The 108,171-nt window shown below is 44.6% G+C and overlaps 1 protein-coding gene across 5 annotated transcripts; it reads left to right on the forward strand.

Moving 5' to 3' along the window:
* The first annotated feature begins 23,528 nt into the window (after positions 1-23,528).
* ADARB1 (adenosine deaminase, RNA-specific, B1) lies at positions 23,529-84,999 on the forward strand. 5 transcript variants are annotated; one of them, XM_010566981.1, is made up of 11 exons: positions 23,529-23,568; positions 38,352-38,516; positions 40,189-40,263; positions 47,230-48,161; positions 59,227-59,341; positions 62,014-62,182; positions 62,696-62,844; positions 63,459-63,627; positions 74,130-74,311; positions 83,229-83,407; positions 84,158-84,999. In XM_010566981.1, the coding sequence occupies exons 3-11, from the start codon at positions 40,236-40,238 to the stop codon at positions 84,329-84,331; spliced, it is 2,097 nt and encodes a 698-aa protein (XP_010565283.1). In that variant the 5' UTR covers positions 23,529-23,568; positions 38,352-38,516; positions 40,189-40,235; the 3' UTR covers positions 84,332-84,999. The 5 variants fall into 5 exon arrangements, with proteins under 5 accessions (XP_010565283.1, XP_010565281.1, XP_010565284.1 ...); XM_010566983.1 differs by lacking the exon at positions 23,529-23,568 and adding an exon at positions 45,824-45,928 and having other exon boundaries at positions 38,509-38,611; XM_010566979.1 differs by lacking the exon at positions 38,352-38,516.
* The last annotated feature ends 23,172 nt before the right edge of the window (positions 85,000-108,171 follow it).

Consider the following 108,171-nt stretch of genomic DNA (forward strand, 5'->3'; position numbering starts at 1 on the left):
CGGCACCCGCTGCCCGCCCTCTGCAGCGGGGAAGGCGGGCACGTCCTTGCGAGAGGAGCTCGAGCGTGAAATGTGGGTTCACCTCACAGCGTCTCTCTTCCCCGGCTGATTAAAATACCCGAAAAGCCCCCCCCCCCCCCCTTTTTTTTTTAGCGGGCCATTTGTTCCTTTTGCCCCGGGTGGGTTTGGGTGTCGTGGTTCCTCCTGCATTCGGTTGGATTTAGGCTGTGCTGGAGCAAAACCGCGGTCACAATGTCTGTTATTGTGCTAAAAAGTATGGTTTGCTTCAGAAACGTTCACGGGCGTTTTTAGAAATTGAGGCACACTGGGTTCCCCCGCAGGGTGCCTGGCTGGCCTGTGGCCGAGGGGTGGCTGCCGGCCCGATCCAGCTCTGCTTTCCGCCTGCGTCTTCACCTCATCTCTCTCAAAACTGAGCGTGAGGGAGCGCCGGCGGTGCTTGGCTGGAGGGGAGGTGGCGGCGAAGCAGTCGGGACTCTGAGCTCAGTCTGATGAAACCACAAAATAGATCGACGAGTGGCATAGCCAACAGCAGCCGGGCTGGTCCTGAGAAACGTGCTTGGCCTGGGCTTTTACTTGGTTCTTCAGGAAGATACAGCTGCGTGCAGGAGCCTAACTGCTTATCCCCCACCCCCCCACCCCCCCGCCCCATCTCCAGTAGATTCTTCCAAGCAGCAGCAAACCAAACCGCAGTTGATGTTTCTACGTTGCGCCGTATCAGATTTGAGCCCTGGGGCTCTGAACGAGGTGCTGCTGCTCAAGGGCTTTTGCCACTGTTTGTAGCCCATTTATTCCTCAGGGAATCTTTTTCAGTGGTAAATTAAAACTTCCTGTTTTTTGTAGCATAAACAAAAGATTGCGGTCTTGGTTTGTTTTTTGGTTTGGGGTTTGTTTTTTTTTTTTTTTTCGGTGTGCACAGGCGGTGACAAGCTCGCCCCGGCTGTTGGACTCGTATGGACACGCCGCTTGCTCTGTGAGTTATCTGTCACCGCCGTTCGAGCATCGTGTGAGTGAAGTCGTAGCATCGTTCTCTGAGCTGTTATGCCGGAGAGTGGCAGGAGGCCAACCTACAGAGCACAGAAGATGTTTAGAATAATTAGTGATGGAACACCCTTTTAAAATAATTGTTTGGGTTTATCTAGCACTCAATTGTAGCGATATCTACCTCTAAAAATAGACCAGCTTCCTATGTAATGAGTCTTGTAGTATAAACAGTCATGTCTTGAATGACTGTTGTTACTTTTAGGATGTCCAAGATAGATGTTTTTGGGGGTTTTGCCAAATCCTCTTGTCTGTTTAACTTTTTTTTCTCTGCAGCGAATAATGTGGTTCTTGGCCCTTAACGGCGCATAGTCGTGCGATGCCCAGAGGAAAAGCTCAGTAATCCTCACCGTTCAGGGTTGGCACAGTGGGACAGAAAGCTTCCCACCACTCTTCTGGCAGCCCAAGGTCAAGCAGTCCTCTCTTTTCCATGAAGTTTGTGCTCTGTACACTGCCACGTTCACAGAAGTGTGTCCAGCAGTTAGCTTTGACAGGTGATGGTGTGTCACTTTTGCTTTGAGGCACTGTCCTCAGTTAATTCAGCACAGAGCTCTGTCGGCTAGCATTTGTCTGTGCCAGTAAGTCCACGGTTTTCGTGCGACGAGAATAGAGCGGCTCAGGCATGATTGTGGTTGTGCTGCTTGCACCGGCGTGCTCACCCCACGTTCTTTGTGACAGCACTCGGCTTTGCAAGGCTGGCCTCCCGGGATGCCTTCCCCAAGTTTGCTGAGGCACAGCTGCATGAACATGCAATTCTCGCTTTCAGTAATTAAGAAAAAGGATTGCACGAGGAATTTTCTCATGTTTTGCCATAGGGTTTATCGGAGTGTAACAGATGAGCTGTGGCCCTAACCCCTCGTGCACACGTGCTTTTTAAAGTTTCTTTTCAGCAGCCAGCGTGCTGGCCGAGTCTTCCCTGGCGTGGCTTAATGTGTGAAAGCACCAGCTCCTCCACTGAAGGGAGAGCAGCCCAGCTTTTTCAGCAGGAGGGGAAATTGCTTTATGAAGACTTGTTTTCTGAAAAGGTACCATGGAGGACACTGTGCCTAGTGTTTGAAGTGGGAGGTGTCTCAGAGCTTTGCTCACACTGCATTTGCGAACCTCAGGCCGTCTTTATATTTGCCCCCAGCTTATTCAGATTTATCTGCTCTGATGAAAGTTCAGTGCCCTTTTGTGGGCTCTTGTGGTTCGGGAATGGAAATGTGATGCCATAAGCCTTCAGTGGCAGGCCTCTTGCTTGCTATGAGCACATAAGTCTTCTTAGAGTACCTTTATCTTGTTTATTATAAGCAAATGGGACTTTTTTAAAAGCCGACTGTGTTTTGACTTAAGTGAGTAAAACCTTATAAATGGCTGGGCTTATTAGCTCAGACAGGGCATCATTGCAGTTTGGGACTGCAATCCGGTCAGGCTCTGCTGCTCTCCAGCAAACTCATCTCTGCGCTCGGCATACCCCGCGCCGGTGCCTTTGGTTGGCAGTCACCTGGTCAGAGGTCCTGCGTGGGAACGAGGGGTTCCTGTTAAACAGGGTGATGGCAAACGCTTGTGCGAGAGAGCCGTGGGAGAGACCAGAAATCTAACATGCCCTCTAAGCAACTTGGCATCGGTGGTTTTGAGATGTCATCTGTGACTTGAGGAAGTTTTGGGGATGGCAGTGGTGGGTGTGCCCCCGGTGAGGGGTGTTTCTCCAGCTGCGGGGTCTGAATGAGTATGTTGGTGCTTCTCTGTGCCAGGATGGTTTTAGGCAAGGCTGACATAGGCTGTCACCAGGTGCTAGCAGTGAGTGTGGCTTGTCAGGTTGATGCCTCTTGCATTTCAAGTCAGTTCGGTGGGTGCAGGACCCTGACACATTAGGTGGGGGTCTTTGCTTGAATGTCTAAGGATGTGGTCTGATGAAGAGAGGCGTGTAGTACTTGCTGTTTCTGCAACTTCTGAAACCAGTAAGTGCTTGGCACCTTTGAAACCTGGGCCATCCAGCTGCCGTACTATGGATTTCAGTTTAAGTTTAAGTACCAAAGATTAAAACTGTGGGTTTGGATTGTGTTTATCAGTGGAAGCTGTTATTTATGTACCTTGCTTTTAAAGGAAATACCTTTATAGTATAAAATTTGGGTGGCCAAAAAAAAAAAAAAAAAAAAAAAGCTTGGTGAATTGATTATGTAAGCAAATGAAATGACATTTTAAAGCAAATTTCTTTCCTGTTTGGATACAATGTGGCTGTTTTTTGTTCTTTCCTACCATTCAACAACAGAGTGCATTTTTTTCCATCCTTTTAGTGAATGTTTTTTGTATGGTAAGTATGAGAAATACTTGTTTTTGCAGTTTGAATCCTTGAAAAGGCCATCAGCAGGCTCTGGGAGCTGGCAGGAGCCAGCTGTGAGTATCAGGGTCTGTAGCTGACCAAAGCAGCAGCTCATCTGTGCATTTGAAAAATAAAAAAAAAAAAAGAAAAAAGCCACGTAACTGATATTACTCTGGGAGCTGAGCTTGTCTTGGAGTGATGCTCCAGACAGCCATCCTCTCAAGGATATCTGGTTGCAAAGGGAATTGGGATCTTTTTATGTTTTTCTGCCTCTGGGTCAGCTGCAGCATTTGTCCGTCCCTGTGCGAAGGGAATTCGTCGCCTCCACAAAAGCAGCGCGGGTTACCTTGAGCCTCTTGTGCTGGCGGGGAGCGCGGGGCTGAGTCAGTGCTGGCTGCCGAGGGCTGTGACTCAGTGCTGTCCCCTCGGATGCACGTCCAGCCCACTGCCAACAGAGCCAGGGAATAACCTGATTACAGAAGTGTTCTCTGTGGGTATCGGCTGGTTAGAGGGGACGGGGAATGTCGGGCTGCTTTCAGTAATTATGTGTGTGTTGGTGGAAGTTGGTTGTTCCTGAGCTTTTATATGCAGTACCGAGCATCTGTGGAAGCACCAGGGAGCTCAGAGGCCAGAAGCTTCTTTCCTTTGTACTTGATAGCACGGTCTTATGGTTTTATATCTTTGTGGGATGTGTGGGGTTTTAAATTTTGTTTTAATTTATTTAACGTTTAGATATTTTTTACTTATGTGCTTGAAGAGGAATGGTGCTTTGTTTTCCTTGGGGAGAAATCTCTTCCCTGATGCTGTAGGGTTAGGTCTCTTTGTGTTTCTGTCTCTTGAAGTGAGGATGCTATCCATGCTTTTAGGTCAGGACTAACTCATGAACAAACATTTTTGTCAGGAGCTCCTGCCACCCCCATATATTTCTGAGCTCAATTTCCCATTGCATAAGCACCCACCAGGGGCTGGCAGTGCCCCTGAATGAAATTGGTGAACGCATTGAAAAGTCCATCAAATTTGACAAAAGCATAGAGATGTCACAGGTAAGTGCCGAGAAGTTGTGTGAGGACAAGAATCTACGTGGAAGAAATTCTCAGATTAGTGCTCCACTGGAAGAAAAGCTGTTGCCTGAGTGCAAATATATTGTTAGACATCAGAGGATTTTCGTGGTAGGGAGACAAACAGGAAATCAAATTTCTTAAGTAGTTCCAGTAGAAGATGAGTATCCTTATTTTCCTTTGTGAAAGTGGTGAGGAGTGATCTGATGAGCAATCTTGCATTGTCATAGGTGATAGAAGAAAACAAAAGATTTTTGGTACTGTCCTTCACCTTGCCCCTTGGGGCTGAAGGGGAAGGCAGATGAGTGAAGACTTTAAATTTCACTGTAAAGGCTTTTGCAGTTGTCTGGGAAAATGTTCTTTTATAGGTGCCACATAACCACTTGGGTCAGGATTTTGCTCTGCAGAGTGCTTTTGGCAGAGATGCAAAAGGAGGGTCTATTCAGGGGATTGAAGAGTATCGCCCTTTTCCTGTTTGCACCAGTACAAATTTAAGATATTTATACTGATGTTCTCTGCCATTTCGGTTTCTGAGGCTTTTCCTTCTTGAGGCATACTGAAACAGGAAGATCTGTTTTTTGGTTGGTTTTTTTTTTAATTTATTTTTTATTTTGAAGAGATTCTAACAGAATAGATCTCTTGGACCTGTATCTTGAGTCTTGCGGTTAAGATGCCGAGTATCCTGAGTATTCTCATTCAGAGAAAACGTGGGACTAATATACTGTATTTTGAATTTAAAGGAAAGTAGAAATCTTTCTCATTTGATGATGAGTTTGGTGCTGCATGTCAGGGTGTACTCTGTGATTATGTTGCTGTCTGTTGCTTTTGCTATTATATACTTTAAGTCGCATAAACAATTTTGTGATGGGCCTTTGGTAATATTAGGCTTGAGGACTGTACCAATGCCAATTTATCATTGTTCCAAACCCTGTGTGCTTCCATTCTTTTTTCCCAATGGCTCTCCCTCCTCCTTTCTGCTATTAATTTTGTCATATCAGCTCTGGGAAGAGATAAACTGTTTAGAATTTGATCAAAAAGAGAACAAGCAAGTATGGAAAACATTAGCTTCTTTCATTTGTCTGATGTAGCATGTGAAAATGAAGTTTTTCATAGGGATTGTGAGGCAGCCTCAACTAGAAGTATTTTTTTCCCATTTTATCTGTTTAAGTTTTGAGATTTGCAGAGATAATTAGTACCTGCCTCTTCCATTCTGAAGGGCTTCTGCTGAAAGCATTCAGTGCGTCTAAAATGAGGCTGATTTTTATTTAGGTTGATTTACTCAGCTCCTCATCTTTATTAGCAAATGAGTCAAGTGTAAACTTTCACTGTCTTTTTCCTTACTTAATTATACTCTAATATTTGGGCACAGTCTGCTGGGAAACTATTAGAGGGGAAAAATATCTTTGACTTTTTTCTTTAGATGCAGATTTTATACAACTGTGTTTACAAAGCCCATTCTGAATCAAAATAAGTTTTTATTTTTCACCTCAAATATTGAGCACAGGTACTGAGTACTTAATAAGAAAAAAAAAAAAAGTCTTTATATGACTCCCAGTAAAAGCATAGTGGGATCTTTAATTCAAAAGCATGATCAGCTGTATGTTTTCCTTAATAAAGTTTGCACATGAGTGCAGATTAGCTGGAAAATGAGTGTGGACAGCCTTAGCAGAAGACTCCAGCTAGGGATAATATAAACACCAAGGTGCTGACTCAAAATCAGGAAATTTGCGCAGCAGAGATTACCAGGGACTTGGGAGACTATTGAAGGAAAATCTCTCTGCAGGCTTGCCCGCTTCTTGCAGCAGCTGCCAAGGGAAGAGTATAGCACTCAAGATGATGGAGCCTTGGTGTGGTCCGCACTGGATGCTATTAGGAGGATAGTAAGGAAAAAATGTTTACTGATCAGAACCAGACTAAGATAACACATTTCAATGCTGCTTTTGTCCTTAGACTTGCCATGCTTTTCACATCTAAAGATAGAGGATCAGTACTGGTATATTTAAGTCCCTGAAAAATGAGAAGAATGAACATAAACCAATGGCTGAACTGTGCTTTGTTTGTGAGAAACTTGTAATAAAGCTAGCTCTGTGGGGGAACTGGGTTATAGCCCTCCTCCACTGCCCAAGTTTTAAAGCTTGCTCTTGACACACATATGTAACTCACACTGGGAGAGCAAAGGAGGAGGAGATAAATTCTCTTTTGTCAGGTGCTTACTCACTTTTTTTAATCCTGATAGCCTTTGGTTGAGCTTACACGTGCTACAAAGTTCATTCCAGGGTGTGTTTTATGTGTTTTCCATGCTATGGAAATTAGCAAGGGGTTTTATGTAGGGAGAGATCTCCTTCATGATAGTTGCTTAATCTGTGTGAGAAATAGCATTGTTTTCTGACTTAAATTTTGTAGTTTTGGTAGCTGAAACTTTTAATCTGGTTGAATGTCCCCTTTTGGACGCTGACTCCATGCAGGTTTGCAGCCCCTTGGACCTGTTGCCTGTAGAGTCTGCACAAAGTCTGGGTGCTGTTTTGAAGGTGTAGAGCCACAGGCAACTGTGAATTAAGGTCATAGTCCATGTTAAACCGGGGTCACCTTTTCCAGCTAGGCTAAAACATGTTCTTTTTTTTTTTTTTTTTTTTTGCCTCCTTAAGCTTTTCAGAGGAGCCGCGTGGCACGATGCTTCCATTTTCTCAGCCGCGTTGGCTTTGATGTCTTCTCTGGAGCTGCAGCCCCTCTCTTGGTTAGAAGTGATCTTACAGCCAGCGAAGTCATCATTCAAGTGCAGAGAGCAGATGTGCTTTCCTGGGATTTAATGTGTATTATACAGATGTTCTTGTAGTCATATTTTTACAGATGCTTTTTATCTCCCACCACTTACTAGCGCCAAGCAGTATGCTACAGTTTGATGTTGTGTGATACTGTGTTTTGATAACAAAGTGGAGCTGGAAATTAATGCTTGACTCAAACCAGTGATCCTGGCAGCTGTGTGTTGGGCATGTACGCTAGCATTTTAATTTGCATCAGGAATGTGCTTTTGACAGTCTCCTGCTTGTCTCCACCACCTCTGTGCTCCAGCTCACATGGAGGAGCAAGGTGGGAGCACGTTCCTGGGCTCCCTTTGGAGGACGGCGAGCGCAGAGAGGAGCTCTACAGGCATGTCCGCTGCCTGTAAGTTTGTGATTGGATTGTGCCTCAATCACTAATGACTGTTCAGCCTTTGATTAATCAGAAGCTAAACTGGGACCCTTGGCTGAGTTAGCAGCTCTTAAGAACCTGAAACAGAAAAGTACAGCTGACTGGAGCGAAAGCGTGGAGGTCTGGTTGGGAGCATGCGCGCCTGGGCTTTTGACAAAGTACAGGCAAAGGGGTAAAGTCTCCCAGACTAAAGAGCTTTCAAGAAAGTGCAGAAAATCCTCTCTTAACTCCGTAACCTACCTTACATGCTTAGACTGGTGGGGTCTTGAGCCTGGTAGCCTTCCCTCTATTTCATGAGGACTGGCAGGTCCTTCCATCGTAGTAAAGCCTGCAAAGTCTGATTTTTTCCTGTGTCTTTGAACATCTTTGCAAAAATCTGGGAAGTTACATTAAACTCAGCTCTGCTGTTTTCCATGATGATGACAACAAGTTGGAAATACTGTGCAAAGAGAGCCTTAGTCTGAAAGCCTTTGGGTAGTTTATCCCTGTTGATGCTTTTATATCAAAGTTGATTTCCATAGACCTCAGCGCTGATGAATGCGGGTAATGGGGGATAGCGAGTACTACTGTAGCTGTGTATGTTTTTTTTCTGCTGCAGCCTAGTTTCTCTTCTCTTATCCCCTGAAAGCTATTCTTAGTAAGCGGTTGGTTTTTTTGAATTAAGTGAGTGAATAATCAGTATTTCATTCACTGTCCTTACATATGCTTAAATATAGTATTAACCTAATCTTCTTATATGCTTTTCCTCCTGCTGCTCCTGAGTTCATAAAGGAACCAGGTTCACTATTAATAAGATCTATGAATGAACTTGCCTGGAAGTAAAATAGTTCTTTCAGGCTTTGGCTCGTATTTATTGCCAAGATGATAATTTATTTATCTTTTTGGAAGGTAGCATCATTCTTCATGTGTATAACTCCTTGTAGCGTGCCGTCTCCGTTTGTTTTCTTCGGTGCTGTCGAGAGTAATTTTTCTGTGTACAGATTCCTGAGCTACAGTCTGTGAAACGTTTTTTGTTTGTTTGTTTGTTTTCCTGCTGGGAAAGTTAAAATGAGTGCCTGGTGGCGAACTTTGTAATATCTCCTCGCTTTTAGGAGGGTTGAGCGACTGGAGAGGACCAAGGTGGTGATTAGCATCTGTCCGTCTCCTCCGGCGGGGGCTTCGCACGCCTCCCCTCGGGGCTGAAGCCCCGCTGAGCCGGGGGGGGATGTCAGGGAGCGAGGCGGGCGGCTTGTCCCGCAGCTCCGCGGGCGCTGCTGCCGCGGGGAGGGGCTGGGCGGCTGTGGGTCCCCCCCGCCGGCCGGGAGGCAGCTCGGGAGCTCGGGAGCTCTCCGTGGTGCCGAGCGGGGCCGAGCGCCGCCCGCTCCTCCCCGCCGAAGGGCGGCCGGTCCTGCGGCGGCGGCCGGTGAGGGCTGTCGTGGCCTGCGCGGAGGCTTCGGCCCGCCCTGCTGGTTTCGGGGTATTGCGGCGTCGGCTCTGTCGCGATCCGGTGTCTCAGCCGTGGGCTGCTCACCCCCGTTCGCCCAAGGGACAAAGTTTGTGCGGCCGCTGTGTTCAGCGGGTCTGCTCCTCGTGCTGCTGAGAGGAGCTTCAGCACACCGGAGATATAAACTTTGAACGTTAGGCCGTGGTCACCTTTCCTGGAGACGGGGTAAATGTAATATAGCTTAAATAAATGTAGCTAGCGTTCCTCTAACTCTGTATATTTTTCTCAGCCCCCCCTTCTCCCATCATTGCGTTTCAGGTTACGATGGCTAGGGGTTTTTTGTTGCCCAGATAACACTCGGCACTATTGGACAATATTCCCAACTCTGCTGTTCCTTTTCTACTTCCTTTGGCTTCCTCGGGCATTTTTTCTTAGGCAAAACTGCCTGCTTTTCATGTAGGGCTCGGTCTGGTTTAACGGCCAGCAGGTGAGATCTCAGATGAAGGTGAACCAGGATTCTTCAGAGGCTGGTTTTGCCAGCCCTGTTATGAACCTATGCAACTTCTCTCAGCATCGGTGTCCTTGCTGGCTCTTTCAGCATAAGCCTACTTCAAGTTCAGAGTTGTCCTTTGTTCTGCTTTCAGGCTGTTCTTTCCTCAGTAACTTGTTCAAGAGGTTTACTTTAAAAGAAACTTGGCTTTCCAGTCTTAAGCAGGCTTCCTTGATAGCTGTGAGAACATTTTCTAAATAGCTGCTCTTGATTGCTTTAAGTGAATGTGGAAGGGACTAGAAATACAACATTTGATTCTTGCAATAAAAGCTCCGTTGAGGAATATGGCTATTGACTGTTATTCTCTTGCCAGAGTATCACCTGATCTATAGGACTGCTTGGACGAAACAGGCTGCTTTGAATCATAAAGGGGAAAAAAAAGCCAATATTTTGAAGGTCATAGCTTTTATAGTGCAGTGGTGGAAAGTAGGGAAAGGAATTGTTCTCCTGGTAGCTTTCAGTGTAACATAGCTGCTCAGCATTAGCTAATGTTTTGGCTTTGGTATTTGTGCTTCTCCCTGGCTTGCATACCTTCCTTGACTACTTCTAGTGGTTTCTTGCCTGGTTCAGTACATTGCTATAGTCTAAATGGGACATAGACTGTAAAACAAGCATATTAATCAGGACAGGATAGTCCCTTTGCTTGGGAAGAGGTAAGAAGCACTAACGCTGTCCATTTAGCTGCAGGCTTGCTCTGATTAGAAGACCCAGAAGAACAACTAGACAGTGGACTGTCCTGACGAAATGTGAGTGAATTGTTTAAAATGGAATACTGCACTGCCACTGTAAAGTATTTGCTGCTCTTGCTGTTGAGCCGTAACCATCATCTTGTGTAAGTCTTAACTATACCCATAACCAGCTCTTTGGCTGCAGAGCATTGGGGCAGGTTGATGATGATGGTTCTGAGACCTGTATAGGTCCCTCTGATACGGAGGTGTAGTGGTTGTCTCGTGAAACATGGAAACAGCACAGCCCTCTGACCAGTATGAAAACAGCAGAAACCCCTAGATGTGCAGAAGTCCGGCAAAGTGAGTATAAATGTGTATTTTTGCATCCACTGTTACTTAAAGTGCCTACAAACTCCTCTTGCTCCAACAGTTTGCTGGACTTCAGCTGTACATTGTCCTGGCAGCATTGGTATTGAATACTACTGTAATGTGGGTGTGGTGGGATAGTTTTGAATAAATTACTTTTGGATCTGTGTTAGGAGCCTGCTGGCGTTCTTACTGGAGGTTTTCACCTCACAGAGCTAAAGTCTTGGTTTCTTGTTTAGTGCATTGTTTTGAGGACAGCTAACTGTCTGTATTTCTGAATTAATAGCTTCTTTACTTCACAGAAAATGTGTGCAGTGTATGCATTTATATGAAATACATGCATATGTATATTTTTTATGTTCAGTACTTTGTCCAGAATAAAAGAATCAGTCTAAAAGTAATTTAGATACAGTAAAAGGGCACTAAAGTAGGTGCATAATCTAAATTCCACTCAAGAACATGGTTTCTTCACATATGAACTGATGTATTCCTTGCTTCGGTGCCTGAGATCACTTAGGTAGTCTTGATTGCATTAAATGGCTTTTTCACTCTGTAGCTCTGCTGTAGTGAACCTGAAGCAAATTTTATGTCTTGAGTTCTTTGCTCCCGTGAGTCGGTGTGCCAGGGGAATGGGGAATTTCCACCCTGTTGCAGGAGCAGATGCAGCATAGTCTGCACAGAAGCAGTGCTTGTCCCTCTGTTAATCTCTTGCTGGTTTTAAATTCTTGGGGACTATGATGGGGTGACCTTTAGACCTTATGTCTGTGTTGGTGTATGTATGGGAAGTGGCAGAGATGGAGGAGGGATGTGGTGGTGGTACAGATATGTACGTGCCCCGTGAGGTGGGGAGGATGGCATGAGCATCCTGAACCGCAACAGGCAGCTTGGATGGCACCGCAGTGCTGTGGTTTTGGCTGGAGTGGAAATGCAACCAAGCAGGGGAAAAAAAGAGACAGGGCTCTCTGGTTTCCAGCAAAATCACAGGGAGGTGTCCCTTGTGCCCCAGGTGAAGGCTGGCTTCCCTCAGCTTTCCCATCCTTCCTTCCGCGGGGGCTCAGGGCTGGCTGGCAGCTGGGTGCCACTCAGCTGCTGCCCTCCCATGGCATGCATGGGGTGCTGGCAGCTCTCCTCCTCCTCCTGGGGCCACCTGGAAATGCTTTCTGAAAGGGCTGTAGAAAAATAAAGGCACTCACGGCTAATCCAGTGTAGTCCTTGCTCTGCCATCATTTGCAGCGTGTATCAATTCTGCCTGAAAAGCATTGATTATTTCTTGCCGTCATACAAAAAGCCTCGTTTGGTTCTGTACAGCACTCCCTTCCAGGGCAGATAATTGCTTCCTTTTTTCCCTCTCCTCCCTGTATTTGGCACAGTCATAACTCTGATTTGTTCTGTTAGACTGAGTAGCTCTTGGGAGACTTCCCTCAAACTCCCTCTGCTGTGTATCAGTCACCCTGTAGTCCTTCCCTATTTGCCTTCTGCTTTGAAATGATACTGATTTGCAAGAGATGGTAAAGATGGGCAGGGTCCTGTATGCAGTTTTGCCATGCCTCATGCAATGGTAAATTCCTGATATAAATAATTCTCTTGTATTGGTAAATTTTCCCCAACAAAATGTCCCCTCTGGCAGGACTCTCTTCTCTCTCTTTTTAAGCCCTCTCATCCTAGAAGTCGCCATCATCTCTGCAGAACTAGTTCATTACTATGGTGTTCTGTTGAATACCATATTGATTTATTTTTATTGATACGACTGGTATTGACTCCAACTCTGTCACTTTCCCATTTGACTGATGATGGTGACTGTTACAAAAGATGTGCAGTTTGTTGAGGGGGGATGCTGGCAAAAGCCATCTGAAAACCTAGGTGAGGTCAGTATGCCTGCTTCTAACCAATGCTTCACTGATGCACTTGAGATCTGTAGTAAACTGATAATACACAGTTTGACTGCTGGTGCATGTGGTCCTCTCTGAAGCTTCTCCTGCTGCTGTTGCACAGCAAGGCTTTCTTTTTGGCCAGTCTTACTTGACAGTTGACTCAACTAATATATAGAGGAATTAATTCCCATTCAAAGTGGGTTGTTTTCTTCTAAAAATAATTTTTGCATCTTTCACCATAAGTATTTCTCCAGCTTTCCCACTTGTCACAGTTATAAGGCTGCATTGCTTATGGATCAGCAAAACACTTTTGTGAGTTCAAAATGAAGTCCCATCACCGCAAACAGCAGTAGCAGCAGTATAGACTTTACACCACCTAGGGAATACAGATACTGGCAGTGGCACAGATGAAAGTAAGCATGGAAAACTGAAGTTGAGGAACCAATGTGGGAACAACAAAAAAACCCCACCAAGGTGTTGTAATTATGCTAAATTGTATTAAAAATAATATCTGAAGCTCAATATGTGTAACTGAAATACCATTTCTCTCACCCATTATTAAGACTTAGATTTGATTAACTCATGGGGGTAAAAAAACCCATGTGACTTATATTTTTGTCCCTTTTTTTAAGACCGAAATTTCTTCACCCCTCTTTTCTAACATGACTACTAGCAGCTGTTACTACTGTAGTATAGTTTGTGAGCAACCACCATTTAAGTAACTCTAACCCCCTGCTTTCAAGGAAAACTAATGAATTTGGAAAGGACTCATCTATAAATGCACAAAGGGTGGAGAAAACACCCTCCCCCCAAAAATAAATGGAAGGGGGCAGCTTTCGGCATAAGAGCCAAGAGATTAGCTAGCTAGGAACTGATATTTACAGTGGAAAATGGCATTTGCTGTGACGTGTGGTAGTTAAGTCAGATAAGTGGTATTTTCTCTGTTAATCACGGGGAGGGTCAACCCCAAAGTTCCCATGAGGTTATAAGAGATTTGTACTTTGGAGAAGCAAATCATCCAGCTTTTGTGGAGAAATACTTATCTTCATGCCCTGCCATTTCATTGTTTTGATTTTTGGGACCATCTGGATCTGGTATTTGGGGGTTTTGCTGAATGTTGCAGACACAAAATCTGCAAGCCATGAACTCTAACTTCAGCTTCAGCATGTGCTGAGCTCTGCGTTCAATCTTAAACGCTGCATTTTATGTTTCTCTCTGTTTTTATTGGATTGACCTCCGTATTGGTAGTTTGAAATAAAAGCCAGCCTTCACTCCACCAGGAAGGGAAAAGCACAGGCTGGTGGTTAAGGGCACTGCATCATCATGTCTGCCAACTCGGTGAGTGCCAGCCCGGCTGTGGCTGCACCAAGAGCTGCAGCAGCTCGAGATGTGTGGAAGCTCCTGGTGCGTAGCTATAGCAGGCATCACAGCTGGGTAAAGCTGAGCCGGTTGGGATGTTCCTGGAAAAAAGCACAAGCAGTATGGGAAGGCCCATGCTCTGGGAAGCCACGTGGCGCTCCACATTGGCTCAGGAACTCACAAACACTGGGCAAGCTGGGTTTTTGTGTGTAAGTTGGGAGATGCATTTTGTATTTCATATGGACCAGTGAAGTGAATTATTTTGGCTTGCTGCATTTTGAACATCTGTGTTTTTATTCAAGATTACAGTCCTTTAACCAAATTTTTTCAGCCCTAGCATTAAAATTTTTTTTTTTATGGAACTTCTCAAACACAAAAGTGAAGAAAAATTTAGCTCTGTATCTAGAACTTTCATCACTGACAGATTAATTCTGCCCCTCTTAAATATATGTAGTTTCAGATTTGTCTTGCTAGGAGATTCTTTGGGGCCACTTTGTATAATTTAGTTAGTAGATAAAGTAGGCATAAGTATTTCTGCTCTCATTAGCCTCATTTCCTTTGGCTATCAGGAGCAACTTTTAATACTCAGCAAGAGATGTTATATTATTGGAAAAGGTATTTATCAAATTTTATCTGAAATCAAAAAGACTAATGAAAATGAGCATATGAGTTGCCTACTGACAACTCAGCCTATGGGGTTAATGCATCAAAATTGTCTTCTGTAGTCTCAAGTCTCCATGTTGATATAGTTACAAGTTTTGGTCCGGTTGCCCTCAGCTGTGGTTTCTGCTCAAGAATCACAACATACAAGACTTTTCCAAAACTTTTTCTGCGTGCAAGTAATGCAAACCAAGGATCTGTTCTGGATGTGACATCCTGACCTATGCCCAGGTCATGCCAGCATCCTCCCTTTCTCTTGCTCTCCTCCTGCCCTATCCAAACTCTACTGGGTGTTTCCCTTGCTGGTGTTGTCAAACTCGGGGATGTATTACAATTTCTTGAGTAAGAAGGTGGTAAGTACCGTTTCTGCACAATGTGGCTGTTAAATGTCTAATGTTCTGTGATGGCAAACACTCTGCCCACACACCAGAGTGGTGATGGAAGTCAGTTTTTACACCATAAGTGTGGTTGGTGGTTGTTTTTTGGTTGTTTTTTTTTTTTTAACATACAGATATTTAATATTGAATAACACACAAGGAACTACTCTGGAAGGGACAGTTTGAGTCAGTCTTGTGTTAAAGACATCCCTGATAGCCAGCTGCAACTGCCAGGTCCCAAGGAAGGCTTCCAGGAACTCAGAAGACTGGGATTCGAGTCCTCTCGCAAGTTAACTTGAAGTTCTTCAACTCTGCTCATATTTGTAGTGGGTGAAAAGCAGAAATGTGATTTTAGAAGTAAAAGGTAACACTTTATTCTTAGAAGACCAGCAGCTGGTTTTCCAGAAGCATTGCAGTGATGAGACACACGCGCAAAAATCCTGGAAGCCGCCACCACGGAAATGCAGACTGTTGGTGAGACTTGAGTTACAAGCATGGGGTGCTTCGAGTTCGGCTTGCCAAGGCTGCTGCTATGTGCTCTCCCTGCAAGCTGCAATGGCCTGAGAGCAGGCCTCTGCAGGGAAGAAAACCCAATTTAAGGTGCAGGGGCTATTTTTTTGGCTCCCTGCTGCATTGAGGCAGTTTGTGTGATCCCCCTTTCCTTGCCTTGTGCCACAGGGCAAGGGCCACTGGGTGCCCACAGGTAGGTCAGAGTCCTTGCTCATGGTCCAGCTCAAAGTTTGGGCTGTGAAAACACCTGCAGCCAGACTGGGATGGTGGGGGAGAGCAGTGTGCACTGGTATGTGAGCGATCCTGTATGCAAGAGAAGGGCAAAAGTTACAGCTTTGTGCAGCTTTTGGCAACTAGCTGTGGCAACTCTTCCCCTTCCCAGCTCCCTTGGAGCTTAGCCCGTCTCCTGTCCCTGCATTGCTCTCCCGCAGTCTCCAGCTCTGCCCAGAGCACAAAATGGGTATATATGCATAAATAAGGAAGCAGTGAGAAAACAACTGACCCAGAAGCGTGATTTCCAGCTAATCACTCCCTGGCCCTTTGTTTGGGAAGATGGCATGATTCAGGTTTCTTCTGTGGTCTTTTAACTTCCCTGAGCAGGGAGTTCCTGTAATGTGCAAGTTAAAGCCAAAGGATTAAAGAGCTCTGAAACCCTCCCATGTTAAATGCATAATACTTATTTAAAAAATAATAAAGCATGCACCGGCAGTAACCATCACCTGTCTGCTTGAGTAGGGTGATTGCCGGGATGGCAGAGTACTCGCTGCTGCTGTTGGGTGCCCTGGCCTTTGGTACACATGTACAATCCACAATTTTTGTTTCTCCAGTTTAGTTTGTGCTTCCTGGCTTTTTGTGCACAGCGGATGCAGTTTCATGCTGTTTCTCTTGGTGGGGGAAGCTGTTGGGGAGCTGCAGGCTGATAGAGAGTGGTTAACATCGTGATTCCTATCAAAGGCTAAGCCCAAAATGTGCACAAACAGTATCTGTTAAGCCTTCTTTCCAGCCTGTACCTTTTATCTTGGTGTACTCTTTTTACTGAAGTTGCAGCACCCTCTTGTTTTATCTTCACATAGGTGCTATTAACTGCAGTCAAGTTGCCTTCTAATCTTCTCACTGATAAAATGAATGAAATTCATTGGCTGAGCTGCATAAGATGTTTTTTCCTGCCATCATTCGTGCGTGTGGGTATGCCTGTGCCCCTTGGATCTTGTCGACGGAAGGCGGTTTTAAATCTCCTTCATGTCGCGTCCTCTGCCAGGTGCAGATAGGTAACCCTAGTCTCACTCAATGCTCTGCTTTTAAATCCAGCAATAAATCGTGTTGTTCTTCAGGCTGTAGAAGTGGCCTGGGAGCTCCTAGCGAGGTGTATCTTGTTACCAGGCGCTGCTTGGCGTGGGCATACTTCATCCCACCTTTGCTAATTGCTGGTCTGTCTCCCAGCTTCATCAGCAGCCGCTTGTTACACCGGGAGGCTGGAGGCAGCTGACAGCAGTGGTTTGCTTTTCTGCCTGGCAGCGTCTCAGCCATCCCATCCTGCATTTAAAAGTAGAAGTCTATGAATAAGGTGTGTTGTTTCAGCGGTCCTGAAGCAGTAAACTTTATTTAAGGACTGTGGGGAGTGACTTCCCATGGTAAAGGCTAGAGAAGATATTCATACGTCCTTAATGCAGGACATATCACTCGGTTTAACAGTGTTCAGAACCATGCGATTAAGTATTTTGCATCTTTTTACTAAACACTGATTTCTGAGGCATTTTTCTGAAGTCTAATGTTAAGGTACAAAATGCTCATGCGCATATTATCTTTGTCCTAGGAAGGGAGTAAGGTCAAAAATAATCAGCCTGCCTTGTTCTGAATTTTGAAAACTAGCACTGTTGTTCAAATGAAGAAAGATTTGCACTCTGGTATATGCTGAACATACATAGAACAAGCACGCAGGAGGTTTTACAGTTATTTTTTTCAGGATGTGTTGAGCAGAAACCCCTGGTCACTCACTGTAGCAGAGACAACAGCTTTCAGCAGCTTTCTCGGTTGGTGCAGGAGTGTCCGTGTCGTAGTGGAACATCTTCCAGCGCCAGAATTGGTCGGTGTGGTTGGGATGGTTGTGTTGTCCCGTCCCTGCTGGTCCTCTAGCCTGAATTCTCATCCACAGTCTGTCTGTAGTCCAGACTTACCTTTTTCTTGTGGCTGTTGTCTAAAAAGTACTAATACAGAACAGAGAAATTACTTTCAATTGATTTCTTAAATTCCTTTCTCTTTCAAAAGTTGCTGCTTAGTCTCAAGGTTGCACTGTTGTACTATTTCAATTTGACTAATGTTTAAAACAGCTAAATGAGTAATGTAAATGTTTAAACATTAGCTATAGTGAAATCATGAACAACAAGATTAAAGCCCAGATTCCCCTGAAGACATTTATGGTAATTTTGCTCATGTGAATAATCCTTTGGCTTCAGTTGCATTCTCTTCTAAGGTAACTGCTCTTATACGTGGGATGTCGTGATCCTCTAGAAAGGAGGAGTGGCATTAAAATCTTTGATTTTGAAATAATGTTGTTTCAGTATTTAAATTTTATATTGAGGCTTTAGGCTGTCATGAATAACCAGTATGTCAACATATTGTTAATATAATTTTTCAAACGTAGGGGATCACAAAATTAAAAATCAGAAATGACAAGTTCCTTGCTGGTATTGTGTGAATATGTGAAACCGTTTTTGGTGAGAGAATGTTTGAAAAAATAATTTACATCTGTATTTGTTCCTAAACAGGTTTGAATCCGAGTGGTCCAGAATAGATGATAAACGTAATCTTATTTGATACCTGCAGCAAAAGCAGTAATAGCTTGGATATCACTTCATGGAGTAGCATACTTTTTTTTCCCATGGATACTAACCTGATTCCTGTTGCTTAATAGCTGCTGAATTTTCATAGCTTTTGAAGTGTCAGTGAACTTTGTTTCAGTGTCTTACAAACAGATACTCTCTGTACATAAGTTCAAATAAAGAGTTTGTTTTATGCCAAGGGAAGGAGAGACAACTGACAGCTTTGTATTGTGTATAAACTGCACTTAATGCTTTTTCCAGTTGCAGCATGTATGTCTTTTTTTCCTGAACTATTTTTTTTTGTTATGATGATTGGCTGCTAGTCTTTCCTAATTTATTTTAGAATTTTAAATGAGAATTAAAAAGAAATATAGGGATCATGGTTTGGATTTGGGCTATTATTTCATTACTTCAGTCTGATAAATTAAGGTATATACCATCATAGATGTCAAATTGTTTGTTCATATTTACATGGAAAAACTTATTTCCAGAAGAAGACCCAGTTCTGTAGTTGTGCTGTTGAACTAAGTTTATAGTTTACGGCAGAGACTCATCCCCTTTGTGTGTGAAAAGATGTGTCATGTTTTCTATTGCAGGCTAATGCTATAGTTTTTGGGGGTCAGGAGCAAAATCTGCCATGAAGGCACCTTTTCCTCTTCTCCCAAGGAACATGGGGAAGAGTGGGACGAAAGCCCTGGTAGCTGTTCACATCTGGTCTCAAACTGGAGGCACCCTTCCCTTTGGAAACTGGTGGTGGCGGTTGGAAGCAGGAAAGATTCCGAGTTGAAGGAGAAGGTGATGGTATAGAAGAACACTTGGGGGGACAAATTCTAGAAATTAAATACAACCAACCAAAAAATTGCAATTATCAGCTGCATTTGCTTTGCAGTTGGAGTGCATTGGCACTTGCTTGTGTCCCAGCAGAGGAATGGGTGGATAGTTCAGGCTGGAGTAAGGGTTTCTTCCAGCTGCTCGCCTTAATCTGGGGTTGAGAGGCTGAAGCAAGTTTATTTTAATTAATAAAAAACCTAGCTCCTCTGGTGCCTAGGGAGGGTGTAAATCAGTTAGCAAAAACTGTAGCTGTGTCTGCATGAAAAATACACCTATCTTTTGAGTTTCTTGTTTGACCTGTCTGTGAAATGTCTTGACACAGCCTGTGTCAGGATGTAAGCTGAGCAAAAATGAGCTGAGCAATGCAGTTGGCTTTCCACCTCTAAGCAGTACTATTTCCTGAGCCAGCAGTAAAATTGGAAGGGCAGAGGACGCCGGATTTAACATACCTGTGGTTTTTGTTGTGTGGACACGTGCAGTTGAGATGCCTCAGCAGCTTACCTGTGTTTTTCAACACCAGAAAAGTAAAATAAATAGGAAAGTAAATATGTAAAGATGGGAAGTAGTGGGTTTTTTGTCCTGTCCACACGGCTGGTGGTAAGTGCCTCCAGATAATTGCCTTGCGTTTGGGTGGTTCTTGCAGGTTTGTGTCTCGAGGTGGGACCTCCTGTCCCTTGTGGGTGGGTGTTTTGCTCTGTGATTGGCCATCCTTTTTTCCCCAAAATCTTGCAGAACTGAATTGATGCTTCTAGTACCTTGCAAATTTAAAATATGTTGGAAAATCACTGTAAGCTACCGGAGGGGAACATGGGCGCATTTTTGTGTGTGCCCAACGCAAAGGTGCCTGCTCCCCTTGACTCCTCCACTGGTGTCACTCCTGGAACCTGGGGCTGCGGCTCCCCGTGGAGGAACGTGGATGGGGCATCCCATCCTCTGACCCCATAACGTGGGTCCCAGCCTGGCGGTGTGCATCTGCTCCTCTGTGCTGGGGGAGATGGGCCTGGGATGGGCTGATGGCTCCTGGGATGGGGCAGGGTGTTGTTTGGGCAAGGCAGCAGTGATAGCTGTAGGATTGGAATCGCAGGACCCCCGCCACCCACTCAGCCAAGGAGGCCTTCGTTGCCTTCAGGGAAGGAGATCTGCATTGCTTAAGGAAAGCCCTGAAATCTTTCTCTTTTCTCAATTATTTTAGGACTGTTTGACCAATGAAGACCTCAAAATTTTAGCTGGATGCACTTCTCGGTGCCTTTCTCCTAAGAAAGTTTTCAGAGGGCTGGCAGATTTCCTCCAAGAAACTAGAGATGCTGTTTCATACATGTGAGATACAGTCTGTGTAATGAAGTTAGTTATCAGATGTCTGTTTAGATTCTCACTGCCTTGAAATGTTTTCAGTTGAGCTTTAAAAAGTTAGTATTTTCACAAAGTCCTAAATGTCCAGTGTGACGTGTTCTTCAGATGGGTTTCAACTGTCCTTTGCAGCCCTGGGAGAAATCATGTTGGGACTGTTTCTGAATTCTTTTGGGTAAATAAACTCACTAGTCATTTTTAGAAATGAAGCTGTTCAGAAGTCACGTGATTTCCATTTGTTTTGCTTTTTAGCTGTTATTCCAGCCATGTGATGAAAAAGAAGAGCTCTTCTCAGGCTTGCTTTTGAAGTCTTTATTTTACTCCTGTCTGTGGCAGGAGGAAAAACCTCTATTAAAATGACCATTGTAGTTTCACGAGGGAAGCAAATGCCAACGAGGCGGCATATTGTCTTTGGGGCCTGTTTCCTGATGTTCATAAGGGACTGAGAATTGGTTTACTGATTTTTTGGGAAGTAACGATGTGGAGATGCTGCGGGGAGGTGCTGAGCTCCTAGAGGAGCCCCCCTTCTGGCAGGCAAACACCAATCTCCCTGCAAAAGGTGGTGGGGAAGCACGTTATGACTTGAGCAAGCCCTGAAGTATCCAGAGCCAGGCAGGGCGTGTAGAAGATGAGAGGTTTGTTCCTTGTTTCATAACATAGTGGTATTTCCCTTTCTTTCTCATTTAGCATCTTTACTGGTTTAAGGTGTTAAAAGTCTCATTTTTTTCCTTCCACCCGGCTTTACTCCTCACAGTCCTTCAGCAGTGGAGCTGGCTCGAAGGGGCCTTTTCTTCTGCTGATGCTGGTGTGGGAGCCACAAAACCTCAGGGCAGAGCGATCCTCTGCTGAGCAAATGCCCTCAGAGCCCCAAGCAAGTGTCTACCCACGCAGCTCTGCCTGCTGCGAAAACCCAGTGCAAAGGGCATGGTGTGCCCAGTTTGACTGAGATTAAAATATAAGTGTTTTTTTTAAAGAAAAAAAAAAATCAAATGAGCTTTTTTTTTCCTGGTGATGAGCAGGTGAGCGTAGTGTCTTGGGGGTGGGCAAAGGTGCTGTGGTGCTGGTGTGGCCATGCCCTGCAGAAGCAGCACCCAGCCCTGTCTGGGCAAGCTGGCAGCACCCATCCTGCCCACCCTGCCAGCTCCCGTTCACCTCCTTCAGTACAGGCTTGGACTGCTGCGCTTTGCCAGCTACAAAACTAAGACTTAGAAAGCAAACGTTTGGATTTTCACTATAGATATGTTTTTAAGTAGTACTGTAAAACTGTTCCTTATGCGTCATGCCTGTGGGCTGGTTCTTACCCTGTAAAACTGTCTGCAGCTGTCAATATATAAAGATTTTTTTGTGCTTAGTGGTAAACTTATTTTAAGTCCCAAGTCTCATGAATTGTGTTTGTTTAGTTTGTTTGAAACTTGGGGAATTACCAACTGGGATAATATGGCATCTAAGGAATACAATTTCTAAAACAACTTGAGGTTACACTAATGTGAAAACTTAGTTTAAAAACTACTAGCAGTGTGTTGTCTCAGGATTAATTATAACTGTATTTAAAGCAATGCTCATGTAGAAAGAGAATTATCAAAACCTCATTTTTAAAAAAATACCTTTTTTTTTGGTGGATGTTGCCACAAATACTGGAATTTCACATAACACATAATTTATAGTTCATATTCCACAGGTCTGGAAGAGTTTTTATTGCAGATGCGGGGCTACTAAGTTGGGAAAATATTAAAGGAAATAGTAAATTGTCATGCTGCAAATACTGTACCTCATTTGGTGGGCTTGAGTATAGTCCATTGCAGTGTGGGAAGTTGACTTTAGTTGACACTGCATTGATCTTTCTAGGCATTTTTACTACTTCACGCTAAGACCAATGTGTTATTGGCATATTTTTCTGGATTATTGGAAAACGCCACCATGAAGTGTTGGGAAGTTGAAATGTCTTTGAAAAAAAATCAAGACTGAATTAATGCAGTCGTCTAGTATATGGACTTTAAATATTGTGCCAGATCCCTTCTTGTCTAACTTGAACAAAACAGTTTAAGATATGATATATGCATTCATCAGTTTGTATTGTCCGTAGCTGTGCTGTGCATGCTGTGTAACTTAAATTTAGTGAAAGTTTTTGTAGGGTGCCAGCACCCTCTTGTGGGCAGTGTAACAGCAGAATTTTTGTCTTTTCAAGGTGCAAGTATCAAAATCCTTTACAGGTACAGGTGGTGTCCCCACTCTGATCAACTGCTGGACTGTGTGTGTTTTTGCAGAAAGTAGCTGCTTGACTGAAATACTCTGTTGCTTTGGAAGTGATTTGCCAAACCATTTTAGAATAGTGTATCTTCACACTGATCAAGTCACATAAATATTTTCTTATAACTAGGGGGTTATCTGTAAAAATAAAGCCATCTGTTCCTGGTTGAACAGCTGTGCAGTTTATATGTATTCACAGATATAAAAGAAAAGTTCTTGTAGCATTAGTCCTTCCTGTTATCCTGTATCCTCCTTACCCTACATCTGCCATTTCTTTCCCACCCCACTGCTGGTAGTTCAGGGATTTTCCAGTTTTGCAGGCACTTCAGGAGAATGCACACCGATGCCAGCAGTGTCAAGAAACTGGTGTTTGAAAAGGGGGTTGTAGTGTGAGGTGTTGTTTATATGGATTAAAATAAATCACTAAAAATAAAATAAAAAAGAAATCTAACAAGACGGCAACTTTAGATTTACTTGCAGCATAAGTTGGCTGTGATAACACAGAAAAGTTGATTTTAGTTTCAAGCCACTATTGGCCAAATTTTTGCTGACCCTTTCTGCTAGAAGGTGCAGAGATTGCAGATTGGGTTCTGCTAAATAGCTGCTTGTACTTCTGGGATGTTTCTTCTGGCCCCAAGTACTAAGCATCTTCAGTCTTGATTTTTTAAATTTTTTTAAATTTTTTTTTTCCCAACCAGGAGTGTGCAGAATTGTTTCTCCCCCTCCCTTTGCTGGGGTTACAAGGGAGTTGGCTCTGCGACTGCATATATGCAGTATGTAGTGTTTATTCTTACAGAATCAGAAATTTGTCCCTTTTAAGGTGAGGAGTTGCTATTTGTAATGCACTTAAATTTGTAAAAGAAAAAAATACTAACTGTGTTTCCTCTTTTTGCAGGTTGCAGAATCAGCATGTGTCTCCAATAGTTAAAAAGGTAAGCACACCATATTTGCCAATGCATAGCGAGATTCTTTGTTTTCTGATTGATGCATTCAGTTCATAACTTAGAGAAGAGAATTCATCTTAATGTATTTAAAGAGTTATTTAAAACTTTATTTATTATTTTATATATAACTTTTATTTATGTTTGTACACTAAATACCTTCAAAGATACTGGATCAGTACAGTTTGAAAATAGAGAAAATATTGTTAAGAAATTATCTAACTTTATCAAGTCAATGTACATGTTACAAAAAATTACTTACCCTTCTGACTGCAAATTTTTATCCAATCCATATTAATAAAATAAATATGCAAAGCTGGCATGTAGGACTTGAGAGTTCGCTGAATGTTTGAGCCGAGCTTGATAACTGATTGTCGTGGGAAAGGAGGAAATATGTCTGCTTTGTCAGTCTGTCTCCTAATGCCAAACATCACCCTACCTGCATGACTCTCTTTTTTCTTTTTTTTTTTCTTTTTATAAAATAATATCAAGATCTTTGAGGCTTTTTAAACCTCCTCTAAAACTATTTTAGATTTTTCTTCCAATTAGCTATTATTTTCCTTAGCACCACTGGGTAGCTGGAACTATTATCTTTTAAATGATTATGAAAACACTGATGTTACTTAATGGGAGATCTAGCCTGCTCAGTTTTCTTCTCTGAATGGTTATCACTTTTTCCTTGGAAGCACATCTTAAATACATTTCTGACAGTCATGGGTATTTGAGGAGTCCTTCAGAAATAACGTATGTTAAAAATTAGATGTTTAATCCTCAAAGTAAGCCAGTAAGAAGGATACAGACAAAGAATACAAAACTTCATAATAAATATATGTTCCAAAATAGTTTACTGTACAATGAATCTGCAAACATCGTAAGTTATTTCTAATTTGGAGCTGGGCTCTAGACTTCCTCGGTCAAGGGAGCAATAGATGTAAAATCAATTATTGATGTAGTGTAACAGTAGATGGTGCTGTTGGAGTGGATTTAATCACCTGAGGAGTTGAACTGCAAACTGAGGCATATGGTATCAGAGCTCTTGGGGTTCCTGGTGTGCAGCCAGCAGCTTTGTGTTTTGAGATTTGCTGTGCCGAGCAAATGCTTAGGCTGTAATTAGCTGATACAAATTCTGGTGGCTGCTGCTAATTTATATTCATTCTTGCTGCAGTACACAAAACTTGCAGGAAAGCTGCTGTTGGCCTGTAATGTCATCCTTGTGCTTGAAAAATACATGAATTGCATGTGGGAGAGAAAAAATCGCTAAAAGTGCTTACAAAATACGGTGTGTGACTATTTCTTCAAAGAGCATATAAAGTAAGCTGATAATAGTGGCCAAATCTATAAGTAAATGAGATTTGCAAGGATGGTTTTGGTGCATAGAGATTTTAATGTAATTTATATATATTAAAAAAAAGTAGTAGTGAGTTTCTTTTGTGTTCTGTGATTGAACTCTTTTTGTCCTCTTTCTCCTTTCCCCGGCAGCTTTCCAACTTAACCTGATTTGCAGTGAGTCTGGTGGGTACCTAAAGATACGATAGATTATTCCTATGAGTTTTGTGAAGGGTGACGGGTGAAGGAGATGCTTGATAAATGCTGTGTCTGGCAGAAGGGCTGCACCATAGCCTCGAGCCTCCTGGTGCTAGGGAGGGGAAAGGACTATAGATACCACAGCTATGGGGTCTCCAGGTTGAACTCACAAATACTTAGCCACAAAACCCCGTCTATCACAAGCCAGAAGTCCACAGAAACTTAGGCTGGCTTTGTTCTGGTGATCTAGGTGGTAGAGGGGAGAATTGAGAAGCTACTGAATTTTTCCATCAGTCTTGCTGTGTAGCTCCTGGTCTCGCTTGGATTAGTTTACCTCTGGGCTTTTGATGGAGGACACCTCAGTTGTTTTGTGTCTCTGTGTTCCTAATTCAGTGATGTGGGTGAGATGGAAGTATTCAAGATGTGTAGGTAAGTAACCAGGTTCCCTCTGGGAATTGCTTTTTCTTTGGAGAGAAGGCAGTCCAGTCTCTGCTTGATGGCTCAGTGGGTGTTGAATCTGTGAAATACAAGATGTTATGGGTTTTACTGCTTTCAACGAACATGTTAGAACTGAATGCCACGGTGTTGTTCTGGTGGGTTGCATTTGCCTCCTAGCACTCAGCTTTTAACCTGCTTTATTCTAATCATGCAGACTTTGCAGTATATTTACGGATATTGAATATTTAATCTCATACATATTACAGATAGTGTATTTTTGATTTCCTAAAACTGTTGTTAATATGCCAACTGCAAGTGAATGCATTGGGTCACTAAGTTTCTCTCCCAAATGCATTGTGTACATTCCTTAGTCAGTAGTCAGATTATAGACATCTTTTTCTCTATTGAAAGCTGTCATCCTTCAAGCTAAAATTATCTTAGATCCTCTTCCTGATTCTCATACCCCAGAGTCAGTTTGTCTTGGGCAGCCGTGGTTAGCAGAGTAGAAGCTGCTTTGGAGAGTAGAGCTACAGGGGTGAGCCATAGGAGTCTTACAAGTCCTGCAAATGAAATCTCTGGCAGGTTAGAGCAGATAAATTAATTGTTGAAGGCAAAATCACTTTTGAACTTTCAACATCTAATGCAGCAACTCTGCCCTGAAAGGGAAGGAGAAATACACATTGTTACGTACATCTTTCTCACCTGCAGTGAGAGCAAGGTGGTGAAAGTTTCAACGGCTGCAAGAATTATGGTAAAGAGCTCAGCAGTTTCCCAGGCTGCTTTTTTGCTTTTAACAAAGCATGCTGTTTGCTCAAAGGAGGAAAATGAATTCCCATTGCTCTAAGGAGTGTTTTTTCCCTTTTTCTCTCTGTCTATCAATGGTGCTTTTCCTTCAGGGCTGTGTAGATGTAGATACCTCACCCTCCTTGTCCTTTCCCCATCATGCACAGCTTAATGTGGATTGAAATGTCAAACTTGGCCTGAAACTGTTAATTAGTGAGGCACAGAACAGCTAACTTCAATCATGAATTAGGTCTGGTCAGATGGGAAAGTGCTCTGTCAATGCGCAGCCAGTGCCCATGCTGTGGACACCGGAGCTGTGGGCTTCCCTGGGGTTTCCTTGGTGTCCTCCTTAATCTTGCTGTGATTGCATAGACCTGTTGGGATGTAGCATTGCAGGGCCTGATGTCAGACCCCTTAAATTAAGCTATTTTTTGTTTCCATGAAGGGGGAAATGATGTTGCTGTGTTAATCCAGAGCATGTTAATCCAGCATCCTCTGGTCTGTGAGCCCAAGCTGGCAGTATTTAGCAAAGGAAGGAGAGATGCTAGAAGCATAAGAAAATGCTTGACCTTATGTCTGCTACAAAGGAAGATCACACCTTATTGCTCCAGGGAAGACTGGTTTGGGGAGTTGGTCTTAGATGATGATGGCATTTCCTCGTGGGCTTGGATGGGTGGTGAACACGTGGTAGCATGACCATGGCATTGATGGCTTGTTCCACCATGGCAGGTTCTTCTTTTTAAATTGTGTAAAAACTGAGCACAAATGGTCCTGTTGCTATTTCTTCATCCTCGGTGAATTAGTGTCCATTAACATAGATGCTGAAGTAGACTTCATCTCCCCTGAAGTGGGGAGGTTTGCAGCCCTTAGCGCATAGGCTTCCTGCAGAAGTAATTTCAGTCAACAAATTAACTCAGTCTCAGAAGCTTACCATCACAGACTGGAGATAAAAAAGCTGGTACCTGGGATCTGGAAGTGCCAGCAGAGGGAACTGGAGGTGGAGAGGTAGGGCTCCTTGTTAGCAGGTCAACCCAATCCCAGTGGTGAGCTTGAGTGTGTTCGTTATTGCTAGTGAAGTACTGCTCATTTAAGATGGTAGTGGCAATGCTTTTCAAAAAATGCCGGCCTGGCTAGTTGTCAAAATATGATGGTCCATGTAAATCATCTACTAGAGTTTATCCAGATTTGATTGTGTGCTGTCTTCCAAAGAGCCAAGGCCTGCTATACTGAGAAATGAAGGTCTGAGAGCAGGCGGAGGTGACTTGTCAGAGAAGTCTTCCTCACTCTAGTAACACTGAGGAAACCTGTGGAGCTTGCACCTCCAAACATCACCTGCTGAAGATTCTTTTTTTGTCCTGCAAGGTTTAATCTGCAGGTAGGATTAAAGGATAGCTGCAACCCCCAGTCTGTGCTGCTCATCCATAGGATCCACAGGATGAGCGTGTGTTTGGTTGCTTGCTCGTATTGGGGGAACAGGGTAATATCACATTATCCCACAATGTCACATGTTGCTTTTTTGTTTATGAAAAGGCTGGAAGATGTTACTGTTAATGTTGACATTGGAAAGTCTCTCGGTCAGATGTGGCATACAAACCCTCGTATGGAAAATGTGTGACTGAAACATTGCTCTTTGAGATTTGCATATTTTTGTATTCCTGCTTTTCACAAATATATTTTGTGCTTTTCTAGGCAATGTATGAAATACATACCTAAGAACATGAGAAACAATTATACAAGATGCTGAAGGCATCTTGGTTTCATGCACTAGGATGTATAAACATTTCCTTGCTTATGTCTATCCTTGTTTCTGAGATATGTATAAGGCTGAAGCCACACCAGAGTTGCCCTCTTTTTTTAATAACAAAATAAAAATAAATTTGCTTTTCCACAGCCTGTAGTGAGGATGTCTTCAATAACGTCCTTCTAGGCAAACTGTCCTTCTTTGCCCCTTTCACTTACCAAAGGGTTAATTGTCACATGTGCCTCTTGCGGCGGGTAGGGATGAGCTGCAGCGTTCGTTCATCTTTGTTCATCGGACCGTGCATCGATGCATCTTGCAGTTTGAGGAACGGGCCTCGGCTAGGTGAAGAGAGTGCAAAGCAAGGCAGGGGTAACCCTCCTTTCGGGAATACATCGCTGCCTCGTTGGGAGGGGGCTGGTGGTGGTGGACTGTAGGTGTGTGCATGGCATCTCTTATAGCCACGGCTCTCGGCATGGGGACCCTCTTCAGCGCGGTCCGCCGGCACTGTAAACGGAGGAGGAAGAAACGATCGGAACGGAAAGGTAGTGTTTTAATTGCTGTAGGGTTGAAACAAAGCACTGGGGGGAGGGGTCATAAACATGGAAGTTTTCAGGTGAAGTTTGAACCTTCATTGCTAAGTGCAACTTCAGTGTTTTCAGTTTGGATTTATAGAGTTAAGGATCCTGTTCAAAATATCCCCCAACATTTTATTTTACTTAGCTTTCAAAGTTCAGAAGGAGAGTAGTTTTTAGTAAATATGAAACTTCTCTAAAGCTGCAGCTTTCTGACTTTTACTTGCTTCTAATAAGAGTTTTGTTTCACCTGTCAGGTTATGCTTTTTTGCGTATATGCCATTCTCTGTTAACATAAAACATTGGGTAGCCGCTAAATTTTGCTTTCGGGGTATACCTAGTTTTTCCTCAATGATGAGGATAAGCCAAGATAGCTGTTAAAAGGGTCCTCCACAACTTTTTTTTTTGTGTAGTAAATATACAGAATATTCAAACAAAAGAAACAAAAGTTGTATCTCTCTTTGTACTTGTGCAATATGTACTTGATAAAGCCAACATTTAGTTAAAAATCTTTCCAGTAGTCTCTTGGGAAAATAAAAGTGAATACTGTTGTTTAGGCTACTACATTTTGAAGTATTTCTGGTGTTCTTCCTATCTTTGGAAATACTCTGTGGGAAATAGAGACTTCAAAACCAGGAGAGGGTTAGACGTGTAAATATACTGTACTTTTTCATGACTCCACTTAAATTAGCATACATTTAGATGTCGCTTTCCTGTTTGGCATGTAATGCATTTAGAAAAGGAAAGTTTTTTGCAGTACTGCTTGCAGTCTAAATATTGCAGGGTGTGCTGCTATGCAGAATCACTTGGCTTCGGTGAGTGTATTTAGCTAACAGCTGGACTTTGGTTTGTCGCTCCATGTTAAGAGGAAAAATCCCCTCTACTACACCAGCATAGTACAGTTGAAACCTGAATTTATTTTAGCAGTATACCTGAGAGAAGGCGGTTCATGTAGCCAAGGAGCAGGCTTTCTCTACAGTCCTGTTCCACATACAACATGCTGCATATGCACTGACCCGAATCAGTTAACTAATATTTATGTCAATTATTCTTTATTGTTATTTTTGAAAGCTCTGTAAATCTCTGAGCAGCATTTAAACTTTTTCCTTTATTCTTTTTTTTTTTTTTCCAAAAATATAAATTTTTCCAGTGCTCTGGGAGAGTGTTACTGTAGTTGCGGCACTTATCCCCAAACAGGTTTTTAGGAACAAAACTTGAGAGTTTATTCACAACTGCTGTCCGAGGCAAATACATGACTTCAGTGGAGTCCTTTTGGAAGCTGTCCTTGCTCAGATGCCACCAACGATTACCCAATCTCGATGCTGAAGCAGTGCGGAGACTTTGCGCCTGTAGGACCCAAGAGGTTTCTGGATGTCTGTTGCTAAATGGATTATTTATAGGCAGCGAATGAGTTTATTATTGCAGTTTCGCTGCATTATGAAAGCAGCTCGAATAAAAGTTTGGAAGGTCAAAGGTGTCAAAAATGCTGTTCCTTCTTCATAGTGCAATGATAACTGAATTATTAATGATTTCAGAAGTAATCAAACATGCCTTGGCAAGAGAGGAAGCTCTTTTCTGTAGTGAGCAGCCTGTGTTCAGAGTCCTTTTTCCAAAAAAAATCTACCCCCAATTTCTGGAAGCATACGTGGGTCCTACTGTATTTGGAAAGGCTTTTAAAAATCTTGGGTTTTTTATTACCTAATCCTGTAGCTCTGGAAGCCAAGTGGGGGGGGGGGGGAAAAACCATGGACTACAATGGGAGCAAGTTTGGAAGATTATTCTCCTAATTAATATGTGTATAAAAAGTGCTGAGAAGTTCATTCTCTCTGCCCCAGCTAAGTACTGTCCCCTACACGTTATATGTACTGTTTGAATTTTATTCACCAGGAAAAGTAGATATTATTTGGACTTCATTAATAAGTATATCTAATTCATTCTCTTCAAAGTGTTTTTGACTTTACGGGCGTGGTTGTTAGAAGTTAGTTGTAATGGAAATCAGCGATGTGTTACTTCTATAAAATGCACAGTCTTCTTGCTCTAGTGATGTGCTTGGGATAGGGGAGTCGTAATGAAAAATACACAGCTTCCCAGCATAGCTTCCTACCCAAGGTGCTCTAAGAGGGACTTCAAGTGTACTTTATTCCTTGCTTTAGGCATCAAAGTCAGATCCTAGCCTTGGTAGGACAGTTTTAGAGTAAGGTCAAGTAGGATCAGTCTAGGTCAGTTGAGCCATTGTTTGCCAAGTAAAGGGAGGAGTCTATGGATGTGTGTGGAGTCCATGAACCAAGAATCTGTATCTGTTAGTATAGTAAAATATTATATATATGTTAGTAGTTCTTTTTCTAGCTCTTCCCTGCCTGGGAAGATGGCATGCACACGGCTTTGTATGCAGTGGGAATGTGCGTTGTTGAGTTGAAATGTAGTGATGGGATCATGTAGGTGGCAGAATCCCACCCCATATGCTCTCCTGAACCCCTTCCATTCCATGCAAGGTGACTTTCGGTGCCTGCAGCAAAACATGTAGGGAACCAAAGCATGGGCAAGCATGGGCTTACTAGCCTGTGGTCTGTGCTAGGTGACTTCTGCAAAAGAGCAGGTCAGTGAGGAGAGCATCACAGAGGTAATCCACTAGTGCAGTCCTGGGTGCTGGAGGAAAGTGCTGAGCACTGCTTACTTTTCTCAAGTGTATTTTTTAATACGGAAAGGATTGGGAAAAAATGTGGTTATTCATTATACACCAAGAATGTATTTAGACTAACTCTTAAACACATATGGTTAAACCTTAGAAGGATGCAAGCGCTTCATTAGAAAATGTGGACAGACAGCTTAGTGTCATTTGGCTGCATTACTTATTACTCTAGCATTGCATCTCTTACGTGCCTTACAGCTGTTCTGTCAACTGTCCTTCTTCCTGGCTGTTTGTCTTAACTGATGCTTCCAAAATCTGTGTAGCACACTTATTTAAATTAAAAAAGCCAAACAAACAACTGTCTAAATTCTGTCTCTTATAAACTTCAGTAATGCCACCAATGGTCTACATTGATTTATACAAATATTTATGCAACTGGAGTTCCTGTTTACCTATGCTTTTAGCAGACAGGAGCTTCCTTTTCCTCTACTTTAGGCAGGAGGAACAGGACGTTCAGCTGTGGGGACATGGTGCTGAGCCCAGACTGATAACCCAGCTCCTCAGGAGGGTTTATCCCTGCCATGGCAGCGTGAGGCAGCTGTGCAGCATTTCTTGCCTCTGGCTCGGTTCAGGTAGCTCACTGATCATGTCTGTAGTAATTCAAACAGGAATTGTCCAAGTCTTTTGTCCTTGAGCACTCAGTGGTGCTGCAGGGGTAACTGGAGCCAGTTTGATGTGCTAAATAAGGTGACAATTATTTACAAGTCATGTTGATTACAGTCAACTAATTTCCTCATTTTACACTGGAGTTATGCTGATGCTATATAATGCAAATGTGGCAGTACAGTAAAATGTTTCCTTAGCAGCTCTACTACTTCAGTAAGAACATTGGTTATTTGTTGGTTTTCTTTTTTCTGGGGGGGGAAAAATGTCCCTTCATACTGTGCTTCAAAAATAGTCACCAAGGCTAAAACTAATGGAAAAATTAAGCAAGGTCTGAGCCTACCTAGCTGTCCTGGTTTCAGCTGGGATAGAGTTAATTTTCTTCTTAGTAGCTGGCACAGTGTGGTTTGGATTTAGTATGAGAATAATGTTGATAACATACTGAATTCTTAGTTGTTGCTAAGTAGCACTTATCCTAAGTTAAGGATTTTTCCGTTTCCCATGCTCTGCCAGCAAGCAGGTATTCAAGAAGCTGGCAGGGAGCATGGCCAGGACAGCTGACCTGAACTACCCAAAGGGATATTCCATACCATAGGATGTCATGCTCAGTATATAACTGGGGGGAGTTGGCCGGGAGGGACGGATTGCTGCTCGGGCATCAGTTAGCTGGTGGCGAGCAATTGCATTGTGCATCACTTGTTTTCTCTTGTTTGTTTTGTTTTATTTTATTCATTTTCATTACTGTTATTATTATATTTTTTATTATTATTAGTGTTAGTGTTACATTTTCTTTTACTTTAGTTACTAAATTGTTCTTATCTCAACCCACGAGTTCTACTTCTTTTCCGATTCTCCTCCCCATCCCATTGGGAGTGGGGAGGAGTAAGCGAGCGGCTGCCTGGTGCCTAGGTGCTGTCTGGGCTTAAGCCATGACACTAGCAAAGCAACAGGACTTGTGTTTAGAGTCAACAGCCATGTAAAAGCTTATCTTAATAAATACTTAAGCTTTAAGCAACATCTGAGTAACAGCACAGACCAAGGCGGCTGCTGTGCCAGCTGCCCAGCTTGTGCTGCAGGCTTGGCTCGCTTTCCTACCCTCTCTCCAAGTTCAGGCAGCAGCAAATGTGAGTTTTGAAAATTGGGTTTGTTAGGACAGTGGTGACACTCCATCTGGGCTGTGAGGGATGAACACCGCTGGGCATCATGCTTCTGAGGGCGATAAATCAAAAGGAGAGGTACCCTCTTCCTATTTTTCTTCTAATTCTGGCTTGGACCTGACACTTGCATCAGCTCTCACTCTCCCAAAATCTCTCTGGCCTGGTGCCGTGATAATTGCACAGATAAGAATTTCTCAGCCACCTGCTCACACTTTTAGTCTTTATTCAGTTACATATATGTGGTGGTGGTGTGGACTTTTTAAAATTGATGTGAAGCTACCTGTGGTCTTTAGGAATACCTCAACTACCTAAATCCTTTAAAGCATTTTATTGTCTTTGGGAGCATTTTATTTTACTGTTTCATACACATTGAAGTAAATAATTCTGAAAAGCATCTTTACTCAAAAGGAAAATTAATTTTTCAACAGCTTTCCAGGTCCTTTCTCTAATAATGAATTAATTTATTTTCAAGGAAAATTTATCCTGAACTGATACCCACAAGCTTGGAAAACATAACATCTTTTGAAACACAGAACTTTTAGTAGCGTCTCACCTTTTTTCAAACATATTTGAAATGCTTGCTTTTTAAATAATAAATATACTTTGGTTTCAATTAATAATTAATAAAAAATATTATTTATCACTTTGGTTTTGTTGTCTTTGCTAATCAGTTCAATGGAAAGTGTATTAAGTCTTCACACTCGCTTCAGTTATATGTTTTAAAACCCCAAATGTGGTTAGTAAGTACATAGAGTTTACATGATGTACTGTGTGCACATGTACAATATACAGTACTGGCAGGGGTAGTTTGAAAACAAGTGAGCATCCCTTTCCCAAATTCAGCATATCATACAACAGTCTGGTCACGCTATGGAGATGTTGGAGTTTGAGTCTGATTCCAAAATGCCTTATTGGTCCATTCTTTGTTGTCATGAAATATGCATCATCATGATAAAATAAAATACCAGTGCTTTCATGATAATGCGTAAACATTGCTTTTTGTAGCCCACAAAAAGATTTCACCTTTCATAAACACAATTTTTATACTTTTCAGGCATAGCTGGATTTTAATTATATATTGACTGTGGTATCTGAGCTGTGTATCTACACGGAATGAGTGTTGCTGTTTCTGTTACCGTAGAGAAATATTTCCTCTTAACTGCTATACATAACTGTGCATAATACTGTCCATAATATACATAATAGATAATCTGGCTGATGGTAATATCAGTATGCCAAGAGTTATAGCCTTATCGATAGTACAGAGTTAATTAGGATTGGAATTGGGCTTTCTCTGTGGTAACAGGAAAGTAAATTTAAGCTGCTTTTATAGAGCAAATAAAAGTAGCCCGTTTAGCAAAAGTTCTACTCGAATTTCTAATCTCTTTAAGTGAAAAAAGCTTATGTGATTTGCATGATCCTCTCCCCTCCCTCTGTCCATCTGCTTTAGCGAGGATGGTGACCAGGTGTGAGACAGATGCCCAAGCTGGCACTGCTGCAGTGGAAGCATAGCACACTTTGTCATTAAAAATTGATGAGCCAGGCATTTCCAGCTCTTGCGGGGACCTGGATCAGACAGGGGTGCGATCCTGCCTGTCTGATGGTAGACTGCCTTGAGCTGCTGCGTTGCAGAGAGCCCAACTGGTGGCAGAGGTCTTCTTGAATATGTTGTGTTCATGTTCAGAGTATGCAGCAGGACAATGTCTCAGATTTTCTGAAGTGGTGTCTTCTTTCCAAAGTCTGTTGCTTCCCAGCTGGGACTGGGGAAATCTCAACAGCTTGGTGTCTCCAGCTCTTCATTTGTGTAGCACTGCAACAAAAAGCGAAGTGCAGTGCCTAGGCGTCCTGTCCTCCTTTCCTGCCGCTGCGCCCTTGGGCATCCACATCCTACGTGAAAGTAGTTGTCTCCAAGCTCTAGGCATTTCTTTTGACTTTCTCTGGAAAATAACTGTTTTCCCTTCCCGGTTCTCTCACTCATCCCTTGTTCCTTGGTAAGTATTTCTGGTTTTTGTCGGTTATTGCTGACACTTGCGTACTTGGGATTGATGCAAGCATTGCTGCTCCAGGCCCTGGTGATAGTGGGTCTAGGGACAGGCTGACAGTGGGTCTGGGGACAGGCGGTACTGCAAGAAAGGCAATAAAACACATACTTGCCAACATTAAATAATACAGACACTTGCAATTTCTTGTTCAGCTTAACACACTAGCATAGCAACAAGATCGCTTGCAGTGAAAAGGCTGGTAATTCTTTCAGTATTAAGCAGTAGCGGCGGCTCTGCTGCCCCATTCAGCACAGCAGGGTGTATTATGGATAAAATCCAGAGGCTGTTGAAGTCAGAAAGAAAGGGAACTCTGATCAGCTCCCACTTGTATGTTTGAAAGGCTTTTCTGACTCCGTAAACTCTATCTAAATGAAGATTGAGGTGACTTGTTTGTTTTACTCTGCTTAGTAAAACACACCAGTTTATGGCAACTTCATTTACTGGTTGGTTTGTTCCCCCATTATTGCACTGGGACAGATGCTGTCACGAGACAGGGGCTCTGCTAGCCAGCCTGAAGTGAAGTAGCCAGGATTGTGGCTGCTGTAGCCTGCAGCTGGGGTAAAACGTGATGGGAAACTCTGCATCCCCCTCAGGTCATTATGAGTATTTTAGTTTAGACGAGGAATAGCCCACCCAAAGTATGTCAGCCATCCTCTGATGCTGAAGGGATCTGCGCTGTGGTTGGAGCTGTCTCATGCTGTGTCAAACAAGGCCTGAGTATCCTAGGGGCTGAAGCCTATCAGTTTTAGTGGTGTGGGAGGAAACATAAATGGTACGTTAAATGGCATTGCAATGAGATGTGGGCTCACAGACCTGCTCCTCGGTAGCAGTTTCTGGGACTGTTGGGCATTGCAGCAGGAGAGAGCTTTGGGGTGGGATTTGAGAGGATAATACTATAGCTTTCTGGGGACTTACAGGGAGCTCATTCCTGGTGTGATAGTGCTCACACGAAAGCCTGGTGGGACAGTCACAGCTGATGTCTTTGTGGCATGAAGTTCAAACTGGTCTCACAGCCGTATGGGGAGTAGTGATGGAGCTGGGCTGGGCATGAAGAGCCGCACAAGTTTTCTGCAAAGCAAAAAGCATGGAGGAAGGAAAGCAACCTGCTGCATAGAGGATGAGTGCATGTACGTGTACCCAAGCTGGAAGTGATGGTCTAAGAAGCTCTTTGAATATGCACATGTTACCTGGAAAACAGGAGTTGTTATGGACCAGCGGAGAGGTTGTGGTACACAAACAAGATTAGTGATGATAGGGGCACGGAAGACCGATTACCACTCTGAAACCCACAGTTTACCTAAAGCTTTGATGCATGTAAGATGGAGTTTACATAGTCATTTTGTACAGTCTTTGGATTTAAAAAAAGAAAACAAAACAGTTGTGGAAATTCTGTCATTTGTTTTAGGTGCTCCTGGGAGTCTCAGGAGAAGCAGTATGCGTGGGTCAAGTATTTTAGCTCTGTGCCCCTTGAAATTCTGCACTGCTGGTGACAAAATCAGCAGGGAGTTTTACTGCTTAATTGTCATATTTTTACGATCTGCTTGAATTTATGCTGTCTGGCTAGAGGGGAATCTGAACAGCTTCATTGTGCTCAAAAGTGTGGTTTTGCATCTTTTGTCATTGCCTCTCCTCCCTGTTTGTGCAGAATCCTCTTAGTTACTTAAATCGGTGCCTTCTCCAGACAGGGTTGGACAGTGAAAAGGAATTGTCTTGCCTGAGCAAAGACACGCGTTCAGGTCACAAACTGGGATGATCATAAACATTTTGCAGTGGTGGTAGGAAATTCAGGATATCAGCAGGCATGTGGGCTTTGTTTTTGAAACTGTGAAGTGATGACAAACATAGAGATATATTTCTTTCTCATTCTACTATTAGAGGCATAGCGTTAATTAGTGTAATGAATGCTAAAGGCACATTTAACATTTTCAGTAAGGGCTGCTTAGCTCCTGCTGTGAAAAGTAAGCTGTAAAGATTGCAAATAGTAGTGTGCTGAGGATTTGTTTAGTTGGGGATAAACAGATTTAATTGTTCTAAATTACTGAATAACAGTATTTAGAACAGATATTGAAGTTGCAGTCTTGCTCATCTATATGTATATTTTAATGTCATTCTGCATTTCCCAATTTCTGATATTTGGTTTTGGACTACAAGTTTCTTGATGTTTCTGATATACATGTTTAACATTTACATTTTAATCGCCTATGTGTCAGTGGTTGCAGTTTTACAAAAACCTGTTTTTGAAGTGAGAGTTTCACTGGGCAAGTCATGCAGTGATCCTGTCCCTAAGTCATCTCCTGGCAGATCAGTGATGAAATTTGAATGTGTTCATCAGTAGATCAGTGGTTCAGCCAGCTGTTTGGACTACAGGGGTGGTTAGAGCTGCTTCTGTGGCTGTGGTCATGGTGAAGGGCTGCACCTGCATCATCCCCATGGGTTATACTGCTGTCGAGTAATTAGCTGTATTGTATGTTTCTGTATTCCTACATATCTTTCATTCTTGGATGGAAGTTTTTGTGGGATTTTTTTTTTTCTTCTTGTGTTAGCAAAGGTAAAAGCGAATTGACTTAAAAAAGAGCAGAGCAGAACAGTGTAGTTCATTATGTTTGGCATTTAGGCCTGGACTCTGGATTTGCACCATGCTTTTGCATGCTTTGGATGAAGTGTCTACTAAAAAATAAATAGGGGCGGAATACCTAGTTTCTGTTCGCAAAACTTGGTAATTCCATATTATGCACTCGGATTACTATAGTGTGCAATCTATGCATTAAGAACAACATCAGTGCAAAGTTCTGCCTTTTGTTTACTAGATAAAGCTGACCACAGTTTTAATGTAGAGTGGAATTAAAGCTAGATTTTCCCGCAAGAGGTGGGAAGAGAGATGGAACAAATTCATTGTTATGGAGCAGGCATTTGGCTATGTTAAAATGAGTGTTGATTTTACTGTGTCAACCTTATCAAGTGACCATGTTGGTTTATGTGGCTCCTCTTGTTGATAACTTTTGACTCTGTTGTCTTACACCAGTGCTGACACTTAAAGAAGTCTCAAAGCATTGAAGTTCCTAAGTATTTGACATTGGCAGCTGGATGAGAGACACAGATGTGTGTCCTTGCTGAGGGAAGGGCAAAATGTAATATAATAGAGCAAATACTTCAGTGCTATAAATTGTGCCAGCCCATACAGCGGCATGAAACCAAGCATCATCTTTTATGCCACCTACCTTCCAGTGTTCCCACATTTTTGAAGGCACAAACGACCTTTGCTTCCTGCCCTGATCTCTCCATCCCTTCCAGCTGCAGCCTCAGCCCTTGGTTTCACAAGGCGTTACCATTCCTGGCAGTATCCTCTTAAGACATCACCGTGCCTCTCTTCTTCCCAGCCGTGGCACCCAGGTATTTTTGCTCGTACCAGTAGCAATATACCAGCAGCGAGAATCAGTTCCCTCATCTGATCTGGTGTATGTGACCACAGCCTCAGGCTGAATCAGGTATTGCTTGTTCTGCCGAGTCCTCAGTATCCTGAACACTTACCCACAAGCATCCATGCAATTGTTAACTTTTAAGATATGTACAGTGTAAGTAAAATGTCCACAGATAATTAGAATTTATGCTGTCTATGGTAAAAGTAAGCTAAATAAAAGACTGAAACTCTGCTGGGAGGTAACTGTAGTATTCGAAATAACAAAAGTAGGTTGAAGTTTTGCCCTGTGATTTCTGTGACCTATCTGTAATAGTTTTGGAGTAGAATCAAAGATGCATTTAAAAGTAGGACTTCAGTCTTAATTTAATCTGTCACCAAAAGGAATCAAAGTTTACAGATGTTACACGAGACTAGATTATCACAGAATGATTTTGCATTTGTACTGGACTTTACTTTCTTCAGGTACTTTTTCACTTTAGTTGTGGTAAAGAATCAGCAGAAAATGAGTGCATTATATTAAAAAAAAAATTGCAATGCAGAACATAGAAAGCGCAACACTTAGTTGTCAATGCTTCAGAAAAGCTAAGAGGCAGCTGCACAAAATTCAACAGATTGGCAAGTACAAACCAAATTTCCATTATTTGATCCGCTCCAGTGTAAGAATGCGAAGCCTGTTAATGCTCCACTACTTTTTCCTCACTGTAATAATGGATCTTTTGTTAAAAGTGTAAGTCCCTGTGTGGTTTAGGGGTTCAGTGTTGGAGCACTAGTGGCATTATGTGGTTGGAGCAATTACCTAGAAAGCAACAGATATTAGGTACTTGTTTAGTTTTCAGTAAAAAACAAACTGGAATAATAAAAAAACCCAAACCAAACCACAAAACCCACCATCCTTAAATTAGTGCTTTTGATTTGGGTAAAAGTGTTGCCTTCTTTCAAACCAAATGCTAGGTAGATTACATATTTTGCATGTTAGATGCTTATATTCACCTTTAGATTAGTCTTTCTTGATGAAATGAAAGTCCCTGTGGTTAATAAAAATCTGTTTCCTCACAGCCAGATAACCTATATGTCATATCATCTCAACACTTCAGTTAATAAGAAAATCGACACGTAGGAGAGAGGGTCACATTACCCACTCTGTCCTTCACCTGATATGGGGCTACATCTTTCAGTCATCGATGATCATCTCTGTTTTAGGAGGGTTCTTGGGTCAGGATTTAACCAAACCAAACAGACATTCATCAGTTTGGTGATGGGTAAAAAAATGCATCTTCAGTGCTTTGACTGCTTGAATTGTCTCTGTGGTAACCTGCAGAGTGGATTTGACATTATTTTTGAGTTAAAAAAAAAAATACTAGTGAGATAAAGTAGTTCACATACTCTTTCAGGCAAAAAAAAATATTGTAGTTCATCATACAAAAACCCAAATTCTTGCAAACATTGTCGAATTTGCAATTCTGCAGTGTGCACCTCAGCTACAGAAATAGGCACTTCGGGGAAATACTCTGTGAAAACTGAGCAAAAACCATGGACAGCTCAAAGCAAAGCCAGTGCCCGGGCTGCTGCTTTTAAAGGAGATTTAATGCTTTACCTTGTATGTTGGTACCTTAAAGCTTAAATATCCCACTCTCTCTTTTCCAGACAGAAGCAGTCTCCGCCAGCCAAGAAACCAGCAAAAATATTTCACAATGGATGTAGACGATGAAGAAAACATGAGTAAGATGTGTTTATTTACACAGTAATAAACTATGTAATAATTTCTGAAGGTGACTTTTTCTCACAAGTACAGGGACAACTGCGAAGAAACTTTGGAAGCACAAATTAAAATTATTTCTTTGTATGCTTTAAAATATGGTATGGAAGACTGAATTGGAGCTTTTTCATTAAAGGTGTTTTAAATACACGTGGTTATATTCTAGTCTAGTTATACCTTGTGTCTCATTTTTCTTCCAACAACTGACTAATCAAACAAAGTACTTTCCTGTTTTGAACCAGCAATGGAGAAGGAGAATACTGGTAGTGCCAGTGCCAAGGGTTAGGGACCAGTCAGAATGGAGGGGCGAGACAAAGGAGATGGAGTAGAAGTGTATAAAATAAATGAGGGAAGGCAGAAATGGAGGAAGGAAAAGCAAAAGGAGAAGCTAGAAGAGCTCCCTGCAGGTCTTGCATGGCTGATTATTCTCATTAGATGCTGATTGTTCCAACCCTGAGATACCGAATTATTAAAGTGCATTGAAGCACAAAAACAGTCAAATATAGTGATAATTTTGATGCATACACTGGCAAAGTGCTGCAAGGCTGCTAGCTCTGTGGTATAATTAAGATCTGATAACCTGTGGAGAAGAGTATTCTCATTAAAACATTACAAAAATATTTTTACTATTATTGGCCTTTCAGCTATCATTTTTGTGAATGAGAAAGGTTCTGTTGCTGCTATGCTGATGTGCTGTGCCTGACTGTAAATAATTGTATGTGATATAATAACAAATGTGCTTATTTTCCCCCTAAGTGACAATGGCTAACCAATGTGTCTCTGACAAAGCCCAGCAATGTAGGAGACTTTGGAGCAGAAGAGTTGTAGTTCAGTCTGAAGGAGTTACAGAACATTTTTATTGGGAGATAAAGGAGTTAGATCACTGGGTTTAAAAAAAAACGACCAACAACAAGCACCACCACCCCCCAGAAAGAAAACCCCAACCTAAAAATATTGTCTGGACTAGAATGGGTCTTTTTTTCTTCAACTGAAACGGTGAACTCAACTAGAATATGCTTGCTAACACTTTCTTTTCCTTGGTATAAAAGAAATTACTTCAGATGGATCCTTTAGCTATTTCTAAAAGTGGTCTCCCTAAGGAGGACTTAAAAAAATTAAGACCTGTAATTGGATAATTCACATAAGATAATTTTTTGGATAAAACATCCCCTTATCTCAATATCAGAGCATAAATAAAAGGTGCCTTCCTGAGCTGGAGAAAATATCATCTCTTTACAGGGGCATCCTGTAAGTGTCCTTAAGCAAAATACTCAATATTTGTCTGCTGCTGGGGTTTTTTTGTGTGTTAGTGCATCAATATGGGAAACCATTCACTGAGCTTTTTGTCTTGTCAGGAGGCTGGCTCCATGGAGTTCTTACAGGTTTGGGGCATGCATTTGTATAACTGCAGTTGTCTCCCAGAAGTATGTTTTGAGATGTCTTCTGTACCATGTTTTTGAAAGGGAGCTACAGATAACAATGTCTGCTTGGATGAACCCAGTTAGTAGAAGGTGCAAGAAGACCTTCCTGCGTCTGTATGCCCACACAAATATAATGAATTTGAAATATTAAATTGTCAGATCTGGGGGGAGGGGGATCAAAGTTCAAATTCTCAAGTTCTTCACCTTGATTTGTGCAAAGATTTTAAAAAAAAATTATCTTTCTGTATTTTTATATCTCTTAAGATTGTGAAGTGCAATAGCAGAAGCTGCCTATTAAATTTTTTATTATTTTATGTAACTCCTTTTTGGGAAGTATCTTAACAGCAAAGGAAGGTGGGCATATGCAATATTTGTAGCTTGCAGTTGCATAACTTGAATTGCTCTGCAGAAGCCAGAATTAAAATTGGTTTGGTTCAGCTGAAATGTAAGGCAGTGATGAGGTTACATTAATATCCCTGAGAAAATACAATGTTTCAGACTTCAAGTTTTAAGGTCTTCCTTCTTTATCCCTTGAACATAGAGAAGATGTTACAAGAGCTATGGGGGAAGATTTTTTTTTTTGGAATGTTTTTATTTGGTTTTCTGTTGCTTTGCATGGAGGGTATGTCTGCAGCATACCCTGCATATTATGTCTGCAGCCCATCTGCATATTATCTCAGCATCAAATCAGAGCCCCATGGAAGCATCAATACAATAGAAATAAATGATTTGCTAGGTGTAAATTCACCCTGTTGCCTATCCTTATCGATTACCTTATGGGCAAGGGAGAAGTGGGGCATTTTGCAGAACACTTGGGACACTAGCATGTGGCCATCCTGACCTTTCTCTTTGATCATTTTCCCCCTTTTTCTGAAAAGGTGCTCAGAAGAGATCACATGGGGTTTTTTCTGCCTGTATTTTATGAAAAAATGACTTGTTTAGAATTTCCTCAGGCCAGTAAATGAGAGCAGCAGTGTAAGGGGTAGCTAGAAACATCTTTCGGTTCAGCTAAGAGTCATCTAAATTTAATTAAGTGTGCTCTAGATCAGACAGAGCAGGGGGAGTGTTGTCTCTCAGCGAGCAGGTAATGGAAGTTCCCCAATGGATAAAGTGTCTTAATTACAGACACTTTTTAGTTACAGAGAATAAAACCAAAAATAAACCAACACCCTCAGACAGATTTCTTTCTTTACTCGCATGAAAATTTCCTATGCCTCTTTCCTTCTTCGAGTGCTCTCAGGTTTGTAAGCCTCTCAGACAAGATTCCAGGGGCAGGACTTTTCTTCCACTGAAGTTGTCTGCATGTGATACTGTCAGCTATGATTTTTACCAAGGCAGCTTCTATAGATGTCAGTGAAATCTCTAGTCAAAGCTGCCAACGATCTTTAGTGACTAGAAAATAAACTAGTCTTATGAAAAATGTCTTATTCTTAAATCATGGGTAGCGTTAATGTTTAAGAAAACGGGATCCCATTGTCAAGTGTTTATATCTGTATTAAAGCTACTATAAAGTGTTGAATATAGAGCAGCCATGATGGACCTCAAAGGGCTCTCTAAAGCATTCATTCCTTGAAAACTTATTTAAAGAATGGAAAACACATAGACTTGAAAGTATATTTAAAAACTAGGATTAGGCTGGTTTTGAACCTCTTGATTTTGGGGTATGTTAGGAGATACACCAAGACTGTGTAACCTTTCTGAAGGAAGACATATGATGTTAACATATAGAAGTTTAATAAAAAAGAAAAAAAAGGATAACGAAGAGCATCCATTACTGAACCCAGAGATTTTTTTATAGTTCAGATGGTAATTTTTTTCTCTTGCCAGCTCTCTCCTATGCTTTATACTTTCTAATGGTGTTTTAACATTCACAGTTCTCATTTTCCTGCCTTATTTTAGCTGTGATGCTGACAGCACAAGGCTTAATACTGGTTTCCAAATCAGACCAATAGACTTTGAAATTATCTAAGCTGGTTTTTAGAACATGCATGGAGTGGTGGTCCATGTCTGCTGTGACCTCTGCTTTAGAGCAACAAAATTTTGTTCGAGTACTGATGCTCCCAGCTTGAGCTGTGATGGGATCCTGAATCAGCCAGAGCTTTCAAGGGGTGAAGATGCCCTCCCTCATTCTCTTGGAATGAGTGAACACTCCCCAAAGTCTTACAGTCTCTAAACCAGCATATTAGCAGAGTGAATAAGACGGCAGAATAGATCAAGAACAGCAAATATACAGTGCATCCAGCTGTGGGTCCACTGCTGTGAGAAGAAGAGGATGACTTCAGGACAAGGGACAGTTAGAGCCCTGTAGTATAGAGAAGGGATGACAAGGTTGCAATACTAGAGAGATCTGTAAAATCATGAGCAGCACGGAGTGTTTAATATTAGAATCATCAAATTGAAAAAATAGCAAATAACAATAGATGCATTAAGTGAGACTAGCAGATGGGGGTTCAAAGCGAGCAATGGGAGATGTTTTCAATGCAATGTGAAATGAAATTGTGAAACGCATTGCTCAGGACATTGTGGATACCAAGGGTTTATGGGGTCTTGAAAAGCAGTTAGAAAAATTCCTGGGGAAAAGAAAACCCATTGGTGGCTCCCTGCCACGCTCTCTGGGACAGCCCAGAGCTGTGGCTCCCTGCAGGCTGAGAGGCTGCCCTGGGAAAGGGTCTCTGTGTCCTTGCTCTGGTTTGATACCCTCTCTTGGGGTCTGCTGGTGGCCCTGTCACAGGTGGGGAGCTGGGCAAGGTGAGGATGAGCTGGTCAGGCCATTCTTAACTTCTCTAATGGGTGAGATGCCTGGAAAAGGGAGAGCTGTTTCTGAACAGCAGTGGGAGGCTGGGCTGGAGGAGTTACTCCATGTCAGAATATGGATAAGATTAAATGAGATGACTTCTCTGACTTTAATGGGTGGTGATAGCTAATCTTACTTTTTGACTAATCTGTCAGATCTTCTCCAGCCCTAAGGTAATTGGAGGACCTCACAACTGCTGGCCAGGACAGGCTAAAGAAAAGGACCAAAAGCGCATCTTCACCCTCAGCTGGAGAAGCAATTGCTCTTTCTTGCAGTCCAGTGTGACTCTGTGGGTTGAAACAAACCCAGGTCCTTCTGGTTCACACAGAAAGTCTTTTTCTTTCCATCACGTGCAAGGCTTGGATTTGGATCACCTCCACAATGTAGAAACTTGCCTACTTTCATGGTCTCTGGGTTTGACTCAGGCTGCTAGCTCCCTGCTTGCTTTCTCTCCTAGTTTTTTCCACCCTGCAGGTTCTCCAAAGCTAACAAGCCTAGTAGCTCTCAGGCAAGGAGTAGTTTTCTTCCCTTCTTTCTTATTGAGACAAGGTAAGCGTGCAAGTTTCTCTCCTGCTTTCGACAAGTCCCCCCTCTCTGTCAGGTCATCGTTTCCCCTGCCTGTGTCATGAGATGGATTAAGGAGTTCCTCCAGCTGCCATATTTACATGCAAAAGTTCTTTATTTTCACGTTCAGCTGGAGCCTATTCAAGTCGTATTTTCCTTCTGTGGTTTCCACAGGCACTGGTAGTAGTCTTCATATAAACAGAAAGATAAAAACAGAGGCCATTAATTAGTGTTAATTAAATGATTTCTGTTTAGCCTGAAAGTCATATTGGTTGATAGCAAATTCCTGGTGCTACTAGTAAGAGCAATATTCCAGACATGGTGTTTTAGATGAGATGTAATTTTTGGAGATTACAGCTTCAGGTAAGAAACTAATTGTAAGGAAAGATTTAAAAATTCACTCTGTTGTCCTTAGATTCCTTCACCGTGTGTGTGTGTATATATAAAGAATATATATGCATTAACACTGTGTGTTGACAGCTGTGGTCCTATAGCACACATTCTGCAGACAATATAACTTGTGGCTGAACATTAACAAGAGATACTTTATTAAATTTATCAGATTTCTAGCAATGAAATGCTTCAGAATATTTAGTGTGTAATTCTTGGCTGAATTTAATTGACTGGAATTTAATGTTCAGTAATGTACACGTCTTTGTTGTGCTACTGTGATTTAACAAAAGTTGTTCCTACTTTGGCTTTTTCTTTTGATTTTTTTTTTTTTCTTCTTTTTTTCTCTTCGAGCACCGAAAGGAGTAACCTATCGAGCTTTTGCTGGAGGATGTTATAAATGAAAATTTAGTAACCATTCCATCAGCTTTGTAACCTGGGCGAAGTGATGTGTGCATGGTAGGGGATTCTTAGGGAAGACCTAAAGTGTGGCTGGAATTTGTCACTCTGAAAGAGAGCTTCCACCTTGGTTTGTTCTCACTTCAATTAATATTTATCACCTAGTGTCAACGTAGATGTAATATAGATATTTTGAAGTTTTGGAACAGAGGAGTTAGAAATACTTGACCTACTAAATTTGCCTTTTCATTCACAAATGCCAATATAAAGCACAAATAATTAATTTCCTTAGTTTCTTTATCAGGGTAAAAATGAGGTCTTTGCAGTTATAGCAAATCTAATTCTTTAAATATACTTCTGACATACCATTACCCCAACTTTCTACTTTAGAAAAGAAATCATTAAATTAATATTACAGTGCCTTTTTATTTCCCCATTAGAATATCACAATTGTGATTGCGCAGCTTTTGTCATACTTCTTGTATTCTGCATAGTCTTAAGAGAGGATCTTTATCATGATTTTTGGGTTTGTAACTCTGTGACAGCAGTTTGCTTACTTTGCAAGGAATTACAAAATAGCTTGTAAATCACAAATACAAAGTTTCTTAATAGAAGGCTGTGTGGAAGTATATAAAGTAGTCCTGTGGTCATGTCAGCACAGCGGCCAGCTGTATTTCCTGAGCAAATTGGGGTGAAGTGAAATGAACATCTAAGAAAGGCATAAAAAAGAACAAATTGGGAGAATATGGAATAGCTAAAGAGAAACAAAAACATTGAAACACTCTTCAGTCATGGTGCCTACCAAAGAGCTGCCTAATTTTTCATGGCTCAGGATTTATTTATGTAATTTCTCAATTTGAGCAACTAAAATCACTGAGAAAAAAAATGTAACATGACTAAAATAAGAATATAGTAGAATTAAATATCCATCTCCTAGTGCTGGTCTTAAGCATCCATTTTTATTTTACTAATGGTAGTTATTTGTTTTTTAAGTGTATGCTACTATTACTTATGTTTCTGGTTTAAAGCATTTTTCAGGTCAAATGTAACTTACACGTAAAAGTTTTGTTCCAGCATGATTTAAATGAAAAAAAAAAAACCACCAAACAACCTGCGCTGGTTTTTTTGCTATATGGCTGTATCAAATACATAGTTTGAAAATCATTCTTGAGTGTGTTATTTCTTGAATTATCAAGAGGTTGTATTGCATTATTATTATCTCTGATTGTATTGCAAAACATTTAACCTGTGAGCACACATCACTTAACCAGTTACAAAGAGAGATAAAGGAATCTATAAATTTTGCATTTACAAGATCCTGCAACGAAGGCATTGTAAGTTACTCTTTCTGGGCACCGCAGGTTCGAGCAGCACTGACGTTAAAGAAAACCGCAACGTGGACAATGTTCCCCCCAAGGACGGCGGTGGGCAAGGCGCCGGGGAGGGGATGCAGCTCTCCAATGGTGGTGGCAGCAGCAGCAGAAAGCGTCCTTTGGAGGAGGGCAACAATGGCCACTCCAAATTTCGCCCGAAGAAGAGGAAGAAAACACCCGGCCCTGTTCTGCCAAAGAACGCCCTGATGCAACTTAATGAGATTAAACCTGGTTTACAGTACAAACTCCTCTCCCAAACAGGGCCGGTCCACGCCCCCATGTTCGTGATGGCAGTCGAAGTCAACGGGCAGGTATTTGAGGGGTCTGGCCCGACGAAAAAGAAGGCCAAGCTTCACGCCGCCGAGAAGGCGCTGCGGTCTTTCGTCCAGTTTCCAAATGCCTCAGAAGCCCACCTGGCAATGGGGAGGACTCTGTCGGTCAACACGGACTTCACCTCCGACCAAGCGGACTTCCCCGACACCCTTTTCAACGGGTTCGAAACACCGGTCCCTTCCGATGCTTCCTTTTACCTAGGGTCCAATGGGGACGGGTCCTTTAGCTCTAGTGGGGACTACAGTTTGCCGTCATCTGCCGTAGCCAGCAGCCTTTCCCAGTCTCCTCTTCCTGCGCCATTGCCCTACCCCTCTGCCAGCGGGAAGAACCCTGTCATGATCCTCAACGAGCTGCGGCCGGGGCTGAAGTACGAGTTTCTCTCAGAGAGCGGGGAGAGCCACGCCAAAAACTTTGTCATGGCTGTGGCGGTGGACGGTCAGACTTTTGAAGGCTCAGGAAGGAATAAAAAGCTGGCAAAAGCTCGGGCCGCACAGTCAGCCCTGGCATCCTTGTTTAACATGCAGCTGGACCAGACCCCATCTCGACAGCCCATTCCCAGCGAGGGGCTTCAGTTACACTTGCCACAGGTAGGAAGCCCTTTGGGTTTTGTTGATGTCTTTGGGTAATGACCAAGAATAGCCAAGTCATACATATTAAGTCAGCTTTAACAGCTTTTCTGCTGTTTATTCTGCTTCTGTAGGTGTCTGTGTGCGCATATATATATATATTTATGTATATATTAGGTGATTTATCCACTTATGGCTTCTGACAATTGTATGAACTCTTTGTATTCTGTTGGACAGAGAGGAGGCTTTGTTGCTGATGCTTTCAGCCTTGATCATGTCATGTAAGAGAGCACCAATCCCAGTGCAGTGCCAGCTTGGATTATGGTTTGTTGAAAGGTTGAATCGCATCTTGCTCATCTTAGGCAGTGAGATTTAGATGGAGTTCAAGTCAGAATTACTGCTTTAAGTAAAATTATTATTTGATACAACAGTTTTTAGCAGAGAAGAAAATTGTTCTCTTCTGCAAACTGAAATTGTTGGCATTAACAGGGCTGAATAATGGAAGTCAAGGACAGATTAAGTGAGGCTGATGCAGTCACCACTTATTTCCAGGGTCTAAATAAATGACACACTCGCAGTGCATGTATCCAAGACGTGTTTAAATAGCTGTCATCTAAAGGTTTGTGCTCTAATCAACTTTAGTTAATAAGTATATGTAAGTTACTTAGGCAAGTAAATCTGGATGAGAAGTAGTTTAAATCAAATAATGAACATACCAGAAATTTAAAGTAGCTAGAATGGATTAATTTTTTATTTTTTTTAATGAAGAAAAATTTCTCCCTTATTTGCTTGCTTGTGTTTCTCCCCAGTCAAACTAAAGTAATGATTGTTCGACTACCCTCTTTCTACTGTGTCTCTTGGGTCTTTTTAATGATATTACATGCCTGTCTAAATTCAGATACTTGCCTGTGACTTTTTTGTGACTTTCTATCAGTTTATTATGAGAATTTCAAGATTTTGACCTTTTCTATCTCAGAAACTTTGTTTTAGATTTCATTAAAATTATAAGGCACTGGTCTGATTTGATAACATGGAGTCGAAGAGTATAAGTAGATGTTATGACTATTTTAAGTATGTTGTTTTCTCAAAAGGCATGGACAATATGCATCGTTTAGAAATTCCTATATGCTTTCTTTTTTAATGTTGCACAATTATTGCATTGTTGATGAATGTTTCCTTCACTTTCAAATCTAGGATCATGCTATTTCAGGTAGTTACAATTTCTTCCATAGATTCAGTAATTTCAGACTGTGTTCTCTGCTCTGCTTTTAAAAGTAGATATGGCCCCAGACACCAAAAAAATTTCACTGCCAGTCATTTATGTGTTATTAGTTCTTGAATCAGTAAAATGGTGAAAATGGGAACTGGCATAGGGAAGCGGGAAGGTGAGACGTGAGAGAGGTGTCATTCTAAGAGGGTAAAGTTGTTTTCTGCCCAGCAGCCCAGCATATAACAGCTTACACAGCCTCTTTTCTTTAAGGGACTTTGATGGGATTGCTGGGCAGTGCTGGGTTTTTCTGAGCTCCTTGCCTTTGTCAGGTTTTGACCAAGTCCCAGGTAGCTGTCCCAGAGCTCATGGGATGACCAGGGCTTTTGAGCCTAGAGTACAGTGTTAAATAACAAAAAAGCAACTCATTCAAACACTATTTTCAATTTTTTCCAGTGCTCCTACACTGACCTTGTGTACAGCAAAGCATGCCCCAGGGCTAGCTTGCGTTTCACCTGTCTTACAGGTGTGCATTGAAAAAGGCTGCTCTGGTGTGGAGGAGAACCCGGTGGGCTTTAGGAGTAACGCCAAATATGCTGGGTGGGAAGGGAGAGGTTGCTGGTACTGCCTCATGTAGACTCGATTCAAAGCCAGTTATTTATTCAGAGGCTTTTGATCAACTTGTCATCAGGACATCATCGCCCTTTCTGCACTTTGCTGTGTTGTATGACTTTGCTTTTAATTATAATTAGCTGTCAAGTTATTGGAATTATATCAGGTCTGTTACTAGTGATTTTTGGTCTGGTATGTATTAATGATTAATAAGGGATTTAAGCATTTGTGATGTTTTCAGGTCCTGCTTTATTTATCCTTTTTTTTAACTCTGTGAGTGGTTTTATTTTTTTACAGAGTGTTTACTCAGGATGTGTAAAGATGTTAAATGTGGAGATAATCCTAAAGTGGGTGAAGTCGCAAACATTGGAGACTACAGGAAAAATGTAAATGAGGATAGGATTTGTTATAACCCATAGACCAAATAAAATGCTGATTGGGTTGGAAAAAAATGGAAGCTGGAAACATGTAAGGGGAGGAAAAATCCAAATACCAAATGCTTAGTGAAATAATAAAAGTACAGTGTGGTTGTGCCGATGAATATGTTGGAATTGACTGCCTGGGTGGCAGGTTCAAAACCTGCCTGTAGCTGGTGTGTTAATTTGTGGTGCCTCGTGAGAAAAAAAACGATAGAGCGAGTCGAGAGGAGAGATGATCCGTGCTCCAGTGGTTGTGGTTGTGAGTATCGGCTGAAATGCCTATCTGTGATCCCATGCCTCCCTATAGCTGCAGGTGCTCTGGAGAAAATTAAATGTGGAGATACACACGCAAGCTATCAAATGGTACAGAAGGGCAGTTGACATCAGAAATCACCTTATAAAATGGGCATAGGTATAATCTTACGGTCTGTAGAGTGGGTTATCGAGGTGCTGATCCTGTGGTTTAATACATTTAAAACCAGTCTCTGCAAAGCAAGCTTTTCTGCTTGCTTACAGCTTGACCTTTTGTGAATGTCGAAGCAATGTTGCCTGCAGTGAGGAAAATCTCTTTGCTGGGAAACTGAGTTAAAGCCAGTAAGTCACTCAACATGTGCCTCAGAGCGGATGAAAATGCCCTGCTGAAAAAATCAGGCCTTGTGCATTTATCACCTTGCCAGCATTAAAATTGTTGTTAAGGTTGTCAGTCTTCCATTATAGGGATTTGTCTCTCCAAAACAAAGAAAACATCTTTATGGTTAGCTACGCTTTGTAAATTGATAGCCATCTTCACTGTACCTCCCACCCTTCGATGCAAGGAGGTGTCCTGTGTTCTGCAGTAAGCCACAGGACGCAACCGAGGGCTCTAAAATGTTTGTCCTTCAAGTTTTATTATTTTCCATGGAAGAAAACTGCATGTTTCAGTGTTCTTAGATTAATATCATTAAATAGTTTAAGTACATGGCTTATCATAGGTCTGCAGAGTTGGTAGGTGATGAGAACTGGAGAAGACAGCGAAATGTGAACAGTCTTTTAAAATCACTTCTGAAAACAAAGGGTCATACTTTTACAGATGAAGCGTGGAAGTCAGTGTGACCAGGTTTTTGAAAACTGTTAGTGCAAAGTCCAAATCTGATTTCTGATGCAGAGTATTGTTGAGCACTCAATCACAGCAAGAGCCATGCTGGGCCAGGCAAAAGCTCCTTCTCACACACATCCCATCCTCGGTGCCACATCCCTGCCAGCAGCCCCAGCACTGGGAATTGGAAGGTTTGCAGGGGATGCTGGTGCTGGCTGAGGCCATCTCCACCCACGGAACCGGTCCTGCTGCTGAGTGTTGCCTTGGACATCTCAGGGGGATGGGACAAGGACATCCTTGGACATCTCAGGGGGATGGGACAAGGACATCCTTGGACATCTCAGGAGCAGCGGATGCTCTGTTGGACTTTGCTATTTCTTCATTTTTGATGTCTTCATCACCCAGAGATAAGTCTCCCAGAGATCACTTGTTTTCTCTCCTTTTTTTTCTTTTCCCTTAGATGCTCCCTGTTTCCTAAGGAAGGCTGTGAGGGGTCTCAGAACTCTGTCAAAGGTGGGATAGTACTGCCCCTAAAAGAAGTACTCAGGCCAGTACCAAATGCCTTGGGAAAAAAACTGAGAAAATGTCACGACCCAGACTGGACAGACCAGGGAGTCATGTTTAATTCGAAATTCCCTTGGGCTAAATTAAGGTGAAACGACACCAAATGATCAGTTAAAGATTTTATTCATGACAGAAGCAAACTGAACTGGGGAGGCACAGTAGTAGGTGGCAGGGTTTCTCACAACAAGAATTGGCATAAGACTACTTCTGTTAACCGTGTAACCCGTGGTAACCATATAAATCAATTCAGGGAATAAGGAGATCCCTCCCATTGAGTCCCGAGGTTCAGAGCAGACCCCCTTGCTTTCTAGACTCCTCCTCAGAGAAGGGCCCAGGGGCGGCTGGATGCACTCCTAGTCCCAGATTTCGTCAGCGGTTTATGTCTTAAAGGGATGAGGTGTAGGGATTGTGGACAAAGAAAAGGAAAGAGAGAAGAAGACAGAGAGAGAAAAAGGAAGAGAGAAAGATTTCACTGGTCCTGTGTCCAGCGTTGGTTCAGTCAGCCGAGGTGTCCAGTTCTGATGGGCTTGCACATGTGGGGCTTCAGTTGGTGTCCTTTTATCATCCTTGCCCCTCCTTTGGGCGGGCACCTGAACTGTCAGGCTAATGAGCAGTTTGTGAGCCTTTGGGCTTGGGGGCCGTTTTGTGGAGTAACTTCTCCTTCCCTGCAGACACTGCCATTGTTTGATCTTTGTATCAGAAGAGGGAGCTGCGCACCCTCCAGCACGCACTCCCCCTCCTGTTGCTGATGTCTGAGCTGATGGGCTTTTCACCTTGGTTCCTTGCTGTGCAGGGTTTGTCTTTAAGCAGAACTTGCCCCACCACAATGTTTGAGACGTTAACTCTCAGTCTCTCACAGAAAAGGACATATTGGTAGCAGTACTTCCCCAGTATATGCTTCTAACCTTCAGCAGTTTGTCTCAAGGATTTTCTCAGCCAGAAATGGTGTCTTTCAGTCTGAGAGTCCTTGATGGATTATATTTTCCCGCATGAATTTCAACCCTTTCTTGAATTTCTGTAATCTTTTAGCTTCCACAGCACTTGTAGCAGTAAGTTCCACTGTTTAAGTATGTATTGCAGGAAGAGTCTCATCTTGTTTGTTTTGAATGTGGGGCATGCATCCTGGTGTGCCCCAGTAAAATGATCTGTGTCCCAGTAACAGACTCTTTACCAGCAGTAAAGAAGGGCACTTGGTGACTTTCAGTAAAGTCTGCTGGTATAGGCTGCCGGCATTGCTGATGGAAACGGTTTCCATCAGATGGTAGGAACCTGCTGGTAGAGGTATCCTCTTTAGGCCACTGATGGCCTCTGTTAGGAAAACCACCATATAAGCTTTATAATGATATTTTCCAGGTTTCCTCAAACTGTTTACTTAAAAAGATAGCTGATTAGTCAGGATGCAAAGAGGTGGAAATTAGAGAATTGGAATTGTAAATACTGAAGCTTAAATATAGAGTTATTTAGATTAGTGAAAGCTGAACTATTGTGAGAGAAAGCAACTTGAGCTACACGAGTAAGCAGTGTAGCTGCAGATGAAATTAATTTTAAAAAATCCACTACAGGGAATACTTTTAATCATTCACCTAATTGTGTTGCAGATTCAATTTATCCTGTATGTTATTGTGGACAGACATTGAAACAAAAGGTTAAGCAGAAGAAATGGAGTGAGAGCTAGTACTGCAATGGCTACTTTTACTTGAAGTGCTATGTTAATCCTGGTTCACTCTGGGGTGGAGGGGAACTATAAAAGAAGTATTCAAATGTAGAAAAGATAAAAAAATTAATGATGAAAATGATCAGAGATCTGGGAAAGCTGCTTCTGCAGAGGTCCTGAAGAGCTCTAGGCAGTTTATTGCAATCACCTGGTTAGTGTAATCAGGAAAATGAGAATGTAACCGATTCAAACCTAGCAAAAAGATAATACTGAATATATTTATGGGAATGTTGTGGTTTAACCCCAGCCATCAACTAAGCACTACACAGCCTCTCACTCACTCATCCCACTCAGTGGGATGGGGAAGAGAATCGGAGAAAAAAAAGTAAAACTCGTGGGTTGAGAGAAGAACAGATTAATAGGGCAGAAAGGAAGAAACAAATAATGATAATAATAACAATAATGGCATGACAATAATAATAAAAGGATTGGAATATACAGAACAAGTGATGCACAATGCAGTTGCTTGCCACTCACAGACCAATGGCCAGTTAGTTCCCGAGCAGCGATCCCCCCAGGCCAACTCCCCCCAGTTTATATACTGGGCATGACATCACATGGTATGGAATACTCCTTTGGCCACTTTGGGCCAGCTGTCCTGGCTGTGTTCCCTCCCAACTTCTTGTGCCCTCCAGCCTTCTCACTGGCTGGGCATGGGAAGCTAAAAAATCCTTGACTTAGTATGAACACTACTTACCAACAACTGAAAACATCAGTGTGTTATCAACATTCTTCTCATACTGAATCCAGGACATAGCACTACACCAGCTACTAGGAAGACAATTAACCCTATCCCAGCTGAAACCAGGTCAGGGAATTAATGAATTATATGTTGGAATAATTGCTGTGGAATTGGAAGAAATGTAAAAGATACATCTGCATCAGCAGTGAAAGACTCTACTGCCAGGCAGGAGTTTCTTTAAATAAATACAGGAAACTTTGGAGCGCTAGAAAATAATTACCCTGTTTTATTAGTGTAGGTATGTTTCCACCTTCTCTGAATTGTGTGTGCTGGTCACTGTCAGAGGAGAGATAATGGACCTGGTTGACCTTGATTTTACCTCCTGTGGGCACTGCCACTGCTCATCAGCTCGTGAAAGTTCCCATGAGCCCTAAACTGCGAAGGTAAGAAGAAATAAAGCTGAGGGAGAACGTTTGTGCTTGAGAAGGATCACTGGAGATCCAAGGAGAGCACAAAAGGTTGGGAGGTCTTGGGTCAGTTCCCCAGTGAGAGCTGGGTGCTGTCAGCCCATGCAGTGCCCCTGCTCCCGCTGCTTTTGGTTCCACCACGCAGGTGATCACCAGCATTCATCTGGGGTGGTCTCTATGGCTTGCCAAGGTCTTCCTTCAAATCCAGACAGACCTGAGCTTCATCAGCTTCAGAACGTTTTAAAACATGGATGGTCAGGGGTGTTCTGCTACAACATTGCTGCAATTTTTATATTAACCAAAATCAGTCTGTATGTGTAGAAAAGAAGTGGATTCACTGTAACTTCATCAGAGAAAGGACCAACGCACCCAAAATAGCTTTGAGCTCACATGCCTTAATGAGCAAACTATCAGCTATTTTAGGTCTTTCCTTTTTTGAATTACCAACTTTGAATAATGATTTAATGCAGGAGCGGGGGTAGAGAAACTGTGTGTCAGATGTTAGGGCACTCATTGGGAAGGCGAGACACGAGTTCAATTTCTGTTCCAATGATTATTTATTTATATGAAAGGGAATAGAGTCAGAATGATAAGTGAAAGTTCCCTACTGAGGCCGATCAGTGGCCTGGGCTTGATGTGGAGACAGCTTCAAGTCCTTGGTTTTGAGATGGGGACAGCAAGGACATCATTTTAGGCCAGTAAGTCTTGTTCCCGGAACTGCAGTGGTCTGTTCATAGCCTGCCTTATTCCCATCTCTTCCATGCTCTTGGTGACTTTTAACTATGTTAATGTAATAAACCACCTGGGAGAAAAGGATAATACTATTAATTTATTGGGTGACTATTCTTATAAGAGACCAAAACCTTAGCAGCTAAATATGTAGACATTTAATAGTTATTGTTGCTCACCACCGACCTGTTGTCACGCAACTTGATTATCAAATAGGATAAAAAAATCTTTAAAATATCTGCCTGTTTTCTGGCAGTGATTTTCCGCCCCCCTCCCCTACAGTTCCTCCTGTATTGTTTGCATCTATAGCGGTCATTTTGTCTTGCTTGAGTTCTGCTTAGTCCTCCTTATCAGCCCTCCCCAGTGTCTGGCTTCATGTTCATTCAAGCGTTTTTAGGCTTCCTTGCCAGCAGCTTAGTTCCACGCTGTTTGAGATGCAGCCCCTTCCCATCCTTCTGTGCCAGCTTACATCTTCCCAGAGGGACTCACTGTGTTCTCACTTGTATACCAACACCATAGTTTCCTCTGCTTTGCTCATAAGCAGTGTGAAAAAAATAATCTTTTTGGAAAAAGCTAATGTGTCCACCCTGTATGCAAGCATCCTACCCAATTGCTGTTCAAGCAGCCTTTTTGTCAGCTGTATTGGCAGGTAAATTGCCCATGGGTTTCCTCCCAGAAACGCCTGGCAGTTTCAGTTCCCACCTCTTCATGAGAACTTCCTCAAGCCAGCCCTGGTTCCCCCAGGGCGTGAGCAATCGCATGGCTCTGTAGATCAGCCTCCATTTGGCCGGGTAGATTGAGAATCTGTGTAATGAGTTACCAGTGTTCAGTGATCCTGGAAGAAGAGTTCCTCTGTGTTCACCCTTGGCAACCGGTCGGTTTGGTTTAGCATTTTGGAATCACCATTTCTGGTATATGCGGAACTTTGAGGTTTTGTGTAGCTCAGCCTTGGAGAAGATTCCTTCAGTTACCAGTCATCATGCTCCCTTTTTTTTTGGAGGAGGAGTGACCCATATTGTTTATTACCTAGGTGGCAAGCCCTTCTGGCAGGCTTTGAAGCCTCTCTGAAGCATTGTATTCTCTTTGTGGATCAGGTCTATCCCTCTTTGGAAAAGTTTGTTTCGCTAGTATATTCCATCATAATGTCATTCAACATGATTTTACATTGCCTGGTAGCTTGTCAGCTGCCACCTGTGTTCTCCTGTCCAGCACTTCATGATGTAAGGTAGAGCAGAAAAATACATATATTACAGAAATGAGAGCATAAAACTTGCAGCTGGGAAGCAGTGTTCATAATTATGCAGTGGGGCTATGGAAAAAACACTGGAATGGGGACTCTGTTTCTTGTCCCTGCAGTGACCTGCCTGTGTGGCTACAGGGAGGTTAATCATTTAAGCCTTTTGTGTATTAATTTTCCGTTTCTAAAACCAGGGTGATGATAAAACAGTCACTCATTATTTTTCTTTTGTGTACCTTAAAGTTCAGCTTTCAGTGTTAGGTAGGCACTAGCACAATTAAATGCAGATTTTGTGCTGCATGGTCGTGGTGCTGTCAGAGCACAGATTATAACACAATTTTGGGTCCAGCAGCAAAAAGACCTTGTTTGAAAATCAGTGCCTGACCAGACATGTTTGTAGTCTCTGAGCAAAATTGTGTTCCTGAAAAATTTCTTCATCTGTTGATAAGAGCTTCTGAGTTGCAGTCCATTCAAATGCATCAAGAAAATTTGTATTTGCAATGTCGAGGGTCTTCTGACTCTACAAGTTGTGCAATTGCAAAACATTGGCCAGTGCTTGGTGCAGATGTGACCTCAGTCGCCACTGACTGCTGGTCACTGTCTCCAGTCAGATTCTGTAAAAAGCTGTCAAGCTCAGAAATCATGACACATGAGCTTTAATTATTGCTTCTTTGGCTGCTAAAGCTTTTCCAGAAGGAAGTTAACATTGAGAGCTCCTCCACGTTATTTCTAGGCTGTTGGTTCTCATAACTATTGTTAAGAAAATGGTGGTGAATCAGACTGGCAGTCTTCAAAACCTCTTTTTCTTTTCTTTCTTTTCTTCTGACCCTGGCAGTCTGTTTTTAGAACTGATTGTGTTCAAGAGTTTGTACCGTTTCAAGTGGGTGCCCCCAAGCTCTGTATACTGCTGCCCGTCAGCCCTGTTGATTTGCCTTGGACTCTCTGGAGGGGTGAGAGTGGTATAGAATCTTCTTCTATTACTGAGAGCCCAAAGACAGTTTGTAAGCTCAAGACTCAGCCACGAGTGTCCTTTTGGGCTTGATGTAGTTGCTTACATGTGTCTAGCACCACGTTGGATGCTCTTGGGTATCTAAGACATCTGCATGGTGCTGGCAGGTAAGCCATAGGACCTGTGTCCTTCTGGTGTGTAAACCTGTGGGCCAGGTGGTTACCCCAGAACATCTCAGATACTGCTGGGTGCCAACACACAGACAACCACAGCAAACTCTTTACTCCTGGTGCTCCGAGATAGGGACCTGAGCTCCCTCCCCAGCTGCCCACTCCTTCTCTCCAGCTGCTGGTCCCAATGCTGGTGGAACATGCATGGGGATGGGCTGCCATGTCTCTCCTGCCAGCCTGGGGACTGCTCATCATGCTGTCTAGCATGTAACTTGCCTTTCTCAGCCACTCCCTTGGGAACAACCAGCTGTGCTAGCATAGATTGCTCTGCTTTTCAGCTTCATTTCAGGTGAAAATTCAAGAATTTGATCTTGACTCATCTGTTCTAGCTGTTATGGTTCCAGCTGCCTTAAAAACAGCAGGTGAGATTAGCTGCAGTGTTGAACTGAGCCGTCGTTCAACAAGAGCAGGACTGGTATTTTGAAGTTTTCCTTAATGTTAGAAGTTAGCCCCCCTTACAGTCTGACCAAAGTTGCTTGCTAACCCTGCTGTCAAGATACAACAAGGCTCTGACTGTTATTGTTCAAGTTTTCCTGAAGGTGAAAGAGATAAATCCTTCCTAATTTTGAGATAGCTTATTTTGGGTTATACACTGACATTTTCTATTCCTAAACTTGTATATGTCTTGTAAAAATAAAATAGAAAGCGTTTAACCAGTGTTGAAGACAGATTCGTTCTTATTTATGTAATAGCTAGATAATGAATTTGATTGTTATAAAAAAAAAAAAAAGGTTTACATGTTGGTTTGAGGAGCCTGGATTTTGCACTTCATTCTTCTTGTCAGGTCCAATGTTGAGGATACTGAAATGATGTGTTCTGAGGTTTGAGCATGAAAGTATAGACTTATCTGTCTATCCAGTTGTTCTCCTAAGCCTCAAATGTTCATAACGATCATGAGCATTAGGTACTTTGATGCTTGGCTTAGGGCTGTCTGACCCTGTTGTAATAGACGTGGTGTACACAGAGCTCTGCTTCCACTTATACAGAGCTGCGAGTGCTCAGTATGCCTGAAAATTGGAGCCAGCCACCTCCTTGACATACTGCTGATGCCTCAATGTCCGTTTTTAAAGTGAACAATAAAAACTCGTTTAATTAATTGTGTCAAATCATTTAAAAGTGCAAATCTTTATAATCTAATGCTGCTGTAATTTTTAAGTTATTTGTTTAATTTCCTCATGTGCATTTCTGTGTGATCCTACAGGTTTTAGCTGATGCTGTTGCACGCTTGGTTGTAGATAAATTCAGTGATTTGACAGAAAATTTCACATCTCCACATGCACGTAGAAAAGTCCTTGCTGGAATTGTCATGACAACAGGTAAAAAAAAAAAAAAAAAAAAAAAAGTACTATTTTAACTGCTTAAATATGAGAGCTCTGTTTGCGTTCTAGGAAACTATCTTTTTTCAGTCAACCAGTATTGAATATATTTTTACTGTTTAATCTTCAAGGTGCAACAAATGTAGCAATTAAGTCTTGGCTAAAGACAATTACAGGAAAATCAGACCTGCAAATACTTCTGTTTCCACAGAGTTCCTGTCTTCTGCCTGATATATCTGAGATAACTCATGGTCTACAAAATACATGTACCTTTTAAAATTAACCATGCAACGTTTTGAAAGTAAATCTAAAATAAATTTCACCACATCGGTCACACAGATGGCATTCTTGGTTTTTGGCATATTATGTAAGAAATTATGCTTGCTTTCCAAGTTTTTAAGGTTTTGTACTTTGTTAGAGTTAGTCTTGCTATACTTTATTCTTAGTGCTTTGTGTCTCAGTCATTTTAGTAAAAATATCTGAAGAAAGCAGCTTATGTTTTGGCAGCTGACACTGGTGTGCACATACAAGTGGCAGTAATGTGGTTCTCTGATTGCTGGCACGAGATCCGTGTTCTGCCAGATCACCCAAAATGGTGAAGTTCTGCCCTAAGCTCATCTGCAACCACGCTGCTGCTGAATTTTCCTCAGGCTAAGATTTATCTTGGTCCTCAATCCATCTGAACCCTTGATGGGACATTTATTTGGGGCCTGTCATGAAACGTCCCCAATTAGTTGTACAAGTCAGGTGGATATCGGTGGATAAATGGTGATTTGGGCAACGCCAGCCCTTTCCTCCCACAGGGATGTTTGTAGGAGCTTCCTGCACAGCGCAGAGAGGTCTGAGGATGCTGGTTAGGGCAGATGATGACTGCATGCTCTAGGGACAGGGCAATGTGACAAGGGGACATTGTGGCCCAAACTCTGTCACAAGACATCCATGGTGGGCTGACCCTTGCCAGCAGCCAAACACCCACCCAGCCTCTCGCTCGCTGCCTTCTCCTGGGGGATGGGGAGAAAATGGAAGGAGAGTGAGAAGATTCATGGGGTAGACAAACACCTTAACCTCGAACGTCCTCTCTTCCTTTCCCTGAGCACAACACTTCTGGTGTGGGATATCCCTTGGTCACTGTCGCTGAGCTGTCCCGGCTGTGTCCCCTCCCAGTCTCTTGCTCACCCCCAACACACTGGCCTTTGGGAGGTTTGGAGTGAAAGCCTTGATGCTCCTCAAGCACTGCTCAGTGACAGCCAAAACATTTGTGTGGTACCAACACCGTTTTAGCCCCAAATGCAAAGCACTGTGAGGAACATGCTGTAGTTTTATTTAATATACTTTGTGATATTTAACAAGTTTTTATTGTAATTACAGTCCTGTGTCCACAATTCCCAGAAGAGCCACGTGACCAAAGAATTAAGACTTAATTAACATGTGAATACATTTTGATTAACTGAAGAAATAGCTTTACACAGAATTAGAAACCATCTTGGCATGGATACGTGTCTGGGGAACCCCTGGAATTAGATGACCCTATTGCACAGCCTTGTGTTGTAGAGTGAAGCGGCTCCCTGCTTCTCGTCCATGGCCTTCTCCTCCAGCCCTGTGGGCAGGAGGGGCAGCTGGGCTCAAGTTCTTTTTTTTTAAGGCCATATATTTCATCAGGAATGAAAGCTCAAACAGTCCATGTCTCAATTACTTTTTTAATTACTCAATTACCAATTCCCTTGCTAATTATTGGTTACGCCTGTTATGTCGGCACTGCTGTCGTGCAGCCAGGTGGTTATGGGACGATCCTCAACTCCAGGTGCTTGGGGTGCGTTGAAAGTGGTTTTTCTGCTTTTTTTCCTACTGCCATAACTACTCTGTGGGAGGAAGACAGCAGAAGGCATTTGGCAGGGCTTGGCCACTCTCTGCCTCTGCTGGTGAGGCCTTAAGAGCTGCAGAGGAATTAGTGTGGCTTGTTGGGGCTTTTTTTGCTGAGTGTTTTGCTAGAGGGATGTAACATTTTGGCCTGTCTTTCTGAATTCTTCATGTAGCTGACCTTTTTTTGTGTGTGATAAAGACAGTTCTCTGTATAGAAAAAAAACCCAAAATACTTTTAAAATTCTATTGTACAGAATGATTTATTACCAAGAACTACACTTCTGGAAGCATTATACTGCTGGTAAGCTTTACAGTGGTTTAAGCATTTAAATTTCTTCATTCCCTAGTGTTACCTTTCCCGTTGTTGGCTTAATACCCTTCCATAACGTGCTGCTGTTTTAATAAATCAGTGCATTTCAGATTTCTAAAGTCTCTGTGAATATCTGCATAGGTGGCCAGAAGGTAGATGCTGGAAGCTAGCTGGCTGACTGGGGCTCAGGAAAAAAGCACCATCTTTAGAGCTCAGGCTTTAATAACTCTTCCTGAAACAGCTATTTTTCTCTGCAGGTTTTCCATTTCTAACTTGTCTGAACTCCAACATGAAGAACTCACAAGAACCATAGACTGTACTGGTACAGGGAGGATATGGCTGAATAAAGCTTTTGCTTTAAAGAAAGTATCAGAAGAAAACCTTTTTTTTTAAAAGAAGCAAACAACAAAAAAAGGACCCTTGTTTGGGTTCTGCAAGAAGATCACTTGCTAGATTTTTTGTGGTTTTAATTGCATCTTCTTCCTGAAATTTTGTTTTGCAGGTACAGATGTAAAAGATGCCCTGGTAATAAGTGTTTCTACAGGAACAAAATGCATCAATGGTGAATACATGAGTGATCGTGGTCTTGCATTAAATGATTGCCATGCGGAAATTATATCTCGCCGGTGCCTGCTGAAATTTCTGTATACACAACTTGAGCTTTATCTAAGGTACGCTGGAGGGGAAAAGGAAGGTGAACTGATCACACGGAGCTGAACAGGTGTCTCTGTAAAACATCTGTCTTAAGTATTTCAATGTGAAACACTTGTCCTGTGGCATTAGGATGTTTATTTTAGAACTCAGGGCCTTTGCCCTAAAGTTTGACTTTAACAAAACATGTATTCAGTTAGGTGTCAATCATGAGAAGGGATGACAGAAAAAATAACTGGGAATCATTTTGTAAACTGTAAACATATAAATCAGAATAATCTCGAGTGGACTAAAGGGTGGTGGTGTTTCATTTACTGGTAGGTGCCTGAAAGCTCTTGACAGCTGGGGATGTCAAGGGCTCTCTGTTTCTTGTCTCGATGGTCTTTTAATTTTGCTAACTGTAGTAACTGTTAGATTTATACTATAAAATTTCCAGACTTCTTGTGTTTGTTTTTAATGCCTATTAAGACTGCCCAGCTTACAGTTATTTACGTGTTAACGTCAGTTTTGATTCTAGCTTTATTCTGTTTCAGCAATAAAGAAGATCAACAAAAATCCATTTTTATCAAATCGGAGCGAGGCGGGTTTAAGCTGAAGGAGAATGTGCAGTTTCATCTCTATATCAGCACATCTCCTTGTGGCGACGCTAGGATTTTCTCACCACATGAAGCAGCACAAGAGGGTATGACAGCAGTCCTGCTCAAGCAAGGGAGTTTAAAGTATTCTTTGAGCATGTACAAGTGGCACAGTTAAAATTTAGGTGTCTTTTTTCCTTTTAGTGTAGATGTGTGTTAGACAAAGATCTCTTCAAAAAAAAATCTGAGCTGTTCTTCCTGTGTGGTAGAAGTTAAGTATAGACTGATCCACCATGTGGTCTTGAAGAGGCTGAATGCTAGCCGAGATAAGCCAGTGAGTCAGCAAGTATTTGTACAGAACTAACCGAACTGTTTCACTGTTTCCATCTTTTAACGGTGGTTGTCTGCCTGCCCCTTTCTTGATCTGTCCATTAACTTCATTCTAATGCTGTAATGCGCAGAACAGAATTGAAGAGCTACCTGCTGTGTACTGCTCCTTCGTACGAAGCTTGGTTTAATTAATTGCAAGTGTGTTTTAGAAGACAGTATTTGTGAGAGATGTCTGATGCTGTAGCTAATTTGCAAGGAGCAATAGAAATTGTTAAGCAAGCCAGCAGTTACGCAGGCAAATACCTTTAATTGACTCTTCTTATTGTAATTCTATCTGTAAAACACTTTCAGAATGTTTCTCAGCTGATTGTAAGTGATTTTTGTCGTTTAGATCAAGGGGACAGGCATCCAAACCGCAAAGCAAGAGGACAGCTACGGACAAAAATAGAATCTGGGGAAGGGACCATCCCCGTGCGCTCTACTACCACTATCCAGACGTGGGATGGCGTATTGCAAGGAGAAAGGCTACTTACCATGTCCTGCAGTGACAAGATAGCGAGGTGAGATACTGAATGATTGGTTTCTTTGCTACTGCTTTTTATTGCTGAACAAGAAGGGAGAGTTGCACGATACCTGTAATGAATGTGCAGGCTATTGATTGGCGTGGGGGTGGCTGTAACTCCAGTGATAAAGCTCTGATTCTTCACCTTCTTCTGGCTTCAGAGGCAAGGTGAAATCATTATCTATCATTCCAGACACTTCAAGTCATGACAGCTTTGTTTTGTATTTATATCACTGGGAAATAGCAGAGGAATGCTTCCCCCCGCCCCTGCCCACAGTAGTATAGCATTAGCAAAACAGTGCAATAAATATATTACATTAGTTATATTTGGATAACTTCTGATGATGATATACATCCTTGCCCCATCATTGGAAGTGTTCAAGGCCAGGTTGGATAGGGCTTTGAGCAACCTGGTCTAGTGAAAGGTGTCCGTGCCCATGGCAGGGGGCTTGGACTAGATGATCTTTAAAGGTTCCTTCCAACCCAAACCATTCTATGATTCTATGATATCAAAGATACATACATTTACCATGGATAGATTTAGAGTTGTATTATTTTATATAGGGAAAAAGTGTTCCAGTTAAAAAGTGGGCACTTTTAATTTTTAACTTTAAAATTGCTTTAATTTTAGTTTACACATTTTTACTGTAATTAAATATTTTGTTTCCAATAGTAGTGCTTTTATTTATATTTTATCCATTTCCATCTTTGTTGTCCTTTTTCACAAAGATTGAAAGATTTTTTTATTCAAAATCATAAATGGACATATGATTACCCCCCAAAAAAATTTAGCAGCAGTATCCTTTAACAAGTATCAGAAGTATGGGAGAGTTGCAACATAATTTTTGGAAATGAGTTTGTGTGTTTGCAGCCTCTGTGTTCTTGCAAAATAGATGAGAAATGCCAAGTTTTTCAGCTGATGATATTTTAGTTATTTTTTAATTAAAATAGCTCTACTGTTTTGTCAAATCACAGTTAGCCTGATTCAAAATTTATTAAGTGTATTAAATTGGAACTATTCTTGTGAACTGCGTATGCCAAATCAAAAACACAGGAAGAAGGTTATGTAATCGCTTTGTTCCTCTAGTCTTGTCTCAAGTAATCAGCATCTCTACTGAAGGAAGAGGTTTTGCTTCAGTTTAAATCCCCCTAACATAAATGGATAGGGCCTTTCAGAAGCTAGGACACTGGGTTGGTGAAAGGTAATTCTACAAAAATGACATTTCAGTTTCTTTTATAATATTTTCAGTAAAATTCACCAAATTATAGAAGTCACCCCAGCTTCATGCCAGGGACTTCTCCCAACCACCCGACATGGTAGTTGTGCCACATTCATTTGACTTCTTTTATCACATCATCATTGCTGTTAGTGCAAATAAACAAAATGAAGACAGTTGTTGAGTTAGAACACATTTGACTATTTTGTTGATTTTGTGTGATGCAGAACAGAATCCATCTCTCGCTTGCATAGCTAGCTGTCACCTCTCCTTGGGGCTAATGGGAATAATTTTGTTTGTGCCAGTGAAGGAAGCAAATAGAACCCCTTGACACAGAACAAAGACTGTATGACGGGTAAGGAGGCCCCAATTTTCATATTTTTTTTCTTTTCTTTTCTGGTTTTTTTGTGGGTTTTTTTTTTTTTTACATTTCCCTGACACTTATGACCATGTTTTCTCCATTTACATTTGAAAGAATGCATTGCTTTGTAGTGTCCAGCAGTCAGTCCTCCAGTATGCCTGAGCCCTGTGAATTTCCACTGAGCTTTCCCAAAGGTTCACAGTCCCAGCCTGGAAAAGATGTGGATAAATTTGGGGTGCAGGATTGCACAAGCAGGAAAACTCCTTGTAGCTGAACAGCCTCATCTGTGTGGATTATATGTATAATCCAAACCATTATTTCCAGCCCCTGAGCACTTTGTTGCAGTGTGCTGTCTAGCACCCTCCTGAGCCTGGTAGGAACATCCAAGAAAAATTGTGTGAAGCATGGAAAGGCCATGAGTGTAATCCCATCTGGGTCAGCAGAATTAGAACAGCATTATCCTAGCATGTTAGTGCCTGGTGGCAATGCATTATGGTGTTAGGGTGGTTTCTGTGACCAGAGTAACTGTTTTGGGACATTAATATACATGCATTTGTTTTAAATGTATCCTAACCTTGTTCATAGTACTTTATAATGTCTATTTTTGTCATTTTCCTTTTGATGTGTTTTTCTGCCCACATTCATTTTAAGTTTTTTGGCTTCAAATAATTACTTAAATTCTCATGACACATTCCAGTTGTGGATAATGTCTTGCTGAGAAGAGCAAAATTTTTTTCACCCCGTTTCATTGGTAGGAAGGTTGTAGGAATTGAGAAGAGCTTTAACATTAGGACGAGTTGCTAAAGGGAAAGTAATTGGTGCTTTTCTATTCTAAAGAAGGGAAAATATTCTTTCTGATAATCTTTTGTGTGAAAGAACATTATGTGCCTGTGCACTGGCCTTGTTCTGTGCTTATTCAGAGTGGGAAATCCGAACGGAAGTTTGTCACAATCTTTGTGTTTATTTCCCCAGTGGCTTTGTCTTCTTGACCCTACCACCTAGTTTTTGGGGACTGATGAAGTTGCACAAACACATCTTAAAATCCTACGCATGCTTACAAAAGCCTGCATGTTCTGCAGCTATGTCCATACCCATCCGTCTTTGAGTTTGAGAATTATTTCTAAGTGGCAAGCTCCACAACGGAGCCAGTGTGATTTCTGAACAGCAATAAAAAGCAGTTCTCCTCGCCAGTTCTTAACTCAAGTGACAGTGGCTGATGTGAAGGTATTCACTTAGGTACGTGGTGGCTGTGTGACACCTAGGTAAAAAACCTGGGGGAAAGTGGTAGGAAACCACTACCCAAGGTGTAGCATCTAAATAACCAGATGTAGCACCATGTATCCTCTCAAACCAGTGACCTGAGTCTTGACTCAGGCTCACTGGTGTGCAGCAAATCCAGGCAACACCAGAAAAGCTAGGACAAGTCAGAGCTGTGTGGCTGCCAACCTAGGTACAGCTACAAGGGAAAACAGATTCTCTCATCTGTAATTGCAAATCTGACCTCAGGATAAAGAAAAAGATGTTTGCAAGAAGTGCTACTGTCAAAGACCATGAACTTCTTGCACTTAACTGATTTATTGTGTGGGCCGCTGACTGAGCTACTTCATATAAAAGAAGCTCTGACTCCACTCCATGTAAAGATGTTGCTGCCTGTTTGTGCTGTGGCTCATGAAAGGCATGGGCTGGTCATAGAGATTCCGTTAATATCTTACAGAAACAAGGAGAAATTGGATTTAAAATCAGAAAAGAAACCAGATTGCAGTTAGAGAATGAAGTCAGCTCTGCCTGGTCATTCTGCCAGGTGATGAGAGTAAAGCCCAGCTAGACGGGTGTCCACAGCAAACAGATCGTGACCTGCCGAGCGTGGGTCTGAGTTGAAGTTGAGCAGCAAAAGAGTCCCTGCACATGAATGAAGAACCACAGTGAACGTGATTACACAGACAGACAAACGCTTGTCACTGGTCTACAGAGGTGAAGGCCACCGCAGGGCTCTGCAAGCATCCCTGAGGATGCTGCTGGCCTCAAACTTGGCAGGCTGGTCACAGCAGTTTTGGAAACCAGAAACATGCAGGAAAACCCACGGGCACAGCTACTGCAAACACAAGCGCCTTCTGTTCAGAGCTAGCGGGAGCCCCTGGGTCTGTGGCTTCCAGCGTCTTCATGGTAAGGAGCAAGTTGTCCCACATCTTGGATGCACAGTGGTCGTGGGAAGCTCTTGGTTTGCATTGCAATTCAAAAGGCCTTGAAATCTTGTTGGTGTCACGGTAAGCCAAACCTGCCTTTGGGATTACTCCCCGAGACAAGTGTTGTCTGAGCTGTGCGCTTCTGCCACGGACGAGGGCAGGAGATGCATGTGAGGAGCAAAATGCTTTCTGGGGATAGTCTGACATCTTCTCACACATTGACACCTTCTCTCCCTTGCCACCAGTTGCAAGTAAAAGTTTGTCATAAACAAAATGCCTACTAAATAATTTTCCTTTGTTCATAGTCATTGCTGTTTATAAATTATATTGGTAAGAGCAGCACTTAGAATTGTAAACACTTGTTTTTGTCAGGTTCTTCAGTCTATCATAAATATAACTTCATTTTTTCAACAGTAGACTCTCATTTTGGTAGTTGCAGGAGACTATTCATTTTCCTGTGATGAATTCTGACACCAGTTCCGTGTGCACACCATTGCAAATGCAATGCATAGTGACTCATCTCCTCCATACTGCTGTCTGCCTAAAAATTATTGAGAGTGATAGTAAGACATTTGATATTAACATCAAGCTTTATTTCTTACTGCTGTTAGCCTCCCCTCATTTCTGTGTTTTCTCTAAAATAGTGCAAATAACAGAATTTCTATGCAGTTTGGGTTTGGAAAGTTCAGAGGAGAGTTTTTTACCTGAAGCATGTATTTTCAATCTGGGTTTTTTTGCAAGAGGTGCACTAGCACACTCTGTGAGGGTGTTGCTGCAGAGTTAAATTTTACTTACTTTTTCATGTATCAAGAGTTGTGAAATCAGCTGTATGTAATGAAGAAACCAATAGGCCTTTTAGGAATCCACTGTAGATACCCTTGCCTCTGACCACATGGTAGGCTAAAGCAGAAATGTGACAACACAGCGAGGAAGAGAGGACTCCTCTCGATTTGGTGTTGGCCTCTGGTTTCTCTGCCCTCTTTTTTTAATGTAGTGTGATTGACAACAGCAGAAAGGTTGAGAAAGTGCATCCATCCTCCAGGCTGTTATCAATAGGATCTAAGTGGTGAATATAGAATAAGGAAAACAGTGAGTATGATAAATTTGTAAAATTCAGATTTCCTCAATGCAGTGCTCGTCTATAAAACCTCAGGTGAGGACACTACACAGAGAGTATCCTCTGTATAAATAGTCAGGAGCAGAACACAATTCATGTGCACAGATCTGCAAAGGCCATCGTTGGGGTCTAGTCTGTAAAGGTGGTGAGATGTAGTGGTTTGAAAGAGCATTTCCCTGGATGCTCAAGCACAAGATTGCTTCATAGATGACATAGAAGATGTAGCAAAATCTTGGTGATGGGGCAAATTTGGTCTTTTGGTCTCACTGTAGCTAAACGTGCATGGAGAACTGTGAACTGTAGAGCAAAGTGGGGGTACAAGGCACCCCAAGATATACTCCCAGGGAGACATCTCAGCAGTGTTTCTAAACTGAAGTAGTTTTTGGTTCACACCTGAAATTTTTCAGATGGCTGAATTTTTTCAGATGGCTGAATTTTTCATGCTAAACAAAAATACTCAATGAAAAGCAATTTTTGTATCAGAAAGACTGCATCAAAAAAGATGATCTGCTGGTACAACTTCGATGGAAATTTCTCAACAAATAAATAAACCTGTTACCAAATAAGAGAGCTGTATGTAATTATGCATTATTTCTTCCTCATAGCAAACACTGAATATATGAATATATGAAATAATAAGGAGTTTAAAGAGGAACAGTAAGACGTTACTAAAAGGATACATGTTACACGTTGGTCAGACCAGATGTGATTTGTTGCTCCTCACATAGTTTGCTCCATCTTGCATCATTTTGCTCAGCAAAGTGGCCCCGCTGACATCAATAAGATTATCTGCAGGAGAAGGCATCATTTGTGCCTGTTTCCTTTCTAAAAGCAAGATAACTTTCAGCTGGGTTTGGGAGCATGCTTCCGGTAGTGTATTCTCTGATGGAGAAGGTGTTTTAGAAGACTCAGCACCCACGCCCGGGTGCTGCATCCCTCCTGCACACTGCATCTCCCTTCCTCTCGGCTATGGTCGCACAGTTGTTTGTGGAGCTGTGCTGTAAACTGGAATAGAGAAACTGCCTCTACAAAATACAAGGCTGGGTTTTGGGGGTTTTGTTTTAAAAAAACTTGAATTGTGTCACTGATCTGACTTTATGGACAGCCATAGAAGCAAGAAAATTAGCAGGCTGAGGAGGATCAAGGTGGTGATAGGCAGAGTCCTCTTCCGTCCGGCTTGGCGCTGGGGAAATAATGGGGTGCAACTTCACACTTCATAGCAGCAGCAGATTACAGCATCCTTTGACTGTCATCCTCCTCATGTTTTTTTAACTATTTGGAGCTGCTCAGTGCCAGATAGTCAGATAAAGTTACCATTTCTTTTTCCTTGTCCCAGAAAAGCAGCAGTAGCTCATAACATGTAGTGTTGGGAAAACAGAACCTCCTAATCCAGGTGCTAGTAAGGGCTATTGCGGTGTGTTGGCTGGCCTGCCTGAGGAAAAAGGAGAGCTGTGGTTTTGGTTTGCAGCTTTTGTTTCCCTTCTCATGCTTAGGTACTTTTCTAATTATTGCTAGAAGAGCTAGAGAAATTTTGTTGCCTTGTCAAACATGGTAAGGCTTAAACATCACCGCAGTAACCCCCTGGTAGAGAGTGAACCGAATGGCTTGGTGACTCTGAATGATCTTCTGTCTCACAAAAGGCAGCTCAGAAGCAAAAAGCCAGTTCAGGATGACTAAATACGCCTTTGTTTGAGCTTTCTGGCATCACATCAGGTTGCCTTTCCTTGCACTGTGCATGGCTTGCAGAACTGCAGAGTTGAAGCTGAAAGAGTATTGCACGCTGCTGAACACACGGCTGGTGTTCAGCTGCAGGTATCCCCATCCGCACCAGGTATCCCAGCTTTCCTGGCATTAGATGGCTGACTTGCGGTGAACAGTTCTCCATCAACAACAACCATGGTTGTACTTGGCTGCTGAGTAAATCACCATTAACTGTAATGAGATCTAGATCCCCAGCTCAAATCAAGGCACCTGTATGTAAGTTTTGGCAGTCTGCACCTAAATCCTGTGGCTCATGTTTTATGTCAATATAAAAGCTTGTATTTTAAATGTCAGTTTTACTTTGAAGTTTTTTAAAGGTTGTTAAAGAAAATTCTTGTAGAAGTGTAAAACCAGAACACTCAGAATATGTAAAATACTGTCATAAGAGGCATTGGTTTTATGGTCAGCTAAGACAAGCGTCTCGGGTTTTTCCAATGAGAAGTTTTATGTTGGCAGATGTCTCCCTGCCTGCTGAGGTGTTCTTCCCCTTCAGCAAATCTCTTGTCTATGCACCTTACTTTAGGCATTTCAGTATCGCCATTGACATGATGTAGCATTCCTGTATTCTGCTTACACTCGTGCTTTAGTGCTTTTGGCTGTTGCAAACATGGTGCCATTTTCCTGCTTTAATGGTGAGAAAAGGTACTGCGTGGGTCCAGTCTGCTCTGTGACCTGCCCAGTAAGACTGGACCTGAGACCAGGTCATTGTACGTGGGAGCTCTGCATTTTTGCCCATGGCCAGTGCAGGAGAGATTTAAACTGCTGAATTAGTGATGGGAGAGTTGTCTGCCGTTACCACTTTCTTGAGCCACCAAATGCTCCTAAATGAGTACTCTGCTGCAGCCAGGGACTATGTCCGCTTTACTGCAGTGTGGCGTTGTGCTGGAAAGGTTCATTTCTATGTTATAAACTACATCTGAACCTTGGAAGGTTTGAGTTTTTAAGCTAGATTTAAGTTGCTTCAGTTACTTAACCCTTTTCTGATACTATTTTTAATGTGAAGGAAAAATCCTTTACTTATTTGTTTCACTGGAAAGGCAACACTGACTTTAATAAAGTTTTCTGTAATAAATTTTGCTCTTTCTGCTCTGCCCTTCATGGTTTGTAGGGAAATACAGAATTTGGCCCATTAACTTCAAAACAAGTTGTGGTTTCAGTAAACTCTAGTACTAGATTGACAGCATTTGTTGGCATGCATTCTGACAATTCGTGCTTGTAAACTGGAAGGACGAGGCAGTTTTACCATTTCAGGAGGCAATGCCTGTGGCTTTTCAAAAACTGATGCGTGGTACTGGTGTAGCTTCTTCTCAGTTTGTATCTATAAAAGTGGTTTTTAGTGTACGTGCTAATGGAAGTGAGAAATTACTGTTTGACAGAAAGAAGTACAGTATAGGAAAGGAACAAGAAAGTCTCTGTGCTATCCTTCCTTTTGACTCTGTTACAATCTGCAGAACTTCATTTGGGTTTCGTGTTTATCTCTGCGTTACTGCCAGTTTCTGATACAAGTATATGTTTTTATAGATAAGTATATGCTCTTTTATTATAACAATTGAAATTTAAAGCTAGTTTTATAAACCTAACCACCATCCAACCCTGCCTAATCAATATTAAGAGCTTGAGGCTTTGATTGTATGAATAGTTTCTGCAAACCTTGTCTCTGCAGCAAACCAGCTGCTCCAAATCCAGCACTCGTGAGCACTTCCCGCAGTGGTAAATGGGATGCAGCACACCCCAGTAAAACAGCAGGCATGTGGACAGTCACAGTGTAGCTTTTGTAATACCAGTTCATACAGTTCACCTTGCAGAAACTTGTTCAGGTGTCCACACTCCTCCTCGTTGTCCTCCTCCTCTTTTAATCAAAAGAAGTTTAGCAAGACAAACTTCAGCTTCTATTTTCTGTGCCAGAGAAGGTCACCAAGTGTGGGAGGAAGCAGCAAAACACAAGCTCTGGAAATACTGAAGACTGAAGCAAGGAAAAGGGTCTGGCAAAGGTTTTATTTAGGGAGCTAGGGCTTGCCAGAGGAATGCTTTGGCCTTTTTTAAAATGTCCATCTGTCACACAAGTACTGTTCATGAAAAGTAAAACATGATGTGCCTCACTGAAGGAAGCTCGGTTTGTGTGTCTGCAAGCTTCAGATACAACTCTAAGACCCCAGTTTGCAATGCTTAGTCTTGAATTCTTTCCAGATGTTTTTTCCATAATGTTATCTGTGTCTGTAACAGTCCATATGCTTGTCTCTGCTTGATGTAGGTAATACTGCAAATAACAAGAAAATACTATTTTATTTATTTGGCACTTGAAATACTTCTGTGCTTATAAAATTCTAGTCATGGTAAGGTCCTTAGAAAGGCATTTTGGCCCTGGAAAGCAATAATTTTCACTTTATATCCTTACTGTGATGTTTGGTTGCCAATTGCATTTTCAGTGTTATACAAAATATGCCTTTATTCAGTGTAAAATACACCTTATTTTTTATTAGCACAGTATTTTTACTCATTCATTAGGGCCAGCTTTTTTAATGACAGGTGAGTAAGCTAATGTACATTGCCTTCATTTTCATCCTCAGTAAAGATATGCAAAGAAATTGTTTCCTTGGATTGCAATTTTTGTTTTACCCCCCTTTTTTTTTTTTAACATTTTGCAAGTCTTGTAGGCAACATGTGTAGTTCAGTTTTTGCAGTAGTGAAGCAGTTGTGCTATATAGTTTCTAGCCTGAGCTGACGATGCTGTGTAGACATGCCATCCCAGCACAAGCAGCAAGAAACACTGTTAGCAACACCTGAGTTCCCTGTTTTCCTTGGGGAACCTTGCAACCCGGTTTAGGATGGGCCTTTTAATAAGGACAACCATTCTATATGAGCACGAGAGCTTCCATTGTGCTCATCTGTTTTATTCAAGCACCAAAAGAAACTTTCCTGCCGCTTGTGTCTGGGTGTTGCAGTTGTACTCAAGTATGCTGTTTTAATAGTGCCAAGCCATTTGCAAGTATACCTCAGAGACAAGGACAGTGAAAATACTCTGCAGGAGACTTTGAGGTTTTAAAAAGTACTTTGTATGACTGGTACAAACAGATTGAGAGCCAAAACTTGATCAAATGAGCACAGCTACAAAAAAACTTCAGTATTTCGCTCCCATGCATGCTATATCCCTGCCACTGGACCTGATCCAGTGTAGGTCACAGTGGTGCAGGCAGGGATTTACGTACGGTTAGTCTATGAAGCAGCTAAAGTGAGCAAAGAGTGTATGCACTCCGCATATTTTCAGTTTTCAGATTCAGTTTTCTCCCTGCCTGTAGATATTGAAAGCAACTACGTATGTTCTTTCTGGCAGCGGGATGTGGACAGTTTGGCTAGGGTGTCAAGGACGAACTTTCCCTTATGATGATGAGGTGATGCGGTCTTGCAGACACAATCCTTGTGTTCTGGGAAGGATGGTTTGCCCACTGCCAGGTGTCTTTTGGAGGCATCAACTACTGTTTCTGACTGAGGATCTCAGTTTGGCTTTCTCCGATTGAACGACCCTGTCCATCTCTGGCATTAGGGTGCTGGAAAATGCGTCATCAGACACGTTAGTGGGGAAGTAAAGGTATGGAGTCTGTTTCTGAAGTGGATGCTGACAGTAGACCTGTCGCTATAGGTCATCTTACGCACGATTTCATTGAGCGTCCCCATAAGCTGATCTATGAAATTCTGGCAGGTCTCACAGCTATGCTACCATAGTCATGTGCTGGTCAAGAGGAAGGGTTGAAAGTCTGGTCCATTGTGATTGACTGCTATTATGTCCGGCAGATGTTACTTGTTCCATTAAAAAGAAAGTGTTTTTTTTGTTTTTTTTTTGTTTTGTTTTTCCCTCCCTCTTAGGTGGAACGTATTGGGTATTCAAGGAGCCTTACTTAGCCTCTTTGTGGAGCCAATTTACTTCTCTAGCATCATCTTGGGGAGTTTATATCATGGGGATCATCTATCCAGAGCCGTATACCAGAGGATAGCAGAGATAGAAGATCTACCACCTCTTTATACACTCAACAGACCTTTACTTAGTGGCAAGTATCTAATGGAGAAGGCCGTGCCGGTAACTAAGTCTGTTCCAGTAGCAATGTGATTTTGCAGTTCTCAAAACCTTGCAAATTATGTACTGTGAGTAAACTGCTTTCTGGTTACAACAGAGAAGTTATGGTCTGAACCTAATATAGATACTCGGTCAGAAATACCATAGCAAGGACCCTTTGTGAGTTAAAAGGTGGAAAGAACTGGGGTATGAACCTTTGGATGTGGTTTCACATAATTGCTGTCTGGAGCATGCCCTAGGAGTATGTGAGGCAAGTTGAAGGCCCCGTCTTAGTGAAACCTCTTCCCACCCATGAAATAGTGTGTTAGCTCTTACTGTCACTTCTTTTGCCATTGCAGATATTTGTTGAACGGCCACGTCATTAATCAGTATGCCAAGATAGACACATTTGGTTCACAAATTCTAGATCAATAACCAAATAAAAATGGATGGAGAGAACATCTCAGCTGCCATTGGTTGTATTTTCTTTTTATCATCAATTTCTGTTGGATGCAGCATTAGCTTTAACTAGCATGGCACCCAACTTGTTTGCATGACCCAATAATCATAATATTTTAATTTCCACTTTGTAGGTTAACGCACAAATGCTGCATTCAGAGTCCGATGGCACATTCTTTGGGAATATTTTTAATAGAGTATTAAATATATCTGACAGACAGCAATATGGCAAGCCCCAAACAGTGCAGTTAGCGGTTGTCTTTTGCAGCTGCTGTTGAACATTTAAGTACTGTTCTTTGGCTTTGCGCTGATCCTAGGGTCTAAGGGGCTAAGAGGAATGGCAGTATTTGAATTAACATGTCGTAACTTCTAATTGAGCTGTGACTTTCAAAGGAAAGTTCTGAAGTGTCTTAAATTCTAAAACTGCTAGTTACAGTAATGATGTGAAAGCTTTAAAACTGAAATCTCTTATCCTCCCTCTTGTTGTGTGCATTGCTTTGTTCTGTACAGCTTGGCTTTTGGCATGTGTCTGTTTATTTTCCAGAGGAAAAAAAGCTCAGTATTTTAAAGCATGCTTAAAGCTGGACATGAATTTTTAAAATAGATTTAGGGAGGGAGTGGGAAAAAGAGCATATTAAACAACCAGCATTTCTTTAGATAAGAAAAGTCATTAATAAGGATTCCCTGAACTAGGATGTATTAAAATGTTAAGGAACGTATTTCTCCTTCTATTAGCAAGTAACTAACAGTTACAACACTCACAGTACCAAATATTTAATTGTTGTATGGGCATAGTAGCTGATGTATGGACTGTTTCTGCCTGATTTGGGGGAATTTTTATCAATTCTTCAAGACAGCAGGTTTGGGGTGGGGTGGCAGGAGTTTTTGTTATCCTTTTCACAACACATAGCAGTACCTTGTCTTCTTAAAAATCATCTTTCTGCAATATTGATATAATCTATTTGCCATGAAATAGCACCATCTGCTTAAACAGTTCAGATGGGACTTGCTGAGCAGTAGAGAGTTCAGAAATATTCTCAGCTGTTGAGTTTTCATGGAAATACACGTCTCAAAAATGTATAGGAAGCTTGTTTGGGAGACTGGGTGGAGAATTGTGTTGATGGATTTTCTTCTGCTGGTTCAATCTTGAAAGTTAGTTTTCTGACGCATGCTGTTGGATTCATCTGGGGCATTTGTGTAGCTACCCATCTGCTCTTTGGTTCACACATTTTACAGTGTATTCTTACCTGGAATAAGCACCACAGAAATACCTGTCTCAATTCTATGTTCCTCCTGGTACCACACACACAACTGTGTGATCGTGACTCATTTTTACCAGAGGGATGAGCTAAAAGAGAAATAGCTGTCTTTCCCCACTGTGTCACCTGTTTAGCTGAGAAAGTACTGTAAAAACTGTTTTTTCCCCTCTCACAAACCAAGTTTTATGTCTTCATGGACAATTGCATTAAGTCAAAGTCAGACTGAGTTATTGTTACCTACCGCTAAAAATTGTCTTTTCATCATCTTTCTTTCCTCATAGGAGATTTTCTACTTATATGTCCTTTTCCCAGCAAGTTAAGTGTGTACGTGCATATCAAAGTAGCTGGTTTTCAGCTAGGGGATGTGGGAAACCCATATGTTGGTAGAAAACTCACTCCCCGTGCTGACTCTTGGAAGCCTTGGTTGCAGGACCCAGCCTTTCAGGATGCCTTTAGCACTGCAGCACTGAGGGCGTGTGAGCTCTCACTGGGAACTGGCCAGCTCACTTGAAGGGAAGACAGGTTTGAATCTTGTGGATTTCTAGAAAAATTGGAAAAGAGATCAATTTCTCAATCAAATAGACTGAGGATGATTGTCTAAATCAGCCAATAACGAAGTGCCAGTCTGCAGGGTAATTTGCACAGACTCTTTTTGGAGCCATTGTGGGACACAAACATGAAGGAGTCCACCCGGGGTGGAAGTAGGGTGGCAGAGCTCAGCAGATACTCCATTCAGAGAATCAGCCCTTGAAAATCCTTGAGAGCAGAAGTCATTAAACATAAGAGAGCCCATTACATATAAAAGACAAGCTCTTCTTCACTGGAGGCAGCTAGTGTGAACCAAATTTCATCAAGACATCTGTCCTTACGGTTTCTGTTGCTGGTAGGTGTGCTCAGATGCCCAAAGACCTGGGCTAACAGCATCCGCTGGGGCTATGACCACAAAGCAGATGGCAGGCTGGACCCCAACTTCTCTCCTGTCTGCAGCGGCTACTCAGCCGGACCCCAGCCCATTCAGTAGTGTCTGCTTTTGTGGACAATGCCTTTTTTCTTAGCTGTGATTATAATATTAATACACCAAAGTTTTCCTTGGTTTTATGTCCTGTCAGTTGATAGTTTCTTATGCTTTAGTTTCTCTAGAACTTTCTGTCTTTCACCAGAGTATTGTCAGAAATTACATTGCTGCCACTTTTGACCTGTTCCTCATGGTACTGCTGACAGGTATTTCCTATTTCAGTTCTTGCATGCAGTGTCACATCTGCTGACTATCTTGTTACCAGCATAAGAACTGTCTTAGGTGAGACCAAGATCTTAAGGTACAATCCATCCAGCCCAGTGCTCTTTTCCACGGGTAGTCAGGCAGTGAAAAGCAAAAGGAAATAGTAAGCCTCTGCAGATACCTCCTGAGAATTGCAGCAGTAATCTGTGGATCAGGGACATCCTGAGTCAGGTACTGAGAATCTTTGTGTTTAGAAATCCTTAATGGATCTTTCATTCATGAACTCCTGGGTTTGTTTTTGAACTGGTTTAACTGGTTTAAACTTCTTACCATCTGCAGCCTCCTTTAGTAAGGAGGGCTGTAGGACATGTAAAGATTTGTGCAATGGAATTTCCTTTCTGCCAATTTAATTAGATGCTCCTCAGTGCTCTGTATGATACAGGCTATAAGCAGTTGTGTCATGGCACTCAGTTTTCTATACCTCTGCAATATTCCTATAGAAGTCCTGTTTTTTCAAGCTGAAAAGTCTTAGCCTGCTTTCTTGTTTCTTGCATGGAGACCCTTCTACGTAAGGATCATCCCTTCCATTTTACAATCGCATTTTTGAGCTAGTGAGACCAGAGCAGCACCTGATACTCAAGATAAGGCAGCAGTACTGATTTATATGGTGGCATCATGATATTCTGTTCAGTTCCATGATCCTTTGGTAAAAATTCCTAATGTTCACTTTGCTTCTTTTGATTACTGTTGATCATTGACCTGACTTTTTGGTGGAACTGAATATTAGACACTAAAATCTCATTCCTGAATGCTAATATCCAGCTCCAAGTCCAGCACTCCTTACGCAAAATTCCTTTGGTTTTTAGCTCATATGTATTACCTAATATTTATCTGTGAAGAATTTCATCTGCCTTTTTATAGCCCAATGACCCAGTGTTGTGAGCTTTTTTTCTGCTACTCTTTGAAATTGCTTCTCTTATTTACCTTCTTAAATAATTTAGTATCATCAACAATCTTATTCACCTGTTTTTTTCCCCACACATACACTTTCCAGGTCTAGACAGACCTTGAGGGTCTCCAGCTGTGTTGGCTCTTCCCAAGGAGACCGTCTTCATGCAGGTGTCCACTAAATCTGTTTTTAAGGTAGACATTGAACAGACAGGCCTTCTGCTCCCTGGGCTCTCTTAAGATTTAGTGTCACACTGACAACCTCCAGTCTTCAGTTACTAAGGCAGTTTTTTGCTGGGTCTTTCCTAATGTTGTTGTATTTACATCTGTGCCTGGTAGGGCAGCATCGTAGTTCCTGCAGCCTTCCTGGTGCACATGTCATGTTTATTGACTGGTAGTTCCCTGGCGCACCTCTAAACTCCTTAAAAATTGGAGTTGCATTGGCCACCTTACATCCTGGAGAACTGGTGTGGTTTTTGATGAGGGATTATGTACCATGACTGCTGGTCCTGCTGCCTCATCTTTAGTTTCCTTGAATGCAGTTGAATATTGTCTGGGTGCCGTAACTGGTGTTTGCTTACTTCGTACACATATCCTCGAACTATTCTTACCGGCACCTCAATTTGAGATGGCTCCTCTGGCATGTTGCCTGTGAAAAGGGGCTCTGGCCTGGGAACCCCGCCACCCTTTTTGCAATACATTCATTGGGGTTTTGTACACAAGAAGATTTCAACCACCACAGCAAGAGTGGTTACTATAAATGTTCATGCCTCAGCACTCCTCTGACTGCTGTCTACATTTGCATTTTGTATTTTTTATTTAACAAAAATAAATCCTTCAGCAGAACCTTTGGTGATTTTTTTTTTTTTTTGGACTGTTTCTTTGGTACCTTATCATCCTGTTCACACTGGTGTTTTTCAGCTCTTTATCTCCTTTTTAATGAAGCTTTTTTGAGCTCTGTCATCAAAGAGCTGTCAAGCTTTATTATTTATGTAAGCACTGGCACAAAGAGCTGTGACCTTTGCTTTTGCTTATTATATGCCATTATAGTAATATTCAACAATAAGTTCTGAGGGATGTTCTCTAAATAGCTTAGTTATATCAGTTTTAAAGGGAGAATAAAATACTTTACTTTCTATCCTAGCTTTCTCTCCCATTACTAGTTTCAGCTTATTGTGCTATGTTCATGTCTAGATTTTGAGGGGGAAGATATGATCCACCTAAAGTGTTATCAGACGCTTTGCTTTTGAGATGACCTTTATTCCCTGTCCGTGCTATCCCTGTTCCACCTTCAGGGACTCCTTTGCCATCTCTCCAGGGTTCGTGCAGATAATTAAGCAGCTGAATAATTAAGCAGGGTGTTGTTATTTAAGTCTATTTGAAATTCTCAGTCTGTTTTATGTATTTATTTATTTAGTTCATCAAAAATAACCAAAGCAATGCAATTGTATAATTGCCATGGAAATGTAGTGCACACTGGATGTTCAGCTTCCTCATCTTTATTTGATTTGCTTGTGTGGGTGCTTGTGATGTCACAGGTGCTTCAGTAGCTGATAGGGCAGGAGCAGGCACCTGGCTTGGGCAGGTGCTTGTGATGTCACTCAAACACGAGTAGCTGGTAGGGCAGGAACAGGCTCAAGGGGCAAATGGTGTTTTGCAGTACTCAATAAACTATATCTGATCCATGTATCTGTTCAGTAGTGTATGGAATGAAAGCAAAGGTAATAGTATAGATATTATTCAAAGGAAAAAATATGACTGACCTGCTTGTCATGTGGTGGCAATTTCTTAGCCATCTTGCCTCAGCAGTTTTGGTAAAACCAGGTTTTGATTAAGGGTTTTGTCAGCACGTGTCTGTTTCACATAAGCTTCACAAAAGCATCCTGAATATGTAAGCTTTTGGAGACTCGGAGTTGAGATTCATTTTGTGCATGCCCAAAATTTACAGTTTATTAGGTGTTTAGGTGCAAGCCTTGTGTTGTGTGAGTCATTGTTAAAGGATTTTCAGTCATGGGTTTCTCTAGGTTTGCTTTGTTAACAACTCAGAGTTGGGCCACCACTGCAGTGAATGGCAAGCTTCCAAAAATTTCTCAGTCTTATATACCTTTTTACCACCCATTATCTCAGTCCAGAGTCTTTGTAATTTTCCAGTTGATCTCGGTTCCCATGTCGTTATCATTCATCAATTTACCTCATCAATTCTCTTGTAGCGGTTCTTCTGAAGTTAGTGGTCGTAGGCAGGTCTTTGGTCACCACAATCACTTATCTTCTTACACATCAAAGATCACCTTTGAATTTCTGAAAATCACTCAGGCTGTTCTATTAATTTATCTTGCTCTAAAGTTAATCACTCCCATGTCTTAGGTCTAAGATGTATGATCCTTCTTCTGTCGATTCAGCTTGACTGGGTTTTAAGCCAGCCATGGTGGTGGCTACACATAGGACAAATAAGCAGCTTATGCATATTGGTTTTTGAAGCACTTGCATTCTATTAATCATATCTAAAGCAATCTCTAATCATTAATTATATGTCCAATATGAACAGTCTTAGAAACAATAAGGCTTAAGGCCTAGTTCCCTTTACAGTCATGGAGCAGCAGTGTTTGCACTTCAGTGGCACAGGCTAAGTTGCGTTGTGCATGATCAGCTCCAGTTTTCGGGAGGTGTGATGCATGTGTTCATTGCCAGCCACTCAGAAGGACTGCAGAAGTTGTGATGAGGACTTTTTGACTCTCATCTTGTCATAAAGACCTGTTCTTGCTGGGTCTTCCTCAACCTGCTCAGCAGGGACTGCTGTCTGCCCTCCCGGCTTGGTCAGTGTGTGGATCCCACATCCCTGCTCACCGATTTACAGATCCGTGGGTGTAGATCTGTGGCATCCTGCTGTATTTCAGCTCCTGGATGCATCTCTCCTAAAAGAAATCAGAAAAGAGCTCTTCAGGAAACTTTTGTTCTGATTCTCAATTTTTTCAGCTTATGTTTTAAGAAAATGGGGAACGACAGGGTTATTTTTTATTATTTACTTACTCAATTACTGGCTCTCAGTCATAGTGACCAGGTTGACATAAACCAAGCTTAAAAATACAACAGCTTCGGGAAGTTTAATACAATTGATATTTCAAAATGTTTATTTATTAAATGAGGAATTGACTATAGTAAGCAAACTGAATTTCACTGTGTCATGCAGACCTCGCAGGTCTTGCATGCTCTCAGTGCTGGGCCCAGAGGTGCCGTGAGACCTGGGCCAAGTAAGCCAGTCCTGCGCTTGGGTGCCTGAGGTTGACTTAGCTTTGTTTATTAGCTTGCATTTCAAATATCAGCAAAAAATGAATCCTGCTGCAATGCTTATGTTCAATTTATACAAATTCACCAGATTTTATGAAGTGTAGGGCCTAGCATAACCTTGGAGCAGATTTGAAATAGGTTCTCAGTGAGAGTTGCGTTAGAATAAAAATGAGATCTTTACTTATTAGAAAGAAAAAAATGTACCTGTTCCTTTGTTCTCTCCTGGCGAGACAACTGAGACATGTGAAAGGTAGAGTTTTGCCACCCCTGTAACATCTGCAGGATCAAAATCAGTGTGCCCCTCAGCTTTTCCACAGCACGCACAACCCAAACTCATGGCCCTGGCTGCTGCTTGTGGGCGCCGAGCGCCGTCCCGCTGCACGTGCAAGAGAGGGGTTGTATGTGGATGACAGCGGCTGCCATGATCTTCAAGCACAGTGCTACAGTCATTATATAAAGTGCATCTTTGCAGCGTTGGGGTGCCGTGGGGCAATAAATCCTGCCCTGGGCAGATTGGGCAGGCAGCTGGCCTCACTTCACACTTGGGTTAGACTGCTGGTGGCTTTGCTTCTCCAGCAGTAGAGATGAAGCTGTGTTTGAGAGGTGTCACACAGTTTAACATCTGAGCAAAATGATCCGTGTGCTCTCTTGAGTCCTGTGGTTCGCTATTTCTGGGCACTGTAAGTAGCAATGGGCCCATAAAGTGGGGCAGTGGCTGAAGCACAGCTGGATTTATGCTGAAAGACTCAAATGTCTGCTAGTTTGGGCTTTCTGCAGAGGATGCTGAGGATGGGGCTCACTTTGTCTAACTTGGATGCCCACAGCATCAATGCCACTGCCTGTGCTGGTCATGCCGTGCCCCAGCATAGTCCGTAAGAAGAAGGAAATAGATTGGTAGCTTTTAGTGAAACACGCTCAACAGCTACTGAAATGTAGACAGGTTTGCAAGGCATCCTGCCATCTCATGCCGCTGCTCTGACTCAACTCCGTTTTTATAAGGGAAAGTGAAAAAGCACGTTGTAGGCACTTCTAAATAATCATGACCTCTCTGAATAAGACTGCAGTCCAAAGTTGTTAGCTGAATTGTAACTGTGTGTTGAAACATGACATGGGTTCATAGTTTCACACCTGTTTTGAAATGAGATAAGCAACATGCACCTAAATTTCTAAAACAGAAGAGCAAAAGGGAATTGATTGGAGAGTTACAACTGTCAAAACCTTGCAGTAGCTGCTCTTTCCTACACTTGGCTCATCCTGCTACTGAGTGGGCTCTGAGAGCAGTGGTTTCTTGTGCAGGAGCAGAGCAACTTTTTTTCTGCTTCATAATTATTTACAGGTTAATAATGAGTTCATTGATTTGCCCTGTAAGCCAGGCCAGATCCTGCTGAGATGGATGTGGCAAGGCTCATGTTACTGTCCCCGTAGACCCTTGTCACAGACCTCTCCACGATCCTCTCCGCTGAGGAGGCTGGTTTCTCACGGCTCCAGCGATGCACACTTGCCCTGCTAGGAAGGACAAAAGGAGAGAGCACTTTAGCCAGGATGAGAATGAGATGTGCATGGCAATATCTCCGTGAGTCGGTGAAAAATCTGCAGGATAATGTCCTTGGAATAAAAGATCTGCTTGTAAGACTGCTTAGCGATGTGATTTCAGTAGCTCTGCTGTATCGCTTACTCCCCAGTAAAAACAGAAATCAAGACTTAGTATTTACTATTGTCATTAAACATCGCTTTTCTTTCAGGTATTAGCAATGCAGAAGCCCGTCAGCCAGGGAAAGCACCAAACTTCAGTGTGAACTGGACAGTAGGAGACACTGGTCTTGAAGTTATTAATGCTACAACCGGCAAAGATGAAATGGGTCGTGCATCTCGCCTTTGTAAGCATGCTTTTTACAGCCGCTGGATGCGTATTCATGCAAAGGTATATCTTCCAGAGTGCTAGAATTTCCACTACTTCTTAATTCTTAATGAAATATCTCTGCGTGCCTGCTTTCTGTGTTCAGAAGCCACTTTCTGAGCCTGTTTTAAGCTGAGCCTGACATTAGCTGCTGCTCCATGTAGTAATGGAAAAGAACAATGCATTTGTTTAGCTTATTCTTTAATTTGATGATGAAAGGTCCAAAACACATGCAAGGATCTAATAATCCTTGGTTTATAGCTAAGTAAACAAAGGGTGCTATCTCCTTTGAGCTTGCCTTCTCATTTTAATTTATTTCAAAGGATAATCCCAGTTTCACCACAAGCTAACCTACTGAGCTTTTGCTCAGTCCTCTCTTAGAAAGAAAGGCTACAAGAAAGTGTCTGACAGTGGCTTTTCAATATCTAGATTTCTTCCACTGAAGGAAGCTGATAATCCAGAGAAAGCAAAAGGCAGGCTGGCTGGGGTGCAACTAGTCCCAAGAAAGTGCCTCTGCCATGGCGCGGTGCAGTGCAGCAGAAGGGCTCGCTTTGCAAGAGGCAAACATTGCAGCTGGGTGCGGTGAGGCTGGGTACAGAGCCGTGATGGCTGGAAGGAGCAGTACTGTGTACTTATCTGCCTTTGCCTGAACACTTGGTTTAGTAGCTCATTACCTTGTTTTAATAATAGTTGTTTTAAGAACTCAGTCACTCTCAAGGTGTTTGGCTTAACAGTTTCTTGTCTGTCTTCTTTTCTCATCTTTAATCCCCACAGCTTTCCTCTAGCTTGCGCTCAAAGATCAAGCCTAATCTGTACCACGAAACCAAGCAAGGAGCCACCGAGTATCAAACTGCCAAAGAGTGTTTGTTTAAAGCATTCCTGAAGGCAGGACTTGGAGCCTGGGTGGAGAAGCCCATAGAACAGGATCAGTTTTCTCTCACGGTCTAATTCACAGACTGCACATCACTTTGGAAGGGGGGTTGTTCTGGAAATTCCTGGTGTCCAGCATTGCTTTCTGGCATCTCCGCAGCCATCAAAACATCTTTTTACTGTTTGGAGTTGGGTTTTTTCCCTTTGTTTTTCTGAAACTTCATAGTAACTGTTTCTGGTTTGCCCAAGTACTGAAACTCAGTGATGATCTGACACATAGTTGTATATTTTGTTATGGGAAAGTAATTTCTGGTGTATTTCTAGAAATACTTTTACTGTAGAAAACTTGCAGTAAGGCTGTCCTTACAGTATGCAACGACTCATTTTTTCTGGGTTAAAATAATTTCTTTTTTTAATTCAATGTCATCAAATGCATGAAGAAATGAAAGTTTCTCTAGGTTTTACACCACACTTTTAGGAAGTAGCTTAATTTTTTTTAAAGAAAATAGGTGACAAAGCTGATTCTACTCCTCTGTTAACTTGTTTTTGAACTGCAGATATTTCTAGCATATAGCCCACAGAGCCAGAATGGAGTCTGGACAGCTAGTTTTTCCCCACTTCCTTGCTCTTTAAAACCAGCTGCTGAAAATTTCATGTCTTTGATGTATGTATTTATTAGTCTGTGACCCAGTTTTTAACATGCAGCTTTTTATTCTGTTTTTAAAAATACATTTACCTCCCATTTACACACATTGTGAAGTCTTCATTTTTTTTACCATTGTAAACTGGAAACAGCAAAATAATTATTTGTAAGTTAAGAAATTTAGTCTATAATGTGCAGAAACCTGTTTAGAAGTAGGTGATTTGTATATCCCAGGAACTCATCACAATACAATCATAACTGTAACAGTAATATGACAACTTCAAAAAAAAAAATTGTTCATTTTAAGGGCACTAAGCCTGAATTGCCAAAACTAGTCACTTGCTGGGTATTAATTGCTCTCTTCTCGGAAGTGAAAAGCTCTTGTATGGACAGAAAGTTGTTAAAACTTCTTTCCTGTGAGTTACATCTGCTTTCACCCGAGTTGTTGGGTCTCTGAGATTTCATTGACTTTTGGCTTTACATGTGTGATGGTCTTCATGAAGCTAATTAGGTAAGTTTCTCTCAAACGTGCTTTCATTTGCTTTCACAATTACTTAGAAAGGTGTTTTTCCTAAAGGTGTAGACACTTCTGCTTTATGTAAAAATGTAAGATAGAAGGGAAATACTGTGAGATCAGTTTGATTAACTGGTGTATAGAAGGCACTTTTAAAAACACTTTTTAGTACATGATGTCTGGGAGCGGATGAAACAACGTCTGGTGTCACTTCTCTGCACACATGGCGTGTGTCCAAACACATCCCTTGGCTTATGCCTATCCAGCTATCACCTGTGCTTTCTGAAGAGCATCTCAGAGATCCTTCGTGTTCCCTTTGCAAATGATGAAGGTGATGTTTCGTGACATGGGAGTCCGCCTGACAAAACCAAATCAGTGCACCACTGCTCCAGCTGTTGGTTCCTGTCCCTCCGCTCCACCGCCCCTTGCTTGTGCTGCACGGGACATCAGATCAGCAGGCTGGTCCATGCTTTGAAGTCAAGTGTTGCTTTTAGACCCACATTGGGTCAGAGATCCAGTTCAGAGTTGTGCCGGCGCATCTGCGGAGGCAGTGGAGTGGAGCGTGGGTCCCTTCACCCAGCTGCATGGCCAAAGCCTGTGTATCATGAAGCCGTAACTGGAGTTACTGTACCTCAGCCCCAGCATCTCCAGGGGGTTAGCGAATACTTGGGGTGTTGGAGACTTTGATGTAAAACCACTTCTGGCCAATCCTGAATGCCAAGGAGATGTGCTGCTTCATTATTGCTCAAGTAGGAACCTCTTTTCAACTTCAAAAAATGATCAAGCCTGAAAATCACTTGTGCTTTAGTTGAAGCTTCTGGGTTAGTGTCTTGGAAGTAATGCATTTAGGTGCAAACAATGCATTTTTGGCAGTATTGTGGATAATAGCGAGCACTGCTGTGGGAAGGCAAGCAATTCTGTGGCCTAGTGATCCCCTCGGAAGAGCCTGTGATGCTTCCAGAGGTGACTGCCTTTTCCAGACGCCGGAGGAACAAATGTTGCAAGCTGCAATAGACAGGCTGTGTTAATTCAGCTTTGTTGGCGACTTAAGCCATCCTATCCACTTCTTGTTAAAACCAAAAGTGCTCCCATGGCCTCTACAAGCCCGAGAAGGCTTTTGCGGTCGTCATCTGACTGGGGCTTAGACTGACCTATTCTAAAACTAAAAGGAATTTAATTGTATGTGGTCAGATTTTGCAAGCGCTCGGCCATCTGCCTTTGAGATCAACCTTGTCTCGTTCACATTGCAGAAATTCTGTTGTGGCTGTAGTTGAATACGTGCATACGTTTCTGCAGGATCAAGGGAATGCTGGTCACACTGTGTGCATTTTCTTGGGATCATTACTGCTATTAGATGAAATACACATTTTTAAGGGGCTCAGTCTATTGATAAATGAAGTCTGTTGATAATTTCCAGCAAATTATTTCTACCCATCTTTCTGAAGCGCTCAATCAAAAGTTGGTGTCTCTCTGGATTTTTTTGATGACTAGGAAAGTATTAGCTCAAACTATTTTTTTTATGAAGTCACAGATATGAGCAATATATTTAAGTATTATTATAGACATAGTTTTTTAAGCTGTTCGAATGAACGAAAAAAATTAAACTGTAAAGGAAATATGTTCCTTGCCAAAACCTTTTGACGAAGGAGTGGTGTCAGGTTATTTATGAGGAATGAGTTCTCTTGTTTATAATTCTGGGATTTTAAAAAGTAAGAAGTTTTCCAGGGTTGTATGCAATCCATATCTGTCTTCTGGGAGTCAATAAAATACTGCTTGGCTTCCTTCACTTGCTTGTTCCTTTTTGTGCAGCTAATACGTGGAAAAGTGGGGAGGCAGAGTTGTGATTGCCGATGCTCCTGTGTTCCTCACAAATCACCATCACCGAGCAAGAATGGATAGTGATGTATATAATTTCAAGTGACTGCAAAAGATGAGACAGCTCAGCTTCCAGTAGCTGCTGAACGTTGTGGCTGACCTTTCTGTTGGGAGCGGCGGGTTGGGAGGCTGAGCAGTCTTGTCTGAAAAGCCTGGGCTGGCTGGGTGGGAGCTGGTCTGCACAGGGACTTGCAATGCTGCTCTGGGAGCTGCTTTGGTTCTTTCAATTATTTAATTTTTTTTTTCCCTTATTTTTGATTGAATATGAGTATTTGTCTCAGGATCTTCAAAGGACTTAAAGAGTAACAACTTCAATGTTGATGAATACTTGAAATCTAATTTAAGGTGTTTTTCTCCAGATGACAGTCTAGCTATAATAAAGTTTGTAGGTTAGTAAAATAGATAATTTTAAATATAAATGTTTGAAATATATATGTTCTGCAGGATCGTTTTAAGAAAATTTGGGCCTAAAGGTTAACACTTGAAATATTGGTTATGGCTGTACTCAGGACCTGGTAATAACTATAGATTATTTCTTACCACTTGTGTGTGAAGCGTATCGTGTGTAGGAGCTTGTTAGCAACCGTTCTCCCACAACGGTGTGGATGTCCACGTAGCTCTCGCGCTTGCAGACCCTGCTTGTCCTCATGTAGCTAGTGACGGCAATCGTGACTCTGTGCACTTAGGAATGTACAGTTGGCAATTTTGATCTTCTCCTCATCTTAGAGAAATCTTTTCATGACTGGTTACTGCATAGGAAACTCAGGAGTAGAAGATTTTTGTGTGCTATTACTCTGTATGTCCTCTAAATCTAAAATAATTTGCAGCTGGAAGTCTAAGATCTCGGAGCTGCTGTTGCATTTCATCAGTCCAGTTCTGTGATGTCTAAGAGTGCCGTCGACCCAAGGGGAAAAAATAAATCTTGTCCTGCTCTTTCGGTGAAAAGTGCATGAAATAAAGTTGTTGGTTCAGAGTGCTTGGTAGCACAAAGCAGAGCGTGTGTCTCATGGAAGAGTAGTGCTGCCTTTTGAAAACAAGCTGTCTTTTTAAAAAAATAACCAACCAGGAACTGAGAATCAATTATAAGAATTGCTTGGTTGTGGTCACCACATAATTGAGATTTTTTTTTTTTTTTTTTAAATAGCAATGGTTTTCTAAATAGCAAAGATTATTATTGCCATTCCTTAAATTAGGCTTTAATGCTTGTGAGGCTTATGCTTGCAGAGAAGCTGCACTTTGAATTCTTTGCATTTTTATCATCATAAAATGCCCACTGTGAAAATTTTCCCAAAGTTTACTGACAAGGAAGAAGAGCTGCAATTCAGGTATACAGTCAGAACAGAAATGTCTAGTGCTACTTAAAACCTAAGAACCCACAGAAATAAAATGTATAAAATATAATTATCCTGTCTCAGAATCGCCGTGTGTTTTTTATTCTTTGTGGTTTGTTGTTTTTTTTCTACCACCAAGTGATTTCAGTTGAGTTTAAAAGATTGCATCTTCTCTTAGTGCGCTCCTGCTTGGAGAGGAGTTGACGTTTATCCCAGGGTTACCTAGAGCTAACAGAGGCACAGGTTTTGAAAGGGACACAAAGTGGATTTTGGAAGGGACACTGGGCTTGGGGCCAGGAAGGGGCTGGTGCAGGGGCAGGTTCCTGCTACACCCTGGTGCGGTGGCCTGGGCTTGGTCCCTGTCCTGCTTGGGGGTTCACTGGAGACGGCTGTTGGCTCCATCCTGCGTGCTACAGCTGTGACTGAGTCAGCATCTGACTGAAGCAGGTGGAGAGAGACATTAAAATTGCTGCTTTCTCTAGTTCCTAAAGCAGAAAGGATGACGTGGAACGTGATTTCTGCTCCCTCCTGCTCTCTGCTGGAGAGGCCCTTAGGCAGGAGACAGGGAGTGTGGGCCAAACGAATTGTCTGCTCGGCAGCAGGCACTTCCCAGCCCCGGCCTTTCCCAGAGACATCCCAGCACAGGCGGGCCCCAGCTATGTGTAAATCTGAGGCTTTTAGGGTGCATTGGGCTTGCTGCCATTCCTTTATGGAAACAACTGGTCCGGAGTATTTGTAACAATTTTGGGTTGAGCCCCAAGGAAGAAAGTTGCGTGGGTCTCTGTGGCTGGGTATTTACATCCACAGGATGCATGGTGTTTCATCACCAGGCAGATGATGCGCGTCTCTAAAACACATCCAGGTGGAAAAAAACGAAGGCCACTACGTACATGCACGAGCATCACGTGCCTAAGCTGTGACGGTGCTTCTGATAAAATTTCTTCTTTCATTGTTTCTGTTGAGCTGGTTGTGGTAGGAAGGATGCAGTCCAATGGGGGCTGCAAAAACTGAGCTGTGGCTGAAATCCTGAACTTGTCAGAGTTGGTGGAGAGCAGATAGGACCTGAGTTTCTCCTTGGATCATGTCAACATAGAGTGTTTGTCAGAACCTTTGCAGCCAAAGGTCTGTCCTGTTGCCTGTTAATAAACGGGCAGTTAGTTGTGCCAACAGCATTTGCATGTGCAGGAATGAGTTTTATGAGTAGCTATGTTTTGTTTTCTTCAGCCATTCCAGAAAAGAGGAATTAAGAGCCGTGTTTGCTGTCAGTACCAAGGGCAGCTGACCTTGGCAGGTGTCACGATTTAAAGAATTTCTGTTCTCTGGAGGGAAAGATCCACAACCGAGGTGACTGCAATATTTTTTTCCTTTTTTAATATCTTCATCACTATCATACCAATATCATTTTTGTTGTAGTTCAGCTGAGATGTCTTTAACAAATTTAAGATCAAATGTGTGTGTGAATATGTATTTATACATATATATATATTGCTGTATATTATTTGCATTAAGCAGTTATTCTTCCCCAGTCTTCCTGTGTGATAGTGTGAATACATTAGCTTTACCTACCTGGTGTAAGGATATTGAAGAACACTCTCAGATACTGTCCTCAACAGTCACTTTCTCCATTCATAATCCCAACTTTGAATATGAGACCTCGTTTTACCTCTGGTTTGTTGCTTTCCTTACAGCACACTTGTTTCTATCCCGGTGTCACTGCTGAAGCACAACCCATCGGTCGATTATTCTAAGCAATGACTGTTTTGCATACTACCTTGCTTTGTTTAATTAATGTTTGTACAGAGATTTGAAAATATAAAGAGCTATATCATTGCTAAGTTTCATCATTGTTTTTGTGTGGTGATGTTGCTAGTGGCAGCAAAAAAATAAGTGAAACATCACAAAATACCATGCATGTCATTAAAATGGTAGGTTTGGTTACATCCTGAAGAGCTAGCGAGGAAGTAAGCTGAGGGTATATTTCTGAACCTGCCAAGTTGATCTCTGAAATCGCAGCTTTTGCAAAGAGAAAGGGAGGGAGGGATTGCAGGATTGGGAATGCACGGCACCGCATCACAGAGGGAGCAGCAGTGTCCAGGGTGTGTGTCTGTGCCTGCAGCTGGAAATGGGAAGCTCTGGAGGTGGGAGCTGCCCTCCCTGCCCGTGGGACACTGACCCACTGCCCAGGTGCTGTGGGTGATGCACGGTGTCGCTGCTGGCCAGAGCATGGGAGAGGGGAGAGCGAGAAAGTACGCGACGGCTCTGCAGCTCCAGCGTAGACACGTGGCCTGCCACTGCTGCTGCATTTGGAAAATGGTGCTTTGCAGTTGTTTGCTCAATCCCAAGTGGATGTGTCCCTAACTTCTAGGGACTTGTAGGTGGTCACCAGGGTTTTCATCGGAGCACGTGTCCTCCATTGGGTTTAGATCCTGCACGTGGTCATAGCCTTGAGCTCTGCTGCCAGGTGGGCTGGGTGAGTCCCATGAGGTGCCAGCTGGGAAAAGCTGGGTGGGGCGGCCCTGGCAGGAGGCGTTCCTGGGGTCCCCGCAGATCCGGGTTCTGACCTCGTCTCTCTTCCTCTCTGTCCCAGCCCTTCGAAGCACGACAAAAGACGTCAGCGACTCCGTCTCAAGCCTGGCAATTCAAACCCTATTCCTGCTAAGAGCCGCAGAGAGAAATCCCCCCTCCAGATTCAGGCTGCCGGTGCTGCAAGAGCGATTCCGCAGGGCGTGGCGGAGGCGGCCTTCTCTCTGGGACGTTGGCTTCCTGTGCTGCTGGAGCTCTGTGCAGAGCTGATCCTGGGAGCTCCGTGTGCTGGGGCCACCTGAGCCTGCGGGGAAGGCTGGGTGGCTCCTGGCCTCTCCCTGCCCAGGGATCAGCTCTTCTCTAAGAGCGCTTTCTTTCACCCCGGCATGGGAATATGAAATCCATGTCATTATACGCAGAGGCCCAGGAGCATGAAAGGGAGAGAACAATAAATGGCTTTTAGACCTGCGTAACTTCATACTTTCTAAGGGGAGCTGAACCTAACAGCTGTAGCTGCCAACACTGTGTACAGATGCAGAAACGAACCTCTGGAGGAAGAAAGAAAAAGAACAAAACCAAGCAAGGAAGCGATCGCATTTCTAGGCTGTGCGATCGGCTTTATTTCTGTAGCTTGTCCCAGGTATTACGTGCTTTCCCAGGGCAGGACTTGGCCATCTTCTGGTGGTGGCGAGCAGCACGTGAATGGCTGTGCCGCCAAATCTTGAGCTACTTCTCTTCTGCCCATCTTTTTCCAACCAGTGGGTCTTGCTTTGGTCCCCAGTATCCCCAGGGCATTGGGGAAGAGGAGAAAAAGGGTACTTGTGCTCAGCAACACTTGCCCAGGCATGCAACGTGGTAGGAAAGGTGGCCAGAAAGGCCTTCACCCTTCGGTTCTTCTGCTGAAGCCTTAACGCTTCCAACAAAGCTCATGGGCAGAGCGCCTGAAAAACTTGTCCTTGGAGAGGCCCACAAATATTCTCCCAGCCCTGAACCGCCAGTTGTTTCCTGCCCGTGTGTTGCTGGCTGGATTGTCGAGGGGTCCGAGGTGCCTCTTTAGCCGGCGCCTGTGGAGCTCCTTCAGTGCTGTTCTGCTGTGGGGCAGGTTTTCCGGGCTGGGGGAGACCCTAAGGGGACAGGGCGGTGGGAGGCCCTGAGAGGATGGGCTGGTGAAAGACCTTGAGGGGCCAGGGCGGTGGAGCGCCTTCAGGTGCATCAGGGCAGCTGGAGGCCCTGAGGGGACGGAGTGGCGGCAGGCCATGAAGGGCTGAGGTGCTGGGGAGGTCCTGAGGTGACAGGGTGACAGGAGGCCCTGAGGGGACACGGTGGCGGGCAGCCATGCGGGGACGGAGTGGTGGGAGGCTATGAGGGGACGGAGTGGTGGGAGGCTATGAGGGGACGGGGTGGTGGGATGACTTCAGGTGCATCAGGGCAGCGGGAGGCCCTGGGGGAATGGGGCGGCAGGAGGCCCAGAGGGGACAGGGGTGGCGGGAGGCCCTGAGGAGGCGGGGGGGTGGGCAGCCCTGAGAGGACGGGGTGGCGGGAGGCCGTAAGGAGCCCCCACGCAGCCACCTCGTTCCTTGCCACCCTGCTTCCGTGGTGCTTCCCTGCGGCGTCTCCCATCCCTGCGGCTGAAGCCCTCAAGGCTAGGCCTCGGCAGGATGGTGGGGATATCCCCCAACGTGCCTGGGCTGGCCTGGCTGGGGGAGAAGGAGGAGAAGGGGCATCCAGAGGGGCACGTCCGCTGGGTGCTGCCGGCGAGGGGCAGTGGGCAGAGGCAAGGCTGGCGGCCAGCCCGGGCCCCAGGGCTTGCCCAGGCCACGGCGCTGTGGCCGGGACCCTGCTCTGGGCCCGCAGAGCTGGCGTGACCATGTGGAGGGTGACGGTCTCCGAGCACGGGGCGGAGGAGGTGCTGCCTTCTTGTACTGGGTTTGTGTGGCGGGGCTTTAGTACCGGGGAGGGGCTGCAGGGGTGGCTCCTGTCAGAAGCTGCTAGAAGCTTCCCTGACTCCGGGTAGGACCCGCCTCTGGCCCAGGCTGAGCCCGCAGCGGGGAGGGGAGTAGGATGTGAGAGAAACCCCTATGCAGACAGCAAGGTTAGTGAAGGAGGAGGGGGAGGAGGTGCGCTGGAGGAGGTGATTCCCCTGTAGTCATATGTTTGAGTTACGGCGTATGGCGTCACCGTGATGATACTGCTCAATTTAGGGTCAAATACGATGCATTGTCCTTTAAGCAGGACCATTACTGAATCGTTTCACTATGTAGGCCTGGTTGCTTTGTATAAACAATGCAGGCTTTGCCAGCGACTATACCATTGAAGAAGGAACTAGACTGATAAGAAGGAAACATCCTGCTCCAGAAGGCACGGAAGGCTGGATGATTGCCAAAGAAGCATGAACTAGGGAAAAGTAAAGGTGGCAGGGGGAGATCATGACCACCAACTCAATTCAAGACCTAAAAGACTTTCCCCCACGCACTCCTTGAGCATGTGCTGTAGAATAAAAGAACACTGTACTTTTAATTCAAAGTGGAGAAAACCTTAGCCCAATAGAAATGGTGGCAGATAAGTGACTAACAATAATGATTTTGGGGAAGGACTTTGGAAACTAAGTGGGTGAATCTAAAACTATATAAATTGCTTGCTTGTTTAACTGCAAGGTGTGCTAGCTTTGTGGAATTACCACCTAGCACCCGTCTTTGCACAAATGTGAAATAAATGATGTCTCTCCTGAGTGTGTGATTATTGGCTCGTTGCACACCAGGTGATGAATCTGCTTTTCAGACAACACCCCTGCAGCCCCTGGTGCAACAGCAGGCTGTCCCCCTGAAGCCCATGGAGGTAAGCGGTGGAGAAGATGCCTACCTGCAGCCCATGGAAGATCCACACCAGAGCAGGTGGGTGCCCCCAAAGATGGCCATGACTCCATGGGAAAGCGTGCGCTAGAGCAGTCTGTACCTGAAGGACTGCAGCCCACAGAAGGGACCCATGCTGGAGCAGCTCGTGAAGAGCTGTAGCCCGCGGGAAGGACCCAGCGCCAAAGCAGGGGAATAGTGAAGAGTCCTCCCCCTGAGGAGGAAGGAGCCGCAGAGACAATGTGTGACGAACTGACTGCAACCCCCATTCCATGTCCTCCTGTGCCACTGCAGGGGAGGAGGTGGAGAAAATTGGGAGTGGAGTTGAGCCCGGGAAGAAGGGAGGGATGGGGAGAAGGTGTTTTACGGTTTGGTTTTATTTCTCATTATCCTGCTCTGATTTGATTGGTAACAAATTAAATTGATTTTGCTTTTTTTCCCCAAGTTGAGTCTGTTTTGCCCATGACCATAACTGGTGAGTGATCCCTCCCTGTCCTTGTGTCAACCCATGAGCTTTTTGTTATATATTCTCCTCCCCATCCCACCCGGGGGGAGGAGTGAGCGAGCAGCCTCATGGTGCTTTGTTGCTGGCAGCTTAAACCACGACACTTCTGCATGTCTTTCCTTTGTGGAAACAAAACAGTGGAAAACCCAGGCCCTGAAGCAACCAGGACCCTCAGGAGAGAGTGACCAGCCGTGCCTGCTTTCTAGCAGCTGGCAGCAGCGCTGGACATACCCACACCCCGTGGCCTGGCCACAGGTGCCAGCTGCTCTGCCAGCCTGCAAGAGCAAGAGGAGAGGAAAGGAAAAGCTTCTGCCTCCTGGGCACCCACTCTGTAGTGCTCACGTGTCATGTGGCAACATGTGGATATGGTATGGCCCGCAGCTCCAGGCCATTTCTGTCCCCATGGCTGCTGGCGCATAGGCACTGGAGCTGCAAGAGCAGCTGCAAGACTCTTTTGACACAAGCACTGAGGTGAACAAGGGCAGGTCACAGCCAAAAGTCCTCCAGTGGGGTTCATAGAAACATAGAATCATAGAATCATTTAGCTTGGAAAAGACCTTTAAGATCATCAAGTCCAACCATCAACCATGCCCACTAAACCATGTCCTGAAGTGCCTTGTCTACGCACTTTTTGAATACCTCCAGGGATGGTGCCTCAACCGCTTCCCTGGGCAGCCTGTTCCAATGCCTGACAAGCCTTTCAGTAAAGAAATTTTGCCTAATATCCAATCTAAACCTCCCCTGCCACAACTTGAGGCCATTTCCTCTCGTCCTATCTCCAGCCACCTGACAGAAGAGACCAGCACCCACCTCACTACAGCCTCCTTTCAGGTAGTTGTAGAGAGCGATAAGGTCTCCCCTCAGCCTCCTTTTCTCCAGGCTAAACAACCCCAGCTCCCTCAGCCGCTCCTCATAAGTCTTGTGCTCCAGGCCCTCACCAACTTGGTTGCCCTTCTCTGGACGTGCTCCAGCAACTCAATGTCATTCCTGCAGTGAGGGGCCCAAAACTGAACACAATACTCGAGGTGCGGCCTCACCAGTGCCGAGTACAGGGGAACAATCACTTCCCTGCTCCTGCTGCCCACACTATTTCTGATACAGGCCAGGATGCCGTTGGCCTTCTTGGCCACCTGGGCACACTGCCGGCTCATATTCAGCCGCCTGTCAACCAGCACCCCCAGGTCTTTTTCTGGCAGGCAGCTTTCCAGCCGCTCTTCCCCAAGCCTGTAGCGCTGCATGGGGTTGTTGTAACCAAAGTGCAGGACCTGGCACTTGGCTTTGTTGAACCTCATACAATTGGCCTTGGCCCATCTATCCAGCCTGTCCAGATCCCTCTGTAAGAGCCTTCCTACCCTCGAGCAGATCAACTCTCCCTCCCAACTTGGTGTCATCCTCAATGGGTTGGTCCCTGCTCTGAAGGTCCCATCACCTTTGGCAACCCAAGAGGACCTTTCTCCATCTGGCCTGGGTCTCAACACTGCAAAGAAAAAGCTGGCAGCAGGTTTTAGGAGAATGACCCTCATGTAAGCTCCGTTCTCCTTTGAGCACCCTCAGTGCAACTCTTCCCACCTTGCAGGATGGGAGCAGCTCTGGTCCCCACCTTGGGAACACTTATCCCCCCACTCCCCTCCCCGCATGCTCATGCTCCCTCCATGCCGCTCCATTGTCTTACCTGCCTGACTCCTGCGCACATCTCCCAGTGCCCGTGGGATGGCTGCAGGGAGGCATGTGCCAGCCCCATGAGCCCCAGCACCCTGCAGGATCAAAGCTCTTCTGAGCTTCTCAGGCTATCGCTTGCCCTGTCCATCCATGGCTGATGCACTCCTCGTGGGACTGCTTTCCCCAAAGAAGGGGCAGCGTGTGGCTCTCCCACATGTGGATGGCAAGCCACGACAGGGAAGCATCCCCAGCAGCAGGGCTGGAGCAGACAATGCTGGAAGGGGAAGGTGATGGTGGGCAGGGTAGCAGGGCTCCTTGTCCATCCTTCCTGGACCCCTGTGCCAGGGCACATGGAGAAGCTCAGCCCTCACCGGGCAGGCGCCATGTCACAGATGCTACACACGGCCTCAGGCACTCATGTTTGTGTGGCACAGTGGAGTGCATGTCCCCACGTGGGGATGTTGGCTCTCAGACCACGGGTCTCCCAGCTGGCCTATCCTCTCCTGGAGAGCTGGCCTGAGTGACTCCCAAAGCACTGCAGGAGCCCACAGCCTCACTGTTCACCCACCAGGTAATTGCCCTATGGAGCCATTTTGTCCCACGAGGTCTTAAGAAAACAACTCGCCATACTCAGAAGCTGGCAGGACCCAGCCTTGCTGTCCTGCAGCCTGCGAGGTGCTGCTGGGAGAGGTAATGGCTCCCATCCAGGCCACCCCCAAAGACTCCTGCACCTCCTGCGAGGCAGGCTGCACCCCTAGGTAGCCATTCCCAGCCCAGCTATGACAGCGGCAACCCATCTCGTTGGAGTAGCAGGATAAGCATCTCTGTTGCTGGTCAGGGTCTGTTGTTGTTTGCTTCCCCGAGATCAAACCTATCTGATTTTCCAGCAAGGCAGCAAGCACCCAGGGAAAAGGGGTCCTTGGCTGTGGAACTCTGCTTTTACACACAACCACCCTGCTGAGCGTGCGCAAGACAGGCAAGCAGCTGAGAATGCATCTTGCTTGCCTTCTTCCAGAATATTTACCCCCCAGGCACCTGTAGAGGTTTTCTCCCCTGCATTCATTGCCTGGGAGCCCAGCTCGGCTGCTGGCTGCCGGCCTGTTCCTCAGCTCCTGGCTTGCTGCTGCAAAGATCAGCAGAGGGCAGGGCAATCCCACCAAAGGGGGACCAAGGACAATTCCCAGGAGCCAGGACATCCCACCACAGCGCCACAGATAGCAGCTGCGGATGAAGAGGAGGCCAGGGTGCCCAGCCAACCTCCTCCTCGAGGAGGGTGCAGCCAGCCGGGCAGGGTCCCTGCCAGAAAATAGGCAGGGTGCCAATGAAGTTGCTCTCAGAGGTGCCAGAGGTCCTACTCTCGGCTTCAAACCTGCATCCTTTGGGGGAAAGGGAACAAGCCCACCCTGGGTAAGAGGCAGGCAGCACAGCCCTGCTGTAGCAGCTGGCCCAGCCTGTGTGGAGGCTCCCCAGAGTGAATGCAAGAGAGCCAGTGCCTCTCATGCTCCAGCCCTGACCTGCTTTGCAGGAGCTCACGCCCAGCTGTGCTATGTGCAGGTAACAGGGTCTGTCATCAGCCACAGCAAGAGGATGGACCAGGGCTGAGGTCCAGACAGGAGCAGCAGGAGAGGGGGCTGGAGGCAACACTGGGAGCAAAGCTGCAGTGCGGACCTGAGGGGTCCATCCAGGAGATGGGGCCGGACAAAAAGACTAGCTACCTGCAACTTCTGTTCAAGGGCTATCCAGCAGATGGGCTGAACACAAGCTGTCTACCACACAAGTATGAGGTACACACAGGAAACAGCACCTGAGATAAGCCACCTGTTACACAGGTCCAAGGTCCATTTGGAGACAGAGGGGTCAATAAACATGCCCTCATAAAGCTCAGGCCAGAACTAGGTGCTCACAGCTGAGCTGAAGTGAGCGCAGGGCCCACAGCTGGAGGATGTGTGGGTGGGGGCCCCATGTGAGGCTCTTCAGGGTCATCAAGACACATTAGTGCCCTCAGGGGCCTGACACTTAGAACAACCCAAGGTTTGAGCATGAGGCACGGGCCACCCAGTGCCTGAAGGGTTCAGGTCTGGTTGGGGCTACTCCTCAGGATGTGGGTTGAGGGGAGCTGTATGGCAATGGTGCCTATCCCCGTGTGTGGTCATGGTCAACTACCTGTAGCCTGTTTCCCTGTTCCTTTCTTCCAAAAGTGGAGTTTGTGGATGTTTTCTGAGGGTGATCTGCCAGTTCAGGGAAGGAGGAACAGCCAGGTAGCATGTTTGCAGAGATGTTCCATGAGAGCCCAGAGTAGTTCCAACACTTGGTATCTTTGCTTCTGTGAAATCCCAGGTGCATCTGGGTCACCAAGCTTTGGAAAACATCATTGGGTGGCCAAGGCTGACTTGCTCATTTGCTCTCCTAGGTGCTTGGCTTTTAAGGGTCCTTGGCACTCTCCCAGTGAACGCACAGAGGGACCACATCACCTGGAGATGCTCTTTCACCTTCCTAGCAGAAGGGTAGTAGAAAAAAAGCCAACTTTCCTACCCATGAATTGTAGCCAGAGAAATGAAGCGGATGAGCATCTGTCGAGCTGTGCTGCTGGGGCGATGTGCCAAAAAGCCAACTTCAGGGGCTGGAGGCCAGGCGGGGGCTGCACCTTCTCCAGGGGCCTTGGGGACGCTGCGGGGGGGATGGAAGGCAGAGAAGTTGTGAAACCACAACACAGATAAGCAGCCTTCTTTCCGCAGCCGGCAGCCATGCTCATGAAGACCAAGAACTTTCAGATCCCCGGATACGCAGTTTCAACTGCAGTTTCTTTTGCCGCCGGCGGGGGGGGGGGTTTGGTATCCGTGCCTGGAGGGTGTGCGGCTTCTCCAGCTTGCCAAGCGTGTCTGTCCTCTGCCGGCCAGGGTGCTCGCCGTGCTCTACAGGGTCCTGTGCCTTGCTGGCAAAAACACTGCAGGACCTGCCGAGCAGGAGCAGGGGGAAAGCGTGCCTGTGGGGATGCATCTGCAAGGGTCTTTCCATGCCAGGAGGGCTGGGGATGCGCTTCTATGGGAAAGCCTAGTGTCTCACCTGAGCACGTGAGCCCCACAGCTGGAGCTCTGAGAAGCGATTTGAGATTAAAGAAAAATAATAATAAAATCACAGGAGGCAACGATACCAGCAAGTGCCCAAGGATCCCCCAGCCCCATGCTGCCCACACATTAGGTGCTTCCTCTCGCCTGCTGCCCACCGCCCAGCAGTGCCAGGCACTGCTTGGGAGCGGAGAGGGGAGCACAGAGAGCTGCAAACCCACACCTGTGTCTTCTAGCTGCTGCATTTGGGGACAGTTGTGACACCTAAAGGTCTCTCTGGGAGAGATGGGGGCAGGATCAGTCCTTTCCCTGGTGCAGTCAGCCCAGACATGGGAGGGAAGTGGAGAGGGCCCTTCTTCCCCAGCTCCAGCAGACACAAGGGCAGAAGTGGAAGTGCACAGCAAGCCTTCAGGGTCCAAGTTTGCACCTTGTTTCTCTGCGGGGGGGGGGAGGGGGGGTGGGGGGGGGGGAATTTGGCAGCTTGCCCTCTTTGGAAGGGGTCCAGCTGCCTTAGGAGAGAAATTCCTTACATAGCTTTGCTGTGAAGAAAGTGCTGACCTGTTCAGGGCCGTTTGCTGAGCAAGTGAAGACGAGCCAAAGGCAGCTCCTAAGTGCTGGGAGAAAATGGCCCGTTTTCTCATCACTGGGGCTAGGCAGCAGGTCAGGGCCTTTGGGGAAAGCGGTGCCTGGTGTCAGTTGCTTCATATGCTGTAAGCAACTCCACCTGGATGCCCTGATGCTTGCTGCCTTCACACACTGCTGGGGAGATGCTCCGACTACCATGTGGTAGGTGAGTATCGGAGGGTGAGTTGGCAGCTATGTCCAGGCTGCTTGGCAAGACACTGGTGCCCAGGACCTGCCTGTGGTGCTCTTTGAAACCCTGCCAGTCCCAGGGGTGAGACCCAGGAAACATGCAAGGAGCTGGAGTCTCAGGGTGGGGATGAGACGGTGGGTCACAGAGGGGGGTTTAGCTATGGTAGGACTTGGAGCACCTCTTGGGATGCTAGGGACATGTACAGGGCAGAGATGCTGTTCCTTCATCATAACAGAAGCAGGCTGCTAGCACTGATAACTGCAGTGGCAGAGAGTATTTAAACCAGAAGCAGGTGGCTGGGGGAAGGCACCTGGTCTGGACTGACGTGGGGACTGACGTAGGGAATGCGGCTAATGTTCAGTACACTTCTGAAAATGCCAGCAGGAAAATAAACAGAGTAAGTGCAATAAATAAGGAAGGCAAATCAGATCCTCTGCAGTGCCAGGAGAGCAGCCAGTGTGTGTCTGGGCAACAGAGCAAGGGGATACCTACACGTGTTCCCGCACCAATGCCAGACACCTAAAGCCAGATACTTACAGTATTTAGGGGAGGCTGTAATAAGGGGGCACTTCAGCTACCCACATGCGGACTGGATCAAAGCCTCAGGGGACAAGATATAAGGATAAAACCTTTGAATGCAGTACATGGTGCCATCCCCCCAGAAGCAGTCTGAGAACTACCAGGAGAAGATGCTTTTCTGGATCTGCTCTTGCACAGCACATGGGGCTTAACTCTAGGCCAGCTGTGATACCACTTGGTTTTAATTTTACGGTAAGGAAGAGCAGGCTGAATAAATCCAGCATGTGGTTATTCGATTTCAAGACAAGAGACTGTGTAAAAATGAAGAAATGTGTCAAAAAATTAAAAAACCAGGTCAATCCCAAACCTCTCAGCGGTGTGGTCCAGAAAGCCAGAGGCCTCCAAGCTTCCTGGAGGCTGTAGAAACATGCCTTATTAAGAGCCTCAGTAAAACATGGAGCAAAGAGCAAATAGGGCAAACCCGTAAAACCCCCACACAGCTGATGGGAGAGAACGGGGAGCACAAGAAAAGGGTTGATGCTGAAGAGCAGAAGGCCTGCCAAAAGAATGGGAAAGCTGAAAAAATGCAGCAAGCCAGAGACAAACAGGGAAGCAAGAGGGCTGGGAGCAGGCTTGAGGACTCTCCTGACAAATGTGCTCAAACCAGTGGTGAACAGTTCAGCAAATCTACTGCAGGGACCGGGAGGTGAGCAGGGAGCACAGGGATGGGATGGCCACAGGGGCAGGTCTTTGCCCTGGGGGCATTCCCACCCCCACCCATCCCAGTTCATTTTTTTTTTCCCAGACAAGTGGGAAGGACTGATAAATTGGAATAAAAATCCTGGTGGGGTTATCCTGGAGAGACAAGCTAAATGTCAGTCAGTCCTGGACAGCTCAGAGGTGGCCAGCACCAGCCAGGCCAGAAAGGGATGGGGCACACTGGCTGTCAGCAGGCGTGTGGTCAGGTCCTAGCACTACCCTATGCAAGGTGGGTATGAGGATCCACGAGCGTGGAGATCTTCACAGGAGCAATCCTTCCCAGTGGCCAGATCCCCTCCCAGGCTGTGGGAAGCCTGGCAGTTCAGTGCATCCTGGCATGGGGAACTGCAGCAGAACCTCAGGGCATCCAGCCACTGAGCAGCTGGGGGCGGTCCAGTCCTGCAGAGCCAGCCAGCACAAGGTCCTCCATGGGGAGCTGGGAATTTCCTCTTTCCAAGGAGGAAACAGCTCCTATTTTGAGTCTTGCTGGAGCAAAAGACAGTGATTTCTTTTTTCTTTTTTTTTTTTCCCCCAGCTGAGTCAAAGTTGACCGTTTCTCTCCAGGGGAGATGCTGAGTGCAGTCTGGGAGAGAAGAGATGGTAACCTCAGGGCTGCTGGGAGACTCCCCAAGGAAGCAGCACTACCACATGCCAGGACCTTCAGTTTTGGGGCTGTTTGCTCTCAGCGTTACCTCCACACAGGAAAAACACAGGCATGCTTCACCACTGACACAGCATCCCCAGGGTCCCTCTGGTCCCTCCTCCAGCCACCACCCTGCACTGCGACCCGTGTCCTCCTGCCCGCATCCTGCTCCCTCTGCCTGAGCCAGAGACAGCCATGACTTGCATACGGCCCGTCAGTGTTGTGCCTGGCAAGCCAACGGTGATGCTTATAGGGCTTTCCCTGAAATGGCAGCCTGGGCTCAGCCCCATTACTGTGCCAGACCCGTCTCTCTCCTGGAGACCTTGTCTCTCCTGGCCCAATTTCAAGGCTCTCCCTTGAGCAAGCACCTGTCTGTCAATGCAGGAAGGAGGAGGAATGTGCTCTTTTTCTCATGTTAAAAATAAACTGCTTTTCAAGATGTCTCTCAAAGGCCTGTGGAAGGGAAGCAGGAATCCGGATCAGTTTGCTTGCTCTGTGGCTCCTGGCCCCGGCTCACACCAATCAGGGCAGGCAGCCGTTGATTTGAACTGAACTGCACTTTCTGGGGGAAAACAGGGAGATGGATGTGGGAGCAGAGGTTGCTGGGGCACAGTGCCCACAGGCAGGGCATGCAAGGGGAGGGAGAGCCCAGGGGACTCTCCCAGCTGGGAGCTGGAGGCTGTGGGTGGCCCCTGCCAGCTGTAGGAGGGCCATGGAGGGGCTGGAGCTGGCAGCCAGGGTGTCCCAGTGTGGGAGGACTCCTCCCTTGCATGAGCAATTCAGGCATCACAGCCGACCGGGACTCTGGGGGATGGCTTTGGGACCTCTCCCAGACATGCTGGGTTTGGCAGAGCCGGGGACAACCGGTGCTCCCAGTGAGCCCCAGCCATGCAGAGGCATGGGGGCTTCAGGCAGGCCTCAGAGTGGGAAGGGGCAGAGGGGGAGCCAGTGTCCTCCCCTGGGTGGGCGATGGGAGCACAGGCTGGCATATATCTCCACAGGCAGCGACAAGGGATGCTGCTGGGGGATGCTGTGAGCCTGGCCTCTCTGTGGGCTGGTCCCCTCATACTCCCATAGTGTCTGCAGTCATCACATCAGGGATATTGGTGGGCACATGCCTGTCCAGGCTCTTTAGGACCTGTTCACGACAATAAATTTCTCTCCTCCCTTTCTAGCCGGTCCTATCCACTTTCCCATCCTACCTTGGCAGAAAGCACTGTGGCTGGGGACAGAAACGCCTGCTGGGATCTACTGTCAGCTTCTCTCCGCTGAGCTTCACCCACCAGCTCTGTGAGCGTGTAGCTCCCCATCATTCTTCCCTTCCACCCCCTCCTCCCCTCCCAGAGCCCCGGCCGGGTGGTCTCACTCACTCCTCAGGCAGCTGCCCCATCCTCTCCATTGTTGCAGATGCTCCTCAGCCCAGGTCCAAAGAGGGGTCCCTCTGAAGCTGTAGGGGACCAGCCCTGCACCTCGTACCTGGGATGCAGATGCACCAAGGTTTCACATGGCTGCAGAGTTCTACCCTTCTTATCTTCCACTGGCGGTGTACAAGCGTGACTGCACAGCGGGAAGGGAAACAAGTGCCATTTCCCACAGCCAGCCAAGAGGCAGAGACCCAAAGGCGAGCTGCCGGGATGAGGCATGCGAGAAGCATCTGCCTCGTCCCCTTTCCCATGAAATGCTTCTCTCAGTCCTTCATCTGATGTGTGCTGAAGTATTGATTTTCCCCTGGAGTGGATGAGTCATGGAGAAGCCAGGAGAGAGCAGGAGCTGCTGGGGCACTCCAGGTGCCCGTGTCCAGTGGGGAGGCTGAGTGGGAGGGAGCAGGCACTGCCCAGGGGTGTGGGCAGGGAGCAGAAAAGATGCACATGGTCTAGGGGTCTGGGGCTGGCTCTCTTCCTGCCAACACTGCATGGGGCTCCCCAGCCCTGGTATAGGGAGGGGGATCCCTCCTCTGGTCCCCCTCCTCCTTCCCTGGGGAGGAGGTTACTGTGTGTAGAGGGGTGAGCTCTCAGCTGTGCCTCTGCTGAATTAGCGGCTGTGTATCTGCTGGCTCTGGAGCAAATGCTCTTGCTTGCCCTTCTCTCTCATGCGTCGCTCAGCTCTTTTATTGCTGATATCCAGCCTGGGAACAGTGCAAGCCATCTCCATCATGTTGCGACTCCACCAGATGAGACCTCTTCACAGCCCAGGGCCCAGGGAGAGAGGCAGTAGCTCCAGGACATGACTGGGGCTGGGATCCCCTGCCTGCCCAGCTGTATGTGCAGGGCTCCTGGCTCTGCGGTGGTGGTGGGGCTGCGGTGCCACGTGATGTGGGGGGCTGCAGACAGGAGTCTGTCCTGTCCCTGCTGAGGTAGGAGGTGATGGTGCAATGGTCCCCTGGCCCCAGCCCACCTCCCTGACAAGCTGCAGCAACCCGCGCTGTCCCATCCTCCTCGCATCTGCGGGAGGGATGCAGGTGGGCTGCAGATCCCGGAGCATTTCTGCTGCCGGCCAGGCCCTTGGCCACCCCTGTGACACCTCTTTCTGCCCTCTGCAGCCCCTTGCTAATGTGTCCACCAGATCTGGCTGCTGGGGCCAGGCATGGTGCTGCTACACTCCCAGCCTCCCGGCACCCCAACCTGGCTTAGCTCATCCCCCGCCTACATGGGTGGGTAACGCGCTCCCCACTCAGCCAAGCTCTTGTGCTTGCCAGCTTTCCTCGTTGGAGGAATATCTGGATTTCCAATTATTCCCACTCCCTGCCTGAGCTCTTTGGGTCCTTCCCAAACGCCCACCTTCGTGGCTGGGCGTGCTTCACCTCCGGAAAGGAGGGATGCCTTTCACAGGCCAAGATGCTGTCACATCATCCCTTGCCAGATCCTCACTGAAGGAAGGTGTCAGCTGAAGGGAGGGCATGGTGCTGCCCTTTGCTGCGGATAACCCTCCTGGACCAGCTCTTCCACTGCTGTCCTGGTGGGTCTGGGCCATCAGTGGACACGGGCTTCTGAGCCAGAGCAATGGATTTGGCAGAGAGATGCAAAACTGTCTGGTGCCAGTGGTCCTGAGTGCTCACACCCAGGGGCTGCAGCCGGGAGGAGGTGGCTTTAACACGGACAAATGGCACATCAAAGTGGCAGGACTGGCCGTGGCCACCGCTTGGGGGTTGGTGCAGATGGGACAGCCCTGCCTGTCGGTGGTTTGCTGCTCCCTCCGCTTGCTGCAGCCTTTGTTTTTCTGCACGGACACTTGCCAAATATTGTCCTTTTCCTTCTTGTCCCTTATTGCCTCTCGGCCCCAGTCCTATGGCTCCGGCTGCTCCCCAGCCTCCTCACTAAGCCCCCTGCGGAAAAGCAAGGTGGCAGCAGGACTAAGCCCCCTGCCCGTATGTATCCCAGCTGCAAGGCACAGGAGCATCTAAAGGCAACCGTGCACAAGCAATGTTTTTTCGGTAGTGGTGACAGTTCACAGTGTCTGCTGGCACGCCCACCTCTCCCACAGCATACAGGTCACAGCTCCTTAGGCCACCCAGCAGCCTGGGGACACGCTGCCCTTCACAGTGCAGGGGCAGCCGTCACGCCGAAGCCACTTCGGAAAGGGGACATGGACGCAGGCCATGCGTGCCAGCCCTGGAGCCCCTGCCAGGGACGTGCCTAGGCCACGGCGGCCAGCATTTCCAACCCCTCCCCTCTGCCCAAAGGAGGGAAAAACAGGCCAGCCATCCCGCAGGGTTGCCAGGGTGACATTTTTTTGGCTGCCGCGCTGTCCCAGCCGCTGAGCTGGCAGGGGCTGTGTGCTGGGAGCTGGGGCAGCCCCTCTGTCCCTGCACCAGGGTGCCCCTGCCTGGGGCCACCCAGCAGCATGGGACCACCAGCTGCGGGATGCAGCCGGGAGGGAGTGGGTGGGAGCCAGGCACAGGGGTGGGGGAACAGCAGGAACCCAGGAGAAGTCGTGCAGAGATGAAAAATGCCAAAACTTTGCTGGAGCTTGAAGCCTGTGGGGCAGGAGGGCCTTTTTGGCTGGGGTTTGGAAAGTCACGGCTGCAAGCGGCAGAGCGACCATCAGAGCACCGCTGGTTTCCATTTGGTCGGCTTTCAAAAGAGCTGCCTCCCTGGCAGCATGTCCCGCCCTGCGGCGGGCAAAAAGCATTTGTTTGCTTGGGAAAAGATGAGCCTCATTATCTGTCCTTCGTGGCTCTCAAACTTTAAAGCGCAGTGGGAGGAAATTTTACGATGGGAAACTGCCCTGGTGTCAGCCAGGCGCTTTGCACAGAGGTCTGCTGAGGGGAGACAGCCCCACGGCGGTGGGGCCGGCGCTGGGGCACAGACCCACTGGTAGGCACAGGGAAGGCGGGAGGGCTGGCAAAAAGTTATGCACTTGAACCTGCCCCGTTTCCCTCCCTGGTGAACAAGCACAGCGGGAGCTGGGGGAGCACAGCCAGGCCAGGCAGAGCCTGGAGGTGCAGCGAGGAGGAAGTCTGGGCTGTAAAGCAGCTCCACATTCACCTGCACCTCGGTGCTCCCAGCGCCCAGCGATAACATCTCTGCTCTCGGTGAAGCACCGGCGGCATAAGTGTGTGGGAAGGTCCGGGCAGGCGGTCAGGGTAGCCCCGACCAGGTTTGTACCTCCTGGCCCACGCAGCACTGGTAACGATAGGAAGGGCCAGAGCCGCATTTCCCTGCTGAGCGAGAGCAATCCTTGGAGCAGCCGCCCTGGAGCTGCCCATGGCCTCTCTCACCCTGCGGGAACTGGAACGTTTACCCACCCTCTCCCATCAAGCCCATTAAAAGCTGGCTCACTTTGAAGAGACCGCCGCTATCGGGGAGGATCATTTTCTGTTTTCAAGGAGATTTTTCCAAGTACCATCCTTGCCCCAGGACTCTCCTCCCACTTGCTCCATGCTCTCTAGGCCCATCGCTACTCCTCCTGCAGCCCATCCACCCCTCCAAAAACCCTGCATGAAATGGCAGCCCAGTGACTCAGGGCTGCCACGTGTTGCTTTTTGTGCAGCTCAGGTATTTGGGCAATGCACATCAACGTCTACCTGGAGGAAAGGAATCCAGCTGCAGGAGAAGAAAGGGGTGGTAAATCACTCAGCATTCAGCCGGGAACACATAAATTTAACAGTCCCGACCACGTGAAATCATTCTGCACCCAAACAAAAGGCAGCTTCGGTGTCTATTCATCACCCCCAGACTGGGGTCGTGCCGAGGGGCTGCCTGCCTTTGGCTCCGTGGTGCAAGGCGTGGTTAAAAGATTTATAGTTAAAAGGCGGATAGTGATAGTGTGCACCGCTGCGAGCACGGAGCCGAGCAGCTGGATGTCATGGTTTATTCTGCTAGATCCAAACCATGGCTTAGACTAAACACTGCCTCTGCCATCATCAGTGAATCACTTCTAGATCCCCTGGAAGTTTCCAGGGCTTGGATTTCAGAAGGTTGCTGCCGCGGGGCACTAAAATCCTGTGGAAGACAAAGCAAGGTGTGGCAGGTTTTGTGGGGATTATCCTGCCCTCCATGGGGCTGGGGCTGGAGGGAGATGAAAGGCGGGGTACGGGGAGGAGGTGAAAGCGGGCAGCAGCACCAGCTTTAACTCCTTTCCCTGCGCAGGAAAGGTGAGGTGAGGTCTGCTGCCGCCCGGCCTCTTGCACCGGGAGGGTGCTCCGGGCCCCCCAGGCTCCCCATCCTGTCGGGGTGGGCTAGGTTCATCGCATGAACAGCCAGAGCGGCAGGGGAGGCTCGTGGGGTTCCCAAGCCCCCCCCATGCAGTGGGGTAGAGTGAGGGGCCGCTGGGGTAGGGAAGAGCCGGGAGAGGAGGGCATGGGGTGCCCGGGTGGGAGCACCCTTCCCTGCTCGGTGCCCCCGGGGCTGGGATAGGGGAGAGGAGAGAGAATGAGCTCAGGTCGCTGATTCACTCCCTCCTTCAAGACCAGGCCTGGCCCGCCAGCCGAAACCCCTGGGCTTGGTGGAGCAGGAGGTGCCAGGGCAGGGCCGGGCTGCCGGCGCCCTTTGGGGGTGAGGGCGCTCCCCGGCGCCCCGGGGAGAGGATGCTCCTCGGGGAGAGATGCTTGGGGGGGGGAGCCGGGCCGTGCCCGCCGCACACCGGATGCGCTGGGGCTGGCGCAGAGCCCGGACGCCCCGGGGAGCGGGGGGGGATGTCCCCGACCCCCTCCGTGCCGCGGGAGCCCAGCGGCCGTGCAAGCCCCGGGACGGGGCGCTGGGGGCGGGCTAAGCCCCGGCC

Source organism: Haliaeetus leucocephalus, unplaced genomic scaffold (genome assembly GCF_000737465.1).
Source record: "Haliaeetus leucocephalus isolate CR32 unplaced genomic scaffold, Haliaeetus_leucocephalus-4.0 Scaffold223, whole genome shotgun sequence".
NCBI classification, from domain to species: Eukaryota; Metazoa; Chordata; class Aves; order Accipitriformes; family Accipitridae; genus Haliaeetus; species Haliaeetus leucocephalus.

Coding starts and splice junctions, on each gene's coding strand:
- ADARB1 (XM_010566981.1), top strand. CDS start 40,236: ATGGATGTAGACGATGAAGAAAACATGA. Junction 48,162..59,226: donor TTCAGTTACACTTGCCACAG/GTAGGAAGCCCT, acceptor GTGATCCTACAG/GTTTTAGCTGATGCTGTTGC. Junction 74,312..83,228: donor CAACAGACCTTTACTTAGTG/GCAAGTATCTAA, acceptor CTTTTCTTTCAG/GTATTAGCAATGCAGAAGCC.